This window comes from Pinus tabuliformis, chromosome 5_2, assembly GCF_031772625.1.
Source record: "Pinus tabuliformis cultivar Carrire ecotype Pingquan chromosome 5_2, CPIR1, whole genome shotgun sequence".
Taxonomy (NCBI): Eukaryota; Viridiplantae; Streptophyta; class Pinopsida; order Pinales; family Pinaceae; genus Pinus; species Pinus tabuliformis.
The window spans coordinates 561,357,853-561,502,031 of NC_142306.1; the positions used below are offsets into that span (position 1 = coordinate 561,357,853).

At 38.4% G+C, this 144,179-nt stretch overlaps 1 protein-coding gene across 1 annotated transcript; it reads left to right on the plus strand.

Annotated features, from left to right (window-relative positions):
• Positions 1 to 121,283: 121,283 nt before the first annotated feature.
• Positions 121,284 to 121,859, plus strand: LOC149160204 (uncharacterized). The gene has a single exon (XM_089434538.1). The coding sequence runs from the start codon at positions 121,284 to 121,286 to the stop codon at positions 121,857 to 121,859; it is 576 nt and encodes a 191-aa protein (XP_089290664.1).
• The last annotated feature ends 22,320 nt before the right edge of the window (positions 121,860 to 144,179 follow it).

Consider the following 144,179-nt stretch of genomic DNA (forward strand, 5'->3'; position numbering starts at 1 on the left):
GCCAATCTGCACATTTTATTACTATCTTGTTTGGAGCTCTTTGAGATCAAATCAGTTTTATTTAAAAAGGATGATGTTTGATACATTTATTGCACTTTTTGTTTCTGAAATCTTACCAGGAAAAATCTATAAAAAAATCTTATATCTGATTGCCTATTATGAATATAATTCAAATGTTTCATTAGTGGCTGGGGCAGACCTACCAATTCCCATTGAGAACATGCTTGCCTAATAAGCTTAGAGTAAATTTTGAGCCCTAAACTTTGCTTACTCAAAATTGGGAAAAAAAAAAGTTTTATTGTATTTATAAAGCTGTGTTTTGATGCATGTATCTCATTTCTGGTAAGGACACTAGTCATTAATTTGTATCATGGTGAAATTTGTTCCTGTAAAGTTCTTTTTCTTAGAAGGTTCGTATTTAGTTAGCTTGTTTGAGGGCCCCTATGCTAACATATTTCCGACAATAGAATATTGGTGGATCCACATGAGAACTGATTTTGAAGGACTGGAAGAGATTGCAAGATTGACTAGAGCTGGGAAAATGAAGATACCTGTAGGAAAAACATTCCCACTGGGAGAAGCTGCAGAGGCTCATCATGCTAAAGAAAGCAAACTTGCTAGTGGGAAAGTTATTCTTGAAATTGAATGACAGTTCTTGTAGTCATCTTTTATAGTTTTATCTGGTCCAACTTGGCAGGTTTTTTTTTCCATATTGTCTTTCAATATTCTTGTGTGTGTCTAAATTATAGATTTTACCTGCAAATCAGGAGAGGAGAGCAAGAATTTTATCATCTTTTGTGTACCGATTTTGAAACTGATTGGAAAATCATTTATTTCAAATGTATATTGACAAATTGTATTAATTTGACGTCAACAATGATGGTAAATATAAATATGTTATCACAGGTATTCCTTGGTATACTTGGCCTATCTAGTCTCTCTCAATAAATATTTGGTCCACTTCAAATGCTTAAAATTGCATAACCCTTGTCAAACTTCTTGCCACAATAATGCTGTCTTTTGGGAGGAAATCCATTTGTATTTGTTATCTACATGCCATTGAGGCAAACGTTAGTTTATTCTAATTTTGTTCATTTTACTTATTTATTTAAACTATACTACTTGTATGCTTTTTCATAATGTTGTACTTTTCCTTAATGGGATTTTCTGATTAAATGCCATATAAGATGTAATATTCCTATGGAAATTTTACAGTAAATAGCAAAGCAAACACAGACATAAAACCACGAAAATCAAACACATGAATCAGACCATAAAATTTCACCAAAATTTGTGCTGCTGAGCCATTTTATTATAATAAGAGGAGGGTACAATGAGGTACTGGAAAGAGTGCACTTGGGCTTGTTCAAGGCAAGCTAGATAAGCCCAAATGAACAATAAGAAATCCCTCTCCAATGTGTTGTTGCTCTCCCCTGGTTCTGCGTTGAAACTACTTAGAAATATGTTGCTGGCTGTGAAGAACTATTGCTAGGACCCCCTACAGTGCTCAGAAAATTACGGGAAATTAACCCTAGACTCTCCACTAAATACCTAGAATAACCCACGAAGGAATTGGCCAATTGTTGACCTCGGAATTTCGGCCCAAATTCCCCCTAGCTCCTCTAGCTACTGGCTAAGTTGGGACCCCTGTTTGACCCTTTAAATCTGCCCAGAAAATTCTGCAAAATTAATCTTGGGCTCCTCTCACCAAACCCACAAAAACCCGGAAAGGGTTTGGCCTGAATCCACCGACCCAAAACTACGCAAAATTGGTGCATTCTCCTCCAATTGTTGTCCCAACACCTAGTTCAGAAATCTCTGCTAAATCCCTGCTCCAAAAATCCTCCACTGAGTTGGAAATTCCTACAATATTTCTCCCGGAAGAGAAGTGAGAGTTCAGCCTTCAAATCCCGCTAACTCTAAGTAATTTTATTGCTGCAAGTTGAGCCCAGAAAATGACTGCGTAGGCCCTAGGAAGGCAAATTCGTCCCACACTGAAGCAAGTACCTCTAGCCCTGAAAATTACTCCATAATTTCGTCCTTCCCCAAGGAAATTTCCTGTAAATTCCCGAAGGGAAATTCTCCATGAATCTCCTCCTCCAAGCACCACAAATTAGCTTCTGCGTCCTTGTCAAGAGGTAGGAAATTCGACCCAAGTGATAGCCTCCAATCCAGCCCGAAAATCCTTGTCTAAACTCTAGTCTAACTCTAAGAAAATTTCCTGCAAAAAAACGGAGCCTCTAATCGATGCTTGTTCCCACAATGTGCTCCGTGGAGATACCTCTACACCCAAGAAATGTGCACTGCTAAGTAACTCCTGCAATGATGCCCAAAGGAAACTTTGAATTGAGCTCCCCGAATTTCCTCACTTGGGAGACGCTCGAAGTTCTCCGAAATGAGGGTGGAATTCCCAGTCGGGAATTCCTTTTGCTAAATAGCATGGTTGTCTTGGCTAAGCAGCTCAAGAGAACAATTGTTAGGTTGTCAAATGATCAAAGATGCCCAAAAGTGCGACCCCCAAGTTCTATTTATAATTTATTGGTCCCTTCTCTCTTTGTAGTCCCCACTCCCTCTCTCTCTCTCCCCTAATACGCACTTCCTTCTCTTTCCTCTCTCCTCTAAGAGTGCGAGTTCCCTTCTTGGGTCGAATTCTCTTTCTTGTGGCCCCCACAGTCCACTAGAGCCGAATTTTCCCTTTCCCCTAAGTTCCAATGTCAGAATTGCGTCCTCTCCCAAAACTCATCACTAATGTTGAAAACCAAAATTGGGGATATTACAGTCCTCCCCACCAAAAATTACTTGTCCTCAAGCAATCCCTGAACAAGCGCTCCCCCTCGATTGTTGATCACCAGTAATACTGAGGTCCCAAATGTGCCACTGAGTCATCCTTGTTCTCTGCACTATCTGGTCATGATGGAATCCCTCGATACCCAGATCCCAAGCCGTCCTAATCACTGTGGAGCACCCTTTGCTCTGTTCACTGTCTACCCAGGGATAGGTACTAGAAGCCCTCGGCATACTATCAAGAAGTAGAGCATCATGATAATGTAGGACTCTGTCCAACTCCCCATGAAGCTGCACTTACAAGTAGTCCACCTCTTACACTCCAAGGGCAAACTCTTGAAGATACAACCCAGTCCTCATGGGAATGAAGTCTCTCCCTCATGGGCTTCCCCTAATATCCTTCTTTTGGCCAACTTGCCATGCTGATGAAGTCCCCCATATCATCTACGAGTCATCAAAGCCTAATGGAAGATCTGAATGATCTTCCCTTGTAGAAATCAACTCATCCCCAAGGGTAGTTGTACTACCAAGCCCTATGATGCTTGAATCCCATGCTAGTCTAAAAAGGGTGCAACTATGTTGTTGTTGTGCAACTCTGATCATGACACTCTGCCCCTCATGCGCAATTTGTATCCTCCTCTCCTGGGACCTGATGGCAAAATATCTATGGAGTCCCAATGCATCTGGACCAAGCACCTCCATGATGTCACATCCTACCCATCCAACACTCACCCTGATCCGTAGCAATAACAATGGAAACCAACCTCGCCACGCGATAAAGGCCTCAATGCTCTCCCACATGTCAAACCAAGTGTGCGCTGGGTCATCCCCTTTCTTGATCCCACTCATCACGAAATAGAGTGTCCAATCAACCATCCAAACCCCTGAATCCCACAACCAGAACAATTGTGGCATAGTCTCGATAGTTGATGGAACCATCCTGTACCACGTCTCAAGTTTTTGCGTGCAATCAATATATGGACTCCATACATCATGGACCAATCTAGTGTGTGCGATACAACCCTGTGCCGGCCATACCACACAGTGTAATCTGTTGTCTTGCCTCCTAAAAGTGATCCCCAATATAAACATCCACCTGTAAGTAAGGTCCACCAACTGTTGTAGATGCTCCAGAGACACCTCAGAATGTCTCACCAAAAGGGAATCATGCATCACCTTAAGTGTGGGCCCAAGGGTGGTACAAGAGCCACCTATGCAGAAGATCGGACTACCCCCAAGCTTGCATCCACAACTCACGTTTTGACCATATGCCACAACTAGAAATCCTCTCCTTCCAATGCACTATGTCCCGTCCAACTGTCTCATATGAACCTCATGGGTCCTATTGCTCGTGATGAGAGCATCAAAAGATGATATTCAATTCCCTTGTGTCAGTGTGCAATGTTGGTGATTGATAAATGGAAGCTCATGGTCGGCCCTGTGATCAACTCGCTCTCCAAAACAGAGTGTGCCAAACCCAATGGTGTGCCTGATGCCCTTGTCAGGAGATCTCTCTGGCGTCAACATTTTGACAACCTGTTGTGCATCATCATTCTCAATTGCACACAGGTACGTACCCCTACACTCCTTTGCAGAGCATTGAACTTCGTGACACAACTCCATGCACCATTGGATACCAACGCTCAATACCATGCCCCCATGTACCATAGGGAATCCCATATGTGCCCATGTGTCTACCATGTTGTTGGTACACCCGCCATGAAGTGATCTACACCTCCTCATCTGCCCTGGTTAACCTGAGTGGCCTAACTCCACACTTGCTAGAGGGGATATCTCTGTTGTGCCGATCCTCGGCGTCTCTTGTTCCCAATACCCCAATGGGAGAACATCGTCTCCATACAATGCCCGGTCCAATGGCCTAACCATGCCACCTCCTCCCACCAACTCCTACCAAAGAATGCTAATCATCTTGCGACCCCATGCACAACCAACACACCAATACAATCCATAGGGCCTCCTCACAAACTGCATGCCTGCTAGTGCCAACTGGAACTCCCTTAAGGAATGCATGTGCTCAGTCACTGGGTCGACTACCTCATCAATGCTATAGCCATCCCGCATGTCTGATATCGAATAGGGAGCCCCACCTAGATCCCAATGCCAACCTGGACCCCCAGTATCCCTGATGCCTGAATGTGCCTGCTGACTCTCACCCTGGCCTATGACCAACTCCATACGCCTAGCCCACTCCATCGAGCACCAACTCAGAATCTCTCGCCATCCAACCCCAAGGGAAGGATTGAGAGCATGAATGAAGCATAAAACTTCTGGATAGACAAGAATATATATAGAAATATTTTACTAATAAGATGAATTTACAGATGATTGTTTACAATGGGTTGCCTGGCTTATATACCGCCATGGGCACCCTTTGGGAAAGGGCATGATCTTATGATCGTGCCCTTTCATCTAATTAAAATTAAAATTAAATAATAACCCTAAAATTAACTAACTTTTTACATAACATTGCCTTCCTCTCGAAAGAATGCTTTGTCCTCAAAGCATAAGTAACGACGGATGTTGTTGAAGAATGATTCATTCTCCCAAGAAACGTCTTCTTCGGCAAGTCCTTCCACTTGATTATATATTCCAAGATGATCAAGGTCCCACACTTTAAAAGGTCTTGGATTAATCTCTCAATTTCCGTTTTTTGGAGATGTGGATATCGGTATGGCTTGATGTTGATGGGGTCTGACCCTGCCTTGACTTCTATTGTATGCTCAATTTCCCTATTAGGCGGCATCTTCATAGGTAGGTCTTGAAATACTTTTTCATGCTTCCGAATCATATCTTGTATCTCTGGTGACTCTTCTCTGGTCATATTTGCAGATAACATTTCTAACTGGTGACATTGTACTGCATAAGCAAGTGCTCTTCTTCGACTCAGCTTCATCATCTGAGATGATGATACAACTTGATTTTCAGGTGCTTGGAATCCGTGTAGTTTGTACCTCTGACCTCCCCATTTGAATTTTATAAATTGTACTTGATGGTTGGCGGCATAAGTACCTAAAGTTCATAGCCATTGGATACCTAAGACTACATCTACTCCTCCTAATGGTACCGTGAAGAATGGAGACTCTAGATTAAAGTCTTGAATCTGCAAATTGACCTTATGGCATTTCCCTACCTTTTCAATCTTCTTACCATTAGCTACCATCACTTTCATGTTTGGTAAGGGAAATGAAAAAATATTGAGTCTCCTTGCCATGATTGCATCTAAAAAATTGTGTGTGCTACCCGAGTCGATGAGAACCACTACGTTGTTCTTTTTTATGTGTCCTTTTAACTTTAAAGTCTGAGGTTGTGATATACCTGTCATCGCTGATAATGACACTTGCGGAATACTTCCGTCATTTAATTCTGGTGAGAATTATGGGGCGTCTTCTATGTCTTGTATGTCATAATCTTCACTGTTTGAATCATTGGTTGCTTCACAATTATATAGGTTCTTTGGTTCTTTTCCTTTAGCAAATCTATGTTTGGGGTCCCATTTCTCACCATAGCATTTACATTCACCCTCTTTTATCCTTTGTATTTCCACATTAGATTTTTCATCTTCACGACGATGTGGTGGAACATATCTTGTATTATTTGAGTCCACATACTGGGGTATCTTTCGTCTTGCATAAGTTTTTTCCGCTTTTGACCAAAATATTGGTTCGGATTTCTTTTCGGCTTTTTTTGCTTTTCGTCTTGCTACTTCTATAGATGTAATGTCATGCATCTCAAGTTCTGCTTGTAAATGGGTTTTGAGTCCCGAGATGTATGACTGAATTAGACGAGATTCTGATAACCCAGGTACTCGTGTTACTAAGGTCTCCCATTCTTGAGTGTATTCATCCACACTTCCTTTTTGTCGTAATTTGATGAGTTTTGAAAAGAACTCTTCTTCCTTTACATCTTGGAATCTTTTAAAGAATGCATCTTTAAATTTCCTCCAACTAATGACGTGTGTTGTCTTTTTCCACCACATATACCAGTTATATGCTTCTCCTTCCATTGTCATGGATGCATGCCTGAGCTTTTCGTCATCGTCATTGATATCATATATCTCAAAGTATTCTTCTGCTTTATTTATCCATGCAACATTGTTTTTTTCGTTTCCATCGAATTTAGGCATCTCGACTTTTGCCCTTTGCTGGTATGTTGCTAATGGTTGAGCGAAAAAAGGGTGTTGATTGGTAAAGTTATCCCAGAGTTGCTTGTTTGTAAAGGTTGTGTTACTCGCTTCTTGGTGGGGTGTCGCTGATTTTTTTGGGGATTCAACTTTTTCATGAAAGTCTATTGACTTTGTTGAATCTGACGAGATGTGTTCTTGATTCTCTTCACCTTCTTTTAGTAGTTGTTCGGGTGTACAATTCGACCTTTTACACAGAATTTTCAGCATTGTTAAGACCTCTCTGATGCCTGCTTCTGTCTGAACATGGTAATTTTCCATTTTTATTTCTATTCGATTTGTCGTATCGTGAAGATTTTTGATTTCATTAGCTTGCTCCCCAAGCTTGATCTGGAATTCATTTAATCTTTTATTGACCTCATCGTGGTGGCTATTTATCTTATGCTCCGCATCCAACAATTTTTTTTGGAAATCCGCCATTGTCATTGTCGATATTGAGCGGGTTTGCGGGGGCGTGTATTTATTTGCCAGCTAAAATATTTTTCCTCCCTCTTTTTTTTTTTTAATTAGCTAAAATAAATTTTATTCATATAAATTTTAATTAATTAAATTAACCTTTATATATATACTTTTTAATTAATTAAAATAATTTTAATTAATTAAATTAACTTTTATATATTTATATATAACTTATAATTAAATTATAGTATATATTATATAACTTGTATATGTATGTTTTACGGAGAGTCACGTACACCCAAAGGTCACCGTCCGTTGCTCCTATCGTGACCCGTATCTGCACAGAAATACCGTGGCCCTTCCTGTCCGATTGTGGCCACGAGATTCTTGTTTACCAGCAAACAACGATTGCAGTGTTTTCCACGGTGGCAGTTGTTAACTCGCAGACGTCCTTGTTGTTTTGTATGCTAATTCACTCACGCAGACGGAAGCAGACAGCGGATCCTTGGTGACCCGATGCCCCCACGCACAGGCTGCCTACGTCCAGAAAAAAGGACTGCTACGAATCCGACTCTGTTATTTATATATATTTTTTTCCACTGCCGCTGGGGAACGCACGTTTATTCAGTCAATTGTTGTGCACAGCGAGATGCAGCTGGACTGAGCGGACTGCCTAAGAACCGAACCGCTCTGATACCAGATGAAGCATAAAACTTCTGGATAGACAGGAATATATATAGAAATATTTTATTAATAAGATGAATTTACAGATGATTGTTTACAATGGGTTGCCTGGCTTATATACCGCCATGGGCACCCTTTGGGAAAGGGCATGATCTTATGATCGTGCCCCTTCGTCTAATTAAAATTAAAATTAAATAATAACCCTGAAATTAACTAATTTTTTACATAACAATGAACTCCCGTACACGGAACTAACCCTCCATCTTGCAAAGGTTGCACCCTGTGCAACTCATGTCGCCTCATCTCACCATCCTGGTCAATACATACAATCTGTCGAGGTGACTCTGCCTCTCCCTCTCCAATGTGCAGTGGTAACCTACTAGTGCTACCAACATCATCTATGTATGTCTAAGTAGGGCTACCCCGTCGCTCCAATGTGCACTCCAGCTGAACCATTAGAGGAACCCAACCGTTCCCCAACACGAGTCAGTTTGGTCGTTGACTTGGCACAAACTGCTCTCATGCCCTCCAACTCCTCATTCTACTGCAGAATGGTCCCTCGCATTGTCGTGGCCTTCTTTCTCAATGCTAGAAGGCCGGCTGGAAACTGATTAAACTATGGAGGGCAGCGATCATCTATAAACTCGATCACTGCTCTGCACCCCTCCACCTCTTCTGATACCTCGTCAACGACGTGTACGCGTGCAGACACCTCATCAACTTGTTGTGGGCGGCCATCGCCTAGAACCTCGGTCATAGCATTGGGTACCTCATCAACTGTCAGCATCTCATCAATAGATGGCCCTCCGAGTGTATGCTCTACTCCCTCAACCAAGGTGTTAGCTAGAACTACCAAAGAGGTCTCCAACAATGGTGACTCTTGCACCACACCGGGTATATCGATGTGCCCCTCACCATCCTGCGTGCCCTCTTGCTCAACCTCCTCAAGCTCCTAACATCTAAATCTCGATCTCCACCAACAAAAATGCCTCTTGGTCTCACACTCTAATTGCCCTCCTCTATAAGACGATCTCGTCCTTGACCTATGCTTCTCTTTCTCTGGCTCATCCAGAAAATGAGACATGGTAGGATAGCCATACGTATGGGTGTTGTATTGCTGGGTTGTGCGTCCTTGGCTTAGTTGCTCGTTTTGTACCATTTGTTGCATCCCCTCTAGGACTTGTTGGTTTTGCCTCCTCAACTTTCGATTCTGCATCATTAACTCCTCCATGATCCCCTATGTACTTTTCCCTTTCTATGTCATTGGAGTGCCGATAAATTCATTAGTCACTGTGCATGCATGGCCAAAACCTCCATGATCTTGCTAGCTCCCCCATAATTGGCCATGCTCTGATACCATTGTAATATTCCTAGGGAATTTTTACAATAAATAACAAAGCAAACACAAACATAAAACCACGAAAATCAAACACATGAATCAGACCATGAAATTTCACCAAAATCTGTGTTGTTGAGCCATTTTATTATAATAAGAGGAGGGTACAATGAGGTGCTAGAAAGAGTGCACCTGGGCTTGCTTAAGGCAAGCTAGCTAAGCCGAAATGAACAATAAGAATATCCCTCTCCAATGTGTTGTTGCTCTCCCCTGGCTCTGCGTTGAAACTACCTAGAAATATGTTGTTGGCTGTGAAGAACCGCTACTAGGGCTTCCTCCGATGCTTAGAAAATTATGAGAAACTAACCCCCAGCTCTCCACCAAATACCCAGAATAACCCACGAAGGAATTGGCCAAATGTTGACCTTGGAATTTTGGCCCAAATTCCTCCTAGCTCCTCTAGCTATTGGCTAAGTTGGGACCCATGTTTGACCCTTCAAATCTGCCTAGAAAATTTTGCAAAATTAATCCTGGGCTCCTCTCACCAAACCCACAAAAACCCAGAAAGGGTTTGGCTTGAATCTACTGACCCAAAATCACCCAAAATTGGTGTGTTCTCCTCCAACTGCTGGCCCAACACCCAATTCAGAAATCTCTACTAAATCCCTGCTCCAAAAATCCTCCACTGAGTTGGAAATTCCTACAATATTTCCCCCGGAAGATAAGTGAGAGTCCAGTCTTCAAATCCTGCTAACTCTAAGTAATTTTATTGTTGCAAGTTGAGCCCAAAAAATCACTGCGCAAGCCCTAGGAAGGCAAATTCGTCCCCACTGAAGCAAGTATCGCTAGCCCTAATAATTACTCCATAATTTCATCCTTCCCCAAAGAAATTTCCTATAAATTCCCGAAGTGAAATTCTCTGTCAATCTCCTCCAAGCACCACAAATTAGCTTTTGCATCCCTGTCAAGAAGTAGGAAATTCGACCCAAGTGATAGCCTTCAATCTAGCCCGAAAATCCCTGTCCAAACTCTAGTCTAACTATAAGAGAATTTCCTGCAAAAATCCGGAGCCTCTAATCCATGCTTTCTCCCACAATGTGCTCCATGGAGATACCTCTGCACCCAAGAAATGTGTACTGCTAAGTAACTCCTGCAATGATGCCCAAAGGAAACTCTGAATTGAGCTCCCCAAATTTCCTCACTAGGGAGACACTCGAAGTTCTCTGAAATAAAGGTGGAATTCCCGCTCGGGAATTCCTTGTGCTAAACAGCATGGTTGTCTTGGCTAAGCAGCTCAAGAAAACAATTGTTAGATTGTCAAATGATCAAAGATGCCCAAAAGTGAGACCCCCAAGCTCTATTTATAATTTGTTGGTCCCTTCTCTCCTTGTGGTCCCCACTCTCTATCTCTCCTAATTTGCACTTCCTTCCTTTTCCTCTCTCGAAGAGTGCGAATTCGCTTCTTGGGTAGAATTCTCTTTCTTGTGGCCCCCACATTCCACTAGAGCCGCAATTTTCCTTTTTTCCTCTTAAGTCCCAATGTCCGAATTGGGTCCTCTCCCAAAACTCATCTCTAATGCTGAAAATCAAAATTGGGAATATTACATAGGAATCATGATGATTGGACTAAGTTTGAAAAACAATACTGAACGAATAGCATCCAAATTGATATTAGGATTAGAAAAACTCAGTACCCAAGGAAGAACTAATGTAATTATGGCATTACAATCAACATAGAGCATACTAATCTTAACACCGGATTGTCTCCTGAGTTCTATGTAATGCAGTTTGACGGGATTGGAGTACATTTTTACATTTGAAAATGAGCAGGTTACAATATAACACCGTGTTAATTTTGTGATAACAAATTAGTTTCTTAGTTTTGGGGGCTCTGAAGAGTAAAAAAAACACAAAAAAACAGTGTGTTGGGAGGTCAATGTTTCAAATAAGTTTGAAAAGCTACTTTCTGGTGTTAATGTGCATATTCCCACATTTTAAATGATAATGATAGTATTTTTCTAAGGGGAACATGATAACCGTGCTTGAAAAGGAAGTAATGTAAAATAGTGGAACGAAAACACGAAAGAAACGCAAAAAAGAGGTCTTTAAAAGAAACTATATGTTTGTTGTCTTCACAATTTGAAGATCCAATTCTCACCAACGGGACATTGATTCACTGGTAAGGTTGATGGATTGTTAAGCCTTACATTAGGGTTTCATTCCCACTGTGTGGTCTACCTGTCCCATATAGCACGAGTTTCAAAGGGATGAGGTTGGGCGCAAGTCCAGAGAATTTTGCCCGAATAAATTCTTAAAATTTGGCTCCTTAGTCGAAGGTTTGCAGTGCAACCTCTCATAGCATTTTCGAAACACTTCCAGAAAAAAGAATTGGTTGAGTGAAGTGGATCGAAGTTATATTTAAAACTCGTGGAAGTTAAGTACTTTCAGTTTTGAAGAGTAGGAGAATGGCGTAAGCAAAGGGGCGAAATGGTATTTTCTGTGTGATAAGTGATAACACTCTTCAAGAGTTGAATTTAAAACAGTGTTATCAACATTTATATTTTTAAGATGAACTCGATGTCTTTGAATAAATATATCTTTCTTCAAGATTTTCTTCTAACGACGGAAGCTTTGCTTTTATTTTCATCGATACTCTCACCTTGTTACTTATATTAGTGTGAGTAGCATATGCTTTTGGAATTTTATAAGAGTAAAGAACAAAATTTGAAAAATGCTCGACAATTATCTATGAAGTAATTCGTTTCTATCATGTGCATTTGTTTTTATTGTTGCTTTAGGCAATGATAGGGTTCGTCGATCTTGAACAAATTCGTTTACTACTAAGTTTGAAATGTTAAACTAGTATTTTTTACTAAATACATATAAAAGTTGATAATTCGTGGTTAGTGGTTGTTCCCATCCCAACCCTCTCTTCTATTTATCACCCCATTAATCTTTGATTTATTCACTCATCTAATTCTGATGATGAACTATGGAGGTTGGTTTGAAACGTCAATTACAAAAAACATAGATGCGATGACTTTGGAAGATATCACGACGCAAAATGTAGAGTGCAAAATCCTCAAATCTACAATAAACTAATGTTAATAGGTTTTTTAATACATTTTTGTTGTTATTTTTCAAATCTATATGATGTTCAATTGTAACTTGAATATAAGCTCAATAATATATCATGTTTAATTTAATCTTGGAAATAAGCTAAATAATGATATAACAAGGAATATAAGTCAAAGGAACATAAAAGAATAAATTGTTTGCATTGCTAAATATACATATAAAAGTTGATAATTGATTGTTGGTGGTATTTGTTCAACTAAACTAATGTTGATAGGCTTTTTAATACATTTTTGTTGTTATCTTTTAAATCTTTATGATGTTCAATTGTAACTTGAATATAAGCTAATTAATATATCATGTTTAGTTTAATCTTGGAAATAAACTAAATGATGACATAACAAGGAATATAAGTCAAAGGAACCAAAAACAAAATTGTTTTTATTGCTAATAATATACAATGTTAGATTTCAAATATAAGTGTGCCATAAAAGGTAGGTTATTGTACTCTTTGAAATATGGGTTTTTAATTTTTGATGTATTATTGGTCTTCAATTATTTTTTAGTCGATATTGTGTAAACACATTTTTATAATTAAGTGATGTGAAGGTTTTCTATATTGAAACGTAATTTGTAATACATTCTATTTTAGGCATGGACATTGATTCTTGGACTTGTTAAAGCATATCAGTGAAAGCATTGATTCTTTAATGCACTTGTTAAAGTTATAAATCCTACCATATGAGGTGTACATTAATATTAGGATTTTGGAAAATGTAGAAAAAAAGATAAATAGGTTTTAATAATACAAAGTAGATACTTTTCTAGCATTTTGAGGACTTTTATGACATATTAAGATATGGCACATATTTATCAAGTTGGTTGTATTGGATGAACCATCCAACTCTGGTTGAATGTGTTGTATATAGAAATGTGTGTCTATAGTGAAGAAGTCTTAAGCAAAAAAAATGTGTTTATTAGGTAATATTTTGGATATAGGAGGAATCATCTATTGTATTTGACTATCAAACAATCCACACATAATGATTAGTTTGGACATTATTAAACCTAGATCGTGAGATTCTTCACTTGGCCAATATTTATGCATCTAAGGATGCAGTGGACTTATTAGAAATGGTAATGACACATATACTGTGATGTTTGGTGCAAAGGTATGTTGTATCACATGCACAATTAACATGTGTAGCTACTTGAACCTTGCCACATCATCATCTGAAAATTCAAGCCAGTGTTATTGACTTCTACATCATTTGAATAATTATAACTTGTATATCCAAATTTGTTGTTTTAATCAAGGTTAACAAGGATGAAGCCTAACAACCCTTGAATATGTAATCCTATCTTCTAGACTTTATTGAGATTGTTAATGTTTGATATAGTAAAATTTGATCAATATTTCATATGCCTATATTGGACACAATTGTGCATTAGAAAGGTTGGCTAGTGTACTTGATAGGTTTAATGTGAGGGTAGGTTTTAAGGCCATAGTACTCATTCGTTATTAGTTTAGTAGTTACAATTAGGTTGGCTTAGCGGTAGGTTATATCATGCTCACTTTATCTCTTATTTATAATAAAGGAGATTCATTTTATAGGCATCTTGTCCTATGCATTGGATATATTGTAAAAGAAGGTTCTCCCCTTGAAGTGGCTTATTATTCATTGACTCTTTAACATTCTCATGACATGGAGTTACTACTTCCTGTTTGTGGAGTTTGTTTCATAAGATTTGGTTTCAAAGCATACGATCCTAAGGTTTGGTTCCTTCAAATGAGTCATTTGAACATTTTCACTATAACTTTTTCCTATGATGTCTTTTATAATGAAGTTTTTAGGATCTTGAGGGAAAATAGTAAAGTACTTGTGGTAAAAAAATTCACATTTTGGTTCAATACAATCTCATAGTTATAGCATGTGGAAATTAGGCTTTTTGACTAATCCTAAAACTAGTCTTAAACATATGTTCTTGGTAAAAATTTCATAACTTTTCTAGGGACATCTTGGATGGCGAAATTTTAGGAACATGAGTAGGTATATCTCAAAACTTGTGGTATAATAGTAGATTTTAATCCATTATAATTTTGAATTTATAGGTTGTAGAAATCAAGTTATTTTATTATATCTAAAACTTGTCTTGAATAGGTGCTATGGGTAAAACAATTCATATCTTCTTTTCTAAACATCCAAATGGGTTGCCACTGGTTTTGTTGACTTGTGTACACACCATTGTATTTCGTGTTAAAATTTCAAATGACATATGAAAATTTGAGCATGTGGATGTCCATACTAGTTCACTATCCTGAAAAGGAAAAGCTCAGCAAGTTTTGCTAAAGTTACCATAAATTTTCGTTGTCACATCAAAATTTGGTCAAACCTATGGCAATGCAAGGAAGACGTATCAAGCTATCATATACTATAATTTATAATCAGAGGTGTAATTATTCATATTTATATGAGGTCCAAGTTGGCATAAGCACAATCTCAAAATCAAGGTTCTAAAGGTGCATAACTTACAATTGATGTAAGTTTGATTGGAATATCTATTTCAGGTGGCATAAAGGTGTGGTAGAGCTCAAATATAGAAGAACTATAGAGAATTATTATTGTTGTCACGCGTGGCAAAGGGTGTTGCAAAAATTCTACACCTATTAAATCTTTAGAGAACTCAAACATGACTCGAGAAGAAATTGAACAGATACATAATCAATTATCCAAATTGGAGAACCAATTTAATGAATTGAGTTGTATCAATAATAAAGTGTGACTTGATAAGCAAACAAAAGACAAATACAATAGATAGATGAAAAGATGGAATATATGTTGGTGACCAAGCTCATGCATATCCTAGATGAGAGGCTCCCTAAAAGTGATAAGGTGACCAAAAGGACTCATGACAATAGATGAATTATTCATGTTGGACAACCTTCCAATGGTAAACATATGTTTAGAGGATTTAACTTTGATAGTGGAGTTAATTATGGATGGGCTCCTAAGGATATCAAGTTTTTCAAGGTTGAATTGAAGAAGTTTGATGGAACAACAATGTAAACCAAATACATCAATAATAGCATAATATTATGGCCAATAAACAAAGGATTTTTTCCTTTGCAACTTTGTACTTTTGAGTCAAAACCGTATGAATGTTATCAATGGGTAGTTAAAAGGAAGCCCCGTTTTTATAATTGTTTTTGGGGTTTATTTACAAGGGACCTAGGAGCACAATATGACAAAGCTTGTGAACAAGACAACTTTAGTTAGTTGACATGAATCATGCACTTAGGTGATATTGAAGATTAGACCACAAAATTTTGGGTATTGCTCATAGGAATGGATAACATAAGTGAAAAACATTTGTTGAAATCTAACATGGGTGGATTAAAAGAAGACATTAAACATAAGATTTTCATAAAACATTTTGAAAATATTATGGAAGTTATGCAATTTGCTTGTCATTTCTATCCAAGAATATGGATACACATGTCTACCGTCAGAACATATGTATGAAGCATAGATCTATTTAGGGCTCATAGGGAAACCTTCTCTCAACCCACTTGACTATCATAGATGGAAATGGAGGAAAGAAGAGCAAAAGGACTATGTTTCAATTGTAATAGCAATTTTTCAAAAAGGCATTAAATTTCAATAAATGAAATTGTGGTCTTTGGAAAATAGTGAGGGGAAATGGAGACATCTACACAAATGGATAAAGAAAAACTTGTGACATAAAAGAATAAGGAAAAGATGTAGAAATTTTGCACAACATTGATTTAGACATGTGTGAAATATGTTTACATGCATTGGTGGGTTTGTTAGCACCTCAAACCATTAAGATTGCAATATACATTAAGAAGCAAAAGGTCATATTGTTTATTGACTCAGGTAGTACCCACTGACTTCATTGTACACGATTAGCATAGCACCTCAATTGTTGTGTATCTAGTGACAAATTTTCTAGTGACTAACAAGGGGAGTATTAATTGTGGAGGAAAATGCCACATTAACTTAGTATGGGAGAATATAACTTAGAAAGGCCAATGTAAGCCATTCCCATTGGAGTAGATGTTGTTCAAGGAATCCAATGGTCGAGAACATTGGGTACAGTTTCTACAAATTATAAGGAATTATTCATGAGATTTAAAATGGAAGGAATTTAATATGAACTCAAAGGGTTAAAATTGGCACCATCTCACCTCTTTAGCCCTCATAGAATGGAAAAAATTCTAAAAGGGGTAGTAGGGGAGTTGTGGTTAGACTTTATTGTATGGAATTGAAGAAGACTAGAATGTTCCAAAGGAATTAAAATGCACTTTGGAGTAATGCTTGGAAGTATTCTTATAAAAGGCCTTATATGTATCCTTATTAGAAGGGGGAGATTGAGAAAATAATACATGATATGTTGGATTCAGATATTATTAAAACCAAGCAAGAATTCCTTTTCAGCGTTAGTAGTGATGGTGAAAAGATAAGTTAATGCTTCGAGGATGTGTGCTAACTATTGATATCTAAACGAAATCACCATAAAGGATAAATTCCCTATTCCAAATATTGATGAGCCATCAAATGAGCTTCATGGAGTGGCTTATTTTACAAATTTAGATATTAAATCGGGATACCACTAAATTAGATCAAGAGAAGGCATTCCAAAACATATTTTAGAAAACATGAGGGATAGTATGAGTCCTTGGTCATGCCTTTTGGGTTGACTAACATTCCAACTTTTCAAAGCATTGTGAACAAGATTTTTTCATTACATCTTAATAAATTTATGTTTTTGTTTTCTTTTTATATACCTTTCTACAACGAATCATGGACAGACAACATTAAACATGTGGATAAATTCCTACAAACTCCAGACAATCAATTGTAGTTAAAGAGATCCAATGTGCTTTTGGCAAGTAGTATGTTTATTAGATGCATTCGAATTTAGCATATTATCCACAAATAGATGGTCAAACAAAACTAGCTATCAAATATTTATAGGATTATCTATGTTGGTATTCTTCAAACAAGCAATTTCAATGAATGAAGTGGCTTCTTCTAGTCGGACAATGGTATAATACCACAATCCCACCCTACTAGGATGTCTCCATTGAAGGATATCCAACTCCTAGTACTGCATGCTTTTTTGCATAACCAATACAAAGTACAAGTAGTAGAGCACATGTGGAGAAGACTAAATAAACTTTGAAAATTGTTAAATAAAACCTTCAAGTGGCACAAAATATGATGAAGCAACACGTGGATCAACATCAAAGTGTAAGACAATTTGAGGAGGATGATTGGATATTTTTTAGACTACATCTATACGCAATTATGGGCTTTGCAAGATTATTCGCAAGATTGGACAATTGGCATATGATTTAGATTTTCCTTATTCTCACATTCATAAGGTTTTTAATGTATCTTTCCAAAAAAAAAATTGGGACAAACTATGACGATGTAGACAACAATTCTAGTGTTAGATGAAGAAGGGAAGTCAATTCTTGAACCAAGAAAAATTATAATGAAGAAGGGAAGTTACTTATTGAACCAAGAAAAAATATAATGAAGAAGGGAAGTTGATTCTTGAAATAGAACCATTATTGAGTACCTAATCAAGTGGAAGAAAATCTCTCTAGAAGAAGCGACATAAAAAAATGAGCAATTCTTAGAGAAATGCCCTCAATTACAAGCTTTGAGGGAAAAGTTTTTTTAAATACGCTACCTATGTTAAGGCCCTAATAATCATTCATTACTAGTTTATTAGTTATGGTTTGGTCAGCTAAGTGGTAGGGCACATCATGCTCACTTGTTAATTTTAGGTTAACATGCTCTTTGCTTAGGTCATTTACTTGATGTTCTATGATAGCCCATTTTACTTTTACATTTCTTTCCTTTGCAATCACATGAACTATTATAATATTGACATTAACTAAAGAAAGAACATAAGCCATAAACGCAGAAGACAAGTCAAGCCAAGAGAACACATAAATTAGCTCAAGCCAAGGAAAAACCCCACGATGGGGAAAACCCTTGATCAAATCTTCTTATTATCAATTTTATCAAATGTTCAGCAAAGAGATAGACATAGAGTACAATGACTTAAAGTCAAAAATGACTTGCCAATTGGGAGATCTAACATCACTACCCTTAGACAAATACGTGGCCCACTCAAAACTGTAATCTTGGCATGAACTGAAGACATATTGCTGAAGAGATTTGGTTAGGGCTACTTACGAATCATTGTTGATTCTTCTTACTGCATCAAGACTTCTTCTCTTAATTGCGGCTTTGAGTGACAATCAAAGAGCTTCGTTTTCCTTTTTTGAACTATATTGTCCCTTCATTTATTGCGACTTGGTGTGAGGGTAGCTCCTAGGTCTTTCAGCACTCCCAGAATGAGACACATCCTTTTGCAATTGACACAGGTATATGTGGCCCAAAAAAAAGAGAGAAACAACTACAAAAAATTTCCCATAACAGCCATGTTCTCACCTTCTAGCATGTGGCCTTCTGCCCTGAATTTGGTCTTCCAAACAGTCATTAAAAAAAACCAAACGACGGCCTTATTTCTCCTTTTCTTAGAGTCCTTACTTCCTGTGGCTAAATCAGAGAGCTCTTGTAATGAGTTGTTCCTTCGATGTGTCTAATGAGGAAGGAGGACACCACTATTTGTATAAGATAGAGAGGGGTGTCACTTGTCAAAATAACCCAGGTTGACCTTGATAATTTGCACATGGGAGGTCATAAATTCAAAAACACATTTCCACTTATCCAAATTTAATTATCTTTGGGTTGATTTTGGTCCTCTCAAAAATAGGAATTCATTGCAATAATTATCTTCATCAAATGAGTGCCACAAAGTGGAATTTAGCCCTAGTTTCCAATTTTAACACTCCCTCTTAAGTAGGGAGAATTCCACCTGCCAATCCATCATGCCATCTGTCACCATGAACCATGACTGCAACTCGTCTCAACTCTATTGATCATTGATATAGATAATGAAGAAGAATTGATCAAGAGTGAGTCACAAGACCTTGCCATTCTCCACTAACAAAAGTCAGTTCACACAATCAGGGGAAGAACCTAAAACAGACTTGATCTCAAGTGATCAATTTGGTTGAACACCATGCATCCTAGACATAGGGAGTACGGCAGTACATGATGCATCCATCAGTAGTGCTATGGTCCCTAACCCATTTTCCCAACTCATTGGCTAGATTATAGGTACTTCCCATGTGTCTCGGACTACAACAGTAGGATGGTACTAAAGCAACAACAGGGAAAAAATATAACACATCCTACTCACAATGACACGTAGGGAAAGGATAAACCACATCCTACAGTCACATGTCACAACCATCGTAGGGAAAGGAAAAACCACACCTTACAAGCGTGTCCACCACCAATCGTAGGAAGGATTCTACACATGGGGAAAGGATGAACCACGCCCCTCTAACATGTCAACCATCAATCGTAGGGAATGAGCATCCTATATGTGGGAAAAGGATGACCATGTACTACTGACATGTCCACACAAGAAAACCAATAGATGCCTAATGGTGTCCGCAGGAGAAGCTGAACCACTCATCTTGCTCATATGCCATAAGAGAAGGTGAACCGCTCATCCTATGCATATCTCATCAATTGTAGGGGAAGGTGAACTACTCACCCTACACACATGACAATCGTCATAGGGGAAGGCGAACCACTCACCCTATGTGTCATATATCACCATGGGGTATCACAGGGGAAGGTGAACCACTTACCCTGTACACAGTGTACCTATAGGGGAAGGTGAACCACTCACTCTATAACAACAAGAAGTATCCTAGGCTTCCAGGAGCTCCAAGAGTTCAACGTTCAATCAAGACCCTCATAGTAGGGTCTATCCACAAATCCCAACCTCTCTTTGAAGAAAGATAATCTTGACCTTACCAAGAGGCTTTGAGAATATGTCAGAAATCTGCACATTCATCCTGATAAGTTATGCTTGTTGATTTTAACCTCAATGGTGATCCCAGATTTCAAATTTTTCATGAAGTGACGTGGATTTTAAGAGATATAGCGCCTAGATTTGCACTTTGTCAGAATAACAAAATTTTGGAATGTACTAGAGAGTCATAGAAATATCTCAAACTTTTAATCTTAGGGTCTTTCATCTTGACCCAGCTCCCTCTTACATTGATAAATGAGAGGGTCATCATGTTTTGATATGATATTAGTAATGGTTGTATCCAAATATCAAACGTCATAGTTCTCTCTAAATATTGTGAAAGTAATCTTACCCAAAATGTATCCATCGAGCTATCTACATCAAGTCATTAATTTAGAGATTTTATAGCTCTCACTAAAGCTTTGCTTTAGATGATTTCCTGAGCTTCCCATATAAGAGATGAGACTTTCCACGAGGCATCTGCAATAGTAAACTTCTAGGACACTCCAATTCAAAGAGGAAAATATTGAAGAATCATCATGGTTCTTCAATCATTTAGATTATTACAAGACAACTGAAATATCCTCCATCAACGTCTCATTTGCTTATCATGCTCGACAAAATTGTCATACACTTTCTTCAAGACACCTTTGTTGTATGTTGATAGGGATTGATACAAAGAAATATTCCAAAGTGCCATGCACTTCTTCTCCTAGATGATCTTCAATAATGAAAGCTTCGAGTGTGTTGCACTCCTTATCAAAGTCAAAGCTATTGAATTGAGGCTTCTGTGATCCATAATAGTTATAAGTAGAACTTCGGCGTAAATCACATAAAGAGAGACATTTGTCGATGCGTTTCGAACCAACCAGTGTGGCTCATCGTCAGGACAAGTTGAAGAAACAGATCCAGCTTTGCATGCTAAATAGTCTGAGCAGAGCCTCCAACGGCTATCTTGATCAACGACTAATTTTGACTTAGGGACTGTAGTCAAAAAGTCAAAATGATAATTTAATGGGAGTTAGTTATCATACCATAGATTATATAAAAGAAATAATTATAGATGTTGATTACGCTATTAGTTTATTAAAAATTGTGACTTATATGGGAATTAGTTAGAACAGGGACCTGACTTCTATATATATATATATATATATAGTAGAAGTTAGTTGAAAGGTATAATTTAAAAATTAAATTAAGTGGGGATTAGTTATATTAAAGACAAATATATATAAAAATATATATAAGGTAGGTTAGTTAGTTATAATTAGTAGAAACTTAAAAATACGAAATAATTTAATATGGTGATTACTTATAAGCTGGTTAAAAGGTATAATAAAAATTATAAATTCAATGGAAATTAGTTAGATAAAAGACCTTACTTTCATATATAAATATATTTATATATATAAGGTAATTTTAGGGTGATAGTTGGTTATAGTAACTATATATTACTAATCAGTTAAAAAGATGGATAGATAACTAAAAGATACATAAAAATAAAAATGAATAAAAACTAATTAAGAACATAGAATAAATAAATCAAAATAAATAAATCAAAAAATACAAATTAATAGACCATACAAAAAAATAGATAAATAAATAAATTAAAAAATAAATAAATAAATAGATAAATAAATAAAAATAAAAATTAATTAATAATAATAATAATATATAATAGTTACGATTATATTCCTTAATATCAATCAGGAAGAAATAAATAGAAAGAGCGCCTAACATAAAAAGAAGGAGAAGGACCGGAAAAAGCCTAAAACACGAAGGACAAACCCTAACGAAAGCAAAGAAGATGAAAAAGGGGGGGGGGGGGGGGGGAGGCGGGGGGAGGGAGGCAGAGAAAGACTAGGATGAAAGGGCAGGGATCCAACATCTACTGATCTTCCAGTTGTCATCTCTATTGAGATTGTTTGGCCTTCTTTCAATCTCAATAGCTTCCCTGAATTTACGATGATGGAACTGAGCAACTTTGGCAACAACCTTGGCCTCCTCTATACACACTTGATGCTTGGTCTTTTCTACATGTTCCGCCAATGCTGAAGACTTGGATCTCCCATGTCTCAGGTCGGCTGCATGTTCGCTAATCCTCTGATGGATGGAGCGCCCTGTTTCCCCAATATAGGGGGTCCCACAAGAACAAGGGATCAAGTAGACACCCTTCATGTCCTTAGGGTTAATGGGATCTTTCACCGATCGGAGGGAATTGCGAATGGTGTTGAGGGGCCTAAAGGTTGAGGGAATCTCGTACCTCTTAAGGATCCGAGCAATCTTGTCCGTGGTCCCTTGGACATAGGGAAGATGGACACCTAGACGACGCTCTTTAGGCTCTTTCTTAATTAACGCATTTTTAGAGGCTTTACGGAAATCCTTCTGACCTAGGCGCCTACTATATCCATTTTCCACAAAGACATCAAGGAGATGGGATCTCTCCTTATCAAAGCTCTCACTATCAGAAATCCTAAGGGCACGAGTAGCGAGGGTGTTAAGAACACCCATCTTATGAGCAGGGAAATGATGGGAATCGGCATGAAGATACTGCTCAGTATGCATTTTCTTTCGAAACACAGAGAGGGAGAGATGGCCATCCTTATTCCTGGATATAAGAATATCCAAGAAACGGAGGCAACCATTGACTTCTTTTTCCATGGTGAACTTAATGGCAGAGGACTGGCTGTTGAGGTGATTAAAGAAGTGATCCAGCTCCTCTGGGCCATGGGGCCAGATGACATTAGTGTCATCTACATACCTTTTCCAAAGCTTGGGAAGGAGACGAGCTGAGGCTAAATCTTTGGCTTCAAAGTCAAAGCTGTTGTAATTTCTTTAATTTATATATCCCTGTAGCTTCTTCATAGTGGATGATCTTTCAAATGATAGGCTATCGAAAGTTTACAAGATTATAACATAGTCATCAATTTATTGGGTCTACAACTTATCACCACTGCTATTGAACTTGAAGCGATATCATACATAATGTTGGACTTAGAAAAGAACATAAATGATGTTGAGATGCAAATGTTGAGATGTCATACATAGGGCAGTGCTACACATAGTAGGGCTAATGCCTCATATAACCAAGAGTCTTCATTGCACATTGTTCTATCCTTGATAGCTACAGGTCTTCATACTTTCAGGAAGACCCTAGCATTACCCAATATATCAACATTGTTAGTTACTTATATCATTGCATCAATAGGTAATCATCATCATACAAGCATTGTTCTGTTAACGAGGCCTTTCACTACTGACCCTGAGATAATAATGTTAGAAAATCAGAAAGGCAGTAAAGATTTTCTTGTTCTTGATAATTACTTGTGATGTTTCTTATTATTACGATTCTTTATATCTTCTTTCTTTTGTTCATCAAGCAATTACCAAAAGCAACAACATACAAAACAATAGACACAAGATGTAGGCACATGCCAGGGAAAAACCCCCCTCGAGGGGAAAACCCAGTCAAGATAATTATTCCTTTCAATAGTATTCTTTGAGACTCTTCACCCTAGAACAAGACAAGACCTTCCCTCCACACCAAGTTGGCCTCCCAGAATTTCGACCCCTTTCCAACAACTTCTAGCAACAATGAAACTTAGGAGACTTCATTATCCTAATCCAGAACACAAAACACGGAGAGGGAGGCACCAAAACTTCGATTTTTCCTTTCTCCTTAGACTTCCCCGAACTCACATTCACTTCGGCTTCTCAGTAACAGATTTCACACCTTTTCCCAGCGACAAGAGAACTTCACACTTCTGCCTAGCAACAAGAGAATTCGAACTTGATGAGAGAATGATGCTCCAAATGAATTTGATGTGCTTCATTTTATAGGCTTCTTATGGGGTCAAATAGGGTCCTTAGGCCGACATGGTGTGGAGATTACATAATTCATATTTGACTCAATACTTAACCTTTTTACATGATTTAAAAGCCCAAGAAGGGTCTCTTTAAATGTACAATAACTCTATAGACTTGGAATAAATCCTAGAAGTCCTCAATGGGGACTTTGACCTAAAACATGGTGACCTAAGCATGAAACCCATGCTTTAATAAGTCACAACAATAATAATAATAAATCTTTTCTTTATTCTTTTGACAAGTACATTACATAATTACTCAAGTACATTATTAAAGACCAAACATAGTTACATTTTCCAACACTCCCTCTTAACTAGGAAGGTATTCATAATGTACAAATACAATGGAATATCTCAAACTATATGAACCATGAATTACTTTAAGCATCGTAATGCCATGGACTAGATTCCTGACCAGGGCAATTTATCCAAATAGTTTAGGTACCGCAATTCCAAGGACTGGTTTCCTGACCAAGGCAATTTATGCAGTGGGACTAAGATGGACTCAAGCTTTCAACCCCTTTAGGTACCCTCAGACTTACTTGCTAACCATCAACCCAAAAATCCAAGTGTGTATCCAAAACAGAGCTCTTTAATTAACATCACCTTTCCATCTTCTAGACATCAACACAATGTGTCAGCCAGATGTCCTCTGAGGAAATACTTCACTCACAAAGCCTCAACACCCCTTGATCCAGCAGATCAAGAATGACCAATCTCTCCCAATCAAACTGATTGGTAACTAGCATGTTATCAAAACCTTCGAGAGATTCACCTGTACAAACACAACCCCAATCAATAATATACTTTCACATGTATATAATCAAATACAAACCTCTGAGGTCTTTCAGAAAACTTGATGTTGCTTCTCAACTTTCCATATTAGGACTATCAACCAAATCTTTGACAAAAGATTCCTCAATCATACATTTTTCCCTTCGTACTTCCCATGCAACAACATATTCTTCAATCGGATCCTACTTTCCTTCTTTCAGCAGCACATCATAATGCATTCTCCAATTTCCTTCTCCTACTCATGGCCTTCACTAAAACTTACGGTTGTTAGTCTTGGTCTAGTGCATGACACATGAAGTAGAGAACCATATCTGTCACTCCCTCTTAATCAGAGAGGATTTAATTATTCCTATACAAGGAATATTCTCCATCATCCTCTTATCCTAGGGAGATTTCGTTCATTCAGGCTCCCTCTTAACCAGGAAGCACCTCTTCATCCAGACTCCCTCTTAATCTTAGGGAGATCTCTTCTATGCAAGCTTCCTCTGGGAGATCAGCTTCTTCTTTTTGGCATTGGGTAATCTTTCATGGCTTCCAACCATTTCATCAGAGTTATCATCAACCTCATCATGCTTATCACATCAACGAGCATCTTCACCAAGTTGAAGATTGTGTACCTGCATAACTTAAATAGCAAGTACAACCAAAACTATAGAATCATGATGTTATCCATATCAAAATCATGGAAATATTTCATCTATATACATATCAGATACCCAAACTCAATTACAAACAAGAGACATATACTCTTCAACATCTTGCTAGGGACTTTGTCATACACCCTAGACTACTTCATAATAACTTTCATTCCATCTAGGGTTTCAATGTTTCTTCCAAAGGTATGATATACCTTCCTTCAACATACAGTAAATCCTAAAAAAAATCACACAAACATATATCTACAAAGCATCTAACAACCTTTCAAAATACATATGTTAGACTTCTCACTAGGGATTAATATAAATCCTAGATTTCATACAAAAGAATCAATCAAAGTCAATCCAGCTTAGTCATTAACTTGACCAGCTTACACTAGTGTTAGTTCTAACCCTTAGATTTTCAATCAACCATCAAACAATCACTAACATGACCAGCTACCACTAGGGTTAGTTTGCAAACCCTAGATTTCCAAGCAATCATGAGACTCAACCAAAAATTCAAATTTCAACAATCTCTTCACAAATCTCAAATTATCATATAGCCAATATTCATCAGAGATTTCTACTTCAAATAAGGTTCAACTCCAAAACCATAGAATTCCATTTCCACCAATTCAACAGTCTTACATAGATCTCAGATTGTTACATTACACACATTAGACAATGTTACTACTAGGATTTAACTACCAAACCCTAGATTTTCATTTTTCCAACAATCGTTTCTGATTGTTATATCACACATACTAGACAATTTAACTTCACTAGGGTTTAGCTACAAAACCCTAGATTTCCAAATATCATCATCCTAGAATTTTAGACAAGGACTTCCATTAAATCCTAAAACAAGGACTTCCATTAAGTCCTAAGACTTATGACCATCAATAACTAGGTCAACACACATATCTAGGAATTCATAATCATTCATACATAAGCATATCATATGTCCAACAACATTAATATATTTGATCTAGACCAAGCTAGGGTTTTTCAACCAAAAAAGGACATATCTATACATGCTTAGATTTCATCATCATGCAAAGACATTTCATCTCATGTGTTAGTCAAACCCAACTTCACAAATATCAATAAGAGTTAGACACACAACCATCTTGATTACACTAGGGTTTGATCAAAAAACACACACATACCAAGGAAATTATTTCTAAGATAGTATAAGAGTCTTGTTCACACATTCCCACCAAACTTAATGAGTTAGGGTTCCAATGTAGAAAAGGTTATGGGATTTTATACCTTATCATTCAACCCTAACAAGTTAGGATTTCCCGATCATACCAAAATCTCAAACAAGACATCATCAATAAAGCTTCAACTAGCATTCCACAATCACCCTAAGCAGTTCAGGTTTTTCAGACATTCACATTAGCATACCCTTCGGTTAGGGTTTTCCAGAACCTGTTTAGGGTTCTAGAAAATCAGTTAAGAATATGAGAGAGGGTGGGTAGATTTATCAAGGGATGAATCACCCAAACAAGAATCTCTAAGATTCAATACAGCTAGTCATAACAAAGTTAGTAATAGATCATCAAATGAATAGTCCTTTCAATCAATGTATTCAAAGCATATCTTTGTTTCTTAACTAACCTTGTCTTGAGATATCCTCCTTCTTGCAGAGGTTTTCCCTTTGTTTCTTGACTAACCTTGTCTTAAGAGATCCTCCTTCTTGCAGATGTTTTCCCTAATCAAGAAAAACATAGGGAGGAAGGTGATTAGTATTTTAATATAATCAAAACTTAAATGAGTACATGAACCCAAAACTAAAAAGACATGAAATACTTATCTTCACAAATAAGGTTGCTACAGTATCTTCTTTAGTCATCTTGGTAGTCCTTAGCTCATTCTTAAAACTTGCTACTTGACCAATGTTCTTAATAGTGAACAGCTTCGACAAGGCTTCATACATCTCCTAAGCATGATCGATGTTAGCTATGAATGGGACAAGATTGTTTTGTGTCCCTTCTACCATCAAATTCATAGCCACCAACTATAAATCCCTGAACTTTGTGTTATCAACATCACTGGCTTCTTCTGTTGGCTTCTTTACATTTCCTTTTACCAAATCCAAAACCTTGTTCTTTAGGGGATTAGGCCAATCCTCTTCTTCCAAGATCTAAAGTTAGATGTTCCTTCAAGTTTGTTCTCACCCTTGATTGAGTTAGACATATTCCTTGAATATAATATACTCCTTCCTTGAGATAGTACCTATGAATGGATCAAATGCTTGAGACTGCCTTTTTCTTCCTTCTTCACCAAACCTCTGATACCATGTTAGAAAATCAGAAAGGTAGTGAATATTTTCTTGTTCTTGATAATTACTTGTGATGTTTCTTATTATTACGATTCTTTATATCTTCTTTATTTTTTTCATCAAGCAATTAGCAAAAGCAGCAGCACATAAAACAATAGACACAAGATGTAGGCACATGCCAGGGAAAAACCCCCCTCGACGGGAAAACCCAATCGAGATAATTCTTCCTTTAAATATTATTCTTTGAGACTCTTCACCCTCTACCAAGAAACGACATTCCCTCCACATCAAATAAGCCTCCCATAATTTCGACCTCTTTCCAGTAGCTTACGGCAACTAGCAGCTTCTGGCAACAACGAAACTTAGGAGACTTCATTCTCCAAATCCAGAACATGAAACACAAAGAGAGAGGCACCAAAATTTTTATTTTTCCTTTCTCCTTAGACTTCCCCAAACTCGCATTCACTTCGACTTCCCAACAACAGACTTAGCACCTTTTCCCAACTATAAGATAACTTCGCACATATGCCCAACAACAAGAGAATTCGAACTTGATGAGAGAATGATACTCCAAATAAATTCGATTTGCTTCCTTTTATAGGCTTCTTGTGGGGTCAAATAGGGTCCTTAGGCCGACTTGATCTTCTTCTAGGCCTACATGGTGTGGAGGTTACATAATTCATATTTGAATCAATACTTAACCTTTTTACATGATTCAAAAGCCCAAGAAGGGTCTCTTTAAATGTACAATAACTCTATAGACTCAAAGTAAATCCAACACAGATGTTCAAAAATAAGTATGTAAATAGAGATTTGTCTTCAAAGCATCCTTCATATCCACCTTAAAGACTCAACCTCAAATACACATAGGTATGTGATGAACCACAATAGATTAGATGGATGCAAAACATACATGTTATCTGAAATATTCTATGGACATTAGAGCCATGTAAAATATCTCCTGCTATTTTGGGAATACACTGCCTCACTTTGGCATTTCATTCCTCAAAACAATTATTGTAACACTTCAAACAAGGCAACACAGTGGCTCATCCCTATCTCTAGAATTCACAAAATATTTCGTCTTTGAAGACAACATATCCTTCCACGAGTAAATGCATAGAGGAGACCCCAAGCTTAGCCAGAAATAGAGTGCATTTGATCTTCCAAAATGGGCACATAACTATTGTAATGAACTTTTATGATTAGGTTTTTTACTTAGTCATAGTGATCATAGTGATCATGCCCATAATTTGATTTAATGCCACTAGGAGCTTGGTCCTAGGTATGCTTCAATATTTTGATGTGATGAAGCCATCTTAGTGATTTCATTTTCTCATGCTTGGGCTTGACCTCTCTTGGGCTCTGATACCATGTTAATTTTGCATTAACATGTTCTTTGCTTAGGTCATTTACTTCGATGTTCTATGATAGCCCATTTTACTTTTCCATTTCTTTAATTTACAATCACATGAACTATTATAATATTGATGGTAACTGAAGAAAGAACATAAGCCATAAACACAAAAGACAAGCCAAGACAAGAGAACATGGAAATTGGCTCAAGCCAGGGAAAAATCCCACAATGGGGAAAACCCTTGATCAAATCTTCTTATTATCAATTTTATCATATGTTTAGCAGAGAGAGATAGAGTATAATGACTTAAAGTCAAAACTGACTTTTTGATTGGGAGATCTAACATCATTTCCCTTAGACAAATAGGTGGTCCACTCAAAAATGGAATCCTAGCATGAGTTGAAGACATGATGTTGAAAAGATTTCGTTAGGGTTCCTTATGAATCATTGTTGACTCTTTTTACTACATCAAGACTTCTTCTCTTAATTGCGGCTTCCAGTGGCAATCAAGGAGCTACGTTTCCCTTTTCTGAACTGTATTGTTCCTTCATTTATTGCGACTTGGTGTGAGGGTAGCTCCTAGGTATTTCAGAACTCCCAAAATCAGACACATCCTTCTGCAATTGACACAAGTATATGCAACCAAAAATAGAGAGAGAAATGATTAAAAAATGTGCCCATAACAACCATGTTCTCACCTTCTAGCCTGTGGCCTTCTGCCCTGAATTTGGTCTTCCAAACAATCATAGAAAAAAACCAAACGGCTGCCCTATTCCTCCTTTTCTTGGATTCCCTCCTTCCCTTGGCTAAATCAGAGAACTCTTGTAATGAGTTTCTCCTTTGATGTGTCTAATGAGGAAGGAGGACACCTCTATTTATATAAGATAGAGAGGGGTGTCACATGTCAAAATAACCCCAGGCCGACCTTGATAATTCGTACATGGGAGGTCATAAATTCAAAAACACATTTCTACTTATCCAAATTTAATGATCTTTAGGTCGATTTTGGTCCTCTTGGAAAGAAGAATTCATTGCAATAATTATCTTCATCAAATAAGCGCCATAAAGTGGAATTTGGCCCTAGTTTCCATTTTAACATCACTTCATCTCTTAAGTATAATAAAGGAGATTAATTTGTATATGCATCTTATCTTGTTTATTGGATATATTATAATAGGAGATTTTCCCATTGAAGCGGTTTATTATTCATTAAGTCTATCATTCTCAAGGTATGGAGTTACTTCTTTTTGTTTTTATGCTATTGTAGTGTGTGTTCCATATCATTAGGTTTTTGGAACCCTTTTATAGTCATATATTAATTATGTACCTATTAAGGATATCTTCTATTACATGAGTTTAAATGTTGTAAATCATTACGTCATCTTAACATTGTAAGCATCATTATGAGTGAGCTTGAGTATTTGAAGAACTTGGTGTAGTTCGTGATTCTTTTTTGTTAAAATTCTAGAGTACTGCTAGTAATTGAGTAGGATGTGTTAGTATACTCTATCATAAGAAAGCTTATTGTGTTGTATTTGGAAAATTAAAACGTGCTACTATGGTAGTAGACATTTTGTTGAATACGTTATGTAACCTTAAAATGCTTTGGTATTAGATTTGATCAAACATATTAGATTTTGGCGTGTTTATCAGTGTGCAACACATGATAATTTTTGGCACTACAAGAAGAGTTGTGCACAACAATTTAATTGCACAAGATCATTGTGTTGATATTTGTCTATACAAGTGTTATAATAATGGATGGTCTTTTGGATATGGTTAGATGATGAACTACTAGAGGTTCCTGACTTGGTTTGTAGTGATTTCAATATGGTAGAAACCCTAAAAACAAAGAGGCATGTTGTATGTATGTCTATCTTAAGGGGAGAAGATGATTCGTTCACTTTAAAAGCCAAATTAGAGTTATATGAGCTTGAATAAGTTTTAGTGCCATGATTAGAATGAGGTAATGTTTACTTGGAAATTTTTCTTAAAGGGTATTAAGATAATTTTAAAATCGCTCACCAAGGTAATGTTATATGAACATAACTCATTTTTCTTCCAGTGTAAAGATGTTAGGCCTATTAAGGTCCTTGGAGAGGCCATGATACTAGCCCATCAACCTATCTTGTTTTTAATTTATTATGGTTGACAAAATGAGGATGCAAAAGACAATTTATATGGATATATTACATGTTTAAAAATCTTGTACTGTTGGATCTATTAAGAGTTTGGAAGCCTTTTCCCAAACCTAAGAGAATATTGGATGGAATTTATTGTAGGACATCATGTCTTGAACCATGGCCATCCTTTGAGGTTACAATTGGTAGATAACCTCTCTAATAAGGAAATGTAATAAATAAATAAATAAATAAAAAATAGTGAGATCCAATGACCCAATTTCTCAAAATCGATCCTTATAATAAATAAAAGGAAGTTTGTGCAACCAATCTAAGACATCTTCTAAAAGTGGACCAAACTTGTAGGTCCCTAGGAGGCTAACGTTGAGTGTGATTGCACTAGTTAAAAAATGGTTATATGCCCACTAAGGAATTATTTAATGTTTTTGTCCCTAAGGAGGTTAGGGAAGTAAATCGTAGTGATTGTTGCCACCAATCTAGCAGGCCCAGTGCAAAGACTCACTAGGTAGATCCAAACCTCAAGGAAATAAGAGACCAGTTGTCATTGTTACCTCATTAACCTTTCTTTGGTTATTTAGTGGTATTCAACAACAAGGGAAGCCTCCCTAACTTAGGATCATCTAAAGGATATTCAGTGAGAATGGCTCAAGGTGATGGGTGAGGTCTAATGATTGGGATATAGTACCATCATAGCATAGATGGATAATGTAATATTTACCAAAGTTAAGGCACTCTATCCCTAGACCAATTAAGTGAATTATCGAGTTGTTATGAGTTAGGTTTTTTATATTTTCAATGATAAGGCATGTGATGCCATATAATAGTTGGGGGAAAAGTTATACAATGATGAATCAATAAAGGGTTGAGACTTTCAATTAAAGATCTAGTGTTTAAAATGGAATTTTATGGTTAAAATGTGCATAATGCAACAATAGAATGATGATGACAACCCTAGAAATAGGGTTTCACATGTAAAGAATGTTATATTTTTCTTATAGATAATTATTTAATGCAATTCTATTTAAAGAACAATGACACGTCAAAGAAAAATTACATTTTTAGCAATATTTCATATAAACCCTAACCCTAAATATCTAGAGATTAAGAGAGAAGGAGAAATTAATAAGAGAATAGGGTTTGATCAACATCGCCTAGACTAGTACCTTGTTCTCAATAGGAAAATAAAGTCTTTTAAGGAAAATCCAATTAGAATGATTTTGTTGAAGAGGGTAAGATGAATAGAGCATCCACTTATAAACCCTAGAGACTTCCTTGTGATGGGATATTTTAAATTTAAGAGATGTACACTTGGAGTTCTCTTAAAGGATTCAGAGAAAACATTTTTACACGTCATAAAGGAGTAAGATTTCTAGATAAATTCAATAATTGTAACCATGGCACATGTAGAACCCTATTTCATAAATATAAGATGAAAAATATCGAAAATATGCATTAAAATTACAAAATTATCACAAGAATCACTTCAATCAATCCCAAGAAACCATCTTCAAGCAAAATTCAATCTTCAAGAGCAATTCGCACCATTAAGATCACATTTTGAGCAAGTAGAAGAGACAAGGACTAATGTGGACTCCCAAAAAGAGGAGAGTATGATGAGTGAATGATGATGATAGAATGAAATAAGGCATCCTATATATATATATATATATATATATATATATATATATATATATGAGGTCAAATATGCCTTATTTCCATAATTATATAAGCAAATCCCTAAAACAAGTTTTCTCAAGTGTTCAACAAGTCTAAGGTCACAAGCCAACCTTAAAATTCCTCAAAAACATAACATAAATGCCAAAAATAACCCACATGTGGGAAAGAAAGATCTCCGCCATGATGTCATCTTCCATAAATGCTTGAGGTGCATCAAGCAAGTGACAAAATGGATCATGAGTGTTTCTTACTCCAAGAAAATCTCAAAGTGCATGGGTATATCTCGATAAAGCACCTCGATAACTTGTTGAGCCTCCTGCCCTCCCCGCGGCAGCCCAGCGGCTGTCTGCGCCCCCTGTTAACCTTTCTCCTTCTCAAGACATTCCGCCATCTTCTCCTTCGAACCGCCAGTTCCCCCAGCTACCCTCTTGCGCCTCTGAGTGGAATCATGGCTCAGCCTTCTCAAGAGCAAGCTGAAATGGAGAAAGCCTTCGCCTCGCTCATTCCTGAGACCAATAAGGAAAGGATCCGTCCCACAGCTTCAAAGTTTATTAAAAAATTGGATGAAATCCCGGAGATCCCTCTTCCTTCAGCACTTCCAAGAAGAGCTGCTGTAGCTCTGGCAGATCGTGGATTAGTCGGACAGTTCATAGGATTATGGCCTTCCCCTCGCACGGTGCAAAGATGGGTGGAAAGAAACTGGAATGCGATGGTCCAAGGGAAAATCGCTATAAGATTTTGTGGTAGGGGATTCTATACCTTCCTATTTGAATCAGTGGAAGATCGCAATCTCATATTTAGAAACGGACCCTACTTCATGGACACCAGAGGACTTTATCTCAATCGATGGACTCCTGACTTCGATCCAGAAATGGATGTCCCTAACACGGTCCCGGTATGGGTTCGTCTGCCACATCTCCCTCTCCATTGCTGGGGAGATGAATCCGTTCGCGCTATCGGAAACGCAGTTGGGAAATATGTAGACAGATCGGAACCAAAGGAGAATATGTATGCTTGTGCGAGGATATGCGTAGAAGTGGACCTAGGCAAAGGCTTACCAGAGGCAGTCAAACTCAAAGTAGACCAGTGGACGCACATTCAGCAAGTGGACTACGAGCAGCTCCCTTTCAAATGCAAGGTATGTCATGAATATGGTCATTTTGCTAACAGATGCAGCAAATCTAGAACAGAAGACAATAGCAGCAAAGAAGCTCCTGAGGAAGCATGGGAAATAGTCCGGAAAAAAAAAAAAGCAAACCCTCCGCAAGATCCAGCTGAGCCCTCATCGAAAACACCCTCCTCCTCCATGCACCCATCCAGTTCGGGACCTCCACCCCCCTCCTCTCAGCAAGTAACTCCTCCTTCTCCCCCTTCCCCTCCACGGTCCTCTGACCCCTCCATCCCCCCATCCTCAAACCCTTTTGCAACCCTATCCGAGGAAGACCCCATTCAAGAACCTAAGCAACATATCACTTCACCCCCTCATACCTCTCAGCCTTCCCCGAATAACACTTCAACCAGAATCACAAGAAGCCTATCAAAGGATCTAGGAGTATCTAGTGAGATTCAGAAAAAACATGGACCAGGAAGGAAGTCGGCAAAACAACATAGAGAAGAAAGTGCGCAAAAGGACATAGCAATGGGATCACAGACACCGATTGAAACCTTCATACTAGGAATTTCGGACAAGGAAAACAACCTCAAAGGCAAAGAGAGGCGAGCACCTCTGCATACCACAGGTAAATAATGATGAAAGTGCTGTCTTGGAACAGCAGGGGACTAGGGCACCCCTCCAAAAAAGCTGCCCTCATGGAGTTAATCCATAGCGAAAAGCCAGATATCTTACTTGTACAAGAAACAAAACTAAGTCAGCCGGAAATCAGCAGGCTTATTGATCAACAAAAGCAGTACGAGGGTTGTACCAGTGAAGCTAGAGGAGCTTCAGGGGGTATACTAACAATGTGGAATGTCAACAAATGGAGCTGTAGTGTGGTCAAAACACAACAGCATTGGATAAGCATTAAACTGGAAAACAAGGACAATGGCACAGAAGTAAAAATCTACAACATCTATTCTCCCAACCACTTCAGGGAAAAAGAAGTCTGCTGGACCACCTTAGAGGAAGAACTAGATGGAGATAGTGATAACAACCTCATCCTAGCAGGGGACCTAAATCTGATCTTGCACTCAAATGAAAAAAGGGGAGGAAACTTCACTGCTGACCACTGTCGAAACCGGCTGGAACGCATTATGCAAGAAAAAGATTTGGTGGATTTAAAGCCCAAGAACCGTAAATATACATGGAGCAATAGGCGGTTGGGGGCAGGTAATATTATGGAGCGTCTTGACCGCTTCCTTGTCAATATCGCCTTTCTTTCCTCTTTCTCTAAGGGACAGTCTGACATCCTCAACTCATCCGCCTCGGACCACTTCCCCATCACTCTTACCCTGCAAAGTCAAAGCCATCTTGACGCCCTCCCTTTCAGATTCTCCTCCCTTTGGAATCAAATATCAGCAGCCCGTGACATAGTCAAGCAGGCATGGTCACAGCACGTGGAAGGCTCCCCCATATTCATTTGGGAATCAAAACTGAAGCAAACAAGGCAGGCGCTGAAGGCATGGGCAAAAACCAATTATAAGGAACCCGAGACAGCTAAAAAAGAAATCAAACAGAATCTTGAAAAACTACAGCAAAGTATTGAAGCGGAAGGACTCACTCAGCAAGCAAGGCAAAACGAGATCAGATTGTATGCAGCGTTAACCCAAACTGTTAGAGCCGAAGAAATCAAATGGAGATTAAAATCTCGGCAGACCTGGTTGCGTGAAGGTGACAAAAACACCTCTTACTTTCACAAACAAGCCACAATCAGAAAGACAAGAAACACAGTGAATACAATCAGAGACGGAGAAGGGAACATACATGAAACTCAAGACTCTATCAAGGATGCTGCAACCGCCCACTTCAAATTTCTCTTGACCGAGGACAACAATGAGGAGGACTTCTCAAACTTCCTCCAACACATGAGCAGAGAAGTCACTCAAGAAATGAATATCAGTCTCATACAAGAAGTCGATGAGGAGGAAGTTAAAAAGGCGATATGGAGCCTTCATCCGGATAAGGCCCCAGGCCCAGATGGGTTCCCAATCAGCTTCTATAGAGAATTTTGGTCATTGATTAAAAAGGACATTCTCAAGATGATACGCTGGGTCCTCAGGAAAGGCAAACTAGGCGGCTATACCAATTCAACCTTTTTAGCCCTAATCCCAAAAGAGAATCGGCCAACCTCCTTCTCTAGATTCCGGCCAATATCCCTGTGCAACTCTGCTTACAAAATAATCACAAAAATCCTATCCACAAGACTTAAGCCTCTCCTCCCTTCCTTAATTTCGGAAAATCGGGGTGGTTTTTTAGCAAACAGGCACATCTCGGACTCTATCCTTCTGGTACAAGAAGCTATTCACTCTAGCCTTAGCCGAAAGGAAAAGGGTTTTATCCTTAAACTTGATCTAGCAAATGCTTTCGATAGAGTCCGACACTCCTTCCTTTATGCTGTTTTGAGCAAACTAGGATTCAATGCTACCTTCATTAACATGGTCAAAGCCTGTATCTCTAATCCTTGGATCTCGCCTCTTGTGAATGGAAGACCCTGCACAGCCTTTCAATCCTCCCGAGGACTTAGGCAAGGTTGCCCCCTCTCCCCCTACCTTTTCATTCTCATAGCAGAATCCCTCAGCAAAGCACTGGATTACAATCGAAGAGCAGGACTAATAACAGGTATCAAATTCGAGCAGGGCACAAAGAACATCAACCACTCCCAATTTGCTGATGACACCCTTCTGATGGGTGGTGCTTCGACTATCATTGCTAGGCGCTTCAAAAGGATCCTGGATCAATTTATGGACTGTTCTGGAGGAAGAGTCAGCCAAGACAAAAGCTGCATATACGGATGGAATACATCGGCTCACACCATTCAAAGTATTGCAAATATCTTAGAGGTCTCTTACAAGGTCGATTGGAATCATTTCACTTATCTAGGAATGCCAGTGAGCAAAGGCCCTCTGAAGAACGAAACTTGGAACACAATTCTTGACAAAATCAAAAGGAAAATTCAACATTGGGGAACCATGTGGCTGAACCCAGCAGGCCGTCTTGTTCTTCTCAAATCAGGTTTGACCTCTCTCCCCATCTATCGTTTTACTTTGTTACAAGCGCCAATGAACTTCCATCACAAATTGGAAAAGGCCCTTCGATTTTTCCTCTGGCAAGGAGGGAAATCAGAGAAAAAAAAATTCAATCTGGTTGGTTGGAAAAGTGTCATTCAGCCCCAAGAAAAAGGAGGTCTCGGAATAAGGTCTCCATATCTCTTGAATTTAGCTCTCGGGGCTAAAATTGTTTGGAGATTAATCACGGGGAACTCTGCCTGGTGGAAATCGGTCTTAGAAGCCAAGTATCTCAGCACTTCTAGGCACAAGCTCCTGGAGGTAAACATACCCAATAGAGACAGCTCCAACATCTGGAAGTTGTGCAAGAAAATTATCCCAATCATGGCCCAGCACATCTCCAAAGTACCTGGAGAAGGAAGCAACATCAGCATTTCTAAAGATAGAATCCTTGGCCAGAGCCCCATAGAATCCAAAACAGAAGTAATCCCAGCTTTAAACTGGTTACAAAACAAAGGAATCTGGAATCTAGCTCAAATCTCCAAGTGGGGAAGTTCCTCCCAAGCATGGACTGGCTGGGATTTGCCGAACTACCCAAGGGATCTGGAATCAAGTTTCATCGCTCTTAAAGACCAATTGCACAGCAAGGCCCCTATTCTGAAGGGTGTCAGAGACAGCTTTCGATGGGACCCCTCAGGCACTGAATACACAACCAAAGTAGGATACCAACATCTATGCGCCAATACCTTTCCACAGGACACATGGAACTGTTGGAGACTGGTTTGGAAAGCAGAAGCCCCTCCTAAAGTTAAATTCTTTTGCTGGCTCCTCCTGAAAGGAAAGATTTTAACAGCTGAAAACCTCAAAAAGAGGGGCATCCTAGGCCCTTCCAGGTGTCCAATCTATCTTCAAGCAGAAGAGACTATACAACATCTGTTTATGGACTATCAAGTGGCGGCAAATTGTTGGAAAGATCTAGCTTCTGTAGGAGGAGCAGAATGGAATCCTAACCCAAACATAGCAGAGGCAATCAAAAATTGGAAGAAACTTTGCCCATGGAAGAGTAAGAAGATCAAATTATCTCAGAGAATATGGAGCACTTTACCTTTAACACTGCTCTAGAGCATTTGGATAGCCAGAAACAAGAAGGTGTTCCAAGATAAAAACCACAACTCTAGATATATGTGTCACAAAGCTATAAGTTTAGCTGTAGAAGCTGTGACCATTCGCTCCCACAGCAAAATCAATCTCAGCAGCTTCAGTGCTGAAGAGAGAAACCTGATCAATTATGGCTGCCTAATCAGTACCTATGAACAAGAAAAGGACAACTCAAAATCAAAAGAGACAGCTACATCATGGAAGCTGAGACCTAAGGAAGAGGAATTCGCCCTCTGGCTGAGCAACTGCAACAAATATTGTCTCTTCTTCGATGGGGCTTCAAAATCCAATCCTGGTCTCGCAGGCGCCGGAGGTGTTATATGCAATGCAAATGGCAAAACTATTTTGTATTTTGAATGGGGATTGGGTGACCTATCCAACAATCGGGCTGAAGGGCTGGCTTTATACCAAGGATTAAATCAGGTCATCAAACTGGGCATAAAGAAAGTGAATGTCTTTGGTGACTCAGCAATTATCATTCGGCTTATGGAGCAAAAGCGAACTTCACCAAATACTCTACTACAACAAATCAACAATAGAAATCAAAATTTACACAAAATGTTGGAAGAAGCCCACTATTTTCACATCTTAAGGGGTCTCAATAAAAAGGCGGACCACCACGCCAACCAAGCATGTAACCAACCCAAAGGTCAGCTCCGCTGCAATGATTGCGTATCCACCCAATCGCTGCCATGAAACACAAATATCTAATCGAAATGTGCGGTATCCCATCCAGCAGAACCTGCCACAGCAACCAATTCAAAGGATCACAGGTCAGAGCAGATAAGAATGACATCAATGGTATCAGCAGACAGCATAGAAGCACAATCCAACGCAGAGGAATTAAGATCCGCAGCCCAGGAAATCGTCCTTGTCACAGGGCAGGTGATCCCAACCAAGATATGCGCAGAAGAATTCAAAGGAGCATCGGGATGAGGAGACCCCTCTCCCGCCAGTATAGCCGGAGAAACTCCTTAAGTACCCCTTCAGCACATACGCTCCAACTCACATCTGGAAAATCCCATTGCAACTTCGAGGGTGAAGCCGGTTATGAAGGCCATCTAAGTAAGAAGAATATAAGCAAGATTGGAGAGCGTTTTAGGAACTCTGCTCTCACTCTGTTACACAGTGGGAGCGTCGTTGATATTCATCAAATCTCAAAGGGTATCAGTGGCAGTCTCAGGCACCCCTCGTGCGGTCTCTTAAGAGCTCCCATCGCCGCAGAGAGTCTCAGCAGAAACCATATCAGTAACCAAGAGAATCGACACAGCCAAGGGAAAAAGCAAGAGAATACAGTAAACACTCAGCCAAAGGAAAATATGGAGCGCCCAGAGGATTGCTTTCACTGCCGCGATCTGAACATGGAGTTCAATGAAGTTCGAGCCCAGCAAAGAGCACTGGAGGACCTGGTCCGCAGCATGGAGAACCGAATGGAGGACAAAGTCCGCATTCTGGAGAATAGGCTGGAGGAACAAGTCAAGATCCTCCATGACAAATATAGAGCAGAAATGAATCTCTTTCTGCACAGGGTCCACACCCTCCATGAACAATACAGTGATCTGCACAACAGATGCATCCATGCTGAAGAAAGATGCATCCATGCTGAAGAAAAGATTGATGCACTCAAGAAAATGCTGGAAAAGAAAGAAGCCACCTCCTCCTCAAGTGTCAAGCCCATTGAAGTCGATCTGGACCCAGAAGGATCAACAGCAAGAAAAATGAGTCACATTGAGATCGACTAATCATGCTTTGTAAATGTAAATTTTGGGGACAGCAGTATGTTAATATCTATAGTAGCTTAAGTAGCACTAGTAGCAGTCTAGTTAAGGCAAGGACCAAGGAAAATTCCCTTTTTGTAATTCCTTGGCCCAACAATGCTCCAGAAGCAACCTATGTAAGGCTCTAGCCTCATCTTTTTTCAGTTAATGAACAGCAACCGAACTTTGTCTAAAAAAAAAACAATTCTACTAAAATATATTAGAAAATATGAAATCTACACTATGAGGTTTTATTACTCCTTAGATTTTTGGATCTATAAATTATTATTTATTTTGTATGCATGAAAATTATCATTATGCAAAAAATAGAGAACAAAGAAATAAAAATCACAAACCACAAATTAGTACAGGATATAATTTGGGAAACCCTTTCAGGAGAGACCCCAGATGGAAGGTGAGGCCACTATACTCTCTTTCTCTAAATGGAAAATCGATGCAAGTACAAAGAAGTGATCCATGTGGCCTATGGGCTGCTATAGTGCACAAATCTTATTTTTATTCTCTCTTCCTATCCACTATCTGCTACTCTACTCATTTGTAGAACAAAAATCACTTAAATAGACTAGAACCCCTTTTCCTCCTTGTGGCCTGGTTACAACATAGCTCGATAGCCTACTAGTGGTTAAGTTTAACTCCTTCAACTCTTAACTAAAGTTAAAATATGGACTCTTCTAGAGTATTGTTCATCATGATCACATGGTTAGCCCATTTTCCATGAATAAGGAGGGCTGACATGGAATCATGTCAAATTATGGTTGTCCAAACAAGAAGGTCAACCTTCAAATGCCATAACTTTTGCATATGGACTTCAGTTGAGGCGATTCTTGTGTCATTGGAAAGGTATCCATGTGTAGAATAGCACAAAAATGTGTCACTCTTTAGCAGCAAAGCTTTACCCCCAAAAAACATCATTTGGCGCCTCAAACTACTCCTGAGATGTTTCAGGCCACAATTTTCCAAACTGGGTCCCGTTGGTAAAAATGGTCATGTGAGTTGATTCTTCCACTTTTTCCACTCTAAAATCATTGAGATGGATGAAAAACATTATAATTATCCAATCCAAGTCACACCTCCCCATTTTTTGAGTATTTTGGTCCCCAAAAGTTTCTACTGAATGAGGTGAGGAAATTTTTCCTCCACCTTCTCTCGGGTGTACCATTTAGCCTTGCTTATAAGTTGTCCTTTCAACCCAATCTGCCAAAGGTCATGTTGCCTCTGTCTTTTAGTTTTGGACATCTTCTGCAAAATTGTATCCTCTTTCGACTCTACTTGATCATCTGGTGTCAAATCCGCTACAAAAGGTAGGACTTGTTCCTCTTCCTAATCTAGCATGGAAGGTTCATAGAGTTTCATATTCTCTACATTCACCACTAAGTAAATGTGCATGTATGGGGGTAGACTGAGTCTATAGGGGTTATCTCACACCTTTTCTATCCTCTCGAAGGGACCATATCGTAGTGCCTTGATTTTCTTACCAAGATCCTATAGCCTCTCCATATATACATATATAGATATAGATATATATATATATATATATATATATACTCACACACACCAGATTTTCATCCCAGGTCTTCAGATGCTTATTATTATAACCCCTCAAAAGTTGCACCAAATTCTTGACTAATTTTGTCTTCCCATATATCTATAGATGGAATTTTGTGTACCTCTTTAAGTTCATGTCCATCTTCTCCCACAATGTAGTCCAAAATGCACTGAGAAATATTATGTACTTATCTGAAATGATGCTCCTTGTATTCCAAAGTGCACCCAAACTTATCCAAAGAAACATTTTGTTGCTTCATACCCGCTAATGGTCATTTTATAAGGCATCAGAACGCACATCTTGTTGAACCTATCAACTACCATGAACACATAGCCATGTCCCTTCCTAGTTTTTGGTAAACCTTCCACAAAGTCCATGGAAATGCTTTCCCAAGGCTGAGTGGCTATAGGTAAGGGATGTTATAGACCCTATTCCATATTATTAGGTTTGTTGGTACAACAAAGCATGCATCCTCTTATGAACCTAGTTACTTGTTATTGCATCTTGGGCCAATACACATACCTCTACAAGTTGGTCATGATATTCCCTACACCAAAGTGCCCTACAACTTTGGATGTCTGAGCTTCTCTAATTAGTTGCAGTCGCTCACCTTTACTAACACATAACTTATCTAGCATATAGAGTAACCCATCCTGGATATGGTAGTCAACTATTTTTCCACCATCATACACTTGACTCTGGCTCTGTAACTATTGAAACACCTCCTTAAAGTTCTCATCCTTTGAATATGCCTCTTTGTATGCATCATGGTGAATGGCTCGATGTGCATTAGAGTTCCCAAAGTTGTGATCTTTGATGTGGGTTGCATTGAAAGCATGTCATCCAAGTTGTTTGTGTTTCCCTTCTTATACCTGATTGCTAAATGAAACTGATGTAAAAACCCCATCCACTTGTGATGCCTGGTTTGTTGTAGCCTACTCTAGGACAAAAATTATTGTAGCGTTTGGTAGTTTGTGTGGATTACTGTCTCCTTTCCCATTAGATAGTGTTTCTACTTCTTCACAGATTTCACTAAGGCATAGAGCTCCTTGTCGTAAGTAGGGTAGTTAAGAATTTATCCATAAAATACTTAGAATGGTAGGATATAAGCCTTCCTCCTTGCATCAAGACAGCTCCCATAGCATACCCACTCACATCTATCTCCACTTCAAAAGGTTAATGAAAGTTTGGTAATGTTAGAACTGGTGCTTGAGTGACCTTCTTCTTTAACTCCTCAAAGGCCCTATGTTGACCCTTTCCTCACTAGAAACTCTTTACACTCGTTGTTATGGCATGGGGTGGTGTTTCTACTATTGAAAATACAAGTATGAAATTCCTAAAGTATTGTGCTACCCCAACGAAACTCCTAACTTCAGAAACATTAGTAGGCACTAGACACTTTAGATGGCCTCCATCTTGGAATGATTTATCTTCATCTCTCCCCCACCTATCACATATCCCAAATACACCAAAGAATGCCATGCAAACTCACAGTTTTTGGGATTTGCTAGTAGTTGGTGCTTATTTAATGCCTTTAGAAGCTACATCAAATGTGAGATGTGCTCCTCCCAAGTAGCATTGTATATTAGTATATCATTCAAATATACTTAAAAATGGATATATAGAATGGTGCAACATATCATTCACTAATGTCATAAACATGGTGCATCGTATAGGCCAAACAGCATGAGTAAGTACTCATACAAACCTTGCCTAGTTTTAAAGGCAGTCTGTTAAAATTATGCAATTGTGTTCAAATTCCAATTTGGATAGCTCACATGATGGAGATAATGATTACATTTAATTCCTCTTTTTGAGAGGATCAAAATCGACCTAAAGATCACCTTATTTGGACAAACAGAAGTTGGTTTTTGAATTTATTTATTTACTCATGTATATTGGATTAAGTCAGCCCTATGCACATATACAATTGCACAAGTCAGACTCAACATCAAGTGGACCCTCATGGAAGCCTATATATAGAAGAGATCTCAAACTCATTTGGACACAATCATCAAGCACTCTCTTCTCTCTTCTATTGTTTGGTTCGCACAGGTCTGACGAAGGAAAAGCTTGTGCAAAGGGTCTGAAGCTATAGGGTCAAGGCTCGCACGTGTGTAGGGTTTTTGAGTCTCGGGCTCATGCTCGTAACTAAGGATTTTCTTCCTTAGACACTTGCACAATATGGTCAAGGGAGTGTTCGAGAAGTCTCATACGCTCGCACACAGTGTCTAAGGGAGCGTCGAGGAGACCATGGTTTCCAAAGTCCATTTTTGCACCAGACACTCGCATATAGTTCACCTGGGAGCATCCAGGTCAGTCTCAAATGCTCGCATAGAGTGTCTTAGGGAGCGTCCAGGACCAAAATATGAATTATCAGTACTCTGAAGTTTCCGCTCAGTGACAACAGCATTCAGTAGTTGACTACAATCAGTGACAGGGCATTACAGTCCTCAGGATCATGGTTTTCAAGTATAAGCATGTTCAGGGTCATGTCATGGATGTTATAGTTATTTTGTTGCATAGATGAATATATGAATCATTGTACTCTCTTTTGTTGAATCATTTGATGATGATCTAAGAAGAAGAAGAATTTGCAAGGGTTTTCCCCATAGTGGGTTTTGCCCTGGTCTCCGACCAATCCTAGTGTCTATATGTGTGCATGTTTTTTTCTTCTATTGTTCCTTTATGTTTCGCTGCATTGATGATTATGATATTTTTCTTTATACATATTTTCATATGCTGATGTGTAATGGTGTAAATCTGAATAATGTTATAATGTTATGGGGTGAACTTAATGTGTTAATGAATAAATGCAATTATCAAAGTAAAGAACAATGTAGCTCTATGAAAAATTAACACAGTCTTCCAGGTATCTTCTTCTCTGACCTGAACTTGGTGATATCATAACTTTAAGTCTAGTTTGGTGAAGTATTTGGCTTGCTGCAACTAATCCAACACATCATTTATATTGGGCAAGGGGTACTTGTTCTTTAGTTTAAATTTGTTTAATGCTCTATAATCAATACACATATGCCAAAGTCCCATCCTTCTTTGAGACAATAATGATGGGTGACCCACATGGTGAGGTACTTGGTCCAATGACACCTTGTTTCAGTAGCTACTACATGTTTATTTTTCTAGTGTAATAAATATAAGCACAATATTTCTGAAAACCGATAATTAATTCTAATGATGTTGATCTTCTTTCAGTTTTTCCAGTATATCATTAAGAAATTATACTTAATAAATTCAACCATATAAAAGCAGTAGAGATCACAATGCACAAAGAGATTACAAGATTTACCCTAGTAAAACCCACTAAGGGGAAAAGTCGAGCAACCTTTTCAATAAAGAAATTATTTTATTCAACAAGAGACACACCTAGACCTCTAGTCAACAACTAGGTCAAATTTACCTTCAATAATTCTATGGTAAAACTTGGTCCTCACCCTCCAAGTCAAGCCCCTAGCAACTCATCCTTTTGTTCCACCCTAGGCCAAATTTCAACCTCCTAGCAACTATCAGAATCCAGAATTTCAGCAACCTGAAACTGCACAGAAATTTCAACCCCTGTAGCTGCAACTACCCAAAAAATTAATTGGAGAGAGAGAGTCCTTCCACATGTGTGAGCTCTATAGAGAGAGAAAGAGATGAATTTCATCCTTCTTCTCATCCTCGTTGTCCTTCTTGTCCTTCGCTTGGATGCCCAAAAGATTCTTGATGAGAGAGATCGAATTTTTTGTTGCTTTGTGGAGGAGGTCGAATGTATATATATAGTGATATGCTAGGTCAAATGGGTATGTCCTTTCCCTAGGTCGACTTGACCTAGAGGGAAGCTGACTTGACTATCCTTGGAGCCAAAAATTCAAATTCAAAAATTCAAATTTTCTTCTTTTAAAAATACCAAATGGACATGGCTCAAAAATATATTTATCTTTTGATTTTAGCATGAAGAACATGTTTTACAATAATCAAATAAATACATCAAGGGCCAAAATATACATTATGAAGAACAACCATAGTTACAAAATTCAGCACTCCCTCTTAACTAGGGAGGCATTCATAATCACTGTCATAGGTGTTCTCAAGCTGACAAATTTCTCTATGAAAAGGTTATAACAAATCATTAGCATCTTGTCAGCATATTTGACATTATCAGCATCTTGTCAACATCTCTAACATAATCATCTCGTTAGCACCTCTCACATCATCATAATCAATATTAGCATCAACTAGTTTCCACAACTGGTCAGTACCACTGACCCATAATCTTGGTCGGTACTCTTGACACGTGGCACAACATTTAGCATCAACTAGTTATCATAACTTTGGTCACTACCACTGACTCAACTAGTCGGTTCACCATCTTGGTCAATCTCTTTGACTCATGGTGAAACTCCAAATGCCACACTCTACCTGAGAAATTTGGCATGATGCTAAATGATCTCCTCATCCAATCTAGAGAGACTGAGCCTAATGCTGAAAGCCACACACTCAACTGAGTGATCCTGAGCTTCTAGGACTATTCTTCCCAACTGGTCAACGTATTTGACACAAGAAGAATAAATGTCCTCTGTTGGACCATTCCCCCAACTACTCAACAACTTTGACATAGGGAGAATGACTATCCATGATGCTATGATATCAGCACTCCCTCTCAACTAGAGGGGAAATCTCCACAAGCCCAAGCTTGTCCCTGAAGTATACGAACTTCTCTCTAGACAAAGGCTTCATCAAAACATCAGCTATCTACTCATATGTGGATATGTACTCAAGTCTCACTGCTCCTTTGTGCACCATGTCACAGATGTAGTGGTACTTGATTTCAATGTTCTTTGACATGTCATGGAACACAATATTCTCTAAAATTTTCACACAACTTTGATTGTCATGCTATGTCATTGTTGGTTGCAACTCTTGGTCGAACATTCCTACAAAAAACTTTGAAGCCATACTGCCTCAATACAGGATTCATTGGCTGCAATATACTCTACTTCTACAATGTTGAGTGCGACGGATCTCTGCTTCCTGCTCATCCAAGAAATCATGGCAAAGCCCAAATTGAAGCATCCTCCTTAAGTACTCTTCCTATCATCTAATTCCCTGCCCAGTCATATTTTGTATATCTTGTTAATTTTCAGAAGGGCTAGATTTTTCTTTGCTCTAGATAATTGCATTTTAAACTTTTTCATCCTTTATATCACATACACCCCATAACATCTTAACATCATTAGTAATTATGTATAAAGAACAATAACATAAACATATGTAGCAGAACATAAAGGAACAACAAAAGAAAAGCATACATAATAGAGACACCAGTATTCATGTTAGAGACCAGGGCAAAACCCTACAAGGGGGAAAACTCGTCCAAATTCTTCTTCTATTAGATATTCATCGATTTTTAAGCTGAGATACAAAGTACAATATTATGAGGCATCATTAATCATGTTAGGCCACCTATGGCCAACCCAAGTCAGTTCACAACTTCATTTGTGAATTGAATGAAATAAGTTCAAGAGAGTTGTTATTACATCACTGTCACATACAATATCAATATTTGTCATAGACACATCTATCATCCATCATGTGTATGTTGTCATCAAAGTTCATTGAATTATCATGTGTATGTTGTCATCAAAGGTCATTGAATTATCATGGCTTAAACATTGTCATATCAAGATCATTCATCATCAAGTCATTGTCATCATACATCATAAGCAAGGTCATTGCTAACTATCATAATTGTCATCTAGGGTAACATCCAACCATAACTGCTACATATTAAAGCACTATCATTCGAATCTAAGGTTGTCGATGTTCATTGTCCCAAGCCATAGTTAATATTATTACCATACCCATATCTAGGTCTATACATATTATCACATATAAGTGTCACTGTCATAGTAGAAACAAGATCTTTGAATAAGTACTGGGCATCATCATTATGCAACACATTTATATGTCTCTCTGGCTGTCGTCATATATCGAGGTTCATACATTATGTCTTACTCCCATCAAGAGATTAAGGTTACAAATGAAACATTGTCATATGTAATATTGAAGCGAGAGTATTGTCGTACATAAAACCTTTGTCATGTCATCATAAGAGCAAGTCTAACAGTTATCATGGTTACTAAACATCATTGTAACTGAGATCATATATATGAATCATATTACTAATATATACAAGTGTCAGCTTCTTATAAACCGTTGAGATAGGATGTGAGTACCAGTGAGTATGTATATGAGTGAGAATCACAAATATGGTACCTCATAAATACCTTAAAATCCCAGTGATTGTATGCCATAAAAAATTAATTCAAACCACAGAGATTGATTTCCATATAGATTAGAAAAAATTCGTGAAGATGGATTTCCATATACATTAGAACAAACCATAGAGATGGATTTCCATATACATTAGACCATGTTGCAGATATTGATATACAGATTAGACAAAATTGCAGGGATGGATTTCCATATACATTAAACCATGCCACAAAGTAAATTCCTCCAAATCTCAGTATATACTATGCGCCTAGGTCAAAAAGATACAAACCCATATAGTTCACAAGAAAAAATATCATACGTACCTTACAGACTTGCACAAGGACATGCAATCTTGCATCTATGATTATGAAACTAAATTATACGAATTTGTAGGTGATACAAAGTGAAAACCATCCATACGAAGTTTAAGACAATAACCCAATGAATATTTAAAAACATAACCCAACAAAGATTGCAGACCATAATCCATGCATTGTTGCATACAATAACCCAATGAAGATTGCAAACCATAACCCAGCAAAGATTGCAGACCACAAATGAAAAGTTGCAGAAAGTAACCCAATGAAGATTGCAGATCATAAGATGTGTCAAGTTGCAGAGAGAGATCTAAAACTTTCAATGTCAATATGACTAACACAATTGGGTATTTATAGTTGTTTCAACGTGTGAAAGGTCACGTCCATAAAGGTGAGCCAACATGCCCTTAATTGAGGCTGAAAAGAAAACTTTTGAATTTAATCTTAGAGGGAATACATTTAAATTTGAAATTTTCATTATCATATTTTTCCATATGCTTTAACAAATTTTTTTCTGTGGAAAATCAGGGTTGGTCTACCCGAAGGGACCACACCCCCTGGCCAAAATAATTCGAGCCTAGCCCCGAGAGCATCAAGGAGAATTGAACCTGTGACCTCCCAATGGCAAGGTCATTTTAGCAATGGGACCTCAACCAATTAAGCTAACCCTCTGGGCTATCCATATGCTTTAACAGTTGCTTTCCCAAGCATCATATTTATCAATAATAATATTTTTGTCGAATTTATAATTCTTCTTTAGGGATTTTGTTGAGGTAGTTGGGATCCTATAGGAAATTAGTCCCTTAGTTGCCCAAATTTCAATACTTCCTCTCAGCTAGGGAGTAATTTCCATTCAAATCATAAGTCTCATCTCAGATGACATGGCTCAATATAAGAAGGCAAGTGGATACATCAACACATTTCGTCTTGTCTCATATAAGAAAAATAATGCACAATCAAAGGTAGGGGAGATCAATCCTCAAGCCCTACTAGTCCCCAAGTCAAATCTCATGGCTTTCATCTCAGTTATATCAACAAGACATCCATATCATCACATCTCATATCAACTTGACTCCTTTGATCTTCAGTTTAACAATGATGTCTCTATCTAAAGAAGAAATATAAGCATAGGGGATCTCCATCTACCGCCCTATATCCATGGAAAAGAGGGGAGATAAATTTTCTACCCTATATCCAATGAAAATATGCAAGATACTACTTACTATTTAGTAATGATCGCAACTATCCTATTGTTAGACAAAAGGCAGGATATTACTTACTATTAGAGGTAAGAATCACAACTATCCTATCGTCTGCTTATCTTCCCATCTTGACCCTTAAGAGTCAATGGTAGAACACCTACATCCCCTCACTTAAGCAGGATACTACTTACCATAAATGGTAAGGATCATACTTATCTCAAGTCTCCTCAACCATTAGCCAGATGGGTGGAAATCCCAACAAGCCTAGCTTGTGGGTAGGATGCATACTGGCGTATACTCTGCCACATCCGAAAGGTGACAATAGCCAGGATACTACTTGTTGTGAATGGTAAAGTTTGCAACCATCCTATTGTCAGACAATAGGAAGGATACTACTTACCGCGTGGTAAGGATCATAGCCCTCCTATTGTCTAGAGTTCCCTCAACCCTGGGAGCTCTTCGACTCAATTCCTCTCCCTGAGAGTTCAAACAGGGGGGAAGAGCATAGCTGAGTGTCTTCAATTAGTCATGACCCTTTCCTCTCATCAATTACTTCACTAGGCTTACGGTTTTTAGTCCTGGCCATAGTGCATGACCCCTAGAGAATATGAGGTCAACCACAATCTCACATGTTGCAACACAAGGATCCAATTTTCGGCCTGCTCATCAATCAAAATGTGATGGAGTCTTATTTCTCCTTTTTGCACCATATCCTGGATATAGTGATATTTAATCTCAATGTGCTTAGACCTGTCATGGAACACAGAATTATCTGCATGTTGGATCCTGCAATATGTCACAGTATATCATAGTCATGCCCATCATTTGCTCAAACAACTCTCCAAAGAGATTTCTCAATCATACTAACTCACATTCAGCTAACAGCAATGCATACTGCCTCACAAAGCAACAAATTTTAGTACCTATATCATCATGGTATACCAAAGGCAGCAATAAGATGTGCTCAAGCATCATCAACATATCCATATACTCTTAATTATTTGGTAGTGGATCTTAGATCATAAATTACCATCTTTGCAACATTCCAATATACATATCTCGGCTATGTATGGCTCAAAGTATCCATCTAGTTGCCAGCTCATCATGGGATTTCATCAAAACTGTATCTGAAGATAAGGCTCTCTCAACTTCTTTAGAGTAAATTGTCTTCTGACAGTGTTATTCCTTGACAAGGAAGTCCTTATCATCTCTTTGTTATACTTTGAATCTCAAAAAGTGGATCATATTGGCTTCAAGGGTCAACTCCCTCTAGCACTGAATGATGAGATGATCTTGATCCTATAAAAAATAAATTGTTAGTATATAAAACCAAATATCAAATACATACCTGCAATTATGAAGAGAGGTTCTGCATCAAATGACCAACATTCCAAGCATGCCTAGTCCAGGGGACTTGCTAGAGTCCATATGGGCCTTTCTTCAATCTATAATCATGAATCTCATATTACATTGCTCAAAGCCTTGAGGTAGTTTCAATAACACTTATATATATATATATATATATATATATATATTATATATATATATATATATATATATATATATATAGATATATATATATATACATATATATATATATATATACATATATATATATATATATACATATATATATATATATATACATATATATATATATATATATACATATATATATATATATATATACATATATATATATATATATACATATATATATATATATATACATATATATATATATATATACATATATATATATATATATATACATATATATATATATATATACATATATATATATATATATATATATATATATATATATATACATATATATATATATATATACATATATCATGGAGGAAGCCAACTTCACATATATCCAACAATAGTTCATTAGACAACGGAAGCCAAGATTTCACCATAGCCATTTCTTGTTAGTATTGCGACAGAATCTGACACTATTATATCTTGTCATTTAGGATGGTCCTTGCATGAAGTCCATATAGCTCTTGTCATCTCATCAGATTGTTGCATTCAATCTACAAGCTTCTCCAATCATAGTTATCAACTGAGACTACAATCCTTCCTTTGATATCTTAGGTTCTTGACCATTTCATGATACATGGGATGGCTCTACGTCATCCTCAATCTTTGATATATAGGGCTTGATCCTCACTTTCATCATATGTACCTGTGATCCTAGAACAAGAGAAAGGACAACAATAAATAATCATAATGAAAGTGTACCTAGTGATGAGATAGGATTGTCTTTCTTCTCTATAAATGAGAGTGGATTCTTCATTATTGTGCTCCAACTCCCTTTGAATTTTCTTGCACCGACTTCTTCTAGGAGCATTCTCTTCTTGCACTACTTTGTATCTTGAGTATCCTTAATATAGATCAAATCCTCTTCCAAGAAGTTAGTGAAACAAATAAAATACTTATGCAGATAGGATCACCAAGAATCAAAAAGAATACATTCACAAGAATAGTAACACAAAGAAATTGCATAAGTATTGAAAGCACTTATCTTTAAAGTAGATTGGAAGAGGCTTACAGCTCCCTCTTGATCATGTCTCCCTCTTAGCCAAGAGGAATCATGATCCATTGATCATATGTCAATATCATCTTCAAAAGAGATGCATCCTGATGAATACCGCTTGTATCCTTTAACTTCTTTCATCGATAGCCAAGACCAACCATTAATGTATACAATGACCATTGAATCTGAAACATACCCTTTTCCTAGGGTTTATTTGAATCTATTAGGTACTTGAAGAATTAAATGGCTTCTCATTAATCAAGAGGATTATGCTTTACACTAGGGTTTCATATCCAATGTCACTTCAAGGGTTTCTCCAAACCTTAACTTTCACTTGTATGAGCAAAGATTCCTAGGGTTTCCTTCAAGCCCTAGAATTATTTTAGGTCTCTTCCATCCCCATTTGCTTCCATCATTGGTGTCTTCAAGGGGTGTTCTCAATGAATTTTCTTCAGCCCAACTCTAATCCCATGTTAATTTTCTTAGGGCTAGATTTTTCTTTGCTTTAGATAATTTCATTTTAAACTTTTTGTTATGCAGCCAGATCACAAACAGAAGAAAATATAGATCAAAGACTTGAAATGAGTCTCTTCGAGGGGGAAACCTCCTTTACAACACATAAATGAGCAATTCTTGGATGATACAAATGACAAAACCTCCTTTGTATATATAGGAGTCTAAGTGGTCACAATATAATCAGATTCGACATAATAATAATAATGTAAAGGCACAACAATAAAATTCGTGGGCTTCTATGTGGCACAACAATAACAATATGGGGGCTACATGGGCAAAACAATAACAATAAGGGGGCTACACTAACAATAATAATAAGGGGGTTGCACTAGTATTATAGGGGCCTAACATGCCCCTGTCCTTCAAAAAAGTGTTTTCCTCAACGCTTGAGTAGTTTTGGATGATTCTGTATAAAATTTTCATCCTCCCATATGGAATCTTCAACATGTAAGTTAATCCACTTAATGAGATACACTGAAATTGATCAATTTCGTAGTTTTCGGTTTCTTGTTTCCATGATTGATTTAGGCTCCAGTATGATTTTTCCCTCCTCGTCAAGTTCTGGAAATATTGTTTGAACTGGGAGCTTGTCGCCGATAACCTTCTTTAAGCATGTAACATGGAAAATTGGGTGTACTCAGGAAGATGCAGGAAGCTCCAATTTGTATGCCATAGTACCAATCTTGTGCAACACCTTGTAAAGACCTTATTACTTGGGTGATAATTTCTTATCCTTCTTAGCTTGCTTGAGGGATATTTATTTGTATGGTTGTAGCTGTAAAAATACCCAGTCGCCTACGTCAAAACTTCTTTCAATGCAATGTTGATATTCCTGTTGTTTCGTTTGATTCTACACCAGAGTGAGGTTATTCTTTAAGAGTTGGAGAACTTGTTGTTGATGCTCGATGTGATCTTCCATTGCTTGAACCTTAGAATTTTCTCAAAAAAATAATATGATGGATGGTGGATGGTATCCATAAAGTGCCATAAATGGGGTCATTTTTGTTGCAGTATGGGAGGAAGTGTTATACCACCATTTAGCTAGAGGTAACCACTTGTTTGGTCAATTTAGTGTGATCTAAATTGCTATTTAAAATGTCAATCCGGGATTCGTAAGCTGACGAAGTGAAGTGTACTATATGTACTAGATAACCATTTCCTTAATCTTTTGTCGTTTTTGAGTTTTTAGTTTATTTTTGGATTTATCTTTCCCTAATGTGTGATGGTGAAAATGAAAGTGAAGTATGAAGTATGGATGGTGGTGGTGGTTTCTATAGTGATTTTCTCAAACTTGAAAGTGCTCAAGAAGAAAGCTTTAAAACAACTAAACTGAAATCAATTCTTAAGAGGAAATAAATGCATCAAACAGTGAACTAATGACAATGGCCCAGTATCCTTGCTGCTGAATGAAAAGAAAGTAAAAATTGAACTTAAAGCAACTCAAACCAAAAACAAAGCAACTAATTCACACTACTTAAACTCTTCAGATCCTTTACCCTTCAGCTCAATCTACCTTGTGGGAAGTAATCATGAATAAGTCAAGCAATATGCTATCTAAATGGCAAGAAATTAAATCGCATAAAAGAAACTAGTCACACTACTTTAACTCTTCTGGCCATTTACCCTTTAGCTCAATCTACCTTGTGGGAAGCAACCATGAATAAGTTTAAGCAATATGATAACTAAATTGCAGAAAGGAAACTAATCACACTACTTCAACTCTTCTGATCCTTTACCCTTCAACTCAATCTACCTTGTGGGAAGCAATCATGAATAATTTTAAGCAATATGATAACTAAATCACACTACAGTTAGTAATATTCTGATTTCTTGCTAATAGAGTCACTTCACTATAGAAAGAAACCATAAATTGATGAGCAGTATGATATCTAAATAACAAAAAAAATAAATAAGCAAATCACAATCTTGAAAAAGACAGTACTGAAATTAAACTTCAGAAAATGAAAGTTAGCAGGAAGGACAAGATGATCTCATGTGTCAATAGTTATCAAAAATATGAAAATTTGACCGGGCTGTCTAAGAAAACCTGCAGAAAAGCACTGATCAGCTGACAGCTATAAGAAAACAGAGGTGAAAATATAAACAACAGTGAGTTAAGAAACATTAAAACAGCGTGTTATGTACAAGCTAAAGATTATGAAAGCAGAAACATAATAAAAACCAAATGAAAACTTTACAAGGCTTCAGCGCGCAGGGGCCCTCTGCCACTTCAGCCAGTCAACGAGTAATCACATGAATGAACTCAGAAAAGTCTTCTCATGTATTAAAGCAGCAATATATATAAAACAATGGGGTGATAATAACAGCAGTTTGGAATTACATCCTCAAAAAGCTTTTTTTACAGCGTTCATCGACGCGTTATTTATAATGAAAAAGTGTTGAACTAACTAACTGAATCCTACGCTATTAACTACGTTTCCAAAGACACGTAGATCCCTTCAGCCAAGATCTAGCGTAACTGTCATCATGTCTATTAAATTTCCAGAGTGGTAGCTGTTGGATTCAGGTTACGGGAATGATCTCCAGGTGTGTCGGTGTCTTCGTGAGCTGAGGATTGTGCCACGTAAACGCTCACATGCTCAAAACAGAGACGTGCCACCGTTGAACTCCTTAGTTGGCTTTGCCTTTGACCCTCGTTGACCGTGACCTTCCATGGATGATTTGGCTGATTCGAAGGGACACGTTCCATGTATCCGTCACCTAGAGCTTGCCCATGTGGCTCGTTTCTTCATAGGACACCTGTAGCACAGCTTTTAACAAAATAGCTGCGGAATCCTGTGCTGGCTGCGGAAACCTGTGCTGGCTGCGGAAACTGACAAGTTTCTGCAACTGCATGAACAAAAAAACTAAACCAAACAACAGTCATAAGCATAGTCAGAAAACCATGTAAAAAGCTCTTTTTAAACTACAATGCAATGATTTAACAGCTGGGTGGATGAAATAAGTGGAAAAGGAAGGCTGAGAGGGTGTATAGGAAGGTGCAGGTTTGAGGCTCAACATACCCCCACTGTGAAGGTGTTGCATGTCCTCATGCAACCAAAATTGAGTTATTTCCCTCTAATCCATATGTTCTGATGCTTCTGCAAGGACATCTAGTTCTCTTTTCTTCTTCCTTGATGCTAACATCATCCTTGGCTTCTTGACTAGGCATTTGAACTTGAGGTTAACCAATGCTCTGCTTAACTTTTTGCACTTCTTCTTCAGTTTTCTGTTTTTCTTTGGCCACAGTCCTAAATGGAGCATAGTGTTATCATGGACAATCTTGTCTACTTTACTCTGCTCTTTGAGTGCTTCATTTTCTTGTATGATATGCCTATTTAGGACTTCTAACTCAAATACTTCCTGTTTCAAAGACTGAACTTGTGCATCAAGTGGCAGAGAGGTACTCGGTCCTATAGCTGATTGTTCTAAGGATTCCAGGTAATTATATACCTCTTGCTGATTAGGATCTACCTCAGGTGTCTTTCTCGGCCTAAACTCAAAATCTGGTGGAGGAGGACTGCTCTCTCTTTCTGGCCAAAAAGGGCTTTCCTCACGTGGAGGACTTAATTCAATGCTTGGCTGAGCTGGAGATTTCTCAAGTGTCTCTTCACCTAAACCAATAAAGTGAGACTGTTTTTCTTTGGTTTTATTCCCCTTCCCTTTTAGCCTAGTGCTCCTTCTTAAGTATGAACTAGTACTCTTCTCTTGTGCACTCTGTTTTCCTTTTTGCTTTTTCTTGGCTATGGCAGTAGCTTGAAGATCTATTAATCTTTCTGACAGAGGTTGATAATCCTCTTCTATGGATTGCTCAGGGGATGGATAGACTTCTTGGATGGTTCTTTTGCCTTTTTCCTTCTTCTATTCCTTACTTCTAGCTCTATCTTCTTCTTCTTTTTGGACAGTTTCTTGAGTTTCTATTGTAGGGGAGTCTTGGACTGTAATGTTCTTTTGTTTCCTCCTACTTTTCTTTGGAATCTTTGGTGGACTGCTTCTAGAGGCCTCAGACGGCTCTTGGAAGTAGTTTCTTGTCAAAAATTGCTCCCAAGTATCCTTATTTTTCTTTAACTGGTCCTCAATAAGAATTTTTATGAGCCCATGATGGTAGAGATGAGGTTCAATATTGCCTACATGTTTTTGAACTGTAAAACTCATCTTTTTCAAACTTGATAGCAAAAAATGAGGCAAATTAAGGGTTTGGCTGTCTATGAAATTCATCATCAGTCTAACATGATACATATACATAGAGCCAAAACGACCTTCACACGTGATAAATTTCTGGATGACTAACAGTAGACTAGACCATTCCTCTTTTAGTACATGAACAGGGATGCCTTTTGTAAATACGGTGGTATCCATACCTTGGTTTTGTAGCATGGTTCTCCATATTTGATCGTCCACACTTCTATTTTTAAACCACCTTTCACCTTCTTGAGGTAGGCCCGTGGCAGCTGCTACTGTGGCCTCAGTCACTGTGAATTTTAAATCTCCAACCTCCACTGTTTGTCCATTAAAAGACCGTGCAAAAGCTTTGGTCACCTCCTTGTTATAGCCTTTAAACTTCTGGATAAATCGTAGCCATCTGACTTTCTTCAACAATTCCTTAACTTGAGGATAACCCTCCAAGTATTTCGGTCCTTCCGGCTCAGCTCTCAGTAATTTTCCCATCCTCTGTTTTAAATTCCACTAAGAGTTCTTCTGTGTGTGAGGGTTTAAGGGAAAAAAAAATAACTCTGTTACAGGGTTTAGGATAGACTGTAGTGACTGCAGTCAGGGTTTAGGATGACTGTAGTGACTGCAATCGGGGTTTAGAGCAAACCGTAGTGACTGTAATCAGGGTTTAGAGCAAACTATAGTGACTGCAGTCGGAAATGGAGAACAGTGAATGGAAATACCCGAATTACAGGAGGAACAGTGGGTGAGCAGCAGTAAACGAGTTCATGAAATGAAATGTGGATGCATGCGAGGAGTATGGTATAAGTGGAGTGTGAGTGGAGTGATAAGCGAGTGGAGTAACGGCGGGATTCTTTCGAGTCGGATGACTGTGTATGAGATTTTACACGTTTTAACAGACGGCTGCGAAAATTACGGCTGAGAAGAGCCGTAACACAATAGGTCACGTCTCAAGAGTACGGGTAATAAAAGGAAGTGCAGTCATACTTAAGTTTAAACTCGGAGTAATCATGAGACCGTTAGGGAAATGAATGCGAGGTGTGTGGAGTTATATCGTGGAATAAGAGTGATAGTGGGGCTAACATATCAAATCATTGCACATAGTAGAACTTGTTATGGTTTAATGACTATGCGTAATTATGACTTGAATTGTTATTTGATAAAGATTTTTGATCATACCTTTGGAAACTTTGTCAATTCTTGCTCAAGGCTTCTAACCAGTTGTTCTTCTTTGATGTCTTGGAGATGCCCCATGTCTTTAGCTCAATTACACCTGCATTTCATGATTATGGCACTAACAGTTGACTGTATTTTTGAAAACAGAGTGATGCTGGCTGCGGAAATCATTTCTGGCTGTGGAAACTGCTTCTGGCTGCGGAAACGGTTTCCCAGCTGTGGAAACTGAGATAGCATCCCCTTGTCTGCACAAAGATAGTTAGAAAATAACTAACTGAATGAAAATAGTCCTGAAAGGGACTTTTATTAATGAAATGAAATGGAATGAGTGGAATGAAGTGAAAATGAAGTGGAATGAAGTGAAATGGAAATGAGAATGAGATGGAGATGGAGTGAGATGGCAAATGAGGTGGAGTGAAGATGGAAAAGAAGGAGAGGAGATTTTTTGGAAAATATAGAGTGTCAGGTGTCCCTGATTTTCACTCTACATTTTCTGCATAAGACCGCCAATCTGTGATTGGTTTTCAGGCTTATACATTTTTTTTTTTTCAAAAACTGAAAGAAACAAAGATTAGGCTGATGGGGGAGAAGGATTCTTCTCCACCAGCCTTATTGCAGAATTCTCTTGGAACATTTTGACAAAATCCTCTTTTGAAAGTGGCTTATGATAAATTTTCAATCGGTGGCCATTCACAATAAGAGGAGTCTGAAATTCATCAATGGTCTTGATTCTTACCGCTCCATTGTTAAAGACTTTGTTAATCTCATATGGCCCAAGCCAATGATTCTGAAATTTTCCTTTGACGTCTTTAAATTTGGAATCAAACAGCAAAGCCCAATCTCCCTCTTGAAACTTTCTCTCTTTGATATATCTGTCATGCCACTTAGCTCTTTGATGTTGAACTAGATCAGTCCTTAAAATTGCATCTTGTTTGATCTCATCTAGCTCATTCAGCTGCTCCATTCTGTGCTTTTGGGCTTCTGATAGATTCATCCCCAACTGGACTGCCATCTTGAAGGTTTTGACTTGAAACTCAATGGGGAGCAAGACTTCTTTCCCATAAACAAGTTCATAGGGAGAATGTCCTGTTGTGTTCCTCCATGTAGTTCTGTAGGCCCATAAGGCTTCAGGAAGCCTTTCTGCCCAATCTCTTCTGTGGAGATGAACAGTTTTGGTGATGATGCTCTCAAGAACTTTGTTTGTAGATTCCACTTGGCCATTTGCTTGCGGATGGTAAGGAGTAGATTTTTTGTGCTTGATTTTGTATTCTTCCATCAGCTTCTCCATCAAGTTAGATGTAAATTGACTTCCCTGATCTGTCACAATTTCTCTTGGGACACCAAAACGAGTAAAAATATCCTCAAAAAGAAATTGAATAACTGAATTTTCAGTGGCAGAAGGCAATGCTTTGGCTTCTACCCATTTAGTGACATAATCAGTGCAAACCAATATATACTTCTTTTGTCTAGATGGTGGATTAATGGGTCCAATGAAATCTAAAGCCCATTTTTCAAAGGGTTTGATGAGTACCTATGGTTGTAATGGCATTTCATTTGAGAGAGTTGGTCTCCCAACTCTTTGGCAGCTGTCACACCTTCTGACATATTGTTTTGCATCTTTGAAGAGAGAAAGCCAATAATATCCTAAAGAAAGGATTTTATAGGCCGTCCTCTTGTCAGCAAAGTGCCCACCGCATGGTTCATCATGACATGCCTTGAGGATGTCAGGCATTTCATCTTCCCGAACACATCTTCTGATCACACAATCTAGCCCTGTCTTAAACAATTCATTAGAAATCCATGAATAATTTGAACTCTCCTGAATAATTTTTCTTTTCTCATTAGGAAATAAGTGTGGAGGTAGCTTCCCTGTAACCAAATAGTTAGCAATATCTGCATACCAAGGAGTCTTAGTAGTTACTGCAAACAAATATTCATCTGGAAACTTATCCTCTAAAGGAGAATCTTCGTTAGTATTTTGGATTCTAGACAAGAAATCAGCTACTGTATTTTGTTTCCCTGGTCTATCTAACACAATAATACTGAATTCTTGTAAAAGTAAAAGCCATCTTGTAACTCTGCCATTAGTAATAGGTTTGTTCATGAGATATCTAATTGCAGAATGATCAGTATGGACAAAAGTTTCATAGCCTGTTATATAATGTCTAAACTTGTTGATTGCATGAACAACAGCTAAGAACTCTTTCTCAGTCACAGTATAGTTTAACTCGGTGGGAGTCAAATTTTTACTGGTGTAGTAAATGGCATAAGGAACTAAATCCTTTTGACCCAACACAGCTCCTAGAGCTGTATCTGAAGCATCTGTAGAAATATGGAAAGGAAGCTTCCAATTTGGTCCTCTCAAAATGGGTGCTTCAGATATTCTTGTTTTCAAAGTTTCAAATGCAGATTGACAATCAGGATCCCATTTGAATTCACAGTCTTTTGTAAGCAATTTGAAGAGTGGAGATGCTATTTTGGTGAAGTTTTCAATAAATCTTCTATAATATCCAGTAAATCCAAGAAAACTTCTAACATCTTTTTGACAATTTGGAATAGGCAACTTGGAGATGACTTCAACTTTTGATCTATCAACTTTAATCCCATCCCCTGAAATATGATGTCCTAAAACAATCCCTTCAGTAAACATCATAAAGCATTTCTCATGACTTAATGAAAGGTTTGTTTCTTTACATCTTATAAGGACTTTTTCCAAATTCTCTAATGCCTCGTCAAATGAATTACCATAAACTGTAAAATCATCCATATAAACCTCTACACAATCATGAATTAGATCAGAAAAGATTCCTAGTACTACCCTTTGAAATGTTGCGGGTGCATTACATAATCCAAAAGGAAGTACTCGGTAAGCAAAAGTTCCCCATGGACAGGTAAATGTGGTCTTGTCCTGATCTTCAGGTGCTACCTGAATCTGATTGTAACCACTAAAACCATCCAAAAATGAGAAATACTTTTTGCCTGATAAAGTATCTAATACCTGATCAATAAAGGGTAAAGGAAAGTGATCCTTCAAAGTTGCTTTGTTCAATTCCCTGTAATCAATGCAAACCCTCCATTTACCATTCTTTTTAGGTACTATAACCAAAGGAGAAACCCATCGGCTATCTGAAATGGGGTAAATGAAGTTCACATTAAGTAACTTTTGGAGCTCTTCTTTCACTATCTCCCTAAGGTTTGGATTCATCCTTCTTTGAGGTTGTCTGATTGGTCTACTGTTTTCCTCAATGTAGATGTGATGAATGCAAGTCTTAGGGTCAATACCTTTCATATCGGTATACTCCCATGCAAATGCAGTAGAATGTTTTTGCAAGATTTTGGTTAGCTCTTCCTGTTGTGATCTTTCCAAATTTTTGTTGATATTCAATGTTTTTCCTGGAAAGATCTCAATGGCAGAACTACCAAATTCTTCCATAGAGAAAAGAGACATTTGTCTAGATGATAGATACTCAATGTCAGAATCCAACTGAAATTGTGTGTGGTCATATTCTGAAGATATTTCAAAGTTTTCTAATGTGTTCAGAATTTGACTATCTTCACTGATCTCAGGAATGGTAAAGACAGGTTGTATAGTATCTTCATCATCAATCCACTCATTATCTCCTATTTCTATAATTGCTTTTGCTGGAGGATACAGATTGAATTTCTTTGTCGAATTACCATCAGAAATATACATATCCCCAGACCTACAACTGATAAAAGCATCAGCTGTGGCTATCCAAGGTATTCCTAAGATGAGAGGATGTCCTCCTAGATTACTCTTGGGAGTTAAAATCATGAAATCCACTGGATATTCCCAAGAGTCTAAGGAGACTGAAATGTCTTCTAATACACCATCTGGTTTGATAATTGATCGATCTGCAAGTTGCAGTAAAGTAGGTGTAAAGAGAAGGTTAGGAAGTTTCAGTTGTTCCATAGTCTGTCTACTCATGATGTTGATAGTAGCCCCCAAATCAATCAAAGTATTTGGAATTTCTACCCCATTGATATGTGTTTTGACAATTGGACTACCAGGATCTACATACTTCTGCATAGTAATTTTTCCCATCATGATATCTGCAATTTTTCCTACCAGGTGGATTCTTCTTGTATCTCTTGGTTTCCTTCCTGGTCTTTTAAGACTCAACTCCTTTATTGTTTTCGCTAGAATAGGAATCTCTTTAATGGCTTGTAACAAGGGAATCTTGATACAGACATTCTTCAATTCATCTAGAAAATCATAGTCAGGCAACAAGATTTGTTTTTCCACTCCTTTGTCAATTTGTAATCTTTCAGGAAAAGGAGGTGTGGATGAAGATGCAGGTTGCTCAACTATAGGAGTTGTGGGGGTTAACTCTTTTTCTTTTTCTTTTTGAGTGTTTGGGTTTTGAAGAGATGCTTCAGAACCCTTATTGGCTTCAAGAGATTCTTCCCCAGAAATGCTTTGATTTTGGACATCTATAGAAGGTTTTTCTAAGACTCTACCTGATCTGAGTTGTACATCATTGAGAGGAACAATCATATAGGCAGGAAATTGTTGACCTTCTATCATGTAAGCATTTTGAGGGTTTTTATTATTGGGGTTTGGCAATGGCTGAGAAGGAAGTTGATTTGACTTCTGTTGGAATGGAAGCAAGAGTTGAGAATTTGGATTCTATTGAGAAGGTTGTTGTTGTTGAAATGGCAATGATAATTGTGGATTTTGATTTGGAAGTTGTGGAGCTTGTTGATTTTGAAAAGATGGAGGATATTGATAAAATTGAGCAAATCTCCCATAAGCATTTTTCATACCTTGTACCCATGATTGAAAAGGATTTTGAGGTTGGGACCAAGGTTGTTGCCAAGGATTCCAATTTGGTGGGGGTTGAAAATTCATAGAGTTGTTAAACCCTTGATTTTGTTGCCCCTGCCAAGGTCTCCTTGCAACAAAACAGAGAGACTCGATTGTATTTGGATCTTCTTGAAAGACAGCTTTGAGCCCAGGAATTGAAGGAAAATCCTTGGTCTCATGATTCTCTGAACAAATTACACATGTTTCTACAACTTTTGCATCCAAGGGACATTCCCTTAGAGCATGTTTCTTTCTAAACTTTGGGCAAAAGATGGCTAAAGCCTCAGCTTCTGCTTTCTGCTTATTGTGAATCTTAAGAGTGTCTAGTTGCTCACTAAGACTCCCTAAGTTGCCAGTCTTGAATTCATCAAGCATGTTTCCAATATCAGCCCTACTTACTGATCCAGTTGCAGATTTGTTTGCTCTGATGAGAGAAGGATCTCTAGGCCCTTTTTGAGTTTTAGATTTCCCCCTTGAGAGATGGACACACAGTTCTGCTATATCATGAAGTGGAAGTTGAGATATGTCTCCTTTCCCCATCATGTTCAAAATATCTATCCATTCATCTCTAATGGCTTTTAATAGAAGGGCTTTCAAGGTCTCCTCATCTAAGTTACTCATTTTTTCTCTTTTCAGATTATATTGGAATCTTTCAAGTAAATCTTCCAAGTTTTCATCTTCTTTTTGTACCATTTTGAATACCTCATCCTTGTGATTGGTGGGCATACAATAGTCCAGGTACCTATCCAAAAATGTTTGTTTCATATCATTCCAAGTCCTAATGGATTGAGTGAGTAACCCCATGAACCATTTCAAAGCTGCTCCTTTCAATGTTGAAGGAAACAGTTTGAGTTTTTGAGAGTCTTCCAGATAATCATAAGTTCGACACACGACCTCAAACTCAAATAGAAATGTTTCAGGGTCCTCATTTCTTAACCCATGAAAGTTTGGGAGGACAGATGGTGAGATGTTCTTCATTGTGGCTCGAGAGTCCTCATCGACTATAGGAAATCCGAATGAACTATCTCCATCCCTATTTTCCCCAATGTTACCTCTACCTCCTCCATTATTTCCTCCTCCTCCTCCTCTACCTCTACCAAATCCATTTGCTCCTTCTTCTGTCATGGTAGTTTTCCCGGAGACTTCAAAGTCCTCTGGTTCTTCTACTAATGGCAAATGAGGAGGAATTTCTCCCTCTTCTTCCTCAGGTGATTCTACTTCTTCAATTACAATTTGTCTCCCTGTAGAAGGAAGGAAAGGATCTCTTCCTAATTCAGATTCGATGGATGGTGTGGGAGAGTCAACTACTGCCTCTTGAATTCCAGGGATCCTAGGACTAGGATTGTAGGTTGGAGATGATAGAGGTGTCTCTTGTCTATTCCTTGAAGTAGATGGAGTTGTAAAAATCGAACTCTTGGCTTTAGCTAAAAACCTTCCCCTAGAATCTCTTGCTCTATGCATGTCATTTTTTATTTTTCTTCAAGTCGGGCTAATAATTCTCTTTCTGATCTTCTAGGTCACTCTAGGTGCAAGAAGAGAGCATACTCAAGAAACTATTAAACCAATAACTTTCTCTTTTCTGATCCTCCAGATCACACTAAGTGCAAGAAGAGAGCATACTTTGAGAGGTTATCAATTTTCCTTCCTTGAAATTTCTTGTTTTTTTTTTTTTAAGAAATTGGCTACCTAGTTTCACTTCCCCGGCAACGGTGCCAAAATGTTTGGTCAATTTAGTGTGATCTAAATTGCTATTTAAAATGTCAATCCGGGATTCGTAAGCTGACGAAGTGAAGTGTACTATATGTACTAGATAACCATTTCCTTAATCTTTTGTCGTTTTTGAATTTTTAGTTTATTTTTGGATTTATGTTTCCCTAATGTGTGATGGTGAAAATGAAAGTGAAGTATGAAGTATGGATGGTGATGGTGGTTTCTACAGTGATTTTCTCAAGCTTGAAAGTGCTCAAGAAGAAAGCTTTAAAACAACTAAACTGAAATCAATTCTTAAGAGGAAATAAATGCATCAAACAGTGAACTAATGACAATGGCCCAGTATCCTTGCTGCTGAATAAAAAGAAAGTAAAAACTGAACTTAAAGCAACTAAAACCAAAAACAAAGCAACTAATTCACACTACTTAAACTCTTCAGATCCTTTACCCTTCAGCTCAATCTACCTTGTGGGAAGTAATCATGAATAAGTCAAGCAATATGCTATCTAAATGGCAAGAAATTAAATTGCATAAAAGAAACTAGTCACACTACTTTAACTCTTCTGGCCCTTTACCCTTCAGCTCAATCTACCTTGTGGGAAGCAACCATGAATAAGTTTAAGCAATATGATAACTAAATTGCAAGAAATTAAATTGCAGAAAGGAAACTAATCACACTACTTCAACTCTTCTGATCCTTTACCCTTCAGCTCAATCTACCTTGTGGGAAGCAATCATGAATAAGTTTAAGCAATATGATAACTAAATCACACTACAGTTAGTAATATTCTGATTTCTTGCTAATAGAGTCACTTCACTATAGAAAGAAACCATAAATTGATGAGCAGTATGATATCTAAATAACAAAAAAAAAAAATAAGCAAATCACAATCTTGAAAAAGACAGTACTGAAATTAAACTTCAGAAAATGAAAGTTAGCAGGAAGGACAAGATGATCTCATGTGTCAATAGTTATCAAAAAGATGAAAATTTGCCCGGGCTGTCTAAGAAAACCTGCAGAAAAGCACTGATCAGCTGACAGCTATAAGAAAACAGAGGTGAAAATATAAACAGCAGTGAGTTAAGAAACATTAAAACAGCGTGTTATGTACAAGCTAAAGATTATGAAAGCAGAAACATAATAAAAACCAAATGAAAACTTTACAAGGCTTCAGTGCGCAGGGGCCCTCTGCCACTTCAGCCAGTCAACGAGTAATCACACGAATGAACTCAGAAAAGTATTCTCATGTATTAAAGCAGCAATATATATAAAACAGTGGGGTGATAACAACAACAGTTCGGAATTACATCCTCAAAAAGCTTTTTTTACAGCGTTCATCGACGCGTTATTTATAATGAAAAAGTGCTGAACTAACTAACTGAATCCTACGCTATTAACTACGTTTCCAAAGACACGTAGATCCCTTCAGCCGAGATCTAGCATAACTATCATCATGTATATTAAATTTCCGGAGTGGTAGCTGTTGGATTCAGGTTACGGGAATGATCTCCAGGTGTGCCGGTGTCTTCGTGAGCTGAGGACTGTGCCACGTAAACGCTCACATGCTCAAAACAGAGACGTGCCACCGCTGAACTCCTTAGTTGGCTTTGCCTTTGACCCTCGTTGACCGTGACCTTCCATGGATGATTTGGCTGATTTGAAGGGACACGTTCCATGTATCCGTCACCTGGAGCTTGCCCATGTGGCTCGTTTCTTCATAGGACACCTGTAGCACAGCTTTTAACAAAATAGCTGCGGAATCCTGTGTTGGCTGCGGAAACCTGTGCTGGCTGCGGAAACTGACAAGTTTCCGCAGCTGCATGAACAAAAAAACTAAACCAAACAACAGTCATAAGCATAGTCAGAAAACCATGTAAAAATCTCTTTTTAAACTACAATGCAATGATTTAATAGCTGGGTGGATGAAATAAGTGGAAAAGGAAGGCTGAGAGGGTGTATAGGAAGGTGTAGGTTTGAGGCTCAACACCACTTAACCCATTGTGTTTGTTTATTAGATACAAAGAAATGAAGATATCCTTCCAAACATTTTTTCACTATCTCAGTTTGCCCATCAGATTAAGGATGATAAGATGAGCTATGAGCTAATTGAGTACCAAGACAAGAAAATAATTCCATCCAAAAATTTCCAGTGAAAATGGGATCTTTGTCACTTACAATAATCTTTGGGTTTCCATGTAGCTTTTGAATTGTTTCCATAAATGTAGTAGCAACTGTATTGGCTTTAAAAGGATGGGATAATGCACAAAAGTGTGCATACTTGATAATTTTATCAACTACCACCATGATGAACCTCTTTCCTTCAGACTTGGGTAAACCTGTGATAAAATCCATTGACACCTCCTCCCAATGCTGACTTGGAATGGCTAAAGATTGTAATAAACCGAGGGTCTTAATTATTTTAACTTTATTTTGTTGGAAAACCAAACATTCTGCCAAAAAATTTTGAATATCATATTTAATTCCATCCCAAAAAAAATTCCTTCTTGACCTTATGGTATGTTTTTAAAAATCCTTAGTGCCCTCTTAAAGGAGAGGTGTGCAATTCCAATAGAATATTTTGTTTGAGTTTGGAATTCTTACATAGATATAAATGATCTTGGTACCATAATGAAACACTTTTCCATATAAATGTATCTGATGTATTGGGATCTTGTTGCAACTTTTGAATGAGTGTCCACACCTCTTCGTCATTCTTCCATTCCTCCCTTGCTTCAGTTATCCAGTCAGGTTGGATAATCGAAATGGCATAGAGCAATGCTTCCACATCCTCATCCCTTCTTGAGAGTGCATCTGCAACAACATTTTGCTTCCCTTTTTTGTAGATGATTTCAAAGTCATAACCCAACATCTTAGTGACCCATTTTTGTTGCTCTTTTGAAGATAATCTTTGTTCCAAAAAGTATTTAATACTATCATGATCTGTTTTTATCTTGAAGTGTATTCCCATTAGGTAAGCTCGCCATTGCTTCAGGGAATGTAGTATTACCAACATTTCCTTCTCATAAATAGGTTTTTGTAAATACTTTCCCTTGATTGGACGACTTTCAAAAGCAATGGGTCTTCCTTCTTGCATTAAAACAACACCAATTCCATTTCTTGAGGCATCACATTCCACCATAAAGGTTTTTGTGAATTTTGGAGTAGCTAAAACCGAAGCTTGTCACATTACCTCTTTAAGATGTTCAAAGGACTTAGTTGCTTCTGGAGTCCAAAAAACAACATCTTTCTTCAGTAATGTTGTTAGAGGTGTTGTTATTTTCCCATAATTCTTAACAAACTTGTTATAATACCCTGTCAACCTAAGAAATCCTCAAACATGCTTTAGGGTAGTGGGAATTTTCCATTCCTTGGTGGCTTTAATATTGTTAGGATCTACCTTAAAACCTTCATGAGATAAAATATGACCCAAATATTCCACCTCCTGTACCCCAAAGAAACATTTAGAGGTTTTTGCATACAATTATTTCTCCTCCAATAGTTTGAGAACCCTGTCAACATGTTGAACATGATCCTTCTAGGACTTGTTGTAGATTAGTATATGATCTGAAATTGGATTAGGTGATTTTTTCCTCTTTTCCAAAATCAAATAAAACAAAAATTAGGACTGTGTCGACCCTTTGTAAGGTAAAACTAGGTCTTGAAACAAACAGGTTTCCAATATCTCTTCAAATCATGAATTAGCCTTCATATGTAACTTAACATAATGAACATAATAGTACATAATCCATGCAAGCATAATGAAGAGCAAGACAAAAGGTTTGTTGATGAAGTTCACCCCTCCTAGGCTACATCTCTAGGGATGCCAACATGACTAGACCACTTATATATTCAATATCAAATGAAGTACATAAACGTTTGTTGCAGGTGAATATGTGGATATTACCCCTACAAGGTAATTTTTCCTACAAATAACTCTCGCAAACAACAGAAAATCAAAGCATATCCTACAAAGATGACATACTTCAACTAAAATGAGTTAAAAACAACATGTGAACCCTTCAATTCCACATTGAAGCAGATAATCAAAACTTCATGTTAAGAGAAGTTAAATTTGCACTGAACCCTACTGGTTATAGCTGTTGTAGTAGACTTCTGGAAGTGAGAATACCCCTACAAGGCCTTATCCATGCCCAAATACCTTCCAGAACTGCTTACAAACCCTAACTAATCCATACACCTTTAGTCTCAAACCTACAAAAAGGCTCTATAGATGTGCTCAAATCATAAATTAGAGGTTACTAATGGATTCAAAACATCCAAAAACCCCTAAATGCACTCTTTTAAGCTCAATTTGGATAAAAACTCAAAAATATATGAGCTTCCAAGCTCTCTCTGGAACTTGACTGCTAACCATCCTAAAAATTCGACCTTTTGTCTATCAGTTCTACAAATCCGCTCTGAAAATCACTAACAAAGCGACAATTTTGCTACCCGTTGGTGCATTATGTTGGATAGTTAATTTAGCCTCGGACCCCTTAATCCAAAAAACAAGGCCACATGTGCCACATGGGGCTGAGGGTTGAGCCTTAATGCCCGCCCCTACCAATTAAACCCCTTAACTCAGTGACGAGGTCACATAGGGTGTCGATGTCCAAGGGTCAAGCTAATGGCCCACCCTACCCATCATAGCCCCAAATCTGCTGGTCCATAGTCCTATGACAACCATGCGACCCTGGGGTTGGCCCCCTTCCTTGGCACCTTCTGTATAATGCCCAAACTCTGCGCCTATGGTCACGTCAAGGGCCATATCGCCTGGGCTTATCCCCAAAACTCTGTGCCCTTAAACTTTCGCGCTCTAAATTGGTATGTAGTTTAGTGATGTGGTTTATTGGGGGTGCCAGAACCATGGTATGGGGCTAAGCCCACGCCCTTAGCTCCCCCGCCTACGATCCTGTGGGCATGGGGTGATCAAGGGCCAGGGCTTAGCCCCATCCCCCAAATACAAACGGGTTAAAATTTATATAGAAATGTGCCACTATACGTAACAAGAACCACCCTTGGCATGGAGGTAAGGCGTTGAATTGTCTAGCATGAGGTCTCGTGTTCGATTCCTGTGAGGGAAGTTCGAACCATAACTAAATTTTTGACCAATATTAGGATGCCATGTGGCAACCTCCCATTGGGCCACATGGCTCCCATTCATAAGTCCACTTCAAACAAGAAACCACCAATCAAATTTGACCATCAACCAACAAACCAAACCCTGCCACATATCAGCCTGACATTGGGCCGTACCCTGCACAGTCACTCTACTGAATCAGTAGTATGAAATCCCAGTCAGCTTCCTTGTCAACCGCCTTGCTCAAGCACTTCAATTTGGCTTTGGTTTCAAGAATTTATGGGCACTTTCATTTTTGAGCTTAAAATTGATCACCTAATCAGTATATCATCAAAAAATGCTAACACAATGTTTCTACGGAAGGATTTGAAAATTGAATTCATCAAACCTTGAAATGTGGAAGGTGCATTAGTAAGCCCAAAAGACATGACCGAAAATTCATAATGACCTTCATGAGTTTTGAATGTTGTTTTTGAAATATCATTAGTCTTCATTCTAATTTGATGATATCCTAAATGAAGATCTAGCTTGATGAAGTAAATTGCTCCATGTAATTCATCAATGACAGGAATGAGAAATTTATCTTTGATATTGAGCTTGTTGAGCTCCCTATAATCCAAACACATATGCCATGATCCATCCTTCTTGTGTACCAATACTATTGGAGCAGAGAAAGAACTTTGGCTAGGTTGAATTATACCTACTCTAGCATTTCTGCAACCGTACATTCAATTCCATTGTTTTGAGCATAGGGATATTTGTAAGGTCGAATGTTTGGAGGAAAACTTCCTAGAATCAAGTGAATAGCATAATCATGAGCATGAATAGGTGGAAGGCCTTTGGGAGTCTCAAAAACATTGGAATGATTTTCCAAGATTCTTTAGAGATATGGAGAAACATATGATTTCAATGTTTGAACATCTAGTGAGCATAATTGTGAAAGTATGCCATGTTGTTCTCTCTTCAAAATCTTTGTTATGCCGTTAGAGTTGATCTTCCCCAGTTTCCCTGTGATGCTCCTTAATTCAATTTCCTTCCCTTCCCATAGAAATTTAAAGAAAATTTCTTGAAAATTAAAATTTATCATACCCAAAGATTGTAACCATTGGACTCCTAATACAACATCAACAACACCCATTGAAATGGAAAGTGTTGGATTATTCAAAACATATTCACACATGGTTAGATTGATATTATTACACTTCCCTGAGCAATTTATATCTCCTCCATTTGCAACCATCACTTGACACTCTAGTGTCGGATATAGAAAGCAATTCAATTCCTTGGCTATCTTATAATGAATAAAATTGTGGGTACTACCAGAATTGATCAACACTATTACCTTTTTTTCTTGATAAATCCTTTTATCTTGAGAGTTTGAGAAGTGGTAATTCCTACCAATGCATTACAATATATGGTTGGATTTATTTATTCTTTCTTTGGGGTTGGTTCCTCCTCTTCTTTTGATGTTTCTAGTTCCTTTTCTTCCTCCTCTTCACAATCTATGAAAAATAATTTTTTCTCAGCACACTTATGACCCTTAGTCTATTTGCTATCATAATTGTAAAAAAGGTCCTTTTGTTATTTTTTCCTCCAGTTCTTGTGGTGTCAACCTTATAGGTTATGGAAGGCTACGAGCAACACTTCCATATTTAGAGTTGTGAGTGGTAGACTTGCTTGTTGCCATAATTTTTCTTTCAACTTTTCTTGCCACCTTAAATGTCGTCTCCAATGAATCAGGTTCCCAAAGGCAAACCTCATGTTGGATGTTATCCTTTAAAGTCCCTATGAAGACATCAATACTATGCTCCTTTAGAATATCATTTACCTTGATATTCAATCTTTAGAAGTCCTTAATGTGCTCCTCCATTGAACCATTTTGTTTGAGATTTACCAATTGGCTATAGCAGGTGTCGCTCTTTTAATCCTCATAATGTGATACCAATTCTTCCGAAAAAATTGTACAAGTGACAATTGATTTACGAGAAAAAAGCCCTCTATACCACACAAACTGATTTTTTTCTAAATATAAAGATGCAATGCTTACCTTTTGTGTGTGTGGTACATCATGTAAATCAAAGAATTGCTCCATCTGTAGTATCCATGTTGTCGGATCCTTGCCATAAAAATTCCTCACATTTATCTTTAGAATGTGGTGGGTATTAAACCCAATGTTGGAGTCTCTAAAATCATATTTCATATTCCTTTTTCTCTTATCTTGATTTTCATGGAGTACCTTATCACCACTCGGAAGCATTTCTTGTAACAAGTCTATCAAACCTTCCTTCAATCCTTCCATGATTGATTTTAAAACATTCTTAAAATATTCCACGTTTTCTTTCATTTTTTCTTCTATACCATCCATATTAGCTTCCATTTCATTTTGGTTACTCTTTGCGAGAGCGAAATTTGTTGCACTTGGTCTTGTAATTTTGATATGTCATGTCGCATTTCTTCCTCTTCTTCATGTGTCATACTAGAGATTTTTGGTTTCTTACTAGGTGTGTTTATTTTTTGTTTCAATGAATTTATAATCAAATAATGATATATATGCTTCATTATGCCTTTTGAATTGCTTCAAACTGATTTTTCAAACAAAAATTATGCAAAATAAAATAAAAAGTACACACATTTTTCTTGCTTTTTAGGAGCTCGATATTGAAACTATTATATATTTATAATTTCGACTCTACAAGGTATTATATTCCTTCTTGTGGTAACACTCTGAGTCTTCTTTCCAACGCCAAAATCCATATCGAGATTGGATTCTCCAAGGAAAAGTTATGCCCAATCTCCCACGATGACCTGATTATGTGAAAAACTACATCCTGTTCACTTTTAGTCACTTTTTACAAAATTCAAATATGATACTTGTAGAGAAAGTTATGATGATTTTCCCTAGGTCACTTGTTTGAGATTGAATTTCGGAGCCTGCAAAAACCTTAACTTCTTGGGACCATATCTCAGAAAATATAGTGAACCAAAATCTGAAATTTATATATAAAGTTCATCAATATTTCAACTCCACATGGTCGAAATTTTAGCTTATGAATCCTCGTAGAAAAAAATTTATAGCGAAAATTCCAAGATGACCTGCTTGAAGTGGCGAAACACTAGAATCTAAAGCTTTGATACCAAATGTTATGCAAAAAGATCACAAACAGAAGAAAAGATAGATCAACTACTTGAAAATTATTCTCTTCGAGGGGAAAACCTCATTTACATCATATAAATGAACAATTCTTAGATGATACAAATGACAAGACCTCCTTTGTATATATAGGAGTCTAATGGGTGACAATATAATCAGAGCCTACATAAAAATAATAATGTAAGGGAAAAATAATAACAATAGTGGGATTCTATAGGGCAACAAAATAACAATATGGGAGATACATGGGCACAACAATAACAATAATGGGGCTACACTAACAATAAAATAAGGGGGCTACACTAGTATTATAGGGACCTAACACTTTTTCATCATTTATATCACATATACCCCATAACATCTTAACATCATTAGAAATTATGTAAAAAGAACAACAACATCAACATTTGTAGCAGAAGATAAAGGAACAACATAAGAAAAGCATACACAATAGGGACACCAGTTTATAGAGAAGAGACCAAGGGAAAATCCCATAAGGGGAAAAACCCATCCAAATTCTTCTTCTATTAGATACCCATCAATTGTTCAGCAGAGATAAAAAGTAAAATGTCATGGGACATCATTAATCATGTTAGGCCACCTATGGCCAACCCATGTCAGTTCACAACTTTGTTTGTGAACTGAATGAAATAGGTGCAAGAGAGTTGATATTACATCACTTTCATATACAATATCAATATTTGTCACAGACACATCTGCCATCCATCATGTGTACACTTTCATCAAAGGTCATTGAACTATCATGTCTTAAACATTGTCATATCAATATCATTCATCATTAGGTCATTGCCATCCTACATCATAAGCAATGTCATTGCTAACTATCATAATTGTCATCTAGGGTGACCTCCAACCATTATTGTTACATATTAAAGCGCTATCATTCGGATATGAGGTTATCATTGTTCATTGTCCCAAGCCATAGTCAATACTATTAGTGTACCATATCAAGGGCCATACATATTGTCACATATAAAGTTTCATTGTTGTAGTATAAATAATATCTCTCGATAAGGATTGGTCATTATCATGATGCAACACATTTATATGTCTCTCTGAATGTCATCGTATATCAAGGTTCATACATTATGTCTTACTTCCATCAAGAGATTAAGGTTACTAACAAAACATTTTCATACATAATATAGGAAAATCTTTGTCATGTCATCAAAATATCAATTCTAAAAGTTATCCTAGTTATTGAACATCATTGTAATTGAGATCATATATATGAATCATACTACTAACATAGACAAGTGTGAGCTTTTTATAAACCACTGAGATAGGATGTGAGTATCACTAAGTATGTATATGAGTGAGAATCACAAGTATGGTACATTATAAACACATTCAGATCCCAGTGATTGTATACCATAAAAAAATCATTCAAACCGTAGATATTATTAAACCAAACCATAGAGATTGGTTGCCATTTAGATTAGAATAATTCGCAGATTGTTGGAAATGTAACTAGTTTTGGCCTTCATAATTGTTGTTGTACTCATTTAAATATGTATCTTACATAAAAAATAAATAAATAAATAAAATAACAACATATAAAAAAATATTATTTTAAAGCATGGGTTTCATGCTCCTTATTGATGGTCTTCTAGGTATATGCATGTTCTTCATGCTTCTAGGGTTTGTTAGGTCATAGGATATATTTTCATGAGTCAAGAGAGTTAACATCATGTTTATAAGACCCTTCTAGGCAAAATATATAGTGTAAAATAATTTATTTTGAGTCTAGAAAGCCCTGGAAACCTCCAAAGTGCAAGTTGCCTTGGCAGCTTCAAGTCGAACTAAAGGAGGGAATTCGACCCCTTGGAAAGGCTTTATAAAGGAACAGATTTGACCTCATTTGGTTCTTACTCACACATAAGTTCAATCTCAAGAAAGGAAGTCTAATTTGTAGATGGGAAGCATGAATACAAGAAGAGTTAAGGTCTAAAAGAAGAAAAGAAGGAATAAAACTTGTTTTTGGGCTCTATCTCTCTCACATGTGTGAAGAATTAATGTTTCTCCAACTTCCAGTAAAGCTAAAATTGCAAGTTTGCGTTGCAGTAGGACAAGTTATAGTATTAAGTTGTTGGAATAGGAAATATTGTGTTTTGACGTCATTGACCTTGGGAATATCTTTCTTTCCCAAAGAAGGATCTCTTGAAGAAAATGAATTAGGTTTCTTGTAGCAATTATAAGATCAAAGTTGCAAGACGAAGTTTCAAGGTCGAAGTTGTGGTTGAAGTTGAAAATTGATGTAGGATTGAGTTGTGGTGATTTGATTCTATTGGAAGGGCTGACTTGGTACTTGGAGGAGGACTTGGTCTATGGTTTGGGTCTTTGTTGTCTCATTTGAAGCAGATTCTATAAGAAGAAAATATTTTTTCTGGGTTTTCCCCTTGGAGGGGTTTTTCCCAGGTTTGGAGCCTAATATTTTTGTCCATTGTATTTACTATGGTGATCTTTATATTTTCTTGATGAAAATATCTACTAAATAAACACAATAAGATAATCAAGATTTTACAAGCAAGTATTAAGGGATAAGGAAAATATGAAGTCATAGTTTCCATATTGAATTTTCCAACATGGTATCAGATCTAAGGTGAACAAGGAGGCAGCTGGAAGGATCATCTTGTGGACACAAGAAGGGTCTACTAAGGGGAATCACTTGCCAAAGACTACATCAAACCCTCATCAAAGGAAATCCTGAGGAGGAAGACTACAAGAAGGTTTTTGATCTCTCTTGGATGGAGATCTATTCAAAGGGTCATTGAAAGACATCTTTGGGAAAAGAATCAAAGGATCTTGGCATCATTCATCACCCTTGGAATTTGTTTCTAAAGGTATCCTAGAAGAAATTTTTCTAGGACATAATTGAAGTCTCATTGAAGATATTGAAAGCCTCGAGATAGTTGGAGACATCATCAGAGAAGAAAGGACTCTTGGTTTACATGTAAGTATCATATTATTTTATGTCTGAATCTATAGATCTCATGGGTTATGTCTGCAAGGAAAGAAATAAGCTCGTTGGCTCATTAAATTTCCTAACATGGAAGAAAAGGATTGACATGGGACTTGCAGAACATGAATTAATTGAATATGTTCTTGGGGAAGTCATTGGACCTAGAAAAGACAAGAATCAAGAGTTATCAAAATACAAGAAAGGGGAAGTAAGGGCACAAAGGATCATTGTTGAATCCATTAAGGATCATCTTATTCCATTTGTTGCTAATTTGAAGACTTCAAAGGCTATGTATGACAAGCTAGTGAATTTGTACTCTATAATTACATCAATACAAAAGATGTCTTTGAGGAATAACCTATATAAAATGAGAAATCAAAGGATGAGTACATGGCCTCCTTTCTTATGAAGATTTATCAAATAAGAGATCACTTGTAGTGGCTTGAGGAGACAAATTCTGATTTTGAAATGACCATATGTGTACTAAATACTTTGCCACCAAAATGGAGCAGTTTTGCAATGAGCATATACTCTAAGAAAGACTCAACTCCTTTTGATGAGTTGTGGGCTCAATGCATCTTGGAATAAACAAGAATCAAGGCAAATGATGATATCGAATCAAATGAACAGTGTCAAGCCTTCAGAGTGAGGACCAACAAACTGAAGAAGGGAATGTTTGGAAAGTCCAAGAAGAAGTTAGATATGTCCAAGGTTCAATGATTTGGGTGTAATGAATATGGAAACTTTAAGAGGGACTGTTCAAACAAGCAAAACAACAAAATAAAGGAAAGAGGCAAAGCTCACACAGCCGAGGAGATAAGAGAACTTGAAAAGAAGTCGAAGAAAGAATATGTCAATGATATTTTCTATTGAAGAAGGCATCATCCCTATCAGGTTCTTTGGGAATTTTGTCTTTCCTTTAGAATATAGTGCATTATTGTTTACTCTAAGAGAATCTTGGTTTTGTAAATGCATAGCATCATAGATAGAAGCATGTCATAGTGGAATTGAGTTGATTTGTATAAATCATCTAGTCTTTTAATTGAGAAGATTGGGACCATTTTTCATATTATTGGTCATCCATGCATTCTAACATAATGTTAAAGGTAATCATTTTGCTAAGGTGGATCATCATGACCCTGTAAGAACCATCATTTTGGAAGATTCTTGGAAGAAACATAATGACAAGGTAAGTATTTATTCTATGGAAACAATATTTCTGAAGGACGAAGGCATGCATTTGGTCATGTTGCCGACTCATTTTAGGGCACATAGCTAGATGATTAAATAAAGAATAGCATTACATATTGAAAGTAACTCTTGGGTACGATTCATGCATTCACAATCTTGTAAAAGAAGTTGGTCATAAAATATGCTTGATAAGTCCTCTATATGGTTATATGATGAAGAATTTGACTTACTCTAGAATGAGTGAAGGATCAAGGCTTTCTCACTAGATTATATAATAATGATCAACATCTAGTATAGTCTCCAAAATAAAATTGCAACTTGGTAATCAAGTTTGATCCTTGGGAACTTTGATGCATGAAGGTTCATTCGTGTGGAGATGGACCATGAGGATGTTGATGCCTTGATGAGAAATCCATCACAATGAGGTAAGTCTAATATTTTTGTTATTGGTTATCTGGTTAACATTTTATTTTTCTACCTAGAAGGATATTGCAAGAATATATGATGAATGTTGAGGCAAGCTCAACATATGATTTTGGAAATTATGAAGTCAATATGTGTTCATCTTGGGATTAAAAGGTAGCAGTGCGAGAATATAACCTAAAGGTAAAAGTTCGTACAAAACAAGGAGATCACTTTCATGAAGAAGCTATGATCAACTTGAAGTTTGGAAAGGCTCAATATAATGCCTTCATTTATGATGACAAGATGAAAGTGATGTGCAAGATTGATGACCTAGATCCTGTCACAAGATTGAAGAAAGAAGATGGCTCCATGATACCTTGGAAGGAAGGAAGCTTGATACAATGAGATGTGAAATAAAGAGGGATACATGCATCAATAACAGGTAGTCAATACTCTTATGGAGACAATATATAAGGCTTGTGGCATTGACTTCCCAAATATAAAGGAAGTTTGGAATCTCCTCTAAATTTGAGAGGGAGAAAAGGAGTCTCCTTGAATAGGAGCAAGGATCTATTCCATAAATCAAGAGGGAATGGGGATATCCTCTTTGGTTGAGAGGGAGTGATGTTGGACATCACATGTGCATTCTCTTCTTCATGTGTCGAGCACTTGACCAAGACTAACAGTTGTAAGTATAAGTGAAGGCCTTGTAGAGGGAATGGTGGTGGATTGGATAAGCATATGTGGTTTCCTTGAGGATAAATCATCCAAGGAAGGAAATGTACCGACACTCTTTGAGGATAGGACAGGTATCCAAGATAAGAGTGGTCAAAGAGGAATGTTATTGTTTGAGGATTAGAGGTTAAAAATCCAAGATAAGAATAGTCCTAAAAGGACATACTTTGTGAACATCCAGATGGGGCATGTGCCTTATAGAGGTAGTGTGGTATCACACGTAAATACTCCCAGCATAATGCTCTTTAATGAAGTTGAGCTTGTCTAGTTAGGCCTTGAAAGACAGTGTTGGTTATAATGTTGATGCTTATAGTTGGCTTATCAATCTGACTCTTCTTATGAGAACTCTTCAGTTTGAGAATGATGTTGTACTAGTTGTACAATTATGAATACCTCCCTAGTTAAGAGGGAGTGTTGGAAATGTAACTAGTTTCGGTCTTCATAATTGTTGTTATACTCATTTCAATATGTATCTTATGTAACAAACAAAAGAAGAAAAGAAGAAGTAGTTATTTTAAAGCATGGGTTTCATGCTCCTTATTGATGATCTTCTAGGTAAAATCATGTTCTTCATGCTTCTGGGGTTTGTTAGGTCATAGGATATATTGTCATGAGTCAAGTGAGTCAACATCATGTTTATAAGACCCTTCTGGGAAAAATATATATTGTAAAAGAATTTATTTTGTGTCTAGAAAGTCTTGGAAACCTCCAAAGTACAAGTTGGCCCTAGCAGCTTCAAGTCGGCCTAAAGGAGGGAATTTAACCCCTTGGAAATGTTATATAAAGGAGCAGATTTGACCTCATTTGGTGCTCACTCACTCACAAGTTCAATCTCAAGAAAGGAAGTTTGATTTGTAGCTCGGAGGCAAGAAGCTAAGAAGAGTGAATGTCTAGAAGAAGAAACGAAGGAAGAATACTTTTTTTTGGGCTCTTTCTCTCTCACATGTGCAAAGAATTAGGGTTTATGTAGCTTCCAAGAAGGCCAAAATTTCAGGTCTGAGTTGCAGTAGGACGAGTTGCAGTATCAAGTTGTTGGAAGAGGAAATACTATATTTTGACTTAGTTGACCTTGGGAAGATTTGTCTTGCTCGGGTAAGGATCTCTTGAAGAAGTTGAATTAGGGATTCTATAGCAGCTATAGGGCTGAAGTTGTAGGGTCGAAGTTGTGGTTGAAGTTGTAGATTGATATAGGATTGTGTTGTGGTGATATGATTCTTGGAAGGGTTGACTTGGTACTTGGAGGAGGACTTGGTCTAGGGTATAGGTCTTTTTTGTCTCGTTTGAAGAAGATTCTATAAGAGAAGATTTTTTCTGGGTTTTCCCCTTGGAGGGGTGTTGCCTTGGCTTGGAGCCTAGTATCTGTATCCATTGTCTTTACTGTTTTGATCTTGATATTTTTTTCATGAAAAGATTAATAAAGAATATAAATAATATTCACAAGAAAGTATTAAGGAATAAGGAATATCTAAACTCATAGCTGCCATATTGCATTTTCCAACATATAGATGGATTTCTATATACATTAGACCATCCTGCAGAGTAAATTCATCCAAACCTCAATATATAGTATATTCCCAGGTCACAGAGATACACACTTGTCCAGTTCAAAAGAAAAAGAATCATATATGCCTTAAAGACTTGCACAAGGACATACGATCTTGCATCTACGATTATGAAACTAAGGTATATGAATTTGTAGGTGATACAAAGTGCAGACCATCCATACGATGTTGTAAACAATAACATAATGAAGATTCCAAACCACAACCCAATAAAGATTGCAAACAATAATCCATGTGAAGTTGCAGACAATAACCCAGTGAATATTTCATATCGTAACCCAACAAAGATTGCAGACCATAATCCATGTAAAGTTGCATACAATAACCCAATGAAGATTACAAACCATAAGATGTGTGAAGTTGCAGAGACAAATCCAAAATTTTCCATGCCAAAACTAACACAATTTGGTATTTATAGTTGTTTCAACATGTGAAATGTCACGTCCATAAAGGTGAGTTAGCATGCCCTTAATTGAGGCTGACATGAAACTTTTGAATTTAATCTTGGAGGGAATACATTTAAATTCGAATTTTCCATTAGCATATTTTTCCATATACTTTAACAATTACTTTCCCAAGCGCCATATTTATCAATAATAATATTTTTTTTCCAATTTATAATTCTTCTTTAGGGATTTTGTTGACAAAGTTGGGATCCTATGGGAAATTCATCCTATAGCCGCCCAAATTTCAACATATCCTTGCAGTTTTACATCACTATTTGAGGCATATCTCAAACCATAATTGACAGTACCATGTAGATATCTCAATATGTGCTTTGCTACAATCCAGTGCTCATGTCTTGGTTCCACATTGAACCAGCTCAACCTGTTCACTTCATAGAAAATGTTCACCCTAGTATTAACCAAATACATCAATGATCCAATCTATTGCCGGCACATGGATGGATCTACCAAGTTGGACTCAGAGTCTCTCAACTTCTTCAAATTAGTCACCATGGGAGTTGCCATAGATTTACAGTCCATTATGCCAAACTTTTGAAGGATCTTAATAACATACTTTCCTTGACGAAGGAATATTTCACCAGGACTCTGACATACTTCTAGTCCCAAATAATAATGCATCAATCCAAGATCCTTCATGTCAAACTCAGAGGCTAAATTCCTCTTACACTGAAGAATGAGAGACTCAACACCTATTAGAAATAAGTCATCAACATATAAATAAAATCGCAGGTGTATTATACACAACCTTGAGGTTTGGATGAACATCACTCTTGGTAAATCCAAGTCTCGTCAGGTAGCTATCAATTCATGCATACCAAGCTCTTGGAGCTTTCTTGATTCCATACAAGTCCTTCTTCAACCAGCAAATGTGAGACTCCTTCCCATGCACCTCAAAACTTTAAGGTTTCTCTATGTACACCTCTTCCTCAGTTACTCCATTGCGTAAAGTGGTATTTACATCCATTTGATGTAAACTCCAACCCAAAAAAGCAGCAAGAGAAATAATATATCTAATAAAGGTTTACTTGGAAACTAGAGCAAAGGTCTCATCATAATCTTCTCCCTCTTTATGAGAGAACCCTCTATACACAAATTGCGCTTTGTATTTTTCAATACGTGTATCTGCAACATGCTTGATCTTGTATATCCATTTTGAATTCACCACTAACTTCCCTTCAGGTATTGGAACTATCCCCCATAAATCATTTTCATGATGGATTGATATTCTTTTATCATATGATCCTTCCACACTTGTTGGATAGTTGCTTCTTCGTAAGTGGAAGGTTATGCATTAATGAGATTAGTCATAAGAGCTACATAACTAGAAACCTCTTAGGTTTCTTACTTTGTTTGGATGTGCCATTTGGAGCTACATGTCCTTTTTCTTCTTCCAAGGTAGATCTAAGCCATGTTGGTCTCTTCCTTATCTCAGGAACAATAATTGGTTCAACAGATTCAAAAGGCCCTTCTGGCACTTAAGGATGTTTTGTAGAACTTGAACTTTCTTCCTTAGAAGTCCCATGCTTTTATTCATGGTTAGAGTCTATGGAAACTTCTTTAGACTTCCAATATGTAACATTCTCATCAAAGGTAATTTCTTATCTGACCTGAACTCATCACTGCTCAGGAATGTAGATTCTATAGGCATTTGATGATTCATTGTAACCAAAAAATATTCCTTTCTTTACTAGAGGTTCTAGCTTCTTCCTCTTATCCTTAGAAATATGAAAGTAAACTAGGCAGCCAAAGATTCTCAAATTCCCAACCTTTGGCTTTTGTCCAGTGAAATATTCTTCAGGAATCATATCTTTCATAATTCGATGAGGGCTTCTATTTTGAATATATACAGTTATTAAGGATGCTTCTCCCCATAAGAACATGGGAAAATATTTATTATGCATCATATCCTTGAAAAATTCTTCAATGGACCTATTCTTTCTTTCTACCACTCCATTTTGTTGAGGATTATAGGGGACAATCAGCGCCCTCTTAATCCCATCTTCTTGCAGAATGCAACAAGTTATTTTGAGGTGTATTCTTCTCCATTGTCATATCTGAATATATTGATCTTCTTTCCTGTCATATTCTCTACTTCGTCGAACGTCCTTGAATTCTTAAAACTTGGGGAATACTTCATCCTTGGTCTTTATGAGATAGATCAATGTATTACGATAGAAGTCAGCAATAAAAGTTACATAATATAAAGAACGTGTGGATGTGCTTTCACTGACATAGGTCCACATACATCAGAATGAATCAAATCCAAAATTTCTTTAGATCTACTATCACTGCTTGGAAGTGACTTCTTGATATTCTTTCCAAGTGCACAACCTTTACATACACCTTCATGTTCTATGTGCAATTTGGGAACACCTAAAACCAATTGATTCAAAGCATGAAATGTTCTATAATGAAGGTGACCATATCTCATATGCCATAGTTCACAAGGATTGATTTCATCATGTACTAAAGCTTGAGTTGGTTGACCTAAGAGTTTATATAATAATCCTCCATGAATTCCAATAACTCTAACATCATTTATACTAGAGCCCTTGGGTCATACAAGTACTTTTCCATTAACAAAAGCTACTATATCTCCTTTATCTTCTAATAATGAAATAGAGACTAGATTCTTCTCAAACCTGGCACATAAAGTACATTGTTAAGATGAACATTATTACTAGATTCCAACTCAATGATGCCTTTCTAATTCCTTTGACTGCATAATTGTGGTTGTCCCGGCCAAGCCCTACCCTTTTTGCGAATATTATTCCCATCATGCTTGTGATATTTCCACAATCTCTTGTCATGTGTCTTGAAGCACTGTTATCCACAAGCCACATATCATCATCATCTACAATGGAACCTGTTAGAGCAGAAAAGTAAAGCAAATATGTGTCACCTTTAGATTCCTTTGGATGTTCATCAACATCCGTCATGGAAGAATTTTCTTTTCCTTTTCTCTTTCTATCATTCTCTCATTTTGGAATTTGGCTCATATAGTGACCAAATCTGCGACAATGATAGCATTTAATATATGACATATCCTTCTTTCCTTGTGGAGCAAGTCCTCCTTCTGGTTTTCTATATTGGAAACCAAACTTCTTCTTTCTTCCATTGTTCCTTTTGAAACGTGTTGTAAATGCTTAAGAGTCTTCTTCCTTTCTATCTCTTGACATAATCCTTGATTCCTCTTGAGCACAAGAGGTCCATAGTTCTTCAAAAGAGGGAACTTCCTTCTTGCTATTTATATCAACGATAATGCATCCCATGATCTACATAATCCATTAAGTGTTGTAGTCAAAAGTTCCTTCTTAGAGATGACTTCTTCAATTGATTGAAGTTGGTCTCTTATTTTAGATCTTCTTACGAAATACAAGGCCACAATGTCATCACTTGTAATCCTTACATCACAAAGATCATTCTTTAAACTCGTGACTTGACCAATGTTGTTGACTATAAATAGCTTGGTAGGAAATCATACATTGCCTTTAAAGATTCAAGCTTTGAAATATAGGGGATTAGGTGATATCTAATGGAATCCAAAATAAGACTCATGGAAATGATGTCATCTTCTTTAAACCTCTTTTTCCCTCCATTATTATCTAGTTCTACAACCTTTCCCTTCACAATATCCAAAACTTGGTTCTTTGCAAGAAAAAGATCAATCCTAGTTTTCCAAGCTCTGAAGTTTGAGGCCCGTTCTAACTTGTTCTCTGATTTCACAAAAGAAGCCATGGAAGTAGATTAATAAGGACTCAACAATAGTCTGCTCAATGTAAGGTTTCTTCAAGGGTGATCTCAATGTCCCTTCCTTTACCAAAGCTCTGATACCATGTTGATTTTTCTATTGCAATAGATACAAGCACAATATTTCTGAAAACTGGTGATTACTTCTAATGATGTTGATCTTATTTTAATTTTTCTAGTATAACATTAAGTAATTATACTTCATATATTCAACCATATAAAAGCAGTAGAGATCAAAATGCACAAAGGGAGCACAATATTTACCCTAGGAAAACCCTCTAAGGGGAAAAACCCAACAACCTTTTCAATAGAGAAATTATTTCATTCAACAAGAAACACACCTAGACCACTAGTCAACAACTAGGTCAAATAGACCTTCAATAATTCTATGGTCAAACCTAGTCTTCACCCTCCAATTCAAGCCTCCAACAACTCGTCCTTTTGATATTCAAAGGCCGAATTTCAACTTCCGATAAACTGACAGTATCCAGAATTTAAACCCCCTACAACTACCCATAAATTTTGGCCCCTGCACCTGCCCAAAAAAAAGTGTGAACTGGAGAGAGAGATTCCTTCCATATGTGCAAGCTAGATAGAGAGAAAGAGATGAATTTCATCCTCCTTGTGCCTCTTGACCTTCGCTTGGATGCCCAGAATATTCTTTATGAGAGACATCGATTGTTTTATTGCTTTGTGGAGGAGGTCAAATGCTTATATATAATGATATGTTGGGTCAAATGTGTGTGTCCCTTGCCTGGGTCAACTTAACTATATTTGGAGTCAAATTTTCAAATTCAAAATCCAAATTTTCTTCTTTAAAAAGGTCAAATGGACATGACTCAAAAATATATTTTTCTTTTAACTCTAACATGAATAACATGTTTTACAATAATCAATATAAATACATCAAGGGCCAAAATATACATTATGAAGACCGACCATAGTTACAAAAGTCAACACTGCAATTACTTCTTCACTTCACTTGATTCTATAATATACTACCTGTATAGCCCAATGTTTGGCAATGGGGAGTCTAGAAATAGTTGGATCTCGTGCTCCACTTCCCTCTTAGGTGATAGCCCTTTAGGCTCCTAGAACACATCTATGTATGCTTGTAGCAATTGTTCTAGTTGATGTTTTTATTTCTTAGTACGCCCCTCCAGGGATGACTTTGCTCTCCCTAACTCTTATATAAATTAATTTTCTTTTAAAAATATTAAAACATACTTCTTGCTAGAATTGATTAGTTTCATGGCTTGGTTGGCACTTACAAGTGAAATTTTGGACTTTCCCTTGTGCGCATTGATGGTGAAGGATTTTCCATCCTTGATAAGGCAGTATTGGTTGGCTCTCTGTACAAAAATTTCACCACGCATGTACACATAAGGACTTCCAAATACCACTCCACATACATCAAGGTGAACTACATCTAGTTCTACTTCATTAATAAAATCAGTGTTGATAGAAAACCTAACTTTGCACTGTTTGATTACCTTTATTTTTTCATTCTTATTTAACCATCCCAATAGATGTGGGATTGGGTGAACACGAAATTCCAATCCCAATTTTTTGACCATCTCTACTTGATCCAAAATTGATCAATGGATGGTCAAGGATCCAAAAAAGGCCAAAACTTCAAAGTTGTTGGATTCAAGCGAAAGCAGCGCCATCATGTAGAACTCGGAAAAATGACTCCAACGCAATTTGAACGGGCGAAAACAAAACAATTCCGTATGTGAAAGTTATTCAAAGTCAAAGTTATTCAAAGTCAAAGTCAACGCTAACAGGGCCGCTGACTGGATGATGACGTGGAACTATTGACTGTGTGGTGATGTGGCAGTGGACTGTGTAGCTATTGACTGTGCAGTGTGTTAGCCGTTGACTGGATGATGACGTGGAACTATTGACTGTGCGGTGATGTGGCAGTGAAGTGGCAGTGGACTGTGTAGCTATTGACTGTGCAGTGATGTGGCAGTGAAGTGGATGATGACGTGGAACTATTGACTGTGCGGTGATGTGGCAGTGAAGTGGCAGTGGACTGTGTAGCTATTGATTGTGCAGTGATGTGGCAGTGAAGTGGCAGTTGACTGTGTAGTAACTGGGTTGTGCACGTGGTCCTATCATGAGACAATACGTGGCCTAATGGGATTTGTCAAAATTTTGTTAAGGTTCCAATGAACTGGACAAAATTCGAACCCATGACCTCTCGGCTGCAAACAGAAACACTTTACCTTTGAACCATAGGTTTGTTTTATATTACAATGGCACAAATACATATTTAAAGTTTCATGTATTATGGAAAGTGGGGGTAAGGTTGGTAGAGCCCGCCACATTTAGCGGCCCCGCCAACCCAAAGCTATGGTGTAAGCAGCACTAACAGACAGTCCAACTGTGAATCATATATGGTGGAACATAAGTGGTAGGCAGCAACGAAGGTGGCACCCATTGGCGCGGAGCTTGTGCTATGGTTTATAACCATATACCAAAGTTGTATTACACCTCGGATATGGCGCGTGGAGTTTATTATTATGTGTAATGTTTCAGCCTTAGGTTATAACAAATAGATGTGGAGGTTGTAACGTCATTGCCACAGGTTGAAAATTGATTCCACCCATATATGGTTATGAATTATACCATATATATATATATATATATATATAATACGCCGAGCCATAACAATTAAAACCATATGCTAATTCAATGTGTTGATTGCTATGTATTAAAACCATATGCCATGTTGTATGGTTTTGATTGCACCGAGGGGTTATGGATAACACCATATAATATATATGGTATATATTGTTAAAAACAAACCTTTTGCATTTAATACGCCATTTACTATGGATATATTTGGTTAAGACAAAAACATTATATATATGGTAATGTAATTCCAAGGAGGGGATATATAGAGGTGAGAGAAGAGTTTTGGAGCAGTACTTCAAAGGCGAAACTTTGAAGACACTTTCTGGGAGATCCGGGAAGCCTTTTTCAAAACCGAGATTTGCAACAGGATCCTGAGACAGAGTAGATTGCAGCTAGATTGTGCGGGATTGTATTTGAAGAAATATTCTTTTATGTATTTATGTTTTTGAATATTTTAATATAAAGGCCTCCCCGTTGAAGACTAGGGCCTGGAGATGTAGGCTTGAAGATAGTTGAACTTCGTTAACAATCTCTTGTGTCATTATTCTTTGCATGTTTGTTGTTCTTATTTGCTACAAATTTCTTATAAGTTCTTCATGCTTAAATGTTTATGTGCTTAAAATGGTGTTTTTAAAAGTCATGCATTAACGCCTTTTAAAATCTAATAAATCACATTTCAATAAAGGATCATATCTGAGATCGTTTAGTATCAGAGCGAGTTATTGATAATTGTTATTGGTAAGTCTGCATGATCACCAGGAGAAAATTAAAGCTTGGTGAAGGAGAACTTGTTGAAGGAGATCCAAAAGTTGGCTCAAGAAGAAGGACAACTCGAGGAGAAGAGATGGTTGATGAAGGAAGCGGTGATCATCCATTTGGATCTGATGCAGGCTTCGTGGATGCTTTCATGACCTTGCAAGCCATGGTCGAAGAAATGTATCGAGAGTTTAAGAAAGAAAAAGGTGAAGATGCAAAACCTAAAGACGAAGAAGGACAACCATCACAATTTGGAAAAGAAGATGAAAGTGATCAAAAAGACCCTATCACTTCTCTCTTGAATCCATCTGAAACTTCGAAACTTCGAAACCATTGTTGAAGCTCGATGTTAAGTTCGTGTTACCCATGTACATCGAAGAAGTTGATGCTGAGAAGTTTGACAACTGGGTCAGGCAAATGGAGGTTTACTGTAGCGTGAAAGGGATCACTGAAGATGAAGTCAAATTCATACTAGCATCACTTCGTTTAGTAGGCACGTCATTGATCTGTGGCAAAGTAAGTTATAGAAAGGTACTCAGCATATCAGTAAGATTTGTCCATCATGGTTTGATTTTATTACTGCACTTAGAAAGAAATTCTATCCATTGGGATATAAGGAAAAATCTTTAATAGAATGGCAAGGACTAAAAGTTAGGAAAGTTAATTCAGTGCAGGAATATACAGATGATTTTCGTAAGAAGGCATTGATGCTAGATACTCCTTTGTATACTCAAGAAACTCTGATCAAATACATAGGAAGATTACCTGAGTATGTTTGCAACACTGTATTTATGTTCAGTCCTACTAACTTGGATGAAGTGGCAGTACAAAAACTTACATTGAAGCAGGTAAATTAGGAGTTGGGGTATCATCAGAATCGACAGCCAGAAAGGAGAGCAAGGGAAAAGGAAAAGTGAAGAAAGCAAACTACATTAAGATGGAGGTTGAAAATATCTCTTGTAAACATTACAAGAAAGAGGGCATGACAAGGATCATTGTTGGCAATTGCATCCTAAAATGAAACTGAAGTGGATCAGAAAAGGGAAGCAAAAGGTTGCGGTAGCAACGAAACCAATGGACTTAGGGTCAAATTCAGGTGACGAGACATAGATCGCATCATTGGTTATGACCGGTAAATCTGATGAAGGTAATGATTCTAATAGTTCCAGATGCAAGTTATTTCATATAAGGGTTGTTATGAAACATACAAATATCGACACATTACTAGATAGTGGATCTCAAGCTAATCTAATTTCAGAAAAAGTGGTTAAGAAATTGGGATTGAAAACCATAAAGCATCGTAAACCTTATACTTTAATTTGGATGAGAAGAAACCAAAAATTGTGAGTGACTAAGCAATGTATGTTACCATTTGCAATAACTTCTCAATTTAAGGATAAGGTGATGTGGTAAAACTAGATACATGTGGGATGGTCTTGGGTAGCCCATATTTATATGATCGGAAAGTGATATTTTTCAGGAAACAAAATCAATATCACTTGTTCAAGAAAAGAATTGAATATATTGTACATTCTCACCCCATAAAAGCAGATAAATATTTTTTCACAATGAAACAGTTAAAACAAGTAGCTTATGCCAGTAAAAATGTTGTTGTACAACCTAAAGTACCTAAGCATGAAATCATTAAAGTTAATCACAAACAGAGAGACATGCTTAAGGAATCAAAAATTGTACATCGACAAGAGTTGTAGCATGATAAGTTGAGTTTTGTTTCAGCTATGAAGAAAAAGCAGGGTATGGTTTCATCTATGTCAATACTTTCAATGTTGTTAATGGGTTTATTACTATTTAGTGGTTCCTTTATATTAGCAGCAACTATGAATGTAGATGTGGGTGAAAAAGGACTTGATATACTTTGCAGTTTGTATGTTTTACTGATGGTTGTATGGATGAGTAAAGTGTATAGATTTAGAACAGGGTGGACAGATACCGACCAAGTGGGAAAATGGTACCCACATTTGTTTTATGGAATTTAAGACTTTTGGTGGTCCAAAAGGTCTCAATGGAGGAAATGATCCGAAATTGATCAATGGATGATCAAGGATCTAGAAAAGGCCAAAAATTCAAAGTTGTTGGATTCAGGTGAAATCAGCGCCATCGCTTAAATCTCGGAAAAAAGACTTTGACACAACTTCAACGGGAAAAAAGCGAGTCCATAAAGTCAAAGTTTTCAAGGCAAACTCCAAAAAGTCAAAGTCAACGGGCAGTCAAAGTCAATGTTGACGTGGAAGCTGACTGGGTGTTGACATGGCACCGTTGACTATGCAATGATGTGGCAGTGAATTGGTAACTGGCTGTGTAGTGACTGGGCTGGGCACATGGTCCTATCAGGAGGTGACACATGGCCCTATCCAAGGGTGACACATGGCCTCATGGGATTTGTCGAATTTTGTTAAGATTCCAATGGACTGGACAGGATTCAAACCTATGACCTCTCCACTACAAACACAAATACTTTAGCAGTGAACCACAGATTTGTTTTATATTACAATGGCACTAATACATATTTAAAGTTTCATGTATTATGGAAATTGGGGCTAAGGTTGGCGGAGCCCGCCACATTCGGCGGCTTTGCCAACCCAAAATTATGGTGTAAGTGGTGCTAACAAATAGTCCAATTGTGAATCATATATGGTAGAACATAAGTGTTATGTGGAAACGGAGGTGGCACCCATTGGCGTGGAGTTTGTGCTATGGTTTATAACCATATACCAAATTTGTATTACACTTCAGATATGGCGCGTGGAGTTTATTTTTATGTGTTATGTTTCAGCCTTAGGTTGTAACAAATATATGCAGAGGTTGTAATGTCATTACCACGGGTTGAAAATTGGTTCGACAGCCATATATGGTTATGAATTATACCATATATATAATACGTCGAGTCATAACAATTAACACCATATGCTAATTCAATGTGTTGATTGCTATGTATTAAAACCATATGCCATGTTGTATAGTTTTGATTGCGTCGAGGGGTATGGATATGAACCATATAATATATATGGTATATATTGTTAAAAACGAACTTTTTGTATTCAATACGCCATTTAATATGGATATATTTGGTTAAGCCAAAAACATTTTATATATGGTAATGTAATGCGAAGGAGGGGACATAGAAAGGTGAGAGAAGAGTTTTGGAGCATCTTTGAAGTATTTAAGGTGAAACTTTGAAGACACTTTTTGGGAGATCTGGGAACCCTTTTTTAGAATCGAGAGTTGCTACATTATCCTGAGACAAAGCAGATTGCAACTGGATTATTCAGAATTGTATCAAAAGCAATATTCTTTTATGTATTTATGGTTTTGAATATTTTAATATAAAGGCCTCCTCGTTGAAGACCAAGGCCTAGAGATGTAGGCTTGAAGATAGCCACTCTGTTAACAATCTCTTTTGTCATTATTCTTTGCATGTTTTCTGTTCTTCTTTGCTGCAAATTTCTTATAAGTTCTTCATGCTTAAATGTTTATGTGCTTAAATGGTGTTTTTCAAAGTCATGCATTAACACTTTTTAAAAGCTAATAAATCAGATTTCAATAGAAGATCAAATCTGGGATCACTACTGCAAGGAGATTTTTTTGTGATCCTGACTCGAATAGAGTACTAAAATTGGTCTTCTTGACATGTATCTTTAAATGGAAGAGTCTAGTATTTTCGTTCTCTCCCTATTGTCGAAGACTACTCAAATTCACCTCCTTTTGCATTGATGTACAAATGATCTTCTTGTCCACATCTGAGTTGCTTTCAACCTGGTTGTTTGAATCAATGACCATTATGTTCTTCTTCTTTACATGTTTCTTTTTATTCTTTGGGTTAAGTTGTGGATGCAACTTCAATAGTTCTCCTTTATATGACCATCAATGTTACGATGGATGTCGTAATTGTTGGGATCTTTGTATTGGTGTGTTTTGGCTACTATATTTTTATCTTTTCCCCCTTTCCACTTCTTCTTCCCTTCCTTAGAAGCATATTGGTTCTCCTTCTGCTTTGACCCATTGGATTTCCCTTTCTTATGGCCTATGTTTTGTAGATATTATGCAGGTACAAAAGCCTCCTCCGGCAAACTAGGTTTGAATAGCATCACTTGCTTCCGTAGATGGTTATGTAGACCCCCTAGATACTTGAAGAGTACATCTGAGTTCTTTGGATAAATACCCAACATTATGGCCATATTTATAACCTCTTTGGTGTACTCTTGTACACTTTTCCCTTGCTTCTACCTAAATTAATGCCACTGAATCCATTTTTCCTCTACATACCTAATAAGGTAAAATAGTGACTTTATGAAGGTTTTTGAAATCGTCCCACTTAGTCACTGGAGGATCTCCCTCTGTTGGACACCTAATCCTCAATGGGTTAGTGTGGAAGCTGAATAGACAAAGTAGTCCAAGAGACCTTGGGATGTGAAACCCAACGGTCACATAATGTACTATAAATGTATATCTCTTGTTAATAAAAATTGTACTCTCCTGATTATCTTTCATATTGTTCTTGCTACCCATGTGTGTCTAACATGGTATCAGAGTGGGCGATTGCTGGTCCTGCTCCAATTTGAGCCACTTGTTTTGTGGTCTCTATATATATGTCAGTTCTGCGTTACCTGACCTCTGACTCTGCGTTATTCCCCTCAGATCTGAAATAACCTGCCTCTGCCAACACTGCACATCTGTCCATACTGTCAATTTATTATAGCATTGTCATTTCCTGTTTTAGCGCTAAGGCCTGATGGTGCCACTGCAGAGATTCGCCACCATCGATGAAGGTCCAGCTCCTGTTGAATGCGTTATGTTCGAAGTTTGAATGCGTTATGGTTCGAAGTTGAATGGTATGCGTATGGTTTTTTGAATATTAACGATGTTGAATGAATGCGTTATGTTCGAAGTTGAATGCGTATTAACGCTGTCCATAACAGTTGAATGCGTTTGAATATTAACGCTGTTGAATGGTAGTTGAATGATTTTGAAACGTTGTGGTATTGAATGCATTATTGAATGGTAGTTGAATGCGTTTGAGTATTAACGCTGTGGGTTTACTCACTGAAAAACCATGGATTCCACGGCTCTCTTAATCTGGAATCGAGTTTTCTTGTTCAAGAATTCGTTACAATCGTGATCTCATCGTCCTTGTATGGCACTACGCCCTTCCGTTGTGCCAAGAGTGCTTCAAGCGTCTGCGACAAACTCTGTTTCAGTGCCCGTCCAAATCTTTATATGCGTTGAACTATACAGCGCTCTGTTGGTGGTGCATTCATCCCTGTCTGTTAAACAAAGACTGAGTTGTGTGGTGAGCATGGACTCTGGCATGTGCGTTGAAGTTGTTTTATGGTGTTAAAAACCATGTTGGTGAATTAATATATGATCTCTCTATTGTTCCTTCGTCATATCGACCACCATACCACTGCATACCACTTATCCCCGTTGAATCCCACATCACCGCACACTGTTACCATACGTTGAATGGTATGTTGAATGGTACATTGTAACATATCGTGTGACAATACACTGGATGTAAAGCTCCAGTCATACGCAAACCACCATACATTGAATCTCGTAGTCAATACCTCCCCTCTCATTATAATACCTCCCACCGCTTCGGTCCACTGCAATATAATACCACCATACCACTCGCCCTTGCGGTTTGACTACCACTGTTGTACATCCACACCTTTTGACGTTGCCATACCACTGGTTTTCATATATTATTGTGTGTTTAACATATTTCCACCACTATATAACGCCTACAAATGTGTCGTGGAATAATGAAGGAGGAGAAAATGAGAGATGCACAAGTCTTGGGAATATATCGAAGGAAACTCCCTATGGTTTTTTCAGTTCTCTCACAACAACGGCGCCTCTGATAAAAGACACAGTGTAATATGCACATGGGGAAACTCTTAGCGTGGAAGCCGAGGAAAGCAGTTTGTATATGACTGTGTTAGTTTGGTCTCAACCTATTCAAATCACCCATAAAATCAGACCAGAGTAAGTGGCTCCTATATGGCATACGTTCAACAAATAGTGCGCATATAATTGTGGCCTCTAATCATGGATCTATTCTTAAGCGGAAGAGTTGTTTTAAATTTTATTATTCATTGTTGTTAACATATTGGATAGATTTGTACGGAAGGTGTTTAGTTCCATGACAACCAATAGTGGAGAAGATGCAGAGTTCAAAAGAGCATTAAAACAACATTGTTCCATTTGATGAGTTCATTGATGCACTAAGAGCTGAACAAGAAACAATCAAGAGAAAATGGGTGTTGATGAGTAATAGCCTCAATAACGTCGCCATATTTTGAAGAAGTCAAAAACATTATTGGGCAGAAGTCTGGTTGGGAAATCCTTCACTGTGCATTCAAATCCTACTTTAATTTATGGTGATGTGTTAATTGATTTCCATGTAAAATGCATTAAAATAATTCTGTTGTGCGTTCTCTTTTGGAGGTTGAGCGTTGGAGTCACTAATCATAATATATGTGCATCTATTGAATATTGTGCATACACATTCGATGCAATGAAATTATATGTAATATGGAATATAGTTAGTGCAGCTTTATGAGTTGTGATGGGTATGCATTGATATTAAATGCCCATGAGATGGTGTTATAATTATTGAAGTTCTGATAGCCAACATTTCTGAAGGAGTACTTGAAGGATCCAAGAAAGTTTGTAGTTGTTGCTGCCCCAATTGTGGCATTGTCCATTATAGTTTCTGTCTACATATATATGCATTGATTCCCTGATTCATTTGCTGCACATTTATACAAGATATTGCTGTGTACTGTGAGTGGATATTACTTTTCTGCATTAAGTAATAATTGTGATCAGTTTTTAAGGTGTAAATTTGGCATTGAAGAAAAATGGCCAGAATCAGTGAAGTATTAGAGTTCATGAAAACTCTTATACAATCTACTGTTGATGACACATTACAAATCAGCAAAGGATCTCTCTCAGAAATTCAGACATGTCTACAAAATGCACAGGAAAAGATTGATTTTTTGCAGCTTGAATCACAGCTACAGCAAGAAGAGCTACATCAAAATAGACATCATTCTGAACCTATTTTTTTTCAGAACATTGAGACAACCACCCATCAGCAGCAAGTCAATAATGTTATAGTTCATTCAAATAAAGCAGCAATTGTACATGCAGATGCAGAAACTCAGTCTGCACTTCTCAAGCCCATCATCAGACCTTGGGAACAGCTTGTCCACAACAAGCACAGAACTGGTCTTGGATATGACAAGGACTTTTCCTTTCATATTCCAGACTACTCAAAGCCCATTCAGTTTCAGAGTGCTGGATTTATTCATGACAGTTCACCTGCTCCTCATGACAGTTCACCTCCAGTTGTTCCAGATTCTACTCCTCTTCCACCGCAACAACAACAACAACAGATTGTGAAATGCCAACACTGTGACCGAGTTGGCCATTTGAAAGATCATTGTTTTGATCTTCATCCATGTAAGCACTGTCATAAAACCAGTCATTCTTCACACAGATGCTTCAGAAACAAATATCCTGCAAGAACAAAGATTCATCTTGGATGGATCGCTTCTTGGCAATGGGCATCAACACCCAAGAAGATATTCCAAACACATGTCAGAACTTGTTCCAGAATATTGAACAGTCTTGCAGTTGAGTTTTCTCCATCATCTCACCTTGTATCTGACAGGGGGGGAAATGATGGTCATCTACAAGCTTCAAAGTCACATCAAGCGAGCCTGAGCCACAACCTACCACACCAGTTTCAAAGTTGTAGCCAGAGACAAAGATGCCCCTGAACATGCCTTCAGTTGGCAATCTGGGACACTTCCTCTAGCAGAAGACTTCAGCTTCTTGCCAGTTTTGGAAGAATTCCAAGAACAAAATTGAAAACACTTCCTCTAGCAGAAGACACCAGCTTCTTGCCAGATTTGGAAGAGTTCGAGGAATTGCATTAAGCATTCCAGAGTTGTTGGTTATCCTTAAACCATCATAGGCTGAGACTTCCCTTTTCAGGTTGAAGTTCTCCCTTTTATGCGAGGTGAGGCCTCCCTTTCATGGTTGAAGGTTTCCCTCTTTACAACAAAAGGATCACTTCCTCTAGTAGAAAACTTCAGTTTCTTTCCAGTTTTGGAAGAGTTCCGTGAACTGCACTAAGCGTTCCAGTGTTGGTGGTCATCCTTAAACCACCGCCCTTTATACCAACATTTCATAGATCACATTCAGCCTAGTGATGCCATGCATTTTTGCACATTTTGTATTTCAGCTCTCTTCTTGGACTCATACATAACCCTTCGGATTAAGGGGGGAATGTTGGACACCTAATCCTCAATGGGTTAGTGTGGAAGTTGAATAGACAAAGTAGTCCAAGAGACCTTGGGATGTGAAACCCAATGGTCACATAATGTACTATAAATGTATATCTCTTGTTAATAAAAATTGTACTCTCCTGATTATCTTTCATATTGTTCTTGCTGCCCATGTGTGTCTAACACCCTCCAACCTCAAGGTCTTGGTATGGATTTCTCCCCAGGTCAGAGCATAGGCCTCTAATTTTAGCGAAGAAAAAAAAATGTTCTTCCTCTATATGATGAACAGTAAAATAGCCCCAAGGGTTAGCTCAGTTGGTTGAGTTCACATTGCCAAGTACCTCCCCAGTTGGGAGGTCACAAGGTCAAATATCCTCAATGCACTTGGGGTTAGGCCCTTCTTGTTTGGCTGACAGGTAGATTCCTTTGGGTTGATTTGCCTATATTTTGTAGAAAATCCTGTAGATTCACAAGCTCATGCAATTTATTAAAGCACAGGGCAAGAATCTACTTCTACTATAAACTAGCAGAAGCCAATAGATCGATGAAAACAAGAATAACAAGAGGAATACAAATCAATGGCACATAACACAATAAGTTTTCCCAGGGAAAGCCACAACTCAAAACCCCTACTATCTATATTGCATTAATCAAACATCCAAGATGATAATACAATGCTTGTTCTCACAAGAACAACCCCAACACTTAGTATAATAAATTTCGCGGCTCACGAGCAAGCTAAAGCCAAACCTTAGCCTTTTTTTTTGCTCTCCAAGCCCCTATTTCCTTGCACCATTCCTGGTCAAAGAATCTGGATGAATACAATATGCTCTGCTCAACCTGCACAAGTATTTACTATCATCTGCCTGCTGACTTCCTTTGGCCAATACTTAGCCAAATTCCTAGCCTTCAAGCTTCTTATTCCTTTTCACATTGTTCCTTTTATAATTAACCCATATTTAATGTGGGAAATCCTTCCTCAAAACTGTGCATTCCATTAGGTCATCTTCCTGATTTCATGCATGATATTTACAACTCAGTAAATCATACAATTGATAGTACATTGTCCCTACACTCTAGTCTCAACTAGGTATTTCTCAAAATCGACATGCATGAGTTTCTAATGAGGGAATCTTTAGTTAACTAGAGAGACACTTGTGGATGCACTAGTGCACCAACTGACTGTTAACTCTCTATTAGTTCCACAAACAGTTTGGAACTAATTTATCTGAACATAACTTAGTAAACTGATTAATATAATTACAACTCATCATTAAACTCATTCTGGACCCCTAAAACTTAGGGAGAACATATACATGACTTCTAAAAGACTTCCAACTCGAAATTCCTAAGTTAACTAAGTCAACTTAACTTAGTTAACTATTACAAGTTGCTATGAGAAAAGAATTACAATTTTGATTCACAATTTAATTCAATGACAAATTAAATTAGAATTTATGGATTCTATTTTTTAAATTTCTTGTTGTTATTTTAAACACTCCCTCTCAACAAGAAATGAATTCAACTCGATCTTGATCCTGAACCTTTGGAATGTTCTGCATGCAACACTTCTCTTTAGTTTTGTTGCTACAACAACTCCAGAAACAAAACAAAAAAGATTCAATATGAATTAATATTATGCATCTATCATCAAAGTCTCTAACTGTTATTGCCTCTGACGACTAAAAACTTTGCGCTTCTATTGACTATGCCTTTCTACACTATTTTCAACCCTTCTCTGCAACCCTTCTCTATGCTCTTCAGTATCTGACTGCTCTATACTATGTCACTCTGATCTTTGCCTGCATCAATCGCCACTGATACCTCCACTACTATGTACTTTGGGCTCCCGTAGAAAAGGTACGATCCATGAGATAAAACCTCTCAATGGACCCTGCCTAGTTTTGGCCCTCTTGGGACTATCAATTCACATCGCTCCACCTCACAGCTAGAGGTATGGCTCCATGTGATCCCTCTACCCACCTGGCTTGAAATTTCCCCCTAATGGAGGTCTCTGCATGAGTGGATGCCTCCACTCGGTCTCCTCTCAGCTTCTCTAGTTGTGGCTACTCCACAACTTCCTGACGTTGATTCTGAGGCTTCTTCTGGGGTTGCATGTTGAGAGGTAATTTACTCTCCCTCTCAACCACCAAGTCTCTAAAATTTTCCTTTCTCCTCAAGGCTTTGCATGGATCTTGAACCTCAAGAGAATACATGTTCTTGACTTGTGAACCGATTTGTTTCACATGTCCCATGGTGATGTGTCTAAGGAAAACCTTTCCCTCACTAAAAACCACATCATAGCCACAGTCTTCTAATACCGTGAATAGAACAAGATTCTTCTTTAGTCTTGGAACATACATCACACCTGTGATCTTGAGAGGGGAGCTAGACTCTCTCTAAAAGGTAATTGTATTGATCCTGGTAGCTCTATACCTCTCGTCATCTCCAAACTCTATCCTTTGCTTGAGGTCTTTCTCCTCAAAATCACTAAAGAGAACTCTATTCCCCGTCATATGGAATGAGGCACCATTGTCAAGATAACACATGACTTCCATGACAATGTTGGCCATGCATGCAATGAGAGTGAAATCAAGTTCAAATTGTGAAGCTAGAGCTTCGCCTACTGCCACTAGTGTTGGCTCCTTCTAGCTTGCTTTCTTTTTTGGACAGTTTTTAACATAGGTCCCGTGCTCATGACAGTGAAAACACTTTACTTTCATTAATTCCATCTTCTCTCCACCCTCCTCGCCTTGGGGCTCCTTTCCCTTGGCCTTATTTGCCTTACTCTCTAAGGCAAAATCCTCTTCCACTTCCTTGGAAGAGGTCCCATCTCTAGTTTTCCTCCTGAACTCCTCCTGCATCAAATCCAACCACAGTCGTTCCCAATCTGGCAGCTTCTCCTAACCATTGACAAAGTCCTGATAATTATGCCAACTCTTTGGGAGTCCTAGAAGAGCAAGACTCACCATATAATCCTTGGTAACCATGATTCCAACACTTCCAAGTTCATCACGACATTGAGTGAACTTGATCAAGTATTTTGGAATAGTCTCACCTTTATCCATTTTGATTTTTCGAAGTTTTTTCTTCAATGCAAATTTCCTTTAGTCATTGATGTTCTGATACAATTCCGTCAATTCTCTCCACATAGCATGTGGAGTTTCCTTCTCATGGAAACTTGAGACAATGTGGTCTCGAACTCCCTCAAGGATTATCTGCCTCGCCCTTGCCACACACTTCTTCCATTCGGCCAAATTCTGAGCATCAGATTTTGGTGGCTTAGGAATGTCTTGGTCAATGAATTTCTTCAAGCCATTATCCTCCAACATGGCCTTCGTCCTGTCCTTCCAGGTTATATAACTCGAGTTTCCATCCATGGCATACTCGAGCTGCAAACCGTAGAACGCCATCTACCAACCCTGAAGTATGAAATGAAAATTCGAATTTCACTTGTAACCCTGAACTCAAAACTTCAAAATCTCATCTAGTATATTTTTCTCATCTCTAATACTATGTAGAAAATCATGTAGATTCACAAGCTCATGCAATTTACTAAAGCACAAGACAAGAATCTACTTCTACTATCAACCAGCGGAAGCCAATAGATTGATGAAAACAATAATAGCAAGAGGAAGACAAATCGATGGAACATAACACAATAAGTCGTCCCAAGGAAAGCCACAACTCAAAACCCCTACTATCTATATTACATTAATGAAAAATACAAGATGATAATACAATGCTTGTTCTCACAAGAACAATCCCAACACTTAATATAATCAATCTCCCAGCTCACAAGCAAGCTCAAGCCAAACCTTAGCCTCTTCTGCTACTCTCCAAGCCCCTATTTCCTCACACCATTCTTGGTCAAAGACTCTAGATGAATACAATATGCTATGCTCAACCTTGAGCTCAACCTGCACACATATTTTCTAACCTCTACCTGATGAATTCCTTTGGCCAATACTTAGCCAAATTCCTATCCTTCAAGCTTCTGATTCCTTTTCACGTCGTTCCTTTGAGAATTAACCCATATTTAATGTGGGAAATCCTTCCTCAAAACTGCGCAATCCATTAGGTCCTCTTCTTGATTGCATGCATGATATTTACAACTCAGTAAATCATACAATTGATAGTACATTGTCTCTACACTCTAGTCTCAACTAGGCCTTTCTCATAATCGAAATGCATGAGTTTTTGATGAGGGAATCTTCAGTTAACTAGAGTGACACTTGTGGATGCACTAGTGCACCAACTAACTGTTAACTCTCTATTAGTTCCACAAATATTTTGGAACTAATTTAGCTTACCATAACTCAGTAAACTAAGTGATCTAAATACAACTCATAATTAAACTCATTCTTGACCCCTAAAACTTAGGGAGAACATATACATGACTTCCAAAAGACTTACAACTCGAAATTCCTAAGTTAACTAAGTCAACTTAACTTAGTTAACTATTACAAGTTGCTATGAGAAAATAATTACAATTTTATTTCACAATTTAATTCAAGGACAAATTAAATTGGAATTTTTGGATTCTATTTTTAACATTTATTACTGCTATTTTCAACATATTTTTCTGTGGATGTAGAGGCCACCCAGCATCCGTGAACCACCCTTAAAAGAAAATGATGAAGAGTAAAATAAACTTCTAATTATTGCACCTAGTGATTTAGCTTTAGAGCGTCAATCTCACCTTGATACAGCTTGATGTCGACCTTTTCTTCCATTTTGAATAGGGACTTTAAATGGTTCATGACACTCGAACTGGGTTGGTCCTTTTTGAATTCTTTCTTAAACTCCCTCTCTGGTTCTTCCTGATTTACTAATTTCCCCTCTAATATGACCTCCACACTAAAAACTCCATCTTCTTCAAATATCCTGAGCTTATCAATCAAGACTACAATGAGGAGGCTCACATTATGATATATATATGTGACTTGTGCTTCCAACTATGTAAACCTCTCCTCTACGGGATAATGATGGTTATTTAGAAATGCATTGGCCGTCACTGGGGTTTTATGATTTTTGGGTTAGTGGATCTAGATCCCATGTGACTCCCCACAATATACCTAAAGAAACATGCTCTCATACCAATATGATCCATAAACTGTCATCAATATTCCATTGGACAATTTGTCAAATTATATTTACTAAAATATATTAGAAAATTTGAAATATACACTATGAGGGTTTATTACTCCTTAGATTTCTAGATTTATAAATTATTGTTTATTTTGTATTCATACAAATTATAATTATGAAAAAAATATAGAATAGTGAAATGAAACTCACAGACCACAAATTAACACAAGATATAACCTAGGAAACCCTTTTGGGATAAAACCCAGTTGGAAGGTGAAACCACTATGCTCTCTTTCTCTAAATGAAAAATTGATACAAGTACAAAGAAGTGAGGCCTATGGCTTGTGAATGATACAACAGAAAAATCCTCTCTATTTTCTCTCTCTCTATCCACTCTTGGTTACACTCCTCATGTATGAAACAAAATGCACTCAAATAGGTTGGAATCCCTTTTTCTCTTAGTGGTCTGGTTATAACACAACCTAATAACCGACTAGTGGTTAAGTTTGAGTCCTTCAACTCTTAACTACAGTTACAATATGGACTCTTTTAGAGTCTTCTTCATCATGATCACGTGACTTGCCCCTTTTCCATAAATAATGGGGTTGATGTGGCATCGTCTCGAATCATGGTAGTCAAAGCAAGGAGATCAACTTCTTAGTCACATAAATTTTGTATACAGACTCTGATCGAGGCGATTTTTATGTTGTTGGAAAGGTTTTTGTGTGAGGAAAAAAGTGAAAAGGTTTGTGCACAACTAGAAAAGTTTTACCTCCAAAACACGTCATTGATGCCTCAAACTTCTCTCTAAAGATTTTTTACCCCAATTTGCCAAACTGGGTTCCACCGATAAAATGGTCTTGTGAGTTGATTCCTCCACTTTTTCCATTCTGAATACATCGATATGGATGGCAAACATTATAATGATCCAATCTGGATCAGTTGGGGTCCAAAAGTGATGTGTGAACTCTCCCAAGTCATCCTAATGACAATCAACCATCATTTGGGCTCTAGAACAAGCTATGTCAATCAAATGGTGTCAAGGCTAGCCTAGGGGTGTCTTGGGTCCATCTGGGTACATCATCAAGTAATGTAAGGCCTAATCTCATTGGCTCTCCATTTCACTTTTTGGAGGAACATGTGGATGTCAAGTACCATGTGGAATCATATCATAGCTGAATGTTGATCTCCAGAGGGGCCATGCTGCATCATGAAGGTCAAAACTACTATTGGGATGGGGTGCAATGATATTTGGAGTGGTCCTAAAGAGGGCCAGGCCCATCCCTCAAGGGGTCTATGCTACTTTGATAACATCACATAGAAAAATCCTCTCAAGATCAAGTGTGATCAATAATCGTTATGGACAAAAACCATTAAAGCATCATAGTGGACCATATCTAATGTTAAGAGTACAAGGATACTTCACATAAAACCACCTTCAAATGTATAACTAGATAAGGACCTGTAAATAGGTTACCTCACTTATATTAGGGATGATTAGGTCAACAACCCTATTTCCATCCCCTTAGGCGAGTGACATGTCTCAGGTTAGCCTATCCATCCATAGTGTGTGTGATAATGATGGTTACAGAGTTCGAAAGAAATTAGGGTGGATGTCACAACCATGAGACCAACCAATGGGGGTCAAACATCCTGAGTTTATGGATGTAACAAGGGATAAATTATGGTGGCATGAGTTACCCCTTTCCTCGAGGTAATTTTTCCACTCCTTTGGTGCACCTTTTGGTGCATAACTTAGGAGCCCAAGCTTGCTTTTATATCTTTGTGATACCCCTTTAGGATGCAACAATTCCCCACACTAGGAATTTCAAGATTTCCTTTCTTTAAATGAAGAATTAAATGCTTGAGAAACTAGGTGATTGTTAATGAGGGGGTTAGAGCTCATGATAGGATTTTTCCCATGCGCTAAATAATTTCCTATCCAACATTTTCATTTAAAAATTTCTTTCATTGTGGCTTTACATTCCTTTAACTTTCTGTTAGCTACATCAACCTCTAAGGCCAAGTTTCCAGGCCCTGACTTAAGGTTGTGGATCAAATGTGCCAATCCCAATGACTAATGACTACCAACCCAAAGAATGGAGATGGATAACAGGGAGAGATGGAGAGTGGTAAGTATGGATTACCTTAGACATGCTACATCAATTAGTACTTCCCCAGTATTGCCCTTCCTAAACCCTAATGCCTTATAGGAGGTCTCGCTACACTAGAATCAAATACTAACCTCCTAGGTGAAGTGCGGGAACAAGAATATAATTGGGAGGAATTACTTTGTAGATGGAATTACTCCATATGAATCCTAGTATGGCTATAAGCCTTTAGTAAATCATCTTTCTATTTTTGGCTCCATTACGATGTCTTAGTTCCTAAGGGGGGGAAAGGACTAAGATAGAAAATGTAGTGTGAAATGCATTCTTCCTGGCTATTCAGATGAAAAGAAAGGATAGAGGTTGTTATCTAATGGGAAGTAAATTCTAGAAGATTTGTTAGTCGAATCTTTCCCAGCTAACAACTTTGAATGGATGCCTACTCAAGTATAATCCCTCCCATCATGGAGCTACTTCCCTCTCCTTGTGGATCCCCTATCCCCGCCATTTTTGGATCTCATCCCTTAGGAAGAGGATCCCAAACCTCCTCCTCTTGGCCTATAAATCAAACACATGCTAGAGGTTTGAGGAGGACTATTGAAGGTAGGCATATGTTGCAGAAATAAGGCTAGAAGGACTTTCATCCAAGGAGAGAGTTGGAAATTGTGAGAAGAGGCTTGTAACATCAAGGCTTTGAGGTTGTAATTTTGTTCTCCCTTTTATTTAATAAAAAACAATTATTCTTTCCTAATCATGTCTATTCTGATATCATTTGTGGGATTCCTTGATCACTCACATAGGTTATGATTGGTTATTGATTCAATTTATGATATATGTTGAGTTAAGTATTTCATTTATCTTTCATTCTATACACTAGATGCTTTGATCCTTTGTGTGTTTTTGTCTATGTAGATCTCCTTTAAAACATCATGGAGAAGTTGTGGAAAGTGTTGGAACAGTCTCTAAAGCATCAAGTGGAAGCTAACTATTGAAGGCACTGAAAGGGACTTCAATGAGCATTTCGTTAAACTGATAAGTGATCTCTCTCAAATTATTTGTTTCAATCAATCGTAAGCTAAGGAAAGGTAGCAGTTCTTTTCTTGTTTGTTACTAGATTTTGTTTGAGATCTAGGGAGATCCATCTTGTCTGCAAGAGGGATTAGTCCGCCTAACAAATAGTTTGAGCTGGGTGTCCATTATTTTTAAGTATTTCTCTTGCTTCATTAGTTTGCTAGTGTATTTCTTCATTTTTTATTATAGCACTAGAGACATTTTGTGAGTTTGAATTTTGTGGAGTGTTATTTGATCTGTGGAATAACTAGTGTTGTTGGATCTATGTGAAGTGGAGAACCTGTGCATGAAGAGTTGTAGTGGCCAATGCATAATTGTGGTAAAGCCAAGAGTTGTCTAGGAAGCATGTAAAGAACATGATGTTGAGTGTAGAGCGTGGATCAGATTTAGTCATGTAGCATGGAGCAGAAAGTGTGAAACAGAGTGACCTGCTTAGTCTGGTGACTTGTGGCCTGTGTGTTGGAGAAGACTTGAGTCGTATTGAAGAACCGAGTTGAAGAGGCAGAGAGGTGAGGAAGAGGAAGAATGTGTGACTGAACAGCAAAACAAAGAATAAAAGTGTGCGTTGGTGTATTGAGTTGGAATCCAGATCACTTTCATCAATATTAGGTGAATTTCCCAGAGTTGTAATCATTAATTCGTGAAAATGATATTGTTGCAGTAGACGGGATGTATGTTCCAGAAGGTGATAGAGATAAAAACAATTTGTTGTAGGAGATCATGAATTATCCATCGCTACAAAGGATAAATGTTGGATCGTTGTATAAAGGGCATGATTGAAATAGTTGTTGTGATAAGTGAATTTTGTTCATATTTTTTAGTTCTGAGTTTTCAAAATTTTTTTAATCATCATTTTCTAAGTCTAGTGGGTTTTTTCATGCTTCATTAAGTTTACTGGCATAATTTTTTTTCTTGTTGGTGCTATAAAACTCAAAGTTTGGCACCCATTCAACAGTTTGTGTTTAGATTCTATGATTTCTTGCAATTTGGAGGCTGAGTCGCATATCGATTTGGTTGGCGACTCACTGTTGTAGAGGTGCTCATGAAATCTATTAAGCAATCGTGGATATTATCACTTCGGTAGCTTTCAAGATTTTTAAAGAAGTGTCCTTGTTGTTTCCTTTATTCATATGACAATTATACATTCTTTATGCATTAACTTGTAATAGTAATGTTTGTTAAAGATTGAAGTGCTTTTTTTTACCAATAAATGATAAAGTTTCGGTGAGAGGCGGTTTTTGAACTGGAGCTCCCGCGCTTGCCTTCTACAACCTTGACAGGCCTCCCGCAGGCCTCCTGCCTGGCAGCCCCTGCTCCTGGGCCCTTCCCTATTCCTGCTGGCTCGCCTGGGCTCTTTTCTCTCAGCTCCTCTCTGACTCCCGTGGTCCCTTTCAGGCCTCCTGCTCGGACCTAGCTGCGGGGCCTCTCCCTCTGCGTTTTTTCCAGATTTCTTCCCTTTCCTTCCGGTCAGTGGCGAATTTGGCTTCCCTTTGTTCTCATGGCTGGGACTGACTCCACCCCGCATCAAGACAATGAAGATCAGGCAAAGCTTTTCGCTTCTCTCATTCCTGAAAATCCTTCCTCAAGAATCCGTCCTTTAGCATCTAAGTTTGTCAAGAAACTGGCCGACATTCCTGAAGTCTCTCTCCCTCCTAGTCTCCCGAGGAAGGCAACGATCTCTCTGGATGAGCGGGGCCTGGTAGGTCAGTTTACTGGCCTCTGGCCTTCTCCCAGAGCGGTCTAGAAATGGGTTGAACGTAACTGGAATGCGATCATTCAAGGGAAAATCGCCATTCGATTCTGCGGAAGGGGCTTCTATACCTTCCTCTTCGAAACAAAAGAAGACAGGAACCTCATCTTCAGAAATGGTCCCTACTTCATGGATTCGAGAGGCCTCTACCTGAATAGATGGTCCCCTGATTTCGACCCAGAAATGGATATCCCAAATGTTGTTCCGGTCTGGGTTCGCCTGCCTCACCTCCCTCTGCATGGCTGGGGGGATGAATATGTTAAAGCTATTGGGAATGCTGTGGGAAAATACATTGATAGATGTGAACCAAAGGAAATCATGCATGCGTGTGCAAGGATCTGTGTGGAAGTCGACTTAGGGAAAGGCCTACCGAAAGCTATCAAGATCAAAGTGGACCAATGGACTCATATTCAACAACTGGACTACGAACAAATACCATTCAAATGCAAGGTATGCCATGAATATGGTCATTTCACTAATAGATGTAGTAAGATAAAAGTAAATGAACTGAATGAAAATGTTGAAACCTCTTAAGGCACATGGGAGCAAGTTAAAAAAAAAGAAATCAAACCCTACCCAGCAAGGCCCTAACCCCAAGCCCCTCCCGGAATCCCAAGCCGCCCCCCCTCCCATATCAACCCAGCCTTTCCTTCCCTCCTCCAATCCTTTTGAATCCTTGGCAGAAGAAGACCCCCCCTCCCCCCTTCCTCTCCCTCAGCCACTGCCATAGCAGTCATCCCTTCCCCCTCACTGCCCCTCCCCTCCCCTCCTCCTACCATAGAACGTATTCTAACAAGAAACAAACACAAAGAAGTAAGATACACCTCTGAACCACCGAGGAAAGTAGGTAGGAAGTCAAATAAAGAACTAAGAGATGAAACAGCAGCAAAATATATGGCAATAGGCACACAACAGCCGATGGACTCATTCTTGGACAAGCAAAAAGGAAGTGGGGAAAGACAAAGGAGAAGAGCGGGGCTCACCAAAAAATTAGTAAGTAATGATTTTGGTCTCTTGGAATTGTAGGGGGTTGGGCTCCTCTCTAAAATCCAATGCAGCCTGAGATTTAATCATTCATGAGCAGCCAGATATTTTCCTAATCCAGGAGACCAAAATGACTAACCAAGACTTTCAAACATTCACAAAAAGACACAAAAGCTTTGCAGGTACAGCAACAGACTCTGTGGGCGCCTTAGGAGGAATAGGTACATTATGGAATAAGAGAAAATGGGACCTCACCAGCCAAAACTCATCTAACTAGTGGGTCAGAACTGACCTCAAAAACAAAAAAACAAAAGAAGAATATATTGTTCTTAATATTTATGCCCCAAATCACTACAGGGACAAAGCATATTGTTGGGACTCTATCAATTCAAAGCTGAAGGTCTGTCAAAATAGGAACACAATCATGGGAGGTGACCTGAACCTAATCAGGAACATTGAAGAAAAAATAGGAGGGAAATTCCTCGCTGATCCTTCAAGAGATACTTTGGAAACAATAATAGAAACTCACAAACTCATTGACATCCCCCCTAACAATGGTAAATTTACATGGAGCAATAAGAGAGCAGGAATTCACAACATCAAAGAGAGACTCGACAGGATATTAATTCATGAAAGAATAGTTACAGGTTTCTCCTTAGTTAAAAGTAAGATAGTCCATGCCACAGCTTCAGATCACAAGCCTGTGGTCTTGATTCTTGACAATGTAAGAAATCTCGGCCCTCTCCCTTTCAAATACAATAAAATTTGGGATAGCAAGGAGGGCTTCCAAAAACTCATCAAAGATCACTGGGAGATGGAAGTTATCGGTTCACCTCACTATGTATGGGAATCAAAATTAAAATCCTTAAGAGCAATGATTAAACAGTGGGCCAAAGAGAATGCAATTTTGGAAAGAAAAAAAAAGAATAGAGCTACATCGACAATTGGAGCAATGGAATCAGGAGAAAGAGGATCAACAAATCTCAAAGGAAGAACAATCACAGGAAAATGAAATGTTTAAGGAACTCTACAGGCAGAACAGAGAAGAGGAAGAGGAGCAGAGACAGAAATCGAGGTGCCTTTGGCTCAAGTTGGAGACAAAAACACCTCGTTCTTCCATAATAATCTTAAGATTAGAAGAGCAGGAAACCAAATTGACAAAATTACTGTTGAGGGAAAAGAACTAAGTGAACAAGAGGAAATCAAAGAAGCCGCACACAGTCACTTCAAATCCCTCTTATCAGGAGACCCCCAGTACATGGACAGCATGGATTTCCTTCAACCAGTAGAGTGCAAAATCAACGCTCATCAAAACAGTGAGTTGGATCAGGATGTTTCGGAGGAGGAAATAAGGGTGGCAGTGTTCAGTATGCAGCCAGACAAGGCCCCCGATCCTGACGGCTTCACTGCTGCCTTCTTCAGGAATCACTAGGATATCATAAAGAAAGACTATGTAAGGATGGTTAAAAATATCTTCAAAAAAAATAAGATGGGCGAAAACACTAAAACCTCCCATCTGGCGCTTATTCCCAAGGATCCCAACCCCCTCTCCTTTGACCGCTTCAGACCTATCTCGCTCTGCAATGTCTCCTACAAAATAGTAACCAAAATCCTGGCAAATAGATTGAAAAAGCTTCTGCCTTCCCTTATATCAGAGAACCAAGGAGGATTCGTTCCTAAAAGACAAATAACAGACAATGTCATCCTAATCCAAGAAGCAATCCATAGCAGCATTAATAGAAAGGAAAGAGGTATGATCATAAAACTCGACATGGCAAATGCCTTCGATAGGGTCAATCATCAATTCCTAGCTGAGGTTCTCCGGAAGTTTGGAATATCCAACAAATTTATAAGCATCATTATGGAATGCATCTCAAACCCTTGGACAACCCCACTAATCAATGGTAGGCCCAGCCACTACTTCAGAAGCTCCAGAGGTTTGAGACAAGGCTGCCCCCTCTCTCCCTTCCTTTACATCATCATGGCAAAAACCTTGAGCATACACCTGGAAAATCTTCGAAAGCAAAAGGAGATCACAGGGATCAACATAGCGAGAGGGATAAAAGAAATCAATCACTCGATCTTTGCCAATGACACCCTTTTAATAGGGGGAGCCTCAAGCTTAATGGCAAGAAGATTTAAGAGAACTTTGGACACCTTCCTGGCAGTTTCAGGGGGATTGCTAAATAACAATAAGTGCAAAATCTATACTTGGAATGTCCCTCTCCAAATCATGCAAAGAATCTCTCTGATCATGGACATCCCTATTCAAAGAAACTGGAGCTACTTTACATATCTTGGTCTTCCCTTGGCAAAAGAAGTTGTCAAGACTGAGATTTGGAACAAGCAGATCGAAAAAATGAGAGGGCTTCTCCATAGTTGGGGGCTGTCATGGCTAAATCTGGCGGGCAGGACCACCCTCATAAAGGCTCTCCTCTCAACTCTACCCATATACCAATATGTTGTCACTCTAGCTCCTGCCAGCACTCACAAGCACTTGGAGTTAATCATGAGAAGCTTCCTCTGGCAGGGAGGGAAGCAAGATTCAAAAAAATTTAGTCTGGTCAGATGGGATCAAGTCACCCTCCCTTTTGAAAAAGGGGGTATAGCAATCAAAATCCCAAGCCTCACCAACAAAGCGATGGGCTTCAAACTGGTGTGGAGAATGTTAATGGGGAAAGGTTCCTGGTGGGTTGAGGCTCTCAAAAGAAAATACCTCAACGGGTTGCACTCCAATGTCCTCACTGAAGTAATTGTGGAAAGGCCTTGCACTCCAGTTTGGAAACTTATCAAAAAAGTCCTCCCCCAAATTAAAAATCATATCTCTAAGTCGCCTGGAAATGGCAAAGAAATAAATATCTGGACTGACAGAATTATGGGATCGGATCCAAGAAACCTCCTTCAACAGTTCAGTAATTTGAAATTATGGATGGAGGCCAAAAATTTGCATTCTTTATATGACATTTCAGTTTGGGAACACAACAGTTGGTTAGCCTGGAGGGATCTCCCCCTCTCAAATAATCTCAGGAAACAATGGGCAGACCTCAAGATTTCTCTGACGGGATCATCTCCTTTAAACAAAGATGCTTGTGACAGCTTCATCTAGGACCCCAGCGGAGGCCATTTCACTGTCAAATATGGGTATAAACTCCTCCAGTCCAGCCCCACTCTAGGTAACTGGAATCTCCGGTCAGCTGTGTGGAACACCGAATGCCTTCCAAAGATCAAATTCTTCGCTTGGACCCTCCTTAAAGGAAAGATTCTCACTGCAGAGAATCTCAAAAAAAGAGGGATTCATGGTCCATCAATTTGTTGCCTTTGTTGTGCAGAGGAGGAGAGTAGTCAACACCTCTTCATAGACTATCCTTTTTCTTAAAACTGCTGGAATCAAATTATCAGTCCCCTGAGACCCATAGAAACCTTCGACCAGCTCTCAACCCTCAACAAAAATTGGAAGAAAAGCTATCCCCACACAAGAAAAGGCAAGACTACCATCACTCGCTTGTGGAAATGTATCCCTTCAGCACTCAGTTGGCAAATATGGCTCACTAGGAACAACTGCATCTTTAAAAATCAAAAACCAAATCCTGCTCGCACCCTGGCCAAAACTATGGGCCTAGTTGCTGAAATGATAAGTGCCAACTCTGTTTCTCAACCTGATCGATCCAGTTGGCAGAAGGAAGAGGAAGAGTGGTATAATAAATTCCACTTAAACTATGTCAAGAACAGGCAACCTCCTCCAATCGCAGGCAAGGGAGGGAACAATTGGAAACTCAGGGGATCACAAGAAGACATTGAACAATGGATACAAGAGCAAAAGAAAATTACCCTCCAGTTCGATGGTGCATCCAAAAACAACCCGGGGCAAGCAGGGGCAGGGGGATTAATCAAAGACCAGAATGGCCAAGTTATCATCACCTATGAATGGGGATTGGGTAACATGACGAACAATATGGCGGAGGCCTACAACCTTCTTCTAGGTATTTGCATTATGAAAAAACTGCAAGCTAGAAACTGTTAGGATATTCCGACACATAGGAAATAGTTAAGTATAACTTGGTCTAGTATAGAGTTAGGTAAAGTGTGTTTCTTTACTATGTACATTTTGTAACTTACAATCCGACGGTCACAATATGTAGTGATCTGACGATTCATTCTCTCCTCGGTATTACCGACACTTGATCCGTGGCTTAACACCCGATTGGTCCATGATCTCTATTTAAAGAGCATGGAGGGTCATTTGTAGGTGAACCATTCATGAGAGAAGCTTATGTAAATTTTCATTCTTTTATTAATAAATTGCCTGAAGTGGCCGCGTTGGCTCAGGTCGTGGACTGTTTCCCTCTTTGAGGGTTTTAACCACGTCAAAAGTAGTGGTGTCTTGATCTGCGATCTGTTTGTGAGCGGTGTCCTTTGGTGTTCTGTCTGAGGAACTTACCCTATAAATTCCTACATGGTATCAGAGCTATTTGAGGGCCACGTCCGTTGGTGATCCAAATCTGAAGCCGGTAGAACTGCATCCGACTATCGTTTCCTAGATCTACTGCTTCTGACTGCTTTCAGGCCAAGAGGACTGCTCTGTTGTGTTGGGAGAATATGTTCCAGTGAGGAACCCCTTTCGTTTCACGTGAAAAGGTTTCCGGTAGCCCTAGCTGCGTCATTTTTAAGATCTGGAGGTATACAGTGTTTATTTGCAGTTTACAGTTATTTTCTCTCTTTTATTTTGGTTTCGGTTTATTTAGCCTTTTCTTTATTACCGGATCTATACTTTTCATTTCTGCGTATGCTCTTTGCCCCGCGATTCTGTGCGATCTAGGCAAATCAGAAACAGAAAGGAAGGATTTTTCTCATGCGTATGCTCTTTTCCGCTGCGCCTTAGCGTGATCTCGGAAAATCAGAAACATTGAGGAAAATATTTAGTTTCCGACTAAAGCTAACTTCGAGCCGTAATATTCATTTTTTTTTGTACGTCTGTGTTGGGTTTTGTGCTTTTTGTTTTGTAGGGAAAAAGAGCTTTCTCAAAGCAAGCACGCAACCCAAAGCTTCAACCCCCCTCCCTCCCTCCCTCCCTCCCCCCCCTCTCTCTCTCTCTCTCTCTCTCTCTCTCTCTCTCAAACTTTTTGTATAGGTCACTTAGTTCAAAGCTAATTTATGAGAGTAGAGGTCTTGAGTTCAAGTCTCCTTTTTGTGGGGGTGGATTTTTCATTTCCGCACATTCCCGCACTTCGTCGGCGACTTCATCAAATTTTCTTTAAAAAGCCATAACTTCTTCATCCGGAAGCCATTTTCAGAACCGTTTTTTTTTAAACAGCCTAATTTTTCGAGATCTTTCCATTGGAACACTTAGTTTCAACATCTATAGCTTTAGTTTCTGTTAAAATGGAAAGTCCATTCCAAGTTATTCTTGACAACACCAACTACTTCCAATGGTGGTCCTACATTGTGGATTTACTTAGAAGTAAAGGTCTCTACAGAATGGCCACATGCCAAGAAACCAAACCGAAAGATGAAGATAAGGTAGCTAAATGGGAAAATAGGCAAGATCAAGCATGTGGGTTGATAGGAATGTCTATTTCTCCAGATATTAGATTCCATATTGCAGAACTTGATACTCCTGATGAAGCATTGAAACAGATTACTAAAGTTTTTGGAATCAAAAATGAACTTAGAGCCCATCAACTTGAAAATGAGTTGCTTACATTGGACCCCAATAATTTTTCTTGCATTGAAGATTTTTTGTCCAAGTTCAAGACCCTTAGACTTCTCTTGGAAGGTGTTAAGGTTAAGAAAAAAGATAGTAACCTTATCTATTCCATTCTTACTAAGTTGGGACCAGCCTACTCTGTGTTTGTTTCCACCTTCCATTCTACAAGAGAAGCCTTCATTTCTCAAGGACAAGACTACAAGTCCCCTTCCTTTGATTCTTTTTGTGATTCTTTAATAAGAGAACAAGAAAAATTCTTACACCTTGGTCTTCTTAATCTTGGAAACTCTTCTAAGAAAGCGTTAGCCGCCCAACAACAACCCAATCCAAAGAATCCTAAGAAGTTGTATCCTAAAAGGAATGGTCCTAAACCAAACAAGGGTCCTAAGCAATTTCAGCCTCAAAATGAAAAATCATTTCAACAAAATGATAAGACAAATAAAAACAAAGGGAAGAAGACTGATAGACATTGCAACTTTTGTAATCGAGATGGCCACTTAGAATCCAAATGCTTTAAGAAGATGGAAGACTTGGAAGCAGCTATGAATGAAGAATATCATTCATTATTGGCAAATGATACATGGGATCTTGTTCCTCTACCAAAGGGACGAAAACTTGTTAGATGCAAATGGGTTTATAGAACCAAGTATGGACTAGATGGGAAAGTTGATAAACATAAAGCTCGTCTTGTTGCTAAGGGTTTTTCACAAGTTGAAGGCATTGACTACACTGAAACCTTCTCCCCTGTTGCCAAAATGAACTCTATCCACCTTGTTCTTTCCCTTGCTGCCTCTTTCAAATGGGAATTCCATCAGATGGATGTTAAATCTGCCTTCTTGCATGGGGACTTGCATGAAGAAATCTATATGGAACAACCTATTGGCTTTATAAAAACAGACTCCAGCCTTGTATGTCGGCTTAAGAAATCCCTTTATGGTCTCAAGCAAGCTCCTCAAGCTTGGTATGCCAAAATGGATAGATTTCTTTTAGAAAATGGCTTTTCTAGGTGTCATTCTGACAATACTGTCTACACCAAGAAAGTGGGCAAGTCTCTTATCATTCTTGTTCTTTATGTTGATGATCTTATCCTGACTGGTAGTGATCCCAACCTTATAAACCATGTGAAGTCTAGCCTTAAAAGGAAGTTTGAAATGACAGACTTAGGACACTTACATTATTTTCTTGGTCTTCAAGTCTTGCAATCCAAGGAAGGTATTTCCCTTTCCTAGTCCAAGTATGCCTGTGATATTCTACGCCATTTTCACATGGAAGACTGTAAGCCAGCCCCTTCTCCCTTTCAATCTGGAGTCAAACTTTCAGCCACTTGTACTTCTCCTGAAGTTGATGTTACCTTATACCGTCAACTTGTAGGAAAACTTTTGTATCTAACCCATACTCGTCCTGACCTTTCCTTTGTTGTTGGCCTTGTTGCTCGGTTTATGCAAAACCCACGTGAAAGTCATTGGAAAGCAGCTAAAAGAATACTTCATTATGTTTGAGGTACAGTTCAGTTTGGGATTCATTACAGTGCCAAAGCATCTCCTCTATTGGTTGGTTTCACTGATTTCGATTGGGCTGGTGACCCTAATGATCAGAAGTCTACTGCAGGTTATGTGTTCACTCTTGGTTCAGGACCTATTACATGGGCTTGCAAGAAACAAGGTGCCATTTCTCTTTCTTTAGCAGAAGCAGAGTATCGTGGTGCCGTAGAAGCTAGTAAGGAAGCCTTGTGGCTTCGTCAAATCCTGTCAGAGTTTGGCTTTCAGCAGCAACATCCGACTACACTTTGGTGTGATAATCAAAGTGCCATTCAACTATGCAAAGATGCAATCCAACATCAGCACAACAAACACATTGAACTGCACATGCACTTCATCAGAAAGCTCATTCACGACCATGTTCTTGAAGTGAAATATTGTTCAACAGATGATCAAGTTGCAAACATCTTTACAAAGGCTCTCACAGAGGCGAAGTTCACGAAACTTCGATTTATGGTTGGAGTTCAGGAAGTTGTCACTAAGGGGGGATAGGCTCTAGTGCCTCCTTCCTTCTCCTATTGTGTCATATTTGTAAATCCTTCAATCCTATCCCAAGTTGTTCTTAAGGGGGGATGTTAGGATATTGCGACACATAGGAAATAGTTAAGTATAACTTGGTCTAGTATAGAGTTAGGTAAAGTGTGTTTCTTTACTATGTACATTTTGTAACTTACAATCCAACTGTCACGATATGTAGTGATCCAACAGTTCATTCTCTCCTTGGTATTACCAACACTTGATCCGTGGCTTAACACCCGATTGGTCCATGATCTCTATTTAAAGAGCATGGAGGGTCATTTGTAGGTTAACCGTTCATGAGAGAAGCTTATGTAAATTTTCATTCGTTTATTAATAAATTGCCTGAAGTGGCCGCGTTGGCTCAGGTCGTGGACTATTTCCCTCTTTGAGGGTTTTAACCACGTCAAAAGTACTGGTGGATTGATCTGCGATCTGTTTGTGAGCGGTGTCCTTTGGTGTTCTGTCTGAGGAACTTACCCTATAAATTCCTACAGAAACCCAATCATAATCGGCGACTCGGCAATTGTGATTGCTGCTATGGCTTCAAGGGGAGAATTTCAGAAACACGCTCGCAACAGCATCAAGCACAGGATCAAAGACAACTCAAAGCAGCTGGGGGACATTCTTTACAAGCACGTTATGAGAAACAACAACTCTGAGGCAGATTCACTAGCTAACAAGGTGGTCAACAGACCCACAGGACAGGTTCGTGAAAATGAACAAATCTATGACAAATCAATCCCATAAGCCGACTTTCTCCTCAGTCGAGCCCGTGAACCATGTCTACATCAGTCATCTCAACAATACTTCCGCCTTCCCTCACACCACTGACACCCAGACTGATGACTCCTCCACGTCTGACATAGTACTTCATCATCTCAAAGGTGTTGCCTATGATATCTACAGGGCCATGGGAAATCGGTTCTGGAGTTTGGACCGGGATAGATCAGGTGATAAAAATAATCAGAAGTTAGGCAACAGTCCCCTCATAATCAACATTGGCTGCACAAGAAATCCTCGAAATGATATCTGGGACAGGAAAATCTCTGCGTTTCCCGATTCGATTACTGAGGCCCAGCCCCGTGAGTTATTATATATTCAGAACGATCCGTCTCAGTTCATCCAACCCAGAGCTACAGTCTCTCTCTGCCTCAAGAGAAAAGATTCGTGTTTCAGTTGCGCTTCCTCCAGATCGTCTCAGGGGGCCATCAGCTCGAGTTTCAGCCGGCCTAGATCATGCCCAGTGCTCCCCAGCCGAAGATGTGTATCAATCTCTGCAAGGCGCGGTAATGATCGTGTTTTTCGAGTGTATTTTTTCTTTATCTCTAACAGTCTCTTTGTCTATTTGAAGCAGATTCTCCCTTCCTCGCTGGAACCCGCTCCTCAGAACTCTGTTACTCCTTTTTGTCTCCACCCCTTCTCTTTTGCCCCTCCCTGTAGCAGAAGTTGCTCTCTCGTCCAGGCTCCTCCTTCTCTCTGTGGATCCTGGAACCGCTTCCTGATCAGCACTATCCACCTGAACCGCCAGTCTTCTTCCTTCATTTCCTCTGACTTCCCTTCATCCCACTTCTGTAATTCCTCTTTCAATCTCTGTTTCAAGATCCCCAAGTCTCCTCACGGCCTGTCAGCAATGTCTGAGGACCCCCTCGAACGTGTTATTACCAGTAATAGCTACACTCTCTGTAAAGCTCATTGTTTCATGATCGCCCGTTTTGTCAAGCACTTTAATGATCTGAAGGAAGAATTTCGGGTAGACAGCAAATCTAAGAGGAAAAAGCTGGAGAAACAGAGGGCGGAAATAGAAAGCCTTAAAGAAAATTGCAATCACCTGGAAGAAGCTATCAATGACATAAAAACAATGACTCAAAGCCTGCAAGGAGAGGCCTCTACAAAGATCAGTGAGAAAAAAGAGCCTCCGCCTGATGATTCAGTCAACCAATTTCTGTAAAACACCTTATGTTTTGTAAATACTACTTTCTGTTAGGCCAGTTTATACGGCAATATAGCCGTTATCTCTTCCAAATCTCAAAAATCAAGCTTAATGACTCGGATCAAGGGTCTGCGCACCCATTTTGGATCCATTTTGCTTTGCTCCTCCCATCTCATGTAACAGCACTTGTTCCTCTTTTGAAGATTTTTATAATATGATAGTAATCGACTATGTTAAAAAAAAAATGTTTGTTAAAGTGTGCATGACACACTACTTTATTTGTAAAAGGTGCTTTATAAAATTGTAAAAAGGGAATTAACACTTTTTAATGGAGATATAAGAAGATTTTTTTGTAATTTTTGAAATAATGGAGGGAAATATAAGATGTAATTTTTGAAAGAATTGAGCATTTTACCTCTTTTTGTACTCTCCCAACTAATAAAAGATCATTTTGGTGGTGATTAAGTCCCAAATTTTGGGACATTGGTTCTTGTCCCAGGCGAAGTGGTACACATTGTGTTTCTTGTGCATATTCTTTTATATTTCTTCCTTTTCTCACGGCGACAAGCAATATTGTGTTGCCTAAACTTGTTGGCACAAATTATTTTTATTGGAGCAAACACATGCAACCCATATTTATCACTAAAGATTTATGGGAACGTGCAATTGATGGATATACTATGCCTTCTCCTGAAAAATTCAAAGCATTAAGTAATGATGACAAGAAATCTCTAAAGGAACTTATCAAGAAATATAATGAAGCACTTTCACTTATAGGGAGCATTGTTGAAGAATCTATATTTCGAAGAATCAATGGTGTCGAATCATCCAAGCAAGCATGGGATATCTTAAAAAACACATATGAAGGTGTGGTTGTAGCTAAATTTAAAACATTAAGGAAGAATCTTGAAATTGCAATATGCAAAGTAATGAATCCATTCATGATTACATCACAAAAATGCAAGATCTTGTTAATCAGATGAGGTCATTAGGTGAAGATAATCTAGAAATAAGGCTTATTGAGAAGATTTTAAGAAGTGTTATGCCCAAGTTTCATATGGTCACCACCAGTATATGGTCTTCAAATATTTAAACACAATGAAAATTGATAAATTGAGTGGATCCTTGCTAACTGTTGAAGAAAATAAACCAAATAAGGAAGTGGAACATGCTTTTTCTACAAGGCATAGAGGAAGAGGAAGAAGAAGAGGTATATATCAAAATCAAAATCAAAATAGAAATCTACGACCATATAATTATCAAGGAAATGCCTCCACTTCAAGACAACGAGGTAGAAATCCAAGTCATTGCAAGATGAAGCATAGAAGGATTTGTGGAAGAGAAAGAGGAAGAGGAAGAGATGGATCTAGAGAAAGACAAGGTCCATAATGTCATTATTGTCATAAATTTGGTCATATTGAAAGAGATTGTTATGCAAAAATGTGAGATAAGGAACATAAAGGTGCCAATACAGTTGATTAAGAAACTAGGAATGAGAAGTTATTTATCTGAAATTTGATGGCACATAATGAAGAAAATGAAGCATGGTATATTCATTTGGGATGTTCAACTCATATGACATCTGAGGAGAAGTTGTTACTAGAATTAATGACAATTGTTCTGGTAAAGTTATATTTGGTGATGATAGTGTTTATGAAGTGAAAGCGAAAGGCACAATTGCAATACCAACATTGCATGGAAGGATGAAGTTAATTGAGGACACTTTGTTGACACCAGCATTAAAGAAGAATATATTTTCTATAGGACAAATAACGGAGTAAAACTACAAATTAGTGTTGGAATATAAAGAGTGCTTAATCATGGATAAGTTGAATCAAAATGCAGTCATAGCAAGAGGCGAAATGACTGAAGACAGAATTTTCAAGCTTTACTTTTGTTATCACTTAAGAGAAAATATTTTAAATTCTAAACATCAATTTTTTTTTAAATTTGTCAAAGGGTTGGTGTCAGTTTTGGGTCTAGTATTTTCCTCTTGTTTTAGAGTCTAAAGAGTTTGAATGGGAGTCTTGTTAAGAGTCTTGTTGGTATGTCAAAAGGGGTCAATTCTCTGCTTTAGTCTATCATTGGTCTCATATCTCACATGAATATCATATGTCGAAACTCGTTTCAAAGTTCTTATGCGCTACGAAACTGTCTAGGTGATTTCGTAGCGTAGAAACCCTGTCTAGGTGATTTCGTAGCGCAAAACACAGATTTTGCACTGGCTGCGCTACGAAATCGGGGATTCGTGTGAATTCGTACCAAATCTTGCTCAACTATCATATCTATCAAAATCCGTTATGTTTACATCATCATTTGTCAGCTTATACACTTCGCCTATCATGTCCAACCACTTATCTTCATCATTAGAGTCGTTAGGTACATTGGTACGCTCAGATTTCAAGTTTCAAGAAGAGCCAAGCATTGACATTCACAATCATGATTTGTGTTTGGGTTCATGCGTGACAAATGAATTGTTAAGCCTTCAATTTGAATTCCCTGAAGATCAAGCGAGGCCATTTTCAAGCGAGGCAGCTTTCAAGAGAGGCAGTGATCAAAGATTAAGGCAGTGCAAGTATTTCAAATTTTTATCCCACTGAATCCCATGGAGAGGGCTACAGAAGGAAAGGAGCACAGGTTAGGCAGGTGCTTGAGGAGCGAACCTGAAGGTTTAGACATTATATTAAAGAACAGAGAAGTTGAATGCGCATTTAAGCAGGTTGGCTGTTGGAATTTCTGCAAAAAGCTTCAAGGAGGCCATATGCAAATCACCAAGGAGTTCGCTTTGAATTTCACAAGACTGAATTCAAAAGTTGGGATGCTTGAATTATCCATCTCTCTAGAGATCATATCTGCAGTTACTGAAATCCCAAGGGGAGAGGAAATATGGTTTAAAAATTTCAAATTTGATATGACCCCATGCAAAGAATTTCTGAAGCCGGAGTTCATTGATTCTGATTTAAATAAGTTTGTGCCCGGGAATTTTTTCAAGGACTCATATGCCAATTTACTAACCTGCATACAGAGGTACTTTACCTGCGAGGGGAGGTATCATAAGGTGTATTCATATCACTTCAAGCTTCTGTTGCATTTCACAAGAAAGATATCTCTTGATTTACCTTTCTACCTGTTTCGTAGCCTAGGCAAAATGTGTGACAAGGTTCATTTAAAAAGGGAAGCCTGTGAGACCTCATTGTTTCATCACGGCTTAGTTAAATTAATCGTTTTGCATGAGCTCCAGAAAGTAGGCAAGGACTGGCCCACGTTCATGTTTATGTATGGTTTCAAGAACAAGACGGGTCTCAGTCCTCAAGCTGCAAAAGATTCTCCAACGGCAACTGGCCATCGTGCAGAGACAAGATCCATGAGATTTGTAAAATTGAATGCCAGGAAACAGGTAAAGGAACCCACCAAACCACTGATAATCCAAGACACACCCCAACAGTCCCAGAAAGAGAAAACTCAGATCAGAGAGGGTGTACATGAATCATCTACAGGTGAAGTAGTCCAGAGAAGAATGACAAGGAGCCAGTTAGCTAAGGAAAAGGGCAAGACAGTGGTTACTGAGGAAAGCCCGGTTTCAAAGGGAAGTCTTAATGACTTGCTGCAAGCTATTGATATCGAAGAATCTCCCTTGGTTCAAGCAGATTTGATAGAATCAGGAAAGGACAAGACCAAAAAGATCAAAGCCTCGAAAAAGCTCAAGTTTGATGATCTGGTTGCTAAATTTGTCTTTAAGCCAAGAAGACCAGTGACGAGGCATTCAAGACAGGTACAAGAGACACTGCTAGAAGCAAGTGAAACAGAGGAGATAGCATAGTCCCATGAAGGAAAAGATAGAGGTAAGGTTGTTATCCCTCAGGAAGAATATAGTGTTGAAGCGCTAAAAAAAAAGTTGAAATTAGCAAACCTGGAAATTGTTAAACTGAAGAAAGCCTCAAGGAAACATGCAATCAAGGAAGCTCATTTTAACAAAATGGAGGCTCTGTGGGAAGACAAAACAATTCAAATACCCGAGGTGGTCGACTGTCATGCTCAATACTACACATGGTCAGTTCCCGCAATAAAGGAAGCAAAATTCATTAGAAGAGTTAATACGAAACTGAGAGCTGGGATCAGGGTTATGAAGAGACAAATTGAGGATTTGAAGATGCAACTAAGCCAGTGGGAAAGATTTCCTTAAGGAAATCACACAGCAAGTAAGGTTATATCCCAAATTTTGAGAGGAGGAAAGATGGATCCGGTGCGCTCTGCTGTTAACCGCGAGGGTTTCGGTTAGGGCATCCTGAAACCCTATCTCCTCAGCCTGCAGACTCCCCACAGCCTCCGTTCGAACCTGCCGACCGGGCCCGATTTTTCAGGTCACAACTGTCGCTGTCTCTTTCACCATGGAGTCGGTTAATGAGGTTATGGACACGGAGGAGGAAATCGATTACTCCGAAGACCCGCACCCGTCTCAGGTCATTTTCGAATGCCCTCCTCTCGCATCATCATTTGCTGCTCCGGGCCCTCTGCTTCCTGGGTCGCACCCCTCCCCTGCGGTATCTATCCCGCCCCCCCCCCCCCCCCCCCCCCCCTCGGGCACGCCAGAAGGTGTTGTTCTCTCTGAATCGGCTGGACTGGACCTTCCCCCCTTATCTCCGGGAACCCTTCGCTTTTTATCATCAGTGATCCCTCCATCACCGCCTTTCGAATCGCGTCCCCTGTCATCCTCCATCCCGGCTCCACCCTCCTCAAGCCAGCCCCCTCCATCATCGTCTGGTTTCTCCGCGCTCCTCCATTCTCCCTCGGGGTGTTTTGAAACCCCTGCTGTCAAAGTAGCTTCTTCCAGGACAAATCCGCCAGACTGCCTCCCGGATCCCTTGGTTCACCACCCTTCTGCACCGCGTTCTGGTAAAAAGAGAACTAAGTGTGTCAAATCCACAGCAAAAGACATCTCTATCTAGTTTGGTGAGACTACGGCCATAGCAGAGGCTGCAATCATGGCCAATACTATTCTGGTGGGTCATGTCCGGGGGCGAGCCTACTCTGCGACCCGGTTAACACAATGGGTAAAGGAAATCTGGGGTGGGATTCTGATGGAACTCCCTGAAGTACAAGTTCTCCCCCACGGCTGGTTTGCTCTACATTTCGCAAAAGAAAATTATACGGATCTGGTTCTGGCCAAATTCTGGCATATTGAGATGGCGCCGGTGTTGCTCAAGCGATGGAGTCCTCTGTTTGATCCGGAACGAGAACAGATTGGAGCTGGGCCTTTATGGGTTCGACTGCCGGGTCTTCCCCTGCAATACTGGAACAAAGAGGTATTCATCCGCATTGGAAATGCATTGGGCACATATCTTGATCATGATCGCACCTTTGTGGAGTTTAGGAACAGAACGCTCGCTCGGATCCTGGTGCACCTAGACACTCGCGAAAATCTGGAGGAAATAATCACTCTTCATTGGGGAAGATACACTCGTGTTCAGATTTTAGATTACGAAGGCGTTCCCTTCAGATGCCGTCGCTGCCATAGGGTGGGGCACGTCTTCAAGGACTGCCCGCTCAACCAGAGATGAGCAGACGCACCTGATTCCTCCATCCCCACTCCGAGATCAATCTCTCCGGCTGCTCAACATGTCCCGATCACGAGCATCCCCACTGATACTGCTCCACAGGCTCAGGGTGTCTCGCATGGACGTGCAACTGCTCCGGTCACTAGATCTCGGGCGGCCACAGCATCGGCATCCGCAGGCATACCGGGTAACTCTCTATATCCTTCATTGTCAAATTTGTCTTCATCTCCATTATCATCTCCTTCATTATCTGCTGCATTCTGTTCGATGCCTTCATCCTCCGTCATTGCCCCTGTGGTCACCGCCACTCTACCACCTACATCCCCTACATCTTCCCTCTCATCACCCAGGGGCGCAAATCACCCTTATTTCCTGCGGCCTCGCCCTCACTCTCAGGGTCCTCAATCTTCACACATTGGTTTGGGTATAATTACACCTGGTCCGTCCTCCCTGCCCTCGCGAGGGAGAAAATCTGATCTCACAAAGGCTATCCGGAGAGCGGGGGCAGAGGTAGCCACCGGGAGACAATCCACTATTGATGGGGTACTTAGAGCGAAGAACACCCCTGGACACCTTCCCCCATGAAGTGTCTCTCCTTCAATTGCAGAGGCCTGGCTAGTGCCTCAAAGAAACTAGCCCTCAAGAGATTGTATGAATCCTCTCCTGTCGATATTATATTTCTCCAAGAAACCCTTGGACCTGCGGACTCCATAGCGGCCTCACTATCTTCTATCTTCCCCGGTTGGCAGTTCTCGGCCATGGACTCCTCTGGTCGATCAGGTGGTTTAGCGATTGGATACAATCCTGTTACCATTAAAGCCCAAGGTACTTGGGGGGGACCTGGCTTTCTGGGGCTCGATCTTTTCTCTGCAAACTTGGGCATCTCTCTCAGGGATATAAACATATACGGGTCGTGCCACCAGCGTGAAGCCTTCTAGAACAATCTTCTGGGCTTATCCATTCTATCTGTTGATCACTTATTCATCGGGGGGGACCTAAACTTTTCTCTGGGCTATGGTGAATCATGGGGAGCCTCAGCACAAATTGATCCCATATCCGCTTACATGACTGATCTATTGGATCGACATGACTTGAGCGATGTCCCTATGATTAAACCCCTACCCACCTGGAGGAACAGAAGGATCGGTGATGCTGCCCTGGCTCGTAGACTTGATAGATTCTTGATGAAAGGATCTCTGCTTCAAAGACTACACCTCTACAGGCAATGGGTGGGGAATGGAGGTATATCAGATCACCATCCTATCTATCTAGAAATTATTGGTCCAAATAAAAAACCAAAGGCGCCATTCAAATTCAATCATGGATGGCTACAGGACCCATCCTACATCAAACTTGTTACGGATTTATGGCCCTTACACCCGATTGATCGAGCTGACTCCTTGGCTAAGGGCTTCTGCACGAATCTATTGCAGCTCAAGGAACTCTCGATCGAATGGGCTAGGAACAAATACATGCTGGAGGTAGCAGCTCTCATGCACATTGAAGATGAGCTCACCTCTCTCACCGATGAAAGAGGATTGGGTTTCATATCGGAGGCAGAAAAATCCCACTTAGTGGAGTTGGAAAATCAGAAGCAAAAGATCCTCAAAGAGAGGGAAGAATCTACTCGGTTGCGCAGTAGAGCCACCTGGCTTAAGGTCGGAGATGACAACACTCGCTTTCTTCACAATTATGCCAAAGGCAGAAAAGTCAGTAATACTATTTGGAATCTCCCAATGCCCGAGGGTGGAGTGGCAGACTCTTTCAATAAGCTCTCACAGATGGGTACAACCCATTTCAGGAACTTATATAAGCAACCCCCGGGTTCCAACATTGCAGATATCATCAACATTGCTGGACATTTCCCCAGGTTTGTAAATGAAGATGAAGCTGAGATTTTTTTTGATCCGGTGACTTCAGAAGAACTTGAGTCCACCATCAAATGGTTTAAAAAGGAGCGTAGCCCGGGTCCAGATGGATGGACCATCGAATTCTACATTGCCTTTTATGAGATGATCAAAATGGACCTTCTTCGGGTAGTAGAGGAATGTAGAATGTCGGGAACCATGTATAATGCCATCAACTCCACTTTCATTGCCCTGATTCCTAAAACTGACTCGCCCTCCTCTTTTGATGATTATCGCCCCATCTCTCTCTGCAATGTTCTCTATAAAATCATCTCAAAAATCATTGCCAACCGCATTCGACCCATTCTGTCTCGCCACATTGCCCCTCAACAATTTTCCTTCCTGGAACACCGCCAGATTCATGAAGCTATTGGGGTTGCACAGGAGGCCTTCCACTCCATCTGGACAAAACACCATAAGGCCATCATCTTAAAAATTTATCTTGTAAAAGCCTTCGATCGGGTAAGCTGGCTATACATCAAAATGCTCCTCATACATCTGGGCTTCCCCCACCAATTTATCACTTGGATCATGGCTTGTATTACTACCCCTTCTTTCAGTGTGTTGATTAATGGATCAGCATCCCATTTCTTCCATTCTGAGCGTGGTCTCAGACAGGGGTGCCCTCTGTCTCCCCTTCTCTTCCTCATTGTCATGGACAACCTCAGTCGCCTTATTGAATCTGCCAAGAGAAATGGAGACTTCTGTGGCCTCAAGATATCAGATGACTGGTTCCTCACACACCTACTATTTGTGGATGATGTCATGATCTTCTTAGATGGTAGCATCCGGGACTCGCGCTCTTTCTCAAATATTATCACTCTCTTCTCATCCGCCACTGGGATGCAGGCCAATCATTCAAAGTCATCAATCATTCTAGCCAGAACCTCTGTAAATGAATCACATATGGCTCTCTAGCTATTTCCCTACAGCTTACATCCCCTGGATCAGGGCCTCAAATACTTGGGATTCTGGATCAAGCCTATTTGTCCCAAAATAGCTGACTGGATTTGGCTAGTGGCTAAATTGGAAAAGAAACTAAATATTTGGAGCCATCGATATCTTTCTCGAGCGGGTAGGCTGGTCCTGATCAAAGCAGTTTTGGAAGCTACCCCGGTCTTCTGGATGGCATTGGCCTAGATCCCTCGCAGCATTTTATCTAGATTACAGCAAACCTGTAATAGGTACCTATGGAATGGGGCAAAAGAGAAGCGCATATTTGCTTGGATCGGATGGAAGAGTATTGTCATTCCCAAGAAATGGGGGGGATGGGGGCTCAAGGATCTCCCTTCTTTCGCACAGGCTCTGGCTGCAAAGATGGGATGGACCCTAATCTCTGGGGAAAATCTGTGGACTCACATGGTTTATCATAAATACATATGGCCTCTACAGCTTATGGAATGGATCCGACTTCCGACTTGGCCCAAAGCTGGGATATCCTCCGTCTGGAAAGCACTACTTCATGCATTACCACTTATCAGAGAAAACCTGATATGGAGAATAAATGATGGCGCACAGGTCAGGGTCGGACTGGATCCTTGGAATGATAGCGGGGGCAGGCACATATTACCTGAAGCTCTCATCCGGTTCCTGCACTCGCAAGGGATCACCCACATTGCCGATATTGCTGATCAACAAAATACCTCCATCTTTGAACAGCGTTGGAAATCTGCTAACCAGATCAGCATCCCTCCTCAATGGCACCAAGATTGGATGTCATATACCAGTGCTTTATCTGAAGCACACATTAGAATCAAACAGGGCCTCGATGAACTTATATGGTATCCTTCCAAGCACGGTATCTACACCCCTAAAGATGGGTACCTCTCCCTCATCTCTCACAAGATCCCGGACCACATATCTTTCTGGTGGAACTCCATCTGGAAACTAACGGCGCCTCCCAGACAGAAGTTATTTTTTTGGTGCATCCTAAAGGGTGTAGTCCCCACGGGTGATTCCCTAATGAGACGCGCGGTCCATGGACCATCCTGGTGTATCTTATGTAAACAGGCAGCTGAATCATGTGTACACCTTTTTCTGCAATGCCCTATACTGACTCACATTTGGCAATCCATTTCCTCTGATATTCGATACTTAGGTCGATGGGAAGGAGATGACATAAATCTTATCTGGGAAAATTGGTACCAACAACACAGGAACTCAAAATTGCAAAGCTTGCCCATCATCATCTGTTGGTACCTCTGGCTGGCTCGGAACCGTTTGACCTTTGAGGATAAAACGGTACTCTGGCCTCAACTCACTGCAAAGATCATTGTTGTCTTTAACGAAATACCGGAGCCTATGCAGCCAAAGTCCCGTCGTCCTCATGACCCTCCTCACATCAATCAAAACAGCCCATGGGCTTTTTTCGATGGTGCTGCCCAACAGCAAGGTTGTGGGGGGGGCTTTCTTCTTTACAAATCTGAACAACATTTCTACAAAGCAAAGCTGGGATTGGGTGCTGGTTCAAACAATTTCGCTGAGCTCATCACCCTCCGCCATCTTCTACATTTTGCTTTGAGCCACAATTGCATGCATCTGAGCATATATGGGGATTCAAAGATTATCATAGATTGGTTCAATAATAATACTGCATGTCATACTCACACACTCAGCAGCATATTGGATGAAATAAATTTATTGAAGGCACAATTTAATGATATCTCTTGCAATCATATCTACAGGGAACACAACAACAGTGCCGACCAACTATCCAAGGAGGCCACGACACTTCCCAGAGGCGAGTGGATGATACAGGAGCAGCGAGGTGACAATGCATACCAGTACTACCACCGTCCGTATATAGATGCACAGTATCACAGGGCAGCCAACCCATGAAAATGTTTATGATCTGATATTTATTTTTGGAACATTTTTGTATATAGCTGAAAAAGAAAACAACTGATAGCCCTGCGTGGCAACATATATATATGACGATACAGAACATCCTATAGGATGCATTATGTTTTTTTTAGATTGTAATAGAAGCTACAGCTACCCACATGTGTGGTGGAAGAACATACAGCATATGCTAACCGCATCTACAACATGTAATTTTTTCCAATCAATGAAAAGATTACGATTTTTCCAGTGGAAAAATATCCCAAATTTTGATGATTTACCTTGTTACAGTTTTTCTTGAAAAATGATGCGTCCCCATTCAGTTTTAAATAGCTTCAGGGCAGTTGAAAGGGAAATTTCAATATAAAAGAGGCTCAAGAGAGTCATATTTTGGTATTAAAACTATGTTTTGTGATTACACAGCAGTTTCGAAGCGCGCTACGAAACTGTTGTAAATGACGCATAATGCACAGCAGTTTTGTAGTGTGCTACGAAACTGTTGTAGCTGCATAATTAAACTCATTCGACCAATTTTGAGTAATCAAGGGGAAACTTTTTTGAAAGGAGAGTTCAAAAAAGGATCATTTACAATGCGTAAGCAACCAGCAAGGGTAAAACAAGCGGAGGAAAAGATATATGAACTCTAAGTTTTTTGTCATACAAATGATCACCCCTAGTATTGTCCACGACATTTCAAACAGCTTTGATAAGGTTTTGTCTCCATACAAGTATATGGGAAAGGTCTATAAAACATCAAGAATGTGGCACTCCAATACACTTTTGTGTAAACAAAGAAGAACAACATGGTTAATTGGTTTCAAATATCCTTGAGGAAACCAAAGCAGAAAAACAGGGGCAGTTTCCTACTTTTCAGGAGCAGTAAAGGAGATGAGACATTAAGGGCTAGCAAGGAGTTTTAAACATCCACCAAAGTTAAACTGAAGGGAACCACTTGTCAGAGAACGAGTTTTGATTGTAATAAATGCTATTATCAACATGATGTGGAGTTAGACTCCTAATTGTCTTAGGTTTCTAAAACTTCCAGTTAGCAGTTGTTGTATTTAATAGTTAGTTAAAGTTTGAGTAGGGGTCATAGCAAGCAGAATTCGAGTTCCCCTCATGCTGGAGGAGGAATCTCAGCTATGTAAAGAATTATATATATAGGAGAGAGAGAAATGTACTTAGGGTTGGAAATATATTGAGAAGGTTTTATGTAAAGACTTTGTTTTTAGTAATACAACACTTTGGCTTTGCTTCTCAGGAATCGGAAGGAATTCGATGCTTTGAATGTCTTGTATTATTCTCTTCCTATTATCTACAGTGGTATGAATGTGTGATTACTTCGAAATCACTAACAGTGCTCTAATTTCCTTCATGCATTTGTAAACTGTATTGGCCCTATGTGTTTTTGGTATATTCTACATGCATTGAGTTCTAAATGCCCTGACTTTTATGTAAAGCTAAGATTACTGTCACTACTGAAGCATATCTGACTCCATAAGCCCAATGGATACTTTTTAATTGTGTTTCAACCTCTTATACTTGTTCATTTTGTTTCATAGAGTTAGCCATCTTATTCATTATCCAAATCTTTAATCCTGTGAGAGAGCCCTCTCAGGTTGGGGAGGCTAAACCTCAGCCTAAAGTAGGTTTGAAAGAGTTACTTAAAGTCTACCTGATCAGCAGCCTGTCAGGGTCTGGTTTTGAGATAACAACTTTGATTAAAGTAACTCACAATGTTTGAATGTTATAGAAGAGATAAATAACAAAATTTGGCATTTAAGGATGGGACATATGAATTTTCAAAGTTTGGTGCTGCTAAGGCAGCAGAACATTGTGAATGGTCTTCCTTATATCAAGTTGTATGATGAAGTATGTGAAGGGTGCGTTTTTTGGAAACAACACAAACAAAATTTCTCAAATAGAACATAGAAAGCTAGAGAACGTCTAGTGTTGATGCATCTAGATTTGTGTGGTCCACTGGAGACCATGTCTTTTGGAAAGACACAGTATTTTCTTACTTTCATTGATGATTATTCAAGGAAGACTTGGGTGGATTTTTTTTAGGAGAAGGCTGAAGTATTTTCTCATTTTATTGAATTTAAGACTTTAGTTTAAAATCAAAGTGGTTTGAAAATTCTCAACCTCGTAATAGATAATGGGGGAGAATACATGTCAAATGAGTTTTTGAATTATTGCAGGTAGAATGGAATAAAGTTAGATTTTATCAATTCATACTCTCCTCAACAAAATGGAGTCGTAGAGAGGAAAAACGGGACCATAGTTGATATGGCTTGGAGCATGTTAAAAACAAAGTCTCTTGGAAATCAGTTTTGGGTCGAAGCAGTACAAACAACAGTAGACACTCTTAATAGATGTCCTATGAGAGAAATGTTGAAATTGACTCCAAAATAAGCATGGTTAGGATATAAACCAAGTGTTGCACATATGAAATTTTTTGGTTGTATTGCATATGCGCATGTTCCTGAGGAAAAGAGGAGAAAATTGGATGATAAAAGTGTGAAGTGTATACTTATTGGATACATTATTGAGACAAGAAGTTTTAGGTTGTTTGATCCTCAAGTAAAGAAAGTGATAATAAGAAGAGATGGTGTGTTTGATGAATAGAGAATCTATTGGCCATAACATGTACAGTTTGAATTGAGGAAAGATGCAATGGATATTGGTGATGAATCAAATTCCAAGTCATCAAAGATAGATGAAGTCAAGAAGAAGACTAAGTGGCTTGAAAGGGGTCATTTAGAAAGCAGTATGGATAGAAATTCTGAAAGAAGGATTACTAGATCCCAAAGTTCTCTAGTGAATTATGCACTTATGGCACGGGTAATGAAAATAGATGAACCATATAATTATGTAGAAGCATCAATAAAGAAAGAATGGAATGAAGATATGGAAGTAGAATTGAATGCCTTGGTGAGAAATAATGCATGGGACTTGGTTAGATTACCAAAAGAAAAAGATGTAATTGGCACTAAATGGGTTTATAAAACAAAATAAAGTAGATGGCACAATTGATAAGTATAACACTCACTTTGCTGCAAAAGGCTATGCGCAGAGGGAAGGAATTGATTATAAAGAGACAATTTCTCCACTAGCAAAGTTGGATACACGATAAGGATGGTTATCGCATTAGTTTCTTAGTACAAATGGAAAAATTTTCACATGGATTTTAAATCAACTTTTTTGAATGGTTATGTGGATGAAGAAATTTATGTGGAGCAGCCTGAGGATTTTGAAGTTCCAGGAAAAGAATATTGTGTTTATAAGTTGAAGAAGGCCTTGTATGGTCTCAAGAAAGTGCCAAGGGCTTGGTATTCAAGAATTGATAAGTAGTTTTAGGATCATGGATTAGTTAAAAGTTTATCTAGCCCCAAACCCTATATCTTTCAGTCAAGATAGGACATTCTGATTGTTGTCTTATATGTTGATGATTTGATCTACAAAGGGAACAATGTTGAACTATTTCAAATATTTAGGTCACATATGATTGTTGAGTTTGAGATGACAGACCTTGGTGAGTTGCATTATTTCTTGGGTATTGAAGTTTGGCAAAAATAAGATAGTGTTTTCATGTCACAAACCAAGTATACTTGGGATATTTTGAAGAAGCTCATAATGTTGAGTTGCGAGCTAGCGAAAAATCCTTTAGAAGTTGGGTTGAAGTTATACGAACATGATTAGTCCAATTCAATTGATGTTACTTTGTATCGTCAATTGGTTGGAAGTTTGATCTACTTTACTATAACTTGAATAGATATATCTTCTACAATCAGTATGGTATCAAGATTCATGTTAGACCCCAAGGAATTGCATTAAAAGAGGCTAAGAGGATTTTGAGATATCTATATAGTATAGTTGGTTATGGTTTGGTATATAGATCCACAAAATATTTCAAGTTGATTGGCTATACAGATTCAGATTAAGCACATTGCATGAATGATAGGAAATCGACTTTAGGGTATTAATTAAGCATGGGTTCAACAGCAGATGCTTGGAGTACTAAAAAGCAACCAATAGTTTCTCTCTCCATAGTAGAAGTAGAGTATAAGGCAACAACGATAGCAACATGTGAAGCAGTTTGATTGAGATGAATTCTAAAGGATCTATATGAGGATCAGGAGCAACCCACTCAATTGATTTGTGATAGTAAAAGTGTTATTCAAATGACCAAGAATCCAATTTTTCATAAGAAGACCAAGCATATTGATGTTTAATAACATTTTGTTTGTCATTTGGTTCAGCAAGGTGTGATCAAAATCAAGTACTGCATAACAAAAGATTGGGTAGCAGATATATTCACCAAAGCACTATCTAAGGAAAAGTTTCACAAATTTTGAGATGATCTTGGAATATTTCCAAATGCTCATTATGGGGAGAAATGTTGGAATAATGATTAATTTGTCATATTCTAGGTAAAATAGTTGTTATTATTGTTGTTAATTTGTTATGTAATGAAGGTTTAATTTTAGTGAGAGAAATATGCTTGAGAGATTTGTGAAGAGATTGTTGGAGTGATTGTTGATAGATTATAGGAGATGATAAATTCCCTAGACATCTCCTCTCATGTATAAATATATTTCTTTGGTAATGAATAGTTTGAGTTGGGTGTGCATTATTATTAAATATTTCTTTTTCTCCATTATTTTGTTGGCGTATTCTTCAAGACAGATCTACTACAATAAATTCACTATAGGGACAACATAACAAATCAAAATGGTTCACTCAATTACTAAAAGATGTTCATGAAGATTGGAAAAAAAAAACAGGGACTAGAAGTTCAAATCAATCAAATTTTTCCTTAGTCACTCATGATTCCATTAAACCCACAACTTTTACAGAAACAATGAAGCATAAATAATGGCAGCAAGCCATGGTGGATGAATATGACTTGGTAATTGCAAATGGAACATGGAAACTCATAGATTATCCAACAAATGTTAACCCATTGGCTGCAAAATGGGTTTATTAAAATAAATATAAAGCAAATGGTGAAGTAGATAAGTATAAAGAAATACTTGTGGCTAAAGGATTTTCTAAAAAAAGGGATTAACTATGAAAAACCATTTTCCCCAACAGCAAAGTGGAACACAATAAGAATGGTGATCAATTTGGCTACACAATTGATTGGACACTTCAACAAAAGGATGTGAAAAGTACCTTTCTTGATGGTGATTTAAAAGAATAATTATGTATGACTCGACCCCTAGGATTTGCAATTGAAGGGAAGGAGCATAATGTTTGTAAACTCATCAAATATTTATATGGCTTGAAATAGGCACCCAGAGCATGTTCTTCCAATAACTACCTCAGACGCATTGGTTTTCATCATAATGAGTTCGATGATACTCTCTATTTTTGGATGAAAGGTCAAAACTTGGTCATCGTTGTTCTTTATGTTGATGACTTAATCATTACAAGAAATCATGAAGATCACATCAAGAAGGTGAAATGGGAACTTCAAAAGAGATACAAAATGATAGACTTGGGGCCACTTTGGTACTATCTTGGAGTAGAAGTTTCACATCAATGTCAGCAAACATTCCTTAGTCAAATTATTGAAGAAGTTTGGCATGACATACTGTAAACCCTCTCTTACTCCTATGGAGAAAAACCTCAAACTTTCAAATTTTTAAGGGGGATAAATGGTTAACAATACAATCTATAGACAATTGATTGGAAACCTCATGCCCAAATTTGTCATATGCAATCAGCATTATTTCTAAATTGATGCAGAAAACTAGATAAAGTCACTAGAATGTAGAAAAAAGGGTCCTTACATACATGCAGGGAACAAAAGATATTAGGCTTCTCTATAAGAAGAACAACAACTTTACACTTGTTGCATATTCGAAAGAAGATTTTGCCGGTGATATTGATTACAGAAAATCAACATCAAGTTATTTAATGAATATGGGTTTAACAACAGTTTCTTAGAGTTATAAAAAGTAGGCAACAATGGAAAATTCTTCAGCAAAGATGGAATACGTTTCAGCTTGGGAAGAGACATGTGAAATTGTTTGGCTACATACAATTTTATAATATAATAGTGTTTTTCAGAAAACACCAACTATATTATTCATTGATAATAAATTGGTAATAAAAATGATCAAGAATCTAGTTTTTCATAATATAACCAAACATATCAACAACAAGTATCACTTCATTAGGACTCTCGTCAACAAGACAAAATATTGTCCATCTAAAGATCAAATTTCAGACATTTTCGCTAAGCCATTAGGAAAAACAAAATTCACCAAGTTTAGAGATGAACTTGGCATTTGTAAAAATAAACTTAGGAATAATGTTAAGCTCATAATCCTAAAGTTTATTTAGTTATTTAATTAGATAGTTTTCCTAGATTAATAATGTTATTCTAGAATGTATTCTTTTTAGAATAATAAAAAATTTAATTCTAGAAGTGTTGTATACCTTGGAAGATACATAGCCTTGTCATAGTGACTATCCTTGCGTTGTCGATCTAGGAATGTGGCATGTTGAGATTGTTGATCATGTTGGTAGTTATTTCCATTGATGTCAAGTCTAAGTCATTGATGTCAAGTAATGTCAAGTTTAGGGGAAGCTTGTTGAGGTTTTCATGCATGAAAATTATGATATTATTGATGTATTGGTTGTTTCTATTAATAGTGTGCTAAGCATATGATGCCTTGGTTATTTTTAAGTAGTCTATCTTTGAAGGCATTTTGATTGCAAATGACTTGCTCAAAAGCACATGAAAAGTACCTGGTTAGTCAATTGTCTCCAAGAGCTTTCCAACAGTATATGGCATTTATGCTAACTCCTAATAAATGAGGAGAAATTAGGGTTTTGTTATAGTAAAAACTCAACACCCCCATATTTGACTTATTTATTTCAAATAATGGAGACCCTTTCCATAAATTTTTGGCTAAATCACCTTTTTAATATTTTCTTTTTGTTAAGTGTCCTACAATTTTACCAATTTTTCATTTTCATCGGATTTCTATTTTAATTGTTTTATCGAATTTGACTTTTTGCTAGCTTACTATTGATACTTGTTTCATCTCATTTGGTTACACGGTTTGCAAATGTTGCTCATCCAAAGTTCGATAGTTTTACCGCCTAGATTAAAAAATCTACAAAATGTATATTATATTATTTTTTGTAAATAAATTAATAATTCATTGTAAATATTAATTCCTAGTTAATTTTTACTAATTTTTTCATTTTTTACTAATGGTCTTACAAAATCGTTGAGCCAAATTGTAGAATAATTAAAATGATGTTTTTTTGAGATCTTGGTAATTGATTCCAATTCCTAATTTTAAAAAAATAAAAATAAATAAATAAATAAATTATGAGACCCGAAAATTCAAAATTGCAAAGTGGTTGTAATTCATTTTGTAGGATTTTTAATTACCAAAGTGGTTGTAGTTTATAATGGAGGAGTTCCACTTTAAGTGGGCCCCACTTCATCTCACCTCCTCCCTTCCTTTACAGAAGTCCTGTTGAAAAAATCTGGATAAAAAGTCTCAATATCTGATATTTCAAAAGTCTCAATATCCGATAAAAATCTCGATATAAAAAAACCCGATAAAATTCTCCCGATATTTCAAAAAACACTCGATATAAAAATTTTCTGATATTTCAAAATATCCCGATATCGAAATATCGGACATCGACTATTTCACTTGGTGCGCATATTAAAAATTACAATATTTATCAACTTCCGATGTCTGATATAAAATATATAATAGCTATTTTAATTTAGCATAGGTCACCTTATGACTCTCACTGCCCTGTTAAACCTTCCTCCTTTGAATTTCATATTAGATTCATATAAATCTAAGAGCCACGTGTTTTGTAATATGGATTTTTTTATACTTCCCTTAACGTAGAGATTGAGAGGAACCGATGCAGCGATCATCCCGCCTGCAACACTTTTGAGAACCCTAATCACCGATCGCCTCTGACGGCTCGAGCTCACGCCGCCAGACTCCTTCTGAAAGCCTTCAATGGCAAAGCCTATAGGAGGGGAGGGCTCCGCCCCCCCTCCTCTTGACACTCCAAACTCGGACATGGAACAGAACGCGACACCTCTAACCCCTTCTGGCGTGGTCCCTGAAGCTGAGCAAGGAGGACAAAGAACGCATGGAAAAGAGATACCTACAGCCCAGAATGATGCGGTGAATATAGAAAAAGAGGCGCACCAAAAAGCTTCTTCGTCACAGCCAAAGGCGACCTCGGCCACCTGTATTCCGAAGGCTGCAGAACACATCAAGGTTGATCTACCAAGTCATCACATCAACGGTGAGATCCAATACATGCAGGATCATGCGCTAATAGGAAAGTTTCTTGGATTCTGGCCTACTGAAAAGGCATTGCAGGGTTGGATAGCCTCAAAATGGAAGCCCAAAGGAAAAGTTACCCTGCAGCTTGGCCCGAAAGGTTTCTTCATAGTCATCTTCCATTGTGTGGAGGAAAAAGCGTGGATATTCGAAGGCGGCCCATATTTCTTTAACTCCTCAGGACTTTATCTCACGGAGTGGAAGCCAAGATTTAACCCTGATAAAGAAGATTTCAGCTGGGCTCCAGTATGGATACGAATGTATTCCCTCCCAGTAGAATACTGGAAAGAAGAAACGCTTGCAGACATTGGCAACAAACTTGGGACCTTCATCAAAGTTGCGGCGGAAACAAAAACCCGCAAATACACCTCGTACGCCAGGATCTGCGTTCAGATGCACCTGACTAAGGCTTTAGCTGACTCGGTAAGTCTCTTTCACGATGACTTTGAATGGACACAGCCTTTAGATTATGAGCATATCCCCTTTCGCTGCCGCAAATGTCATGAGCATGGCCACCTCTTCCGAGACTGTCCTCTGAACTCGCAGTCTAAAGCCTCTTCCAATGACACCAATAAAGACTCGGAAGGTTTCACCAAAGTTCCTAACCGCCGTAGGCATGCCAAGAAAAGCCCGGTTGTCCCTGATAATGCCATCAAATCAGATTCACAGAACAGATTCTCTTTGCTTGCTTCTCAAGATCCGCAGGACCAACCTAGCTCTGATCCCTTGGAGAATATTTCTATGCCTTCATCTTCCCTTAACCCCTTATCCCCCATGCAGTCCTCAGATCCAGTCTCTTCTCACCACACACCTAACCCTCCTTCGGATAATTCTAAAATGGTTTCAGATCACGGCCCTTTCCCCTCTTCCCAGGGGAAATCTGTGCTAGATTTTAAACAGCAGGCCTCGGCCATGGACCTAGATGTAGCTCTTGCTCTCTGTCTTCAGGAAGACGCAGATGAGGAAGACCAGAGCCCCCCTATCATCATGGAGGAATATTTGGAGCATGTTAGCCTAGATGGTCTTGATATCTTCAAACTTGAAACGGCCTGCAAACAAAAAGAATACAACTCAATTCCCCCTTGGCAAATCGACAGACTTGAAGGAGTCCTGACCAAAGTGCAGCACAACAAAAGTCTGGGTATACAAGGAGGAAGCCCCTGGGATGGAAAAAAAACGCTCAAAGAAACCAAGAAAAGGGGACGCAAGACAGATCTACAGAGAACCATAATAGTGGGAGAAATACTTATGGAATCGGGGTGATTCCCTAAGTTGACAAAGTTCTATAAACCCAAACCTCAGTTTCCATGAAGCTCATCTCCTGGAATGTGAGAGGACTCAACAGCCCCTCAAAACATCGGATGATCAAAAACCTGATTCAACAAGAAAAACCATCCATAGTTTTTCTTCAAGAGACAAAAGCAGCAACATAGCTATTGAAAGAATTCGAAACAAGATCTGGGCAGGTAGCCGCTCAATTTCAGTTGACACCTCAGGGGCTTCAGGCGGACTTGCCATTCTATGGAACTCGCAGACTCTTTCACTATATGATTTCCATGCCACCCATCATCTTATCCAAGCATCCTTCCACCTCATCGGCACCAACATACATGGGCATCTCTCAAATGTGTATTTTCCGCAGACTATTCAGCAAAAACTAGATCTTCTGGAAACAATCTCTATCCTAAATGAGAACAGGCAGTTTCCCCTCTGGATCGGCGGAGGAGACTTCAACATCATAAAATCTATGGAGGAGAAAAAAGGAGGCAGAATCAGGCTCGACAGTGACAGCAATGGCCTCAGAGAATTCATTCAAAGCAATCAACTCATGGATATTCCGACCTCCAATGGAATTTTTACTTGGACTAATAAGCGCCGAGGCATTCATCACATAGCCTCTAGGCTCGATAGGTTCCTCATCTCGGATAATGCAATCCACCTGGGAGGGGACTTCAACGCTTCCATCATACCCCAAGGAGGATCCGATCACTGGCCAATTTTGCTACAATGGTCCAGGCCAGGCACTCGCAGCAATAGACCCTTCCGATTGGAAGCCTTCTGGCTCACAAATCCAAATTTCAAGACAGTGGTAAGAGAGGCATGGAAATCTTATATACCGCCAGAGGGGGCCAAAATGTATCAATTCCAACAAAAATTGAAAAACTTAAAACAAGTCCTCAAAGTCTGGAATCGCACACATTTTGGCAACATACAGGAGAATCGCTAGAGACTGGAACAGAAAATGAAAGCACTTCAAGAAACTTTCATTCTAGAAGGCAGAACAGATGAACAGACACAACAGGAGCAGATCCTTTGGAATAAAATTGAAGAGCGCAGGAAACAAGAGGAAATTCTCTGGCGTCAAAAATCCAGAATCAGCTGGCTAAAAGAAGGGGAGAAGAACACCAAATTCTTCCATAAAACCGCCCTCCAAAGGCGAATGCACAATAACATTACATTCATAAAAAATCAACAAGGGGAAAGAATCGAAGCACATGAAGATATGGAGAAGGAATTCATAGGCTACTTTCAGGACATTCTCAGGGAGCCCACAGGCAACAGAGATGAGGCAATTAGAACCATCACGCAACACATTCCTCGAATCATAACAGAGGATCACAATAATAAACTGCTTCAGCCTACATCACTAAGGGAAGTTGAAGAAGCCATGGCCCAACTTAAAGATGGAAAGGCTCCTGGGCCTGACGGCTTCACAGCCAATTTCTTTCATGAATTTTGGGACCTCATTAAAGCTGAGGTTTGGGAACTAGTGGAGGAATCAAGAATCATGCACTGGATTCTTCCTGCCCTCAATTCCACCTTCATAGCATTGGTTCCCAAAGGTGAAGAACCAAACAAGCCTGAAAAATATAGACCAATCGGGTTATGCAATGTTATCTATAAGCTCATCTCAAAGGTAATAGTGAACAGGCTTAAACCTCTCCTTCCACTACTCATTTCTCCAGAACAGACGGGATATGTAGAAGGACGGCAGATCATGGATGGAATAATTCTATCAAATGAGGTGATTCACTCATTAAAGCTTCTAAAAAAACCAGGTATGATACTAAAACTGGATCTCTCTAAAGCCTTTGATAAACTTAGTTGGAATTACATTCACAAAATGCTACTGGCTTTTGGTTTCAGTGCAACTTGGACCAGATGGATCATGAACCTAATTTCCTCTCCCAGCTTCTCTGTCCTGCTGAATGGTTCACCCTCCTCTCCTTTCTGTCCCTCTCGTGGCATTAGGCAGGGGGATCCTCTTTCACCTTTCCTCTTTGTTCTAATGGCAGAAGGGCTCAGCAGGCTTCTCAAATCCGCTGTTTCCTCCCAAGCTCTAAAAGGAATCTCCATCCATGGTCTTAATCCTCAGTCCCATCAGCAGTTTGTTGATGACACTATGTTATTTGGTCATCCCTCCTCGCAAGAAGCCTCTGTCTTCAAATCTCTGCTCTCCCTCTTCTCCGACGCCTCTGGCACATCCATCAATGCCTCGAAATCTCAGCTCTTCTTCTTCAACACCCCCCCCTCTACGCAAAGGAATATTGCCAGAATTCTGGGGTTCACCATATCCAAGCTTCCATCTAAATACCTAGGGGCACCCCTATCGGACTCTGCCATCAAGCATGCTTCTTGGAGGTCTCTCCTAGATAAATTAGAATCAAAGCTCTCGTCATGGACTTTTCGTGCTCTAAACATGGCGGGCAGATTAGTCTTAATCAAATCGGTCTTACAAGAAATGCCATTGTATCTTTTTTCCATTATGGCAACTCCAAAATGGGTCCTTAAAACCATACGCAACCTGCAGCGCAACTTCCTTTGGGGCTCCTCTGGACTGAACAGAAAATGGGCTCTTGTTAACTGGAAAGAAGTCTGCAAAATCAAATCAGAAGGAGGTCTAGCATTAAGAGATCCTCTCCAAAGCAACAATACAATGGGAGCACGAATGTGGTGGAATTGGATCTCCAAGCCACACTCACCATGGGCCAGACTATGGCAAGCAAAATATGCCCCGGGAAGTCAATGGACCGATCTCATAAGAATTAACTCCACAACCCAGGGATCACCAATCTGGAACACTGCAAAGCTTCACAGCGATTTCATTCAAGAGCATAGCTTCTGGTAAATTCACTCAGGCACGACGGCAAGGTTCTGGGAGGATTCATGGCAACAACTCCCAAAACTGGCAACTTTATTTCAAAAGCCTCTTTGGCAAATTCACATGCAGCAGGCGAACCTCACCCGGGTTCATCAATTCTGGCAACAATCCACACATCATGACTTCCAAATCTGGAAACCAGCTAGCCTCTGGTAGATGGACTGGCAGGTAGAAACGCATTCTGACATCGATCAAGAACTCACCTACAGAAGAATTCGTTACTCCAACCAGCAGGACAGATTAAGATGGGGTCATACTCCCAAAGGAACATTTACCACTAAAGAAGCTCACCAACTGCGCTACTCAGACATCCAGATAGATAAGGACCAAATTTGGGAAAAAGTCTGGCAACCAGGACTATGGCCCAAAATTTCAACTTTCTTATGGCTTCTAAGTAAAAGGCGCATACTCACTTGGGACAACCTGCTCAAGCGTGGATTTATTGGGCCATCCAGATGCCCAAATTGTAATCTCAACTCTGAAACCATAAGTCATTTAATGGAAACATGTCCGCTAGCTACGCAACTTTGGAAGAAAGTTGAAAAATGCAACATGAGATCAGAAGCAAGGATGGAGGATGTAATAGAAACTATAAGGAAATGGACTAACAACCCTTTCAAAAGCCAGCTTCTCAACTCTCTGTGGAGTCTAATACCAGGCTTTATATATTGGATTCTCTGGAAGGAACGAAACTACAGAATCTTCAATAATTCCTACCGGTCAATAGACGCTCTGTGGCTCATCTTCAAAAAAAATTTACAAGAAACTTTAGCCATCAGAACCTGGTATGATACAGATCTGCCAGAATCTCAGCAGGAACGAAATATGCTGAAAGAATGGAATTTAGACCTCTCCTCTTTAGCAAAGGTCAACACCCGTCCCACAACTAGCACCGCCTCTCCGCTATCCTGGTCCCCACCGGCAATCAACTCATATAAGCAGAATTTTGATGGGGCTGCCAAAGGTAATCCTAGGCCTACGGGATTTGGGGGAATCTTTAGAAGTTACACAGGAGCAATATTGCATATATTCTACGGATCAATTGGCAAAGACACTAACAATGCAGTAGAATTGGAAGGACTCTGGGAAGGGATTTGCATAGCAGAACAAAAGCACTTCTTCCCTCTTGAGGTCGAAGGAGACTCTTTCATTCTTATAGCCGCTGCTAAAAGAATACAGGCAGGGGTTACCGCAGTTAAGGTAGCATCAAGCTGGCGATTGCTCAGTAGACTAGAATCACTGGAGGAAAAGCTAAAAAATCCCCAAAGCATAACCTTCCAGCATGTAAGAAGAACAGCAAACCAAGTAGCAGACAAACTGGCTAACCAGGGCGTATCTCAGCTACTTCCCTACTTCTCAGGTTCTCTTGACATGGTAGAGGATGACCAACTCAAAAAGGATTGTATTTATTTGGTGCAGAAAGATCTCTCCCTCCCGGATGCGGGTGCTTAAAAGGCATGGCAGCTCACAAGTGGTGCGTCACATGGGCATGTGTCAGCCCTTGCGTGCCACGCAGTACCCTATAGAATGTTTCAAATGGGCGCATGCAGGAACTTCAATGCGGGTATTATTACTGGTCTTGTCCTCCTTAATTGGCCTCCTGGTAACCTGTGCGATGGCGCTTCATATTCCGGGAGCCTCTGTTACATTTACGCATTCATTTGAAGTTGTTGGGCACTCCACTACAACGCTGGAGCACTCCTCGGTGATGTGGGGGATTGCACATGGACATTCTTGCTCTGTGCCCAACTCAGGTATTGTCCCAAGCTTGAGAGTGGTTTACAAGCATTGTAAGCCAAATTCTGCGGCCCTCGTCTTGGTTAATTTCTCCTCTCCGGGTTTCTGCAAGCTGGTTCATCCTCTGAATTTAGCAATGAGGAGAGAGCATCTCAGAATGAGCAGTCGACGAGGAGGCTCTCGCGGTCGGGCTACCGCTCAGAGGACTGGCCCCATTTCTCCTTCTTCCTCCATCGAAGTTACATCTGAGCAGCATCGCCTCCATGGCATAACAGCGGGACGTGGCAGAGGGCCTGGGAGCGGAAGCATAACAGAATGTGGACATGAAGCGCACCCCACAGTCAGGTATCGGATACCCTGCACACTCGCCAACTCCACTTTCATTGTATCTGTTACTGTCGAGCACTGTGATAATCTCAGAGGTCAGGCGGAAGTAAATCAGGAAAACCCACCACCAGCTCAAGGGACAATGCCCACAATTGATCTGCAACGCCCTGCTATGGAAAGTTCCACCCCGGCTACTCAAGCAGGCCTTGTGGGTCCAAGCGAGCCTGCTCAGGGGGTCCCTACTTGCTCGATGATCTCTCTCTCTGACTCGGATGACTCCCGGCAATTTGGGTGCAGGGTGGAGAAAGAACCCTACACCACGGACGATGATTAATCCAATCAACCAGTTCGCTCTCGGTAGCCTGGAAGTGGGAGCATTACTCTGTCTTCGAATCTTGTTTTCTGTATGTGTTTGGCTTTAGTCTGGATTTTAAAATCTATGTGTTGGCAATATGGATCCATATGTCTGTTAGTCCATGTTTAAGTAGTGTTCAGTGTCGATATGCTCGTTTGTCTCAGCATGTCCATGTTCAGCATCCAATTTTTGAATATGTTCAACTTTAGGTATGTATAAATTTGGGCAAACTGTCAATCTCTCGGCAGGATTTACAGGGCCATGGCCTTATTGTAACACTGATGTAACTTTTTGACTTTTTGTACCATAATAGAAATAGCCTGATTCAGAAAAAAAAATAAAAAAATTAAATAAATAAATAAATAAAAATAAAATAAAATAAAATAATATATATATATATATATGGATTTTTTTATAATTATATATTATATTAAAATTATAATATTTTATATTTTTATTATAATCTTAATTATTTATTAATCCATTTTAATTTTTAATTAAACTTTATTTTAATGGTATATAATTAGTTTGTAGTTAATTTAATTTAATTTTGTAATTATAATTAAACTAATATTAATTAAGCAATAATTGTTCATTTAATTAGGATTAGATTTTTAATTAAAAAATTATATTTTTGGCCTAGGCAGCGAATTTTCTACAATTTCGTCAATTTTGACACTTCAACTTTGGAAGCTCATAATTTGAGTTTTACTTGGTCAAATGAGGCTCAGGATGGCTCGTTAGATAGATAAAATCATGGAGAATATTTATAAAGTGGTTGCATAACCAGATTCAATCATTTAATGAGTCTAAAATTTAGCAGAAGATCAAGCTCCGAATTTGTAAACAAAATTAATTTTCTGAGTTTATTTTTTTTGCATTTTTCATTTGCTCATAGCTTCTACTGAGTGCAGATACATTCAGCTATCTTATTTTATTTTATAGGTTTATTTATAATGAAAATCTCAAATTTCCTTTTATTTATTTATTTAATTATATTTTGATTGGAAGTTGTTTTATTTTCCAGATTTGGTATTTTTTATTTTAATTTGTATTTTAATTAAATTTTGATTGGTTTTGGCAAGAGAACAGTTGAAGACATGAGGAAGAGAAGATTTCAATCAATGGAATTACTCCAACAAGAGGCAAAAATAATTTGGACCAATGCAAATTGTTGGAACAGAATTATTCTTCAACAACTCTCCTATTTGGAAATAATTTTGTAATTATAAAAAGCAGTTTGTAGAATGAAGAAAGGGCTTCTCTTCTCTGCAATTCTGTAATTCTTATAGCACTACTGTTATAGGGGTTTGGAGTTGTAGGTGAGAGGATAATGAAATCTCAAATCTGGGATAATTGAATATGTATCTTTTACAAATCTTAACTATGTACGAGGAGCAGAGCTTGCACTATTGCAGCCCTTATTTTAACAACAAAGTTTATGAGTTGTAGATGATTGTTGGAGATCAAACTCAAAGAATTGGGCAAGAGACTAGGTTTAATCAATCTGTGTTTTTGAATAATATTATTTTTTAATGCAGATTTCATTTCTTTTGATAGAAGAATTATGTTATTGGATTTATATGTGTGCACTTATGTTAATATGAATTCTTTTCTTATGGCTTAGATATCTAATTCGTTTGTCTTATGATTTTTGTTGTCAATTTTGTCTTTTGCTCTTGTGCATTGAAAACAGATTTCTGAATAACTATTTACTCATAAATCTTTCTCTTAATACTGATTTAATTACTAAGAACATTATGCGAACTATTTCCTAATGTTATCGGTTCATCATTCTTTGTTAATAGTTTAATGGTTATTAGCATTATGAGAATTACTTCATAATGTTAATGACTAATCATTCATGTAAATAAATCTTTGAATATAAAGTGTTTTGGTATTCATAATATCAGTTAATTAAACTATTTCGTTAGATTGATATTTATTATAAGCCAGACATATTTAAATCCCAATCATTTAATTACTTTCACTGTCGGTTGGGTTAGATCTATATCTTCCTAATTGAGATAGGCTTAGGATAATTTTCCTTTTGCTTGCATTCTGGGATTAATTTGTATTTAGATTTAATTTTACATTTCTAGAAGTCCTCTTATCAAATAAGCAAACTTTAGTTGTGGCTTGGTTGAGCCCTAGGTCAACTTAAGGATCACTTTCTTGCCTGATCAACAAAAAGAGTCGATATGATGTCTATTCTCTATTAGTCGCTGAAAGTCATACTTTAAGACAGTAGAGATAGAGAGAAGGTAACTAGACCTAGTTTAACCAATTGGAACCATCATTCCAAACAGAAAAAGAGTTGTTTTAAGTTCCCAACCGGATAATCTCCCTTATAATGTTGAGGTAGACATTTCGAGCCTACAACATTTTTGGCGCTAGAAGGAGGGCCTGACAACTTGTTGTCTTTTGGAGTTTTTGTATTTTAAAGTTTTATTTTAATCACAATGGCTCCTCTCAAACTTCCAATTTGGAATTGTATCTATGGACGTGCATTTGCAAATACTCCACCAGAAATAGTAATACACTTGTCAAAGGTAAAGTTTAACAATAAGAAGTTTTCTGCATTTAATCATGCTTTACAATTTATTCAGCATTTTGCAAATTCTACTTTTCATGATATTGATGAAGGTA

Coding starts and splice junctions, on each gene's coding strand:
- LOC149160204 (XM_089434538.1), top strand. CDS start 121,284: ATGGCCAATACTATTCTGGTGGGTCATGTCCGGGGGCGAGCCTACTCT.